The sequence below is a fragment of the Sphaerodactylus townsendi genome, linkage group LG01 (genome assembly GCF_021028975.2).
Source record: "Sphaerodactylus townsendi isolate TG3544 linkage group LG01, MPM_Stown_v2.3, whole genome shotgun sequence".
NCBI classification, from domain to species: domain Eukaryota; kingdom Metazoa; phylum Chordata; class Lepidosauria; order Squamata; family Sphaerodactylidae; genus Sphaerodactylus; species Sphaerodactylus townsendi.
In genome coordinates, this window is record NC_059425.1 from 53,568,177 (window position 1) to 53,712,355 (window position 144,179).

The 144,179-nt window shown below is 42.9% G+C and overlaps 1 protein-coding gene across 1 annotated transcript; it reads right to left on the reverse strand.

Annotated features, from left to right (window-relative positions):
* Positions 1-32,269: 32,269 nt before the first annotated feature.
* PKDCC (protein kinase domain containing, cytoplasmic) lies at positions 32,270-93,717 on the reverse strand. Its single transcript, XM_048504821.1, has 7 exons — positions 92,738-93,717; positions 71,185-71,307; positions 70,051-70,322; positions 65,964-66,043; positions 65,023-65,130; positions 41,736-41,909; positions 32,270-35,179 (listed from the first exon to the last, which is right to left on the reverse strand). Exons 1-7 carry the CDS (start codon positions 93,413-93,415, stop codon positions 35,094-35,096), a joined length of 1,521 nt encoding a protein of 506 aa, XP_048360778.1. The 5' UTR covers positions 93,416-93,717; the 3' UTR covers positions 32,270-35,093.
* Positions 93,718-144,179: the final 50,462 nt, after the last annotated feature.

The window sequence follows — 144,179 nt, forward strand, 5'->3', positions numbered from 1 at the left end:
ACTTACTGGCCCATTTGCAAGAAAACCATTACAACTGGGCTAGTGTGATCAGAAGCCCATTCACTATAGAGCAGGTTTTATTTATGAAGGAGCCTTTATATGCATTCAGCATGTACATGAGGAGAATTTTAAAAGTAGCCCCAATACTTCTCTGGAATGTTGGCTTGCTACATTGTGAAAATTACCAGTTGGACAGAAGCTACCACAAGCAGCAACCTGTAAATGTCACAAGTAGCTTTCTTGTCAGGGCATAACCTGCCCACAACCTGTAGCATATGAAGCAATTTCTGTAGGAAAGTCTGAAAAAGCCACTGCTGTTCAGGCATAGGGCTGTTTAGCACAGCATGATTCGAACTTTGAGCAAAACATTAAGGCAATCTGGTGAAAGGGTTGACTCAGGTAAAGAAACAATTCAGTCACCAGAAGTCTAAATGCTCATTGATTCTTTGGCAACATTTGCAGCATCCCTGAATATACAATCACAATAACAATTGTCAATCAAAATGCATCCGAATGAAACTGTAAGATGGGGCTTGTAAGACAGAGCTATTCCATCAGGCCTATGGTTGAAGGCAGCAACTGCATTCCAACAGACCAGGCCTCCCTCTGACTTTTTACCTCCCCTCTCTATGTAGAACTGAGGTATTTACTGTAGAATCTGATTGTATTGATTTTCACGAGAGTTGTTTTGAGCCACCCTAAGCCCATCAAGGGAAGGGCAGTCTATAAATCCAATTATAAACAAATAAATAAACAAATAAAAACTATTGAAAATACAAGAGATTCTAAAGCTGTCAAACCGCAAGGAGGCCAACTGATTTTCCCACAGACAATTACATTAAAAACATCTTACAGGCATTGTAAAACATGAATAAAGATATGAGAGGTGGTATCAGAGAGAAGTTATTGCTGGAGGAGGGGCACAATTCTTAACTGATGAACTGATGGAACTGCCACTAGGCTTGCAATTCCAGTATCAGTTAGTTCAGTAGTATATATGCAGTGAAGTATGTCCTTACAGATATCATTTACTTCAACTCTTCCCTGAGCTTTGAGCTCAACTAATACAAAGTTTTCATGTGGAACCATATGTTACATTAGATATGGAGCTACCACAAGCTACCTCTCTTTCTCCCATTCAAGCATAACACAACATAAGATGTGATGTTTCCCTACACCCCTAACACATTATTAGCTATTGAGGGCAAGATAATGCACAGCATGATGTTTGCACATTTCATGTTGTATTATTGCAGTGTGGCAAGGAAAATGGGAGAAAGCCAGTTTTGAAGAATCTGTTTGGGTTCATAGTCCTTTATTTTATTTTTTTACACTCACTTGGTAAATTAACCAAAGGATTTTCCAGCAAATATAAGACCCATCAATTGCATTTCAACCGTTGCTCAAAAACACTCTTCCAATGCAACTTCTGTTATGCCTTCCACTAGAATTTTTTTTTTGTTTTATTTCAGTGTCCAAATCAAATACAACCACAATTCTCAGTTCAAGCAGTTGTGTTCACTTTGAAGTTTTTCTCCTTTATTTTCACCTTTGGCAAAGGTCAGGGGGGTCTCCTCCCCCTTTGCTTCCTCCTTTGCTTCTGCACTCAGTCAAGTAACTTGGGGTTTAGCCATGCCTGGCAGGATGAATCAAGCTCCCCCCTCCAATTGCTGCTTTTCAAGCTGCATCCTGGACATTCATTCATCTTCTCTGACACACTAAAAGAAATTGGGAGACAAGAGAGATTATTTGCATTTTAAGTTAAATTGATTGCACATTACATTTGGGCACAATCTGGCAACATTATGCATTTAGTCAAAGCACCACTGATCTATCATTAATATTTCCAGCTTGCTTGCAAGTATCCATCAAAGCAAATGTCAGCTTGTTTCCACATGCTACTGCTTGTCAGCAGTGGTCACATTGCAATCTCCCCAATCTTCAGCTGCTAGAATAAACTCCGAAGAGCGCAACATGATTCCTTGAAGGGACTACATGATCTAAACCTATATAGGCCCTGGTTTGGTGACATGATTGCAAGACAAGCATATCCAAGACCACGTTTAAGTGATTCCATCATTCTTAGCAGAAAGATTCCAAAGGATGATGAAGGCATGTTATCTCCCACCCTACCACGTTCCAGATCTTCTTTGTGGTCTCCTCTTTTCTTCCCTTTATAACCAGTGAAACCACTGGGAGAGATCACAGAGAACCACAACTTATGCTGAAGACAAATTACTGAACTTCTTGTTTCCTAGCACAGATCCAGGAATTTGGGTGAACAGTGGATACAGATATCTGATAAGTTGATTGTAAGTAAATCCAGAGTAAAATAATAATGGCAGGTCTTGATAATAGATAATACCAAGCAAGGTAGAACAATGATATGGCTCAGCTTCATATGAAAAAGTATGGGCCTTTCTGCACTTTGAACTATATATATAGTTCTCTCTCTGTAGATCAGTGATGGCGAACCTTTTCGAGACCAAGTGCCCAAACTGCAACCCAAAACTCACTTATTTATCGCAAAGTGCCAACATGGCAATTTAACTTCAATACTGAGGTTTTAGTTTAGAAAAAAGGTTGGCTCTGAAGTGCACGTTACTTGGGAGTAAGCTTGGTGGTAGTCGGTGGCTTTGCTTTGAAGCTACCGTGCAACCTTCGAATGGGTGAATCATGATCCTAGGAGGGTTTACTCAGAAGCAAGCCCCATTGCCAGCATCCGAGCTTACTCCCAGGTAAAGGATCGTACTTTAGTTCTTCCCATGAACATCAGTGGGGTTTACCAGCGCTTAACAGGGTTACCTACACACCTTCCCTAAAACTAGGTCTGAAGTTTAATGCTAATAATCTCCCTGAAATAATTGCACTATTATCACACTGGGGGCCTGGCGGGGAGAGGGGGAGGGGTGCGGAGGGAGAGGGAAGTAAAACTTTTGCTTTCTGAAACCCACTAACCCCACCACCACAAAATAGAAGTAAAAAGGCAGTGAAGGAAGGCAATCCTAAGCAGGAATGCTGTGCAAGGGGTGGAATAACTTCAGGAAAGCTAAATTGGTGGAGCAGCGATCTGATCTGCAGTTTTTCCTTCACGTGTCATCACAGCCTTTGACTTCCCACAAAAATGCAACAGGAACAGAAAAATAAAAGCATGGAGAATATTTTGAAATGGACCTCTCTGTCCCACATTTGCCTCTGTCAGAATGGCCCTAAGTCTGATAAGGGGGGTTGGGGAAGGGATGCTCAGAGCAGCAAGGGATGCTCCTCTCCCTTTCCTGCCAATTGGTCGGGGCCTGGTTCAGCTCAATTCTTTATCGGTGTGAAATGGAAGCAAGCCTAGGGACCTTGCAAGATCTCTCCTCCCTGCTCTGGGCTCCCAGGCACTAAAAGCCCCATCACTCTCTCTCCCAGGGGAGAGGGCCCTTAACAAACAGTTCACTCCAATCAGGGCGTGCGCCTGAATCCCACCACTGCGCCTGCCCTGCTCTTGGCAGACACACTCCTCTCAATGGAAGCCCCTCACCCGGACTGCTGCTTTTTAATCCTACCCCCAAAGTTCTAGTTTGGTCCCAAAAAGCGTGCCAGCCTCCAATCTCCCAAGCTTTGTGGGGGAGGGGGGTACTTGTGGGGCGGTAGATGGTACTAACAGCAAATCAGGTTGACTCAAGAGGACCTCCCTGAAGCTCAGCCCCAGCCAGCAGAGCACCTTGAGCATGGTCAGCCTGTGCAGCGTGACTCCCAATGTGTTTGCTGGCAGTTGCCTCTGGCTGGGTGAGGGGGGAAGGGGAAGGGGGAGATGATGGCACATGTGCCCACAGAGAGGGCTCTGAGTGCCACCTCTGGCACCCGTGCCATAGGTTCGCCATCACGGTGACAGACAGACAGACAGACAGACAGACAGACAGACAGACAGACAGACAGACAGACAGATAGATTTTAATTCACTGTTTTAGGCTGATTTTATTTCTCTTTAGCACATTCATTAAATGGGTCTCCCTTATTTTTTCCACAAAGGTGTAACCCTGGCCTTCATCCCCTGCCTTATGAAATATTGGATTTTCATATTATTCCTTACACTGTGTGCTACAAAATGCCAGTTTCTATGTTTGTATGTGTAGGTAGCAGAGCGTCCATCTAAAAACAGGCCAAAAGCAAAAGGTCTGTTTGCAAAACTAAATCAATGCATGAGTTACTCCAGGCAATAGAATCTGGAAGCCTCATTGACCATGGGCATATCTTGATTACCACACCCTGCTAAGCTGTTGTGATACAATGGATCCCAGAGAACTCCCTGGTACTAGACATTATATCTGATGTGCTTTTGAGAAACCATTTCCTCTAACAATTGCTTCTCCCATGCATTTCCTCAACCTCTAGATATGATCTCCCTAACAACAAGATCCCTTCCTGATTCACTCAAGCCTCAGCCAAATTTGAATACTTTAGGCAGAGACTTTAGGAAGTACCTCTGCATAAACCATTCAAGGTATCACTGATATAATCTAGGACCAATTGACCCCATTGTCCCGGGAAGTAGAGACAATAGATAGAGCTGTTAATTAGCTCAACCCCACAAGTCCAGCAAGGAAGCCCCAAGCAGTTTCAAAGAAACGAAACCTAAGTTTGAATTTCCTGCTTTACTTGCACAAAGGGGTATAAAAATACTGCACACCAGAGCCTCAGTGCTCAATACTAGCCTGAACCTCTCTTGGTCATGTTGGTGTGAGACACGATATCGTCCTTCACATTGGGTTTCTGTGCTGGCATAGAAATCCTTGCCTTCTTCTGGAATTTCTCTGCAGAATTTAGGTAACGTATAAGTCCCCCGCTTCCCCTCCTACTCTATCATCCAAAACCTATCTTTTCCTCCGTTTATATACTTACCGTGTTTCCCCGAATATAAGACAGTATCTTATATTAATTTTTGCTCCCAAAGATGCGCTATGTCTTATTTTCAGGGGATGTCTTATTTTTCTGTGTTCTGTTCGTCCAGCATGCTTCCAAACAAAAACTTTGCTATGTCTTACTTTCGGGGGATGCCTTATATTTCGCACTTCAGCAAAACCTCTACTATGTCTTATTTTTAGGGGATGTCTTATATTCGGGAAAACACGGTAGGAACTGTGTGTATGTGAACGTCTCACTGTATGATTGCTTGCAAACAAAATTTATATAAAAATATTTAAACTACAATTTGGTCTCTTTTGCCTTCTCTATAGAACGTTTCAAAAGCCAATTCTGGTATAGTTGTCTAAAATATCCTACCCAGCCTGCTTCTCGTACTGCCAAGCTGAGTAATTCCCCATTGCTATTTAAAAATAAGTTCTTATACTGTTAAGCTGGGTAACAAAGGGCAAGAACAAGAAACTATTGATTTATGTGAGCATAAATTTTCCTTTTTCTTTCTTTTCCGATATCTTTTCCTCTTATCATAGTATTGTTTTGTGAAAAAAAACTATTAAAAAATAAAGATTTATGTGAACGTTGTTGTAAGCCACCAGGAGCCTATCAGGGGAAGGCTAACAGAGAATTGAGAGCCAAACTAAGGTCCCTTCCATATATGCAGAATAATGCACTTTCAATCCACTTTCAATCCACTTTGCAGCTGTGCAGAATAGCAAAATCCACTTGCAAACAATTGTGAAAGTGGATTGAAAGTGCATTATTCTGCATGTGCGCAGGGGGCTTTAGTGTGCCAGTGTCCCTGTGGCCACTATGGTGACATGGCCACCATTTTAAAGTGATTCAAGGAGGCCACAAAGGCCTGATCTTAATTAGGCCTGCAGCAGAGTGAGCTGAGAGACTACCCTCCCACATACAACATATGTTGTCTAGAACTGAATTTGTCATATACACCCCATTGCTGTTTCAGTACTTGAAAAGGTTGTGGCGTGGACAAGAACGTTATGCTTTGGGACTGGCCAGGATTGGGCCTTCAATCGCTTTAAAATTGAGCCATCATGTCTAGCTTTGTCCTATGGTGGCATAGACCCATTGAAATTGAAGGCCCTTTCTGTTAAAACATTTAGATGCAGGATTTAAAATGTTTCCTACATGGAGTTCCGTATTTTTCCCCTTTGGTTCTGAGAGCATTTTATTTCCAAACCTCAAATACCTTTTCAGTAAATCCCCTTTTAAAACAATTCTTCAGTTAAAAGATTTTCAAAATGGCTTCACTTGCTGTGTGATCCCACATAATGTGTCCCACTCCTTTGTGCTTTTCCTGAACTTCCTACTCAGCACCATTTTATCACATCACTAAGCTCACCCCTGCCTATTTCTATTTGTTTGTTTTTTGGGCTGTAATCTTCGAAGCATCAATTATATGAAGTGTAGAGAATTTCAGCATGAAGCTGTGAACCACTGAAGCACCAACTAACTCAAAAAACAAATAATGGTGGCCATGAATTGTTTCAAGGGCGTGAGTGCGGACATTCATCATGGTAAGGGGAGGGATTGAAAAAGGTGCTTTGTGCGGAAAGCATCAGTATATCATTTCAGTATTTTTATTATATTTACAGGTTAGTATAATTTTTTTTCTCCCTTTCTCACAATACTAGCATTTGGGCTAATTTGATAGACAAATGATTCAAGTTGAACAAAAGAAAACTAGTTGTTGTGGGTTTTCCGGGCTGTGAGGCCGTGATCTGGTAGATCTTGTTCCGAACGTTTTGCCTGCATCTGTGGCTGTGGCTGCATCTGTGTCTGTTACACACTGTGTCGATTTCCCTCTGTGATACACCTTTGAAGATGCCAGCCACAGATGCAGGCAGAACATTAGGAACAAGATCTACCAGACCACGTCCACACAACCTGGAAAACCCACAACAACCAGTTGAATCCAACCGTGAAAGTCTTCAACAATACAAAAGAAAGCTACTTTTTGACTAAATAAGTAATTAAATTGTGGAATTCACAGCCAGCAGATGTAGTGTTGACCACTGGAATATATGGTTTTAAAAGGAGATAACCCATAGTCATGGAGGATAAATCGATCAGTTGCCCTTATTCATGACAATTTAAGGAAACCTCTACATCCAGAAACCCTAAACATCTGAGTATCAGTGTTACAAGGCTACATCTGGGCTTCTACACTTGCCTTCTATGTTTCATTTTGTTAGCCCTCCAGTGGCCACTTTGTGAAACAGAATGCTGGGCTATAGATGGATCACTGGGTTTTGGATCCAGCAGGACAGTATGCCTCATGCCTTTGTGTTTCTGTTTTTTTTTCTGGAATAGCTCCTGCCCTTTTTAATAGACAGATGTTCTTTTGGAAGTGTTCTTCCTTTGGTCTGGCATTCAAAAGGAAAAACTTTGCTTTCTGGATATCTGTTAAAAGCAAATGCCTAGGATTGGGGCTGTCACTTGAGTCTTGCAATGCTGCAAACATACTTGCATCATCACCAAGCACAGGAATAAGGTCCATTCACCCCTATACGCATCCTATGGTTTTGTCCCTTTAAGGGCCTGCTGGAGGTGGTGACTGAGGGTGGTGACTGAGGAGGGTAGGGTTTGGGAAGGAATAACATCCAATGGGATATAACGCCGCAAAGTATACCCTTCTAAGTGGCTATTTTTTCTCCAGATGAACTGATTTCTGCTGTCTGGTGATCAGTTGTAATGGAATAGCTCCAGCCATCACCTGGAGGTTGACAACCCTAGGGGATCAAACTACAGGCTTGTGAGGAGGGCAGTATTGACTCTCTCTGCAGGCTGCAAGAAAGAGGCAAAGGATTGGAGGAAGGTGAGAAGAACCCTCCTCCATTCTTCACATCTGAGGCTCTGCAACTACCAAGGTGGTCTCTAGCTCTGTGTGTGTGTGTGCGTGTGCGTGTGTGTGTGTGTGTGTGTGTGTTAAGTGCCAATGAATATTGACCATATGAATTGATGCCCTCCAAAATATCCTGTTACTGTTTGTAAAATTATAAAATTATTTTGGTTACTTATAAGTAAATTGCTACTCCAGTGGGAGAACAAATTTTTGAAGTTATTATTGTAGCCTGGTTGGTACAAGTTTTCTTCGTTTTCACTTTGGTGTGTACCTTCCCCTTTTGCATAGCATGGAGGAATCTCCAAAATATCCTACCATCAACAGCCTTGCTCTGGCCTTGCCAACCGAGACCCGTGGCTTCTTAATTGAGGCAATCAATCTCATGTTGGATCTTGCTCTTTTCCTGATGGTTTCAAGAAAAATAAGATCTTGTCCACTTACAAGAAGTTCTTACCATGGTGTTCCTGGGGATTCCTAGAGCTGCTTAGAAGTTACAGAAGATAGATCTATAAATCACTGTAAACTCTGGGGTAAAACTGGACATTCTTACAATAGAGTTTGCTTCAATTCTTAGAGGTAGTTCTTGTCACTTCTAGCAGCTCAAGGAATTGCTAGCAATTCTATAGTGAAACCTTACTGGAAGTAGCAGATCTCATACCCCCACCAGACATCTGAGCAGTCTAATGTGGGATTGCATATTTCCTTAAGGTAGTTGGGAAACTCTGTGGAGGCTTCCTCCAGTCACTGAGTTTTCAACAGATACTAACAGCAAAATTTAAAATGTTTTCTTGTGCCATGGGATGTTCCAGATGTTCCAAGAAAGGTGTGACATCACTTCTGGGTTTTTCCCAAAATGCAGATAGTCTCAGCCAGATTTCTTGATTATCCACAGTATTCTATGAATGCAACAATAAGCTTACTTTTGCAATTCTGACTTCAAATCGCTTGTTTTTCTAATGTTCTAAAAAGTCTGGCATTTCCCTTTCTGACAGCAAAGGGTTATTTTCAGAGCTGCCTGAAGGTGCACTGGCCTATGCCTGATTAATCCTCCATATAACTTTCTAAACACTGGGAGATGCTGTGTGGAATAATGAGAAAGCTGCTTGAAGAATTCATTCTGGCAAAGGGCAGCATGTAAATACTTCAGCCTGTTTGTCCACTGAAAAGGAAGCAAATCCTTGCTGGAGGTGGGTGCAACAAGAAAGGTCTCAAGAATTAAACGCCTGACCATTAATCCCTTTGGCTATTCTATATGCCATACTCCAAGGTGATTTGCCTTATGTGGCTTACTTAAGCCCTCTACATGCAGTCTTCTATAAAGGCATACATGAGAATTAAAAAGAAGGAACTTCAATGGCAAAAAAAGTCCTCTAGAGCAAAGCGAAGAACCTAGCAACAAGACTGAAAGTGATATAGCACAGATAAAATATGCACTTCTTTTAAAAGCTATTTCTGACCTAAGTAATTATTTGACTAATTATCTACCTTTATTATTTAATACTTCATGGATTAAATGGAAATAAAAATTACAATTCATTGACAGAATAGCTTTGATTTTTTTTAAAAAAAAAACCCTTCCCTCTTAAGTTAATATAATTTAGATGTTACAGGAGCACAAGTAATTGTGTTAGAACTATCTATGGCCCATAAAAAGGCAAAGCTGGTTCACCCAACAATGTCTTAGAAAAGTTTGGGTGCTGTGTGGTTTCCGGGCTGTATGGCCGTGTAACATTATTCTCTCCTGGCGTTTAAGCTACCTGCATCTGTGGCTGGCATCTTCAGAGGATCTTCCACTTTATCCTTAGAAAAGTGTTTGATGTCATGGATGCTATGTAAGCTTTCTTGTCTCTTCCCCTCACTGTAAACCTGGAAATGACATCAGTCTTCTCTAGCAATTGCCAGTTTCCAGACGTTCCAAGAAAGGTGTGACATCACTTCTGGGTTTTCCCTGAAAGTGATCTCATGCTGGCACTAGTGGCTGTCCCCATGCCACCACCCACCATCCCCATCTTCTGCTGGTTACTAGTGCAGGGCAGGCCTCTCATACAACCCTAGCAAAACATCTGAGAATGTGCATTAATGAAAATAATGAAAAAAAATATATATGTTTAGTTGTGGGATTTCTCATTCATACTTTGTCTTCTCCCCAAGATATTGAAGGCAGCTTACAATATCATTTCCCCCTCTTCCACTTTATCCTTACCACAACAATCCTGTTGGTTAGGTCGTTAGCCTGTGAGAGTGTGACTGCTCCAAGGTCACTCAGTGAGCTTCCATGTAAGAGTGGGGATTTGAACCTGGTTCTCCTCTTGGAGTTTCCATTCTGGTAAGCAAACAGCTCACTGTGCACAAAAATCAGCTTTCCAAAAAAAGGCTCACTGTATTAACTGAAAGTTCAAAGGTACTGTTACATTTTGCTCCTAACTGCCTCTTTGTAAGCTAGCCATTCATTCCAGCTTGCTGAAATGGGAAACATGTTCTAAGTCTGCAATTTCAAATCCTCAAATTGCCAGCCTTGGGATTATGTCTAAATAGCTGACAGTTAACTGTTCACATTTGCTATCCCTCTTAAATCTGGTCTGCCTTGAAGAGAAACATCAAAATTGGAAAATGAAAGTGGCTACAGGATACAGCGTCCACTTGCTTATTTGCAGTGATGATAGAATTGATGTAATGAGTATTCACTTTTCCTGCATTGTGCAAATTCCATGTTAAATCTACATTGTTAAGCAGTAATGAGACCCTTTTAAACCAAGACTAAAACAGATGCTGGGGATGTTTTGTTTGTAATCAAAATTGCACGCATTTGTCTTTTGAACCTTGGAAATAAATAATTTCCTGAAATTGATTAACACAGGGTTTCCAATATCAAAATCTTTTTAAAAGGTGGCTTGTGTTTTGTGGCCCACTAATATGTTGTTCATTTCAAAGTGAATACTGATTTCACTGTTTTGCAACTGCAAATCTTCCCAGTTCAGGTTGCCTGGCAACCAACAATTGACTGGGAAGAAGGCATGGAAGTGGCCCGTGGAGAAAATAAAATAATAGAATTTTCAGCGACTCCTATAAAGGGCTGACATTACTTCTGAATTTTACTAGAAAGTTTCCAATGATTCCTAGATAGGCATTATGTCCTGGGATTTCACTGGAAGTGATGTCACACAAATGGCCTAATGGCCTTTTTTGTTTCCAGAAACAAGAGCTGGGATAGGGGATGCCCCACCCTCAGCAGAGGACTTAATGCCCACCACATACTTCACAGTTATTGCAAAAGCAAGTGACAAGAAAGCCTGGAAATACATAGTCATAAAAAGTATTCAAGACGCATAGTGCTTTTCAGGGAATTCTTAATATGACCAAGAACGTGAAAGAATTGAACAGGTTTCGGTTTTTGAGGTTGGGGAAGGATGACCTCCAGAGAAGTTGTCAAGATCAAAACAGATTTAAGTGGTTAACAGCATAATGCTTCAGTATTCTAAGTACATTGAAGTCAACTTATGGCAACCCCAACTCTTGGTAACTCTGTAGACTACTTACATGTGACTCTTTAGTTTGGAGAGGAGGCGGCTGAGGGGGGATATGATTGAAGTCTACAAAATTATGCATGGGGTAGAAAATGTTGACAGAGAGAAATTTTTCTCTCTTTCTCACAATACTAGAACCAGGGGGCATCCATTGAAAATGCTGGGGGGAAGAATTAGAACTAATAAAAGGAAACACTTCTTCACGCAACGTGTGATTGGTGTTTGGAATATGCTGCCACTGGAGGTGGTGATGGCCACTAACCTGGATAGCTTTAAAAGGGGCTTGGACAGATTTATGCAGGAGAAGTCGATTTATGGCTACCAATCTTGATCCTCCTTGATCTGAGATTGCAAATGCCTTAACAGACCAGGTGATCGGGAGCAACAGCCGCAGAAGGCCATTGCGTTCACATCCTACATGTGAGCTCCCAAAGGCACCTGGTGGGCCACTGCGAGTAGCAGAGAGCTGGACTAGATGGACTTTGATCTGATCCAGCTGGCTTGTTCTTATGTTCTTATGTGACATGAAAGCCGAGCGGAAGTCCACCTGGTGAGCTGCCGCCATGTGACATGAAAGCCGAGCGGAAGTCCACCTGGTGAGCTGCCGCCTGCTGCCACTGGGAAGGAGTGAGAGTCCTTCCCCACCCACCCCATGCTGTCCTTTATTCATGACAATTTAAGGAAACCTCTACATCCAGAAACCCTAAACATCTGAGTATCAGTGTTACAAGGCTACATCTGGGCTTCTACACTTGCCTTCTATGTTTCATTTTGTTAGCCCTCCAGTGGCCACTTTGTGAAACAGAATGCTGGGCTAGATGGATCACTGGTTTGATCCAGCAGGACAGTTCTCATGCCTTTGGTGTTTTTTTTCTGGAATAGCTCCTGCCCTTTTTAATAGACAGATGTTCTTTTGGAAGTGTTCTTCCTTTGGTCTGGCATTCAAAAGGAAAAACTTTGCTTTCTGGATATCTGTTAAAAGCAAATGCCTAGGATTGGGGCTGTCACTTGAGTCTTGCAATGCTGCAAACATACTTGCATCATCACCAAGCACAGGAATAAGGTCCATTCACCCCTATGGTTTTGTCCCTTTAAGGGCCTGCTGGAGGTGGTGACTGAGGGTGGTGACTGAGGAGGGTAGGGTTTGGGAAGGAATAACATCCAATGGGATATAGCACGCCAGAGGCATACCCTTCTAGGGTGGCTATTTTTTTTTTTTTTTCTCCAGATGAACTGATTTCTGCTGTCTGGTGATCAGTTGTAATGGAATAGCTCCAGCCATCACCTGGAGGTTGACAACCCTAGGGGATCAAACTACAGGCTTGTGAGGAGGGCAGTATTGACTCTCTCTGCAGGCTGCAAGAAAGAGGCAAAGGATTGGAGGAAGGTGAGAAGAACCCTCCTCCATTCTTCACATCTGAGGCTCTGCAACTACCAAGGTGGTCTCACAAATTTTTGAAGTTATTATTGTAGCCTGGTTGGTACAAGTTTTCTTCGTTTTCACTTTGGTGTGTACCTTCCCCTTTTGCATAGCATGGAGGAATCTCCAAAATATCCTACCATCAACAGCCTTGCTCTGGCCTTGCCAACCGAGACCCGTGGCTTCTTAATTGAGGCAATCAATCTCATGTTGGATCTTGCTCTTTCCACGGAAATGGGTTTCAAGAAAAAATAAGTGATCTTGTCCACTTACAAGAAGTTCTTACCATGGTGTTCCTGGGGATTCCTAGAGCTGCTTAGAAGTTACAGAAGATAGATCTATAAATCACTGTAAACTCTGGGGTAAAACTGGACATTCTTACAATAGAGTTTGCTTCAATTCTTAGAGGTAGTTCTTGTCACTTCTAGCAGCTCAAGGAATTGCTAGCAATTCTATAGTGAAACCTTACTGGAAGTAGCAGATCTCATACCCCCACCAGACATCTGAGCAGTCTAATGTGGGATTGCATATTTCCTTAAGGTAGTTGGGAAACTCTGTGGAGGCTTCCTCCAGTCACTGAGTTTTCAACAGATACTAACAGCAAAATTTAAAATGTTTTCTTGTGCCATGGGATGTTCCAGATGTTCCAAGAAAGGTGTGACATCACTTCTGGGTTTTTCCCAAATGCAGATAGTCTCAGCCAGATTTCTTGATTATCCACAGTATTCTATGAATGCAACAATAAGCTTACTTTTGCAATTCTGACTTCAAATCGCTTGTTTTTCTAATGTTCTAAAAAGTCTGGCATTTCCCTTTCTGACAGCAAAAGGGGTTATTTTCTTGCTAGAGCTGCCTGAAGTTGTGCACTGGCTCATGCCTGATTAATCCCTCCATATAACTTTCTAAACGCACTGGGAGATGCTGTGTGGAATAATGAGAGAAAGCTGCTTGAAGAATTCATTCTGGCAAAGTGGCAGCATGTAAATGCATCTTCAGCCCTGTTTGTCCACTGAAAAGGAAGCAAATCCTTTGCTGGAGGCGTGGGTGCAAACAAGAAAGGTTCTCAAGAATTAAACGCCTGACCATTAATCCCTTTGGCTATTCTATATGCCATACTCCAAGGTGATTTGCCTTATGTGGCTTACTTAAGCCCTCTACATGCAGTCTTCTATAAAGGCATACATGAGAATTCAAAGAAGAAGGAACTTCAATGGCAAAAAAAAGTCCCTCTAGGAGCAAAGCTTAGCAACCTTAGCAACATGAGATAGCTGAAAGTGATATAGCACAGATAAAATATGCACTTCTTTTAAAAGCTATTTCTGACCTAAGTAATTATTTGACTAATTATCTACCTTTATTATTTAATAATATCAATTTGGATTAAAAAATGGAAATAAAAATGACAATTCATTGACAGAATAGCTTTGATTTTTTTTTTTAAAAAAAACCCTTCCCTCTTAAAGTTAATAATATAATTCTAAGATGTTACAGGAGCACAAGTAATTGTGTTAGAACTATCTATGGCCCATAAAAAGGCAAAGCTGGTTCACCCAACAATGTCTTAGAAAAGTTTGGGTGCTGTGTGGTTTCCGGGCTGTATGGCCGTGTTCTAGCAGCATTCTCTCCTGACGTTTCGCCTGCATCTGTGGCTGGCATCTTCAGAGGATCTTCCACTTTATCCTTAGAAAAGTGTTTGATGTCATGGATGCTATGTAAGCTTTCTTGTCTCTTCCCCTCACTGTAAACCTGGAAATGACATCAGTCTTCTCTAGCAATTGCCAGTTTCCAGACGTTCCAAGAAAGGTGTGACATCACTTCTGGGTTTTCCCTGAAAGTGATCTCATGCTGGCACTAGTGGCTGTCCCCATGCCACCACCCACCATCCCCATCTTCTGCTGGTTACTAGTGCAGGGCAGGCCTCCTCCCTCATACAACTCCTAGCAAAACATCTTGAGAATGTGCACTAATGAAAAAAATAATGAAAAAAAATATATATGTTTAGTTGTGGATTTCTCATTCCATACTTTGTATCTTTCCCCTCCCCAAGATATTGAAGGCAGCTTACAATATCCATTTCCTCTCTTCCACTTTATCGCCAAGTACTCACAACAATAATCCCTGTTGGTTAGGTCAAGCTAGCCCGTGAGAGTGTGACTGCTCCAAAGGTCACCAAAGTGAGCTTCCCATGTAAGAGAGTGGGGATTTGAACCTGGTTCTCCTCTTGGAGTTTCCATTCTGGTAAGCAAACAGCTCACTGTGCACAAAAATCAGCTTTCCAAAAAAGAGCTCACTGTATTAACTGAAAAGTTCAAAAGGTACTGTACCTCATATTTTGCTCCTAACTGCCTCTTTGTAAGCCCTAGCCATTTCATTTCCAGCTTGCTGAAATGGGAAACATGTTCTAAGTCTGCAATTTCAAATCCTCAAATTGCCAGCCTTGGGATTTCATGGGGTTCTAAATAGCTGATTATTAACTGTTCACATTTGGCTATCCCCTCTTAAATCTGGTCTGCCTTGAGAGAGAAACATCAAAATTGGAAAAGTAAAGAAAGTGGCTACATGGATACAGCCACGTCCACTTGCTTATTTTGCAGTGATGATATAGAATTGATGTAATGAGTATTCACTTTTCCTGCATTGTGCAAATTCCATGTTAAATCTACATTGTTAAGCAGTAATGAGACCAGCACTTTTAAACCAAGAGACTAAAAACAGATGCTGGGATGTTTTGTTTGTAATCAAAATTGGGTAATCAAAGATTTGTCTTTTTTTTGAACCTTGGAAATAAATAACCTCCTGAAATTGGATTAACACAGGGTTTCCAATATCAAAATCTTTTTTAAAGGTGAGAAACTTTGTGTTTGTCAGGTCCACTCAATATGTTGTTCATTTCAAAGTGAATACTGATTTCACTGTTTTGTGACCTCCGTAAATCTTCCTGTAGTTCAGGTTGCCTGGCAACCAACAATTGACTGGGAAGAAGGCATGGAAGTGGCCCGTGGAGAAAATAAAATAATAGAATTTTCAGCTTAATTCCCATAAAGGGGGGCTGACATTACTTCTGGACTTTTACTAGAAAGTTTCCAATGATTCCTAGATAGGCATTTTCATGTCCCTGGGATTTCACTGGAAGTGATGTCCGCACTGAATAATGGCTTCCAATGGCCTTTTTTTTGTTTCCAGAAACAAGAGCTGGAATAGGGGATGCCCCACCCTCAGCAGAGGACTTAATGCCCACCACATACTTAACAGTTATTGCAAAAGCAAGTGACAAGAAAGCCTGGAAATACATAGTCATAAAAAGTATTCAAGACGCATAGTGCTTTTCAGGGAATTCTTAATATGACCAAGAACGTGAAAGAATTGAACAGGTTTCGGTTTTTGAGGTTGGGGAAGGATGACCTCCCAGGAGAAGCTTAAGTCAAGATCAAAGAACAGATTTTATGGTTAACAACAGCATGAAATGCTTCAGTATTCTGAAGTACATTAGAAGTCAACTTTATGGCAACCCTAACTCTTGGTAACTCTGTGGTGACTACTATACATGTGACTCCTTTAGTTTGGAGAGAGGAGGAGGCTGACTGGGGGGGGGGATATGATTGAAGTCTACAAAAATTATGCATGGGTAGTAGAAAATGTTGACAGAGAGAAATTTTCTCTCTTTCTCACAATACTCAGGAACCAGGGGCATCCATTTGAAAAATGCTGGGGAAGAATTATTAGAACTAATAAAAGGAAACACTTCTTCACGCTAACGTGTGATTGGTGTTTGGAATATGCTGCCACTGGAGGTGGTGGATGGCCACTAACCTGGATAGCTTTAAAAGGGGTCATGGACGGATTTATGCAGGAGAAGTCGATTTATGGCTACTCAATCTTGGATCCTCCTTGATCTGAGATTGCAAATGCCTTGTAACAGACCAAGGTGATCGGAGCAACTTGAGCCGCTAGAAGGAGCCATTTGCATTCACATATCCCATACATGTGAGCTCTCAAAGGCACCTGAGGTGGGCCACTGCTTAGTAGCGCAGAGAGTTGACTAGATGGATTCTTTGGTCTGATCCAGCTGGCTTGTTCTTATGTTCTTATGTGACATGAAAGCCGAGCGGAAGTCCACCTGGTGAGCTGCCGCCATGTGACATGAAAGCCGAGCGGAAGTCCACCTGGTGAGCTGCCGCCTGCTGCCACTGGGAAGGAGTGAGAGTCCTTCCCCACCCACCCCATTGGAAACACCTGCAGGGGGTGGGGTGGGCCTGCAGCTAGCCCCAACAGGGAGTTCCAACCAGCAGCCCAAGGCAGCCAGCCTGTTCAGTCTCCTGCTTTGGGACATGATCCCTCCTGTTGGTCTGTGCCTGCCCTGCCAGCCAAGCGAGGAAGTCCACTGGGTGAGCTGCCACCTGCTGCCACTGGGAAGGAGTGAGGGAGTCCTTCCCCACCCACCCCATTGGAAACACTCTGCAGGTGGGGCCTGGCAGCTGGCTAACAGGGAGTTCCACCAGCAGCCCCACCTGGTCCTGGTGGTGAGAACCTTGGTGCCTGTCAGCCTGGCTTAGGTATATCTGGTTGCTGTTGCTAGTCTCCAGCCTGTACATGAATAGTAATTAGTAGGTGGCAGGTTAGTCTGGAATAGTTTTTGCTACCTAGTAGGTAGGGTGGGGTCCGCTTATTGTGGGAAGTGATTAGTGAGGCTACACAGGAGTCTGGGAGGACGGTTGAGCAATGGGGGCACCTATATGGGGGCAGGGGATCCCAGTGTTGATGGGACGGGGTAGATATAGCGGTAGGTGGTGGCCATATGATAGAAGGCGAGGGGGATATGGTTATGCCCGCTCGCCTTCTGACCTCCGACCTATCCCTAGAGATGGCGGTGGCAGGGTTCAGGGTTACTCTGCTTCGTCTCTGGTGCCAGGTCCATTAATAATAAAATAATGCCAGGTTCATTAATAATAAAACCGCTGTGCTCCGGGATTATCTCGGAGCCCAGCAGATGGACCTGGCCTGCGTCACCGAGACCTGGGTGTGCGAGGGTGAGACCGTTGCCTTAGGCGAGGTCGTGCCACCAGGTTTCGCGTGCCTCCACCAGTCACGAACACAGGGCCGGGGGGGCGGTGTAGCAATGTTCATCCGAGATTCCATTCCCTTCAGGGCTGCCCCCATTCCAGAGATCACTGGCCCTGGAGTGTGTCGTGGAAGCCTGGGAGTGGTTGGCTCCTCGGAGAGTGATGGCTGTCCCTCTTGGTGTACCCGGTGCAGCCTACTTAAGCACCCGAGGGACAGCTCTGCCGCTGGGCTGCTGGAGGTGGTGGCCGGACTGGGCACTGAGGTTCCCCCCAAGACTTATTGTCTTGGGTGACTTCAATGTCCATGTCGACAGCTGCCATCATGTACAGCGACTCTTGCGGACTCTGGTGTCATCCATGGCGACACTGGGCCTCTCCTTGGTAAGTTCCCCTGGGCCCCACCCATGAGGCCGGTCCCGCCACACTGGATCACTGGTGTTTGGTCTGGGGGGTTGGGATATGGCTCCATATCCTCTATAGATAGAGAGTGCCATGGTCCGGACCATTGCTTATGCCCTGAGGGGTTCAGATGGACTTGCCAGGGCCGTCAACCCCGCCTCTGTAGGCCCTAGGGGCAGGGATTTGTATTGCCCGCCCAGCTGGGGAGACTTATGGATCTCAATTGGTTTCCCTGCATGCTCTGCGGGACTCCTGAATCCCTTGCTTCGGCACACCTTTCGGCGATGAGCAGGTGCGGAGGACTGGAACTCCTGGCTCTCCAATGCCATCGGCACTGTTATTGTTCCCCCGGCGTCCTCTTCACCCCTCGTGTTCGCAGGCTCCCCTGGTATACCGAGGAGGTCTGCACCATATGAAACGGGTGCTTAGGACGCACTAGAGCGAAGCGCGGAGGGAGATCTCGTGGACGAGCTCTTGCTTGGCGAACATCTTATAGGACGTTTATGAAGGCCTATGAGATGGCAACGAAGGAGGCGAAAAGGGCTTTCTTCTCCTCCTCTCTTGCATCTTCTAGCTCCCGCCCAGCTCAATTGTTCCGTATAATTCGGTCCTTGACCTCCTTATCGGAAGGGTCCACAAATTGTCGATTGGTTATTAGCTGTGAGGCATTCATGAGCTTTTTTGCGGATAAAATCACGTCACTTCATCAGGACCTCCCCGCCACATTATCTACAATCAGTGAACTGGAGGCTCCCTTGCCGTCTCCAGGCCCAAGTTTGGTCCAGTTCTCCCTGCTCTCCGAAGCCGCTGTCGATAGGGCCTTGGCTGCTGTTAGACCTACTACCTGTCCTCTGGATCCGTGCCCCTCCTGGCTCATTAAAGCTTGCTAGGCAGAGCTACGACCCCATCTGTTGAACATCATCAATGGCTCCCTTGAGCAAGGAGTCTTTCCGGATGGGTTGAAGGAGGCAGTGGTCTGCCCACTCTTGAAAAGACCATCATTAGATCCAAGGGATCTGGCCAATTACCGCCCCGTTTCGAATCTTTCGTTTCTGGGGAAGGTAATTGAGAGAGTGGTGTTGGAGCAGCTTCAGGGCTTCCTGGATGATGCATCGGCCTTCGACCCCTTCCAGTCCGGCTTCCGTGCTAGGCACGGGATGGAGACTGCTCTTGTCGCCATCACAGATACACTCCGTATGCAGCTTGACCGAGGCGGATCGGCGCTGCTGGTTTTGTTAGATCTTACCGCAGCGTTTGATATGGTTGATCACGACCTTTTGACCCTCCGCCTGGCCGTGTCCGGGGTACGGGGCACTGTCCTTCAGTGGATTGCCTCGTTTCTCCGGGCCCGGAGCCAGCAAGTGTGGTGTGGGGATGAAGCCTCTCGGAAGTGCCCGCTTTATTGCGGAGTACCCCAGGGGGCACTACTATCCCCGCTATTATTTAACATCTATATGCGACCACTTGCTCAGCTGGTACGGAGTTTTGGGCTGATCTGTCATCAATATGCCGATGACACTCAGCTCATTCTGTTGATGGAGGCGGGAGCAGTTGCCACCCTACTTGACTCTACAGCATTGTTTGGAGGCGGTAGCTGGTTGGTTGCAGCAGAGCAGGCTGATACTGAATCCATCGAAGACGGAGATCCTATGGCTGGGCCGTGAGGGAGAGGCTCGGGATTTCCAGCCGCCGGTGTGGGAGGGGGCCTCATTGGCGCCAGCCTCCTCCGCTCGCAGTCTGGGGGTCCACCTGGATTCGTCTCTTTCAATGGAGACCCAGGTGGCCCTTACAACCCGGACTGCGTTTTTTCATCTTCGTCAGGCCCGGCGGTTGGCCCCCTTCCTCTCCCAAAACTAGGGACCCTAGCCACCGGGTGGATCCATTGCAACGGTCACCTCCAGGTTGTAGCAGACTATTGTAACTTCGCTCTATCTGCGGGCCTTCCTTATGCGTTTGATTCCGAGAAAATCCAAAGCTGGTCCAAAAAATTACGGCAACGTTGGCGTGCCTGCTCACAGGAGGCTCTTTAGAGAGAGCATATCCAGCCTGTGTTGAGCCAGCTGCATTGGCTCCCCGCTTTGAATTCGAATCATCTTCAAGGTGTGGATCTCCCTGACCTTTAAGGCATTACGCGGTCCTGGGACCTCTCGTACCTTTGGGGACCGCATCACCCCATATAAACGTTCCTACTCGGCCTCATGCGTTTAGCAGAGGCCAATTTGACCTGAGTGGTCCCCCGGCCCCTCAAGTCGATGCGGCTGGCCTCCACATCGGCCAGGACTTTCACAGCGTTGGCAACCCGGCCTGGTGGAACACCCTCCCACTAACTGGTCCGGGCCCTGCGGGACCTTGAGGTGAGTTCCGCGCCAAGAGGGGCCTGTAAGACTGTGTTGTTCCACCGGGCCTTTGGAGTGTCCAGCCGCTGATATGGTGCCCCCACTGCTCCTGCTTTGGCACTGGTACAACAGAGCTCCTCATATTGAGGGGCCTGCCATCCCCCCCCCCTTCTTGGGGTGGGTTTTTAAATTGAGCCCTGGACGCCTCTTGTTTGAATTTGCTAATTGTTAGTCAGCTGTTTTCTATGTATTTTTTTAAGATGTTTTATTAGACGGAGCCTATGTTTGTGTATTGTATTGCCGATTTTGTTTCTTGCTTTATTGTTTATATATTATGTTGTTCACCGCCCGGAGCCCTTTGGGGATCGGGCGGTATAGAAATTGAATAAATAATAATAATAAATAATAATAATATAAAACTATTATGTTTGGTTGCATTCTACCACATTAGCGATGTTAAATTTAAATCTGATTCTTTGGACTCTTTTCCACTTTCTATCCTGCAGTAACCTTCCATAAGCTACTCATTCAAGTCTAAAAGGTGCTTTCAGGAGGGTCCCTCATGCAAATGCCTTCAGAAGTACTGATACAGAATGTGACCTTTCACCATCTAGGTGCCTCCATGCCTTCCATTGCTACACATCAAACTACATGTCAAGCTTGATGTTGAGATGCTCTTTCCTACCATTTGTGTGTGATAAAACAATTCCTTGGCACCTGTCAGAGAAATAATTGTAATAGCACTTTCCACTCTGGCAGCACCTTTTATCTGTAAACTTTTAAGTGCTTTAAAATTCTAGCCAGAAGTGGGAGTGTTATCTTCAAAGTGTCCTGACAAATTCCAACTTGGGTAATTCCATTTATACCTACATAATAATTTCCCTCTAGTCTTCATTTAGAAAGGATGGGCTGTTTAAACTTCTAGCAAAAATAAATCTACCTTCAGTGCCAAGGAAAAGAAAAGTGTATGCATATAAATTATGTACTCTATGGAACTGGAATACATATCCTACTTTCATGATTCATTCAGATCCTGATCTTTTGAATCAGGTTGAATTGCAGATGATATCTGTGGGTGGAAAGGAGCTGCACTGGGCAATTGAGGCAGAAGATCAAGAAGGGCTACAATAGTCTTTTCTCAGTTCAAGAATGTGTCCTGGCTTTGTTTTTAATATTGGTTTTATTATTTTATTGCATAGTTTTTGCTTTGTGATCTGCCTCAAATAGGTTTCTGAGTTAGAGGCATGTATATTTTCTAAATAAGTAAAACTAGTCAGCACAAAATACCTGTCCTCTATTATATACTAATCAAGATGGTATAATTTCTGCCAGATTAAAGGATTCTAGGTATCAATATGCGCACTCACAGTCTTTACAACATAGAGCAGTGGTTCTCAACCTTCCTAATGCCGCGACTCTTTAATACAGTTCCTCATGTTGTGGTGACCCTGAACCCTAACATTTATCCATTTTACAGATGGAGAACACTGATGCAGAGAGTCCTAGGCAACCCCTGCGAAAGTGTCGTTCGACCCCCAAAGGGGTCCCTGTGAAAGGGTCATTCGACCCCCAAAGTTTGAGAGCTTCTGACATAGAGAAAGGCTTTTTTCCTCTGATCAAATCCTACATCAGAGGTAGGATTGCTGACCAAGATCAGTTTCCCTGGAGAAAATGGCTGCCTTGGAGGGTGGACTGTCTGGCATTATACCCTGCTGAGGTCCCGTCCCCATCCCATCTTGTCCCACCAAACCAAACCCTGCTCTCCACAGGCTCCACTTCTAAAATCTCCAGGTATTTCCCAACCCACAACTGGCAATCCTAATCAGAAGGGAGGCAAACAGCCTCATGTGATTCCATCACAGATTATACCAGTGTTGTCAGGAACCACAGGAGCTTGAGCCTAAAGCCAGCAACAGAGAAGAGATGCTGGTCCAATCTTCTTCATGCCAAAGCACCTTCCTAAAGATGGCTCAAAAAGGAAGCACAATGTAGGGATCCAATGAGAGAGGCTGTGGACAGCTGACAGAAGAGCCAATAAGAGCCAGGCTTGGAGGTATAAAGTTGTTGCCTCTAGGCCAGGGGTAGGGAACCTGTGGCTCTCCAGATGTTCAGGAACTACAATTGGCCATGCTGACAGAGGCTGATGGGAATTGTAGTTCCTGAACATCTGGAGAGCCGCAGGTTCCCTACCCCTGCTCTAGGCTATGCTCTTCAGTCAGAACCAAATTTTCCATTTTGTGAAGTCTAGTTCATGCTTTTTGCCCATTTATCCTTGTTCCATCCATTGTTCCAAGATTGTTTTATGGACTTCTCACCTAACCCTGTGTAATTTTGCTGCTAGACACTGCAAGCTTCTTGGTTGTGTCTGATCCTCTGGATCCTCCTCTGCTCTCTGACTTGACTTTGAACTCTTCCATCCTGTATGATCCACCACCCACCTTTGTGCCTTACAGGTGAGGAATGTATTCCTGTACCTCACAATATTTGAACAGAACAGAACTTCTGCAGCTATACTTAACACTGTTCCTCTTTATTCTCCTGAATTCAGTCTAGGTTTCCAGGGAACTATTAATGTGCCAGGGTGTGGGGGATAAAGACTGCTGCAGATGATAATTGTTTCTTTTATATTAAAAAGCCAGGCTGGTATTTTACTGTAAAATAAACAGGGGTTGTGCCAAGAAGTCTGGCACATCAAATTGCCCTATCTCTTTTTCCTTAACTTGGCTGGGTAGAAATTTTGATCCTGTAATAAGACCTTATCAGAGGACTCTGTGGACTGAAATGGATTTTATTTCAGGTTGATTCCAGTCCCTTCCACGCTACTAGTCTTTATTTGTCTCATCCCTGCCACACCTCCATGTTTCTCCAGGACAATAAAACCTAGAGGCATAATGAGTTCCCTTAAGGGGAAGATCACAGCTATATGCTCCATAAGCACCATCTCTTCTGCTTTATTACTCTCCAAGAATTATTCTGATTCATCTTTCTCTTTTCCCCAAGTCATGCCCATTCTTCTCCCCTGGCCAGACTTGCTCTTTCTGTTCTAAAAGACAGGATCACCATGCTTCAGGTAGAGTTGACTGAGATCATGATGTAATTATTGGACAAGATATGAACAAAACTAGAATTTGAGAACCATGATTACCCCTCACTTACTTTCCAGAGTGACCTGGATAATGGACCATGGTCCAAGAGTGGATCTAGGATTCCATCCCTGCAACCTAACTTCCACTATAGGTGACAGTGTCCCTAACGTGGGGAGATAATACATCTCTTTCAACTCTGTGCATAATAGCGTAATAATAATGAAAAGGTACAATAAAAGGGCACACAAAGTCCAAGTTGCTCCACCAACTAAAATGACCAGTCACTTCTATTGATAGAAATAAAAATATGTTATCACGCTCTCTCCATCCTAACCAGGAGGATGTCTCCCATGTTATAGATCTATTGGCTCTCACATACTCCGTAAGTCACATTCTCCATAGTAGTTCTACAAATGGCCAGTTTCCTTTTCATGACTGATAAATCTGCTGCTGATATCAGTGATAATTATTAGCCCCCAAATGATAATTATTAGCCACCTTATACTTTGCACTATGCAATGTTATGCCATTTTGTGGTTGTCCAGTTTATTTTATTTAATATCATTAGCATTCAAGCCTTGATGACAGCCACAGATTTCATTAATGGATTTTGATCACCCTAAATTTTATAAAACAGGGATGTGTGGTAAGTGCAGAATGCAGGAGAGTGTCATTCTGGTCCTTTTTATGGATCATTGGATTACAGGCTTCTGTGAGGTTATAATATTTCCCTCCTTGAAAGAACACCACAGCCTCAGAGCCAGCAGACCAGCACAGAATGAGTAGCTTACCATTTCTGCAACAACATTTCAGTGGTTACTTGCCCTGTAAAACTAAGGCAAGGACACTCTGGTCACTCCTGTGTCAGCCAGTTAACCCACTCGCACCACCTTCATCCCAACAGGAACACAGGCTAGGGCAAGCCAATGAAACAGTTAACTTACCTCTTTGTTCTGGCACTTGTCAAACAGATCTTCTTTTTTATCTTTTCCCCTCCCCTTCTAGGTTTTGTCTTTCAGACTTTAATCCTGGGAGCCAGGATAATAGTAACTGCAATGATGATAATAAACTCTTCTGAAGTGCTTCACCATGATCATTGTAAGTCCACTTTATAATTTAATGATGCTTTAGGGAATTCATACCTGCTTTACAACAAAAATGCTATTATAGCAAGGTACAAATTAAAAGATTTGGAATTAACTTATCTTAAGAACCACCTACTCCCTTACGAACCCACGTGGCTATTACAGTCATCTTTAGGGGTTCTACTTCAGGAGTTTAGGGGTTCTACTTCTTTCCTCCCCCTTCCTGCTGCAGCCCAAAATACCACCGGAAATGCTGCTCTTGGGGATCAGGGGAGCCTCAAGAGAAACATTTGGAGGAGATGTTAGGTTGTAGCAAGGAGATGGAAGCAAGAAAGTTGTACTAGACAAGTGGAAATCCTTCAGTCAACAGAAATGCTCTGGTGGATCCAAAATAAGTCTATAATTCAAATACACAGTTCTACAACTTCACAGCTTTCTGTAAAAAAAAATCCAGGTGTAAGATACCACAGAAGGTATTGAGTTCCTGGTCCAACATTCTAGCCACTATTCAACACTGGCTCAATAAGTAGACCAGAGCCAGCATCACCATGTCATTCCCCATCTGACATTATTTACTTCTTATGGACTCAGATAGGGTGTGACCATGTGGGCTCTGATTAACTTCTCATTCACTCTTGGGATTATATTTTTATCCCTTAAAATATGTCTTCTCACATAATGGTTCAAAATTATTCTAATATTTAATTCTTCAGCTAATATCAACGAATATTTATTGCTTTCACTGAACTGCAATACAATTCGGAATGTGACCAGTAACCTTAAGTGGAAGCACTTTAATTGCTAATACTGAAACAACCCAAATCCCACCGAACCCGTTTCCCCACCTCATTTATCATTTTATACAGGATATTTACACAATGAACACAAGCAAGTTTAAAGAGCATTCAAATGTGCAAGATGTTAGGGGCATATGGGTGACAGAACGTGCTCTCTTAAAAGAAACTGTGCAGACTAATCCTGAGGTGCAGTCCTTAAGTATATCTAAACAATCAATCACCAACACTTTATCTATTAACTCACCCTGCCAATGTGGTGCACCAGAGGCAAAGGTTATACTTTGTTCTTCCATTCATTCACATTCTAGGCCATCCCTCAGGACTCTGTTGCTGCTTGATATGTAGGAGGATAGTGTAGAATATTAAAAGCAGTTGAAATGGCATTCTTCACAGTCTGCTGATAAGGAATCTCCTCCACACTGTCAAGGCTGAAATAGAGCAAAACACTTCCTTATTGTGGAAAACATCCTTGACAGTATATTTGTGTGTGTGTGTCTACATGTAACCCCTATGTTCAGAATGGGTTGACCCAGAAAGGGGTGGAGACTCAAAGCAGGAGAAGGCTGCAAAAACTGGTGAAGTTGGAGGAAGCAAGGCTACAAGGCTGGGACCTTGGCTTAATTCTTTATAAGCTCTTAACTCCTTGTTTAAGGGCTTGCTATGTATGTAATTGATGGGAGTTCGTTTGGGGACCTTCATCAACTTGGATCCCATTCACTAAGCCTCTGAAGTCTTCATAAGCCAACCACCAGCAGGAAGAATTGGACTTGGCATTTATCAGTAGATTGTCAAGATAAGGACTTGAAATGCAACCTAGAAGGACTGTAAATTGTTAATGTTAAATGTTAATGTTAAAAGTGTTATTTGTTAAGGAAGTAAACCAATTTGTTTTAAAATTTAGTTCTTTGCAACTCCTTCCAAGTTCTGCCCCACAGAACCCACTATTTGAGGTTACATACACACAAACACAAGTGGATGCCCACAAGAAACCTGTAGGGAGGAGGTATTCCCCTGCCTTTACTTCTTCCCCTCTCTCCCTTTCTCTGTCAAAGTTCCCTCCTCTCTCTTTCTGCCCCTACCCCTTATCTATCAATCTCCCCTTGCCCCCTTCTCCCTTAATTCTTTCTATGCCAGCTTCCCCCTCTTTCTCCCCAACCTCTTCTGTAGCAATCCTCTCTTATCCCCTTTTCTCTCCTCCTTGTACGTTAATCTGCCGTTCCCTAACCCCAAGCCATTCTTAGAAAATATCCCTCTTATGTTTCCCACTACCCCTTCGCAATTTGCCCCTTTCTCTCCTCTCAATCTTTCTCCTCTAGACAATCCCCCTCTTCTTTCTTTCCCCAGACCATTCCCCTACTTTCTCTACCCCATCTCTCAGAAAATCTACCCCTCTTTTTTCCTCATCAATCACTCTTCTTTCTCATTCTCTTTCCTGCTCAGACTATCCCCCTTCTTTCTCTCCCCATTTCCCCAGACAGTCTCTTCCCTTCTTTCTCTTTCTCTCCCCACCCCCCTTCAAACAATTCCCCTTTCATCTTATTTCCTACCTTTGAGCCTGGTCTGGGAGCTGCTCCAAGCCTACAATGGTTCCCAGTGGCAGTGGGACCCAGAGTGACTCTTACCATTCCCTGCTGCCCAGCTGGACCCAGAGCAGCTGCCTGACGTGGCTTATTGTAGCCATCAACTATTCTGCAGGTAAGTGTGTTGTCTGCATGTGCACAGCCAATGCTGTTTTATTTGGGTGTATGTGTGTGTGTAACTTTCTTAATTATGGTTTTTTTTTAATTTTTCAGATTTTTCTGTAAGGCTGGGGAGTCCCCCAAGTTTGTAGAACTATCTGTTTGGGGTAAGTGTAGCTCAAATTTAGGTATCTGCAGATGGGGGCCACATTTGAAAAACAGATATATAGGTAATTAACTATGCCAGTGCCATAGTTAGGAGTTATGAGCCTTGAGGCAAGGAACATTATTGCCCACCTAGCCATATGCTACATTCATATAGAGCAAATATATTACTGCAAAACTGTATGGCCAGTCTTCCCTCCCTCATTCCCACCTTAATGATATTTAAATTAAAATACATTTTTCAAAAAAACCTGTGTCCAAATTTATTTTTTTGCAGGTTCTTTCTCAGTCCAGAGATCCTTTTGGTAGCAATGAATTTTGGAAGTTCAGCCTACAAGGGCATGTGTTCTGTCACAGAAAACTCCTCCCTATTATATTTAACTTATTTTTTTCAAAGATCACTGAGAAATGTACATCTGTTTAATAACCAGCCAAACATCACTATGTTTATTCAAAAATGAGCCAAAGAGCCATGTTCAATGTTTGGAATGTTGAACTCCCAATGAATTTTGAAAAATTTCTATCCAATTGCATTCAGATAGTGCAAATCATGTATAGAGAAATATTGCAAACCATACTGACTATAGCAAGGATAGTTTTTGCTAGATGTTGAAACAGGCAATTGTTTCTCAGTAAAGATTTATGGCTTATTTTTTGTAGAATCACAAGGTCACCATTTGAAGAAGAGAGATCAAAATGAAAAATTAGCTGGCATACTGTCACAAGACTGTTGTGTTTTGTGTACTACAACTAGTGCTTGGTTTCTGTTTATTATAAGTGTACTATATGACATGGTTTATAATTATTCTGTTATTGCTTACAGTAACTGTTTATACTACTTGCTTTTGGATTTTTCTGGCTAGCAGTTTGGAAATTTTAATGTTCATGTCATCTTTTTGATTTTGAATCCTTTGTAACAACTGCACTATACAGATTTGCATTAGCTGCAGAGTTTTATATAAAAGTCTTGCAACCTCTGGTATAGTGTTTCTTTTTCTTTATTGAAAATTTGGAACACAATAGAAATTATAAAACTGACCATGTGACAAACTCCTAGGGATATCAATGAATGAGAGCAGGACACTTTAGTTCATTGTTTGGGTTTAGAAGTATTATAATTTGGGACATCTAGAAGTAAAAGTGTTGAAAACAGCGATGAGAGTGTTATATATAAAGATAGATTGAAATATGCTTTTGCAGTGATGGAAGATTGATATATTTTATATTATGTATTATGTTTATAAAATACAATGATTAGAAACAGGAAAAAGAAATATTACCATAGCTAACTTTTAAAACCAGTCTAGTGTTGTAAGAAAAGAGTTTAGAGGGGTTCTATCTATTGTTATGAAAGGTAGACTTAAATTAGGCACTTAATTTCTCAGATATTGCAATGGATGCTTCTGTCCATAAACCCAAAGAGATTATGTCTGTGGAATCAATCACCCCCCATTGACAAGTCTGGTTAAATTATCAGGTTGTATGAAATTTTATTTGAGTGTAGGAAAATGAGTGTCACAGCCAAGAGCTTGGTGGGGTTTTCTTTCCTGAGACGATGATTTATTCCTCTTGGCTTCAATAGCTACGGTGTCAGGCATATTTTAGATTTCTCTAGCTTTGACACTTCAAACATTTGATTTCCCTTTGCAACTTCCAAGCTAAAACATGTTTCCCATTATGGATATTCAAGCAACTGCTATCCATACACTGACTCATGAAGCTGTTTTTTATTCTCACAAAATATATAACCCTATTTGAATAAAATACAGATGGCCTCCAATGTGTTAAACACAGCAAATTTACCATTTTCATTCCTCCCTCTCTGTCCCCCTCAAACTCCAGCTCAGGAGTTTCCTCTTGGCAGCACTATGAAATGTTATCACCCTGAGTCTGCATACATCAGAGATGTAATGACAGGACCAGGTTTGAAATGTCATTAAGAGTTTGTCTGCAATACAAACCTATTATGAACAGGTAGAAGGAAAAAATAATATGAAGACTTTCTCTAGGATGTCTCAGGATAGTGGGTAACTTTATTTTCCTCCAATAGGGAAAGACTGTTGAAGCAGCCATTCAGAGGGCAGGTCATGCCTTAATGCTAAATAGGATTGGCAGCTGGAGATTTTGGCGTGGCGCCTAAGGAGGACAGGGTTTGGGGAGTGGAGAGACTTCAGTGGGCTATAATGCCATAAAGTCCACCTTCCAAAGTGGCCATTTTCTCCAGATGATCTCTATCGCCTGCAGATCAGTTGTAATCCCAGGAAATCTCCAGCCACCTCCTGGAAGTTGGAAGGCGTAGTGGAAAAGAACTCGCTTTCCTGTGGAGGCCTATTACCAGTCAAGTGTTCTGTATATATGGCTATGAAATTAGCTTTTCAGAAAGCATTCAGAGTTCAGTGAACTAACAGTGTAGTCTTAAACAGAGCTGAACAAATTAATAATGTGCCATTGAGACGCAACCAACACATAGCAGCTGTATCATAGTGTTCAAAGTAAGACATGGACAAAGGTAGCTTGCCTCAGCATAGCAACCCCAGTCTTTCTTGGTGGTCTCCCATACAAATGCTGTCAGTGGCCAACACTGCTTAGATCTGACAAACTTGAGCTAAGCTGGGTTATTCATGCTATACCCTTCTAAATCACTTGAAATCACTTGACTTAGAAGTGCACACCTCTAAGTTTGCATTTTAAATGTACTTCTATGGACTCCATAGTCAACACTCATTGGGTAAGTGATATTTTCTCAGCTTTTCAAGAACAATACCAGAGAACGGAAGCTCCCATGCTACCACAGATGAACAGAAAAGGGGTAGCCCATTGTGTTGTACTCATCAAATTTATTGGTGTTGTAATTTTAGTGTTCTATGTCTATCTAAACAGTTTTAAAAGACAAGCAAATGGGAAAAGGCCTCAATGCAATTTTACACCTGGAGAAATAAAATATGAACTGGCAGAAAGGGACTTCTGGGCAGCCAAGTCCAAAATGGTGACTGAATAAGCATGGTTTTATTTCCTTACAGAGAGCATAAAGTATCCAGTGACTCAGGCTGAGATGAGCAGCAGGATTCAGGAACCAAAGGAGGGTAAACACAGACAGACCTGGACTGCAAAAAGAACAGAGGAAATTCTTAAGGAGCTGGGAACTGTAACAGCATGAACTATGCTATATCCTGATTTGGCTTTGGGGAGTTAAAAATTAATCCTTTTTTGAGTCTGAGTGGAATTTCTGGTGCTGTTTCTGTCATGCATCCACAACCAGTTTAGCACATGGAGCAAACATCTACTGTGTCTTTGTTTGGGCCTGACTGATATATTTCTTCTCTTGACACTTTCTATTCCCCTATTCCCTTTACACATCACCTGCAAGATTAGATCTGTTTGCCAGCTTGTGCCAGAAACGTGATTTCAGCAATTTCTCCTCCACACAAGTAATGTGCGTGCAAATACAGTGATTCTGATATTCTTCTGTTATGGCCTAGTCTCTCATAGTCTTTATATATTGTTAGAGTTATCATTGTGTTGCTTACTCTGACCTCTGCCTAGTAAATGGCAGCAGTGGAAGGGTATAAATGCTGCCATGGAAAATGAGAATATGGGCTTCAGCAGAATTTCACAGTCCTTTGGCACGGAGATGGGATTTAGCCAGTTCAGACTGGTTCGCTAGAGCCCGTAGCTAATTTTTTGTGTAGTTCGGCGAACTGGTTGTTGAAATCCCACCACTGCCTGATAGCAGGCTCATCTACTTGCCTCCCTGATGGCTTCAGTCCACTTCCTCTTTTTGCCCACCCAGAGCGTAAGGAAAACGTGCTTGGACGCCTCAGTGGGCAGGTCTGTAAGAGGGATATGGGGCTGGACGGTCCAGAGGAAACTGTTTCTGCTATTCTGCCTCGTTACAGAGGCACCTGACCTCAGCATAGGTGACTAATATTTCTCAAGCCCAAACAAAGTTTGAGTGACCACCTGCAAGTTTCATCCTGGTTTCATCAATGATCCACAGTTTTTAATTATACTTCAACTGAGACATTGGGCCTTTCCCCACTTACCTTAAGCCCCGCGCCACTCTCCTCAAGTAGCGCGGGGTCCCCCGGCACTCCCCACGAGAGGGGCGGTGACAGCGCAGCTGCCCCGACGCTGCCACTGTCGCGCCCCCTCCGCGCGCGGCATCCCTGGTGCTCTTGCAAAGGGCGCCTTTTGATGACCCCGTGGAGAGCGCTGGGTCGTGGGGATGCCCGGGCGCGCGCCTGGGATGCCGCGTGCTGAGAGCAGCGCGCGGCATAGGGGGGATCAGGGTGAGTGGGGAAACGCCCATTGTCTCAGCTCTTTGTACCATTGGCCAATTACACACAAGACATCTGCTGCACTAATGGGCCAGATGTGTGTCATCACAAGATTTCTTGGATGGATGTATTTGCTAAAGCAGTGGCTTTAGCAGTGGAGTGGCTTTAGCAGTGGAGCAGCAGTGGCGTAGTGGCTAAGAGCAGTGGCTAAGAGCAGGTGCACTCTGATCCGGAGGAACCGGGTTCGATTCCCAGCTCTGCCACTTGAGTTGTGGAGGCTTATCTGGGGAATTCAGATTAGCCTGGGCACTCCCACACACGCCAGCTGGGTGACCTTGGGCTAGTCACAGCTCTACGGAGCTCTCTCAGCCCCACCCACCTCACAGGGTGTTTGTTGTGAGGGGGGAAGGGCAAGGAGATTGTCAGCCCCTTTGAGTCTCCTGCAGGAGAGAAAGGGGGGATATAAATCCAAACTCTTCTTCTTCTTCTTCTTCTTCTTCTAAAGACCCACCTTCACTTTCTTTTCTCCCCATGGCAAGTGAGATTTTAAGTTCATTCTTATACTACTGGTTACAGAATAATCTAATTTAAAGAGAGTTGTACTGCAGAATAAATAGGTTCAGCCATTTTTTCAAAGCAGCAGAGAGAAAAATACAATGACAAAAACAAGTTCATCCATTTGATTTTATTTTCTTACAAAAATAAACAATTTAAGAACAGAAGTACAAAATATTCTGAAATGTACAAACTAGAAAACAGTATGACATTTGTCACTTTTAAAATCTTCTCACTTGCTTTCACTGAAAGCATATTCTCTAGATGCACATCACCTGTTAAAGGTTTTGCTGTTTCTATTGCATTATTAAGGCTTGGGTTCATTTGCTGCTGTCATTTGTTCTTAAAGCTTGTAAGCAGCTCTTCCAAAGAAACACTACTAGAACTGTATAACCTTCTGCAGTAAAATACACCAGGGAAATTGTGCTGTTCCTACTTTTCACCTGCTCCGTTGATTCATTAGGGATGCAATTCTGTATGAATGTTGAAGACAATGGTCAGTCCAAACATGACATGCTGAGGTTCTTCCGGTGTTCCCCTGATCATGTGCAGAACTTACAGCTGTGTGAATTATTCACATTGCTCCCCCTAGGCCAAATAGTTATCTGGATATGTCAACAATCCAGAGTACCTCTCACAGTAGAAACTCTAAAAAAAATGATATAGCCTATTCTGCAAACCTGAGTATCTGAATCTTTCAGCTGAGTCTATGTGTAACTTCAAATATATGAGTGTCCAATACAGTTGCAGTGCAATCTTAAACAGACTTACATACCGCTTCTCCACATGAAGCCTGCAGAGTGACTTTGGGCCAGTCACAGTTTTCTCAGAACTCTCTCAGCCCATGTGGCAGCAAGCAATGGCAAACCAGTTCCAAACATCTCTTGCCTTGAAAACCCTCAGGGTTACCCTAGGTCAGCTGTGACGTGACAGCACTTTCTTCCACCGCCAAGCCCATTGACTTCAATGGACTTATAAAGGTATAACCGTGCTTGCAACTGCACTGCAAAACTGTTGTGGTTATATTTAAGTCTTAAGGCCAAACCAGATGTGATACCATCTTCATGGCCACTGTGTGGATACTACCATTTTAAAGTAGTCATTTAAAAAGTGCTGTGAGAGCCCACAGCACAGTGGGCTGAGGTGCTCATCACCACCCCGCTCCCAATACCCCTTATCATGTGCTGAAATAGCCATAACCCCACCACTACCACCCATGGCTATTTTGTCACTTATAAAAGCATGGGGAACAATAAAAGCATCTTGTTGCAAGCCCAGTAAGAACTGGACCCTTGTGACATTTTTAAATGACTACAAAATGGCAGCAGCTTCCTTGTGGTTGCCACATCTAGTCTGGCCTTAATGATTGCAATGACATTGGTCAACATTAAATATGAAGTTAAGCTGAATCTGGGATGAGGCAAATGAGACACATGCGCTTCTTAAATTAAAAACACAGCTTTGATCAGCTTATATATGTATATTTGTCATCAAATTGCAACTTACTTATGGCGACCACTTATGGGGTTTTCAAGACAAGAGGCATTTGGAGGTGATTTGCCATTGCCTGCCTCCCCATCCCAACCCTGGTGTTCCTTGAGGGTCTCCCATTCAAATACTAGCCAGGGTCAGGGCTGAGAGTAAAGCTGCTCCTGGATTCGGTCCCTTTGTGTTCTCTAGTGCTTACACTTTACTATGACAAAGGTGTGGTACCCGAGAAGAACCTATGTAAAAGTGAAGACCTGATTGTCAATGCCTTTCATTAAGCTACACAGGAAGCTGCTATTATACAAATGGTTGCAAGAAGAACAAAACCTCCCATACAAGAAGGTAAGGTCACCAAGGTCAGGGTTTGTCCCCCAACACAGCAGTATGACTTCATACTTGACTTTCTCCCAAATAAAGGCATGATTTCTACTCACTCCTATGGCAAAGTAAATTGTCTGCCAAGGTACGGAGCGAGGGGGGAAAGCGCCCAGTGCACTGGTGTGTCCTCCGTCCCTGCCATGCCCCCATCCTCCCCACTCCGGAATGCCCCCAGATTGCCCTCGCCCCAGTGCGTCATGCACCCCCCGCCCCCTTGGAGCTATGCCTCTGTTGTCTGCACTTAGGAACACCACTAGGAGGAAAAATGTTTTCCTCATTCATGAAGACAGGTGCCATAGAGATTAATTTGACTCAGTGAGCCTACTCCAGAGGTCTCTGCAATGTACCACACTCCATTCATTAAAGTGATGGGTGTTGTGGTAGCTTACAGTAAATGGAAAGTTGGCTACCCATTGAATCTGTTGGTTCTATTTTGTTCCACTGGACAACGACTGCAATAGCTTTTGGTCATGTATATTTGGTACAAGAAAACATGAGCACTGATTGTCTTCCAAGAGGTTCAATATTTAGCTTTGGAACTCATAAGCACTTTCAATACTGTGGTGATTGTACTTGCCCACATAAATATTTGAACAGAAGTCTCAAGCTTCTTATGGAAACAAGAATTTTCCAGCCCAACTGTATTCAACATCCCCCCACCCCCACCCCGCGTAACATAACATTTATAATTCTAACAGGGAAAGCAACCTAAAGCTGACCTTTGCTTTCTAACAATCTATGGATAGCCACACAGTGTATCACATTTTGGATTTCATTCTTCTTTTTTTATAACACAATCACATTTTAAAAATGTCATCCTATTGCACATTCATCCTGGTCATACAGGTCTCTTCTTTAAAGTTTGGTTTCACACCCCGTAGATGAGAATGAGTGATAGTGCAATTCCTTCTCCATCCTCAGCTTCCTTCAATGCAACTTATATGCAAACTGCTTCCATTATTTACTAGCTGGACTTGGGCAGCAATCCTATGCACATATACTGGGGAATAAGGAAAACTTAACTTCATGGGAGTTACTTCTGAGTAAACCTGCATAGAGTTGAACTTTCTATTTCAGTTCATCACTTTCACATATGTTGTCTTGTCATGGTCTGACATAATGGATGTGGATCCCATCTTAAAGCACACAAGCTGCCGACCTATATAGAAGACAAGAAGAAAGAAGGGGGGAGGGAAACAGTTAGTAGAAATGACAAGCTCAGTCTTGATCTGATAATATATTCTAAGCCTAAAGTCATCCTGAAGTGTCCTCTGTGTTCATCATGTATGTACCAAGTCAAAATGACAAAGTTGCATAGAAAGAGACATTCCCAGTGGCTGCTTTTCACCTTTTGGGTTCTCTTGCCTCACTCATCAAAGATCAAATCTAAGCATCTTCAGGAAGTGGTATAAGGTGGCTTTACTCCAATTAGATTTGGATAGCTGGGAGAGGTAATCAACCAACTGTCACCTTCCCTGATCTATTGAGATAAGGCAGAATCATCAAATCAATGAAACAGAATTAACATTACCATTTTATGGCCACTTGGTTGCCAAGGTGAACACACATGTTACATTCATTTCAAAAATTTATTGTTCATTTATAGGCTGACTTGCTGCCCAAAAAACACTACAATTCTATTGAAGAATAAAAATAAAAATCTGCAGCTATCCAAATGAACTCATGAAATTAAGGGATGGGGATGTGACTGAAAATGACATTCCCTTGTCAATGTAATACATAAGTTTTATGCATGTTGTAACATCTTCCCGTTGTGCATTTCCTTGCTCCAGAATACATAGCAGAGTGGGAGTGGAGAGAACACACAATGTGATGAAATTATGCCTCTGTTAAGCATGTTTACATAATGAATGGGAGAGGCAAAGTTTTCAAAACAGGATGCTATTAGTGTGGACTTCTACTCTCCATTTCAGAGATGGTATACATGAAATTCTGTGCTCATAGGTGGGCCCTAGTGTGGATCAACAAACCCATACATCAAACCCATACATTTTATGAGTGAAGGAAGAAGTGTAGAGAATCAACTGAAGGTAAAGGAGGAGTCACATCCTTCCCAGTTCCCCTCTACTGATCTCTACCTTTCTCCCTCCCCTCTGTCCAGCTTTCCCTTCAGAGTCTGCTCTCGCCGCACAGTATTTGCTCCTGTGTGCTTAGAGGGATTTGGTATATTGGGTGGGAGATGTACTAAAACAAAGGACGGGATTGGCCAAATGGGGAACAAAGGCAGAAGCTTGAAGGCCCACTGGATATAATGAGAGCCAGAAATGCCAGTTGACTTGCATGGGCTCCATTGAAATATATTACAGCACCCCAAAAAATTGTAATGAAAATGAAAAATAGATTTTGGATTAAGGTCACTGGACCTAGATAGACTGCTCGGAGACTGAAATGATGGCCTGGAGAATGAAGTTGCAGCCCCTGGAAGTAGCATGAGTGTTCTGGGCCTGGAATGACAGCCCCCAGAGTAGAATGACAGTACCTAGGAGTAGCAGAAGTATTCTGGGATAGGAATGGCAACCCCCATGAAGGAATAATGGTGTCTGTGGGTGGCAGAAATCTTCTGGGACTAGAATGACAGGTTCCAGGACAGAATGACAGCCCTGGTAATTACAGCGCAGAGAACTGGTTTCAATTACAGGAACTGTCATTCCACTCTTGGACCTGCCATTCTAGTCTCAGAGCACTTCCACTACTCCCAGAGCTATCACTGCACTTCAGCGAGCTGTCATTCCAGGCCCAAAACAATCTCCTATACCCAGGGGCTGTGATTCTAGTTGCAGAACACTCCTGCTATAGAGGGACCAGTCTTTCTAACCTGGAACCTCACATGTTCAGTCTGTGTTAGCAAAGACCATTAATTCAGGTACTTCTGCCTGTACTGGTGATAGTGAAAAACTGGCATAGAGCTGAGATGGCTCAGTCATATTTGGTGAAGCTCCAAGATTTGTGCACAAAAAAAGACTGATATCTTCTGACACATTGTACTTCTAGGATTATCAGATTCTGAAACTACATTCTAAGGTGATTTAAATTGCAGATCAATGATCAAATCCTGACAAAATTTATTTTTAAATAATATTCAAAATCCAGACATGACTTTTAGTCCTAATAAATGGAGAATTTTTCTATTGCTCCTGTTTATTTTTTAATGAGCTACCATGGCCCATGTGATCTAATTATTACATTCTTAGCATGAATAAAATACCATGCCATCATGGTCTTTTCCATGTCCAGTAATGAGCAGCCTTTGCACTAGTTTGCTATATGGAGACGGAAAAGTGATTAGTGGGAATCCTTTGATGTTAGACTTGGACCTTTGAGGATACGTCTTGAGAATTCATCACTCAACCTTAGTCTATGCTCACTGTGGAATCTTGACCAAGTTACTATAACTTTTTCTAACCTCCCTCTCAGAGTTCTTTTGAGATATTTACTTCATTTGTACCCCGTCTTTCTTCCTAACAGGGACTCAGTGTTAGAAAGGGGGTTCAGGTATAGTCCTCCCCTGCCCCAAAAACTAGGGCCCACAAAAATGTTAATAAATATAAGGGATAAAAAAGGGATAAAAAAGACAGAAGCAATTAGAGGCAGATGAGTGGGTGGAGGAAAGACTTGGCAAGTGCAGGGAAACTGTTGGGGGGATTTCAACCACTGGAAGAGAAAGAGAACAGATCATGCAGGAAAAGTGGATGAGAAGGAGGCAAGAGGAAGAGGAAGCAGGTGGGCAATAAAGAAAATAGGAATCAAAGCTAGAGGGGGGAAAATGGCGATCAGTGGGGAGAATCGGATTACCCCTGCCCTGTGGGTCTTCACAAGTCCCCTCTTCTTGGGCTTTAGTGCTAGTTTCTTATAAACTGCTTTGCTATATTAGGGCAGGAAAGGGATCAATAAACATTCATAACAAATAAAGGCACCCAACATACCAAAACACAAAGCCCATGACACCTCAGACATACATTCTCCCAAAGTGCCCTGAGGTCATTTGGGGCTGCCCTTCAAGACAGATTGCATTTGTTATTATCTGCTAGTGCTGAGGCAGTGAGTTATGATCTCCTACTCAAAGAAGACTCCTGCTTACATTTCATCCAGCTGGATGCAGTCTCTCAGCACACATGCTAATCTCTATGACACTTGCCACAACCGATAAAGGGAAGGCACTGGAATGTATTCCGCGGATCACTCCTCCAGCTGCTTGACCTTCCTGTACCTTCCATCTAAACTTAATGCAAAGGACAACTTCTCCCATATCCGGCCTCTTACAATTGCTGCCACCAACAATGGCTTTTGGGGTTCTAAATATTGCCAAGTATATTTCATAGCCATTCAGAACCTGGAACTGTTAGTTCCTTAGTATGTAGGGCAGTGGGGGAGGGTGTCCCATATGCACCATCCCCCATCCTGAAGACAATTAAGTGTATTCCACATTGTCTTACTAGAATCAAGAGAGATCAGTTTTCATCTACAAATTTAAAAGTTCCTAGGTAGATTTATTTGTTTGTTTTATCTGTAGGCTGCCCTTTCTCTTATAGGCTCAGGGTTGTTTCCAACATAGCCAGATACAATAAAATGATGCATAGCATCTGATAACTAACCTGTCTATAAAATGTATCCTCAGACGGCAATAAAATCTCTTAAATTAAACATAATAGAGTCCCTACAGTCTAAACAGAAAAATAGGGGAAATGAGGGAGGGAGTCCAGTAGATGGTAAGCCATTGCAGCCTCAACCATAAGCCTGGTGGAACTGCAGAACAGGTCTAATTTGACAGGGTTTTTCACCAGGTTGGGGTCAGAGCCAAAAATGCCCTAGCCCTGGTTGTGCCCAGCCAGATAGACTTTGGGCCAGGGATAACCAGTAAATTGTTGTCAGCTGAGCGTAATGCTCTTCAGGGAACATACTGGGAGAGGTGGTCCCATAGATACGATGGTGCCAGACTGTTTAGGGTTTTGAAGTTGAGTACCAAAATCTTGGACCTCATTCTGTACTCCATCCAAAGCCGACTCAATTGGTAAAGCACCGGTTGAATGTGTATTTGCAATGGGGTTCTTGTGAAGATCCATGCTGCTGCATTCCACACCAGCTGGAGCTTTTGGAGCAGGCCCTGGGGACCTCTTTTTTAAAAAGACCCATGCCATTTTTTGTTTGAACCGGACAAAAATAAAGTGTCTGAGAAGAGAGCGGTTTTTTTTCTCCTACCCCATCTGCAAAGTTTCTCTTTCTTCCGCCGGCCATTTTCTGAGGCTTGAATTGTCTGTGCAGCCCACCGTTTGCTGAAGTTGCCCTGGGATGTTTGCTTTGCAGGCTTTGCAGATGGGCTTCTTTTCAGTGCATTAAATACACGGATTGACTCAGAATTTCCTGCTGATTCTGGCAATAGTTTTCCCTTGACATTCTACAAATGTAAGGCAGGCTGGGGGGGGGGGGGGCACGCACAGAACTACATATGACAGCAAACTACATATTCAAACTACATATGACAGCAGCGGATCTGTTGACACTTGACTCTGCCTCAGTCACATGTGAACCAGTGCCCAGGTGAGCATAAGGAAGTTGATTTGTACAGTCAAAAGGACATGTGAAGATGAAAGGAGTTGAATCTATACCATGCCAGCTCCACAGACCTACACTCACCCAACTACAGACAAAAGTGTCTAGTGGCACAGACTGTGGGAAATAGCTCTAAAATATATCTCCCCTCACTGGGTGGGGAAGATCCAATTTTAAATATATCGTCTGCTGATAGCAAGGTTGAACCTTGCTCTTGCACCCACAGCCACTAAATTGGTGAATAAAAGAAACCTACTCAAAGGATATTCTGTTCTGAGAAAAAAGTATCTAGCTAATGCTTATTATAGATTGTGAGAGGCAGAAGAATGGGGAAAATGTGATTTGCCTTTGCACCCTTTAAACCTAGCAACAAATGCTCTTGGATGTGGTCATTTTCTCTTTGCACAGTTCAAAGGATTACAGCATTACAATCTGTTCATGCACCAGCTACAGGTCAGGTGAGCTCATTTGGGTACATGGTCCAAAAAGAATGTAGTGGTCAAGGAATCTAGCAGTGTCCTGTGTTGAATGAAGCCCTTTTACAGCCTCTGCACTGTTTTTAGAAAATGATGGTCACTTCCTTCATTGTACTTTTGTGTAACTCTGCCAGCCACTTTGCTAAGGAGAGGTAAGGATCTACAGTTCATAAGCCAGATGTGATATCTGCCTATTTCTACATGAGCAAAACATTTCAGGTATGCTGTAACTTTTTGGTATCACTGATATGCTGTACAGTTAGATAGCCAACAGATTAAAACGTGCCTTGGAGGCAAGACTAAAGGATTCCCCCACTATACAAGCCAGTGTCCTGTGCTGAATTTCATGAAAAAGAAGATCAAAGCTAGTGGTTTTCTCCCATTTTATACCTAAACCTTGCAGGCATGTCTGTTTTACAAGAAATGGTTATATTTTGCTTGTATCAATAAGAACCAGTGGCAATATCCAGTTGGCAAGGGCATGCGTCCCTGTTGATTCTTCTGGACCTTTCAATATTGTCAGCCATGGCATCCTTCTAGAATGGCTGACTGAGGTGGGATGTTGACTGGCTGATTCAAGAAGGTGTTGCTGGGGGAGGAGGTAGGTATTGATGTTTGACCCAGTGTTATTCATGCTGTAGGTCTCCCATGCAGTTTAACAATTACATGAACCAAGTTCTATTTTTTCTTAACTGTTGAATTGGGTGTTGAACAGGTACTAGAGAAGGTAATGGGAGCACAATCCAGACAAGAGTAAGGTGCTATTATCCAGTGTCGATGCTGCTTTAAGACTGAGTAGGGAGGATTGCACTCCATTTGAAGGAGGAGGTCCATAGTTTGTCAGAGCTGCTTGATCCTAGCTTATGGCTGCAGGCTCAATTCTCTGTGGCATCAATTCTGGATGACGCAGCAGCAACAGACATTACTCAAAAATGAGATTTGGTCATATGCTCTGATCAGATACAGGTTAAATTAGTGGAATGAGCCTTTGAAAATTGTCTGAAAACTTCAAATGGCCCCAATGCAGCAGCCAAATTATTGAGAGCTGGTTACAAGGATCATATAACTCTAGGACTACCAGCTCTGGCTCTAGCAGCAGTGGGAGCATTTGTGGGGGGAAGGGAGGCAGATACTGGCAAAGAGCACTGTGTGATGTCACTTCTGGCTAAGAACCTGAAATTGACATTGACACATCACATGGTACTCTAGGATTTCCTCTATGGTAAAACTATAGAGATTGAAAACATTCCTACAGTGCCAAGCAATGCCTTGCTATCACCTCTGCTATCACTTCTAGCTGGAAGTGACAGGATATAAATGAAGTAAGTAAATACATACATTTGCAAACAAGTCTCGCTGCATTTCCTGTTCCTGAACCATTTCACTGACATAGGAGGAGAGTTATCATCAGAAAGCTGAGAGAGGAAGGTACTGAGTTTGGGGATCTGTTAGTTTCCTCACCCTCCAAACTCCACACAAAAAATAGTACAGGAGAGGTTCCTTCAATTTCAGAGCTTGAGGAGCAAGCAACAGTAGCAGCAAATAGACCAGTCCTCTCCTCCTTTGTTTCAAACTCCTGAATAAAAATCACAGGCACCATGCAGATTTCAAATATTTTAACCATTTGGTGTGCATATCATTTAGGAACTTTAATTTTGTGGCATTTATTACCTGTCCATGTTGTTTGGTTGGTCAGAACAAAAGCTTTGCACTGTGAATGGTTCTCACAAATTTCCATGGCCTCATTAACATCAAACACAGAGAGAAGACATCCCTTGTGATGGTAGGATGGCCAGCATCTGTAATTCTCATTGGCAATAGTGGCTTCAGGCATCCTTCTATAGCCTACAATGAAAAAAGGAAAGTAATCACTTCAAATGTTCATTTTTTAAGTCAACCAACAGACGAGTCAGGGGTTTTTAACAGGCCCTTTAAAATGTTACTGAGACACTTTTCAACTTCTACAAAGTGCATAACTTTTTCTTTCAAGTATCTTGCTTGAAATATTTGCCACAAAGAATATTTTGTTAGGTTCATTTTGGTGAGGAAGAACATTGCCAACGAACTCTCTCTCAGCTCCATCCGTCTTCTCTGCCTGTCTAATACAAGCCACTCATTTTGCTGAGGCCTTTATGCTGAGGCCATGAACAACATCCACTTGAGCAAACCAGACAGTGAGCTGAACTGTCAGAGTGAGTCCCAATGAAGCGTTCCCTGTTCCCCCTTCTGAGTCAGGAGAGCGTGGCTGTTTTTCTCCTATTTTGTGAAGAAAAGACAGGGGCTTTAATTAAGCAAACCTTTTTTATTTCTTCCTTGGATTAATACAAAAGGGCAGTTGCTTGATGGGCCCCAGAGAGAAAGACTTGGAGGGGGAGAGAAAGGATGCAAAGCTTGGCTCTTGCCTGGTACCTCTCCTTTGGCGGAGGATTAACTGCCCCCTTTGGCTGCCGTTCAGTCTCCCTCCTTTTATGAGCTCCTTTTTCTTGTTTGTTCACTGCTCCGAGCTCTCCTCCATTTCCCAGCTGCTTGCGGTCTCCTCTAATGAATGCATCCGCCAAATTAAACTAATCATTTATAAATGTTTCTACTTCACCTTCAGAATTGCAAAAATCACCAGGCAAGATCACGAGCTTCTAATTGTACAGATTACAGAAACTGGATCCAGAGTCTCAGTTTCACGGCCTGTGATTCTATGAGTCATTTCAGTTCAAGAGCTTTCGCCTGCAAGCTATGAAATTTCAGCCTGTCGACGTTTTAGAAAGGGTTTCATAAGGATGCTTCTAACATAGCAGGCATGCAGTTTACTACTGGCTGCAATTAAATGCCTGCTTACCTGGGTTGAAGTGGGATTTCTTCCCAAACATGGGATGACGCAATGTAACATAACAGACAATGGGTTGGCTAATACAAGGATTGTTCTCCATTGCCTTTAGCATGCATTCCACACTATCTCCTTGTAAAATCATGTGCACTATTTAGTAAAGGCACATTTGTTTTGCATAGCCCTCAAGTAATTTCTTTCTCTAGGATGACAAAAATGCAAAGGCATATCCAGAAAGCATTCTCCACACATTTGTGTTCTTTTATTGCTCAAAGTAAAAACTTATCACGAAAGGATATTGTTTGCAATCTACATAAATTGTCCCAATGAAGGATGCTGTCTTGCTCTGCCTAACTTCTTTTGCTTTTTTTTTAAATCATGGGGAGCAGGCCAATGTGATGGAGGACACTGGAATTCCATGCCTGCATCTGATGCTCTGTGAGACAGGTGGGAGATTTATGCTTAGATGAACTTATTGTAGATGTTGCTGGGTTTGGATGAACACTGGCCAGCTTACCTTCAGAGTTGATTTTAGCATTTCCAGTCATCTTAGAACTGATATAAATGGATTTGATGGAGCAATGATTAATAGTCCCATCCAGAGGAGCCCGGCGGGTATGGACGTCACCTCAGAGGTGGAGCTACAAGGGGACCCGGGGGGGCATGCGTTGCACCGGTCGTGTGCCTGGGGGGGGGGGCGCAGCAAACATTTTCAGGTTTGTTTTTTGTATTTTTTAGTGTTTTCCAGTTTTTGGGCTGCAGGAGGCGCAGTTTTTAGGCTAGCATCACCAAAATTTCAGGGAGTTTTCGAGGGACTCTCGTGATGATACCACCCAAGTTAGGTGAGGCTTGGTTCAGGGGGTCCAAAGTTATGGACTCCCAAAGGGGGTGCCCCATCCCCCATTGTTTCCAATGGGAGCTAATAGGAGATAGGTCCATAACTTTGGACCCCCTGAACCTAACTTCACCAAACCTGGCTGGTATCATCAGGAGAGTCTTCTAAATATACCCTGACATTTTGATGCCGCTAGCCTAGAAACCACATCCCCTACAGGCCAAAAACTGAAAAAAACCCACTAAAAATACAAAAAACACAAATGAACAAGGGGTGGAAGGCAGCAAAACTCCTGATGCTCAAGGATGGAGTTTGGGAGCTGAAGGATGGTGCCTGACAGATTTGGAGCTGAGATGGTCAATGCAGAAAATGGCACCAGGAGGGTCAGGAAAAGGGCCTGTCTGTGTCTGTACTTCAGAGATCTGATGGATTGGTGGGGAGGAGGTGGGAGGACTGAATACTGAAATCTCTCAAGCCAAGCAGTAAATAGACAGGAGACCCATGTGAACAGTCTGGGTCTCCATTGTGGAGAAAAGTGACGTATAAATAAAGTAAATAAAATTAATGAATTAAATAACCTGTAATTCTAGAATAACTCAACCTGGAGGTTGGCAACTCTATCTTCAAATTAGATATTAGTTCCCTTGGGGAAAAGGGCAGCTTTGGAGGATAGACTATATGGTATCACATCCCTGCTGAACCCCCCCCCCACACACACACACACACACAAACTCCATCCTCCCCAGGCAGTGCCTCTAGATCTCTGGGAATTTCCCACGATAGAGCTGACAATGCTATCCTGCACTTCTCCATTATATGGCAATTCTGGTCCTTTTTAGTGTATGTTTTTTGTTATATGTGGACCCAAATGAACTGTCTCTTGCTGTGAAGGCTGGGTGTTCCCATTCAAGGGCCACATCCTTGATCCTTCAGTTATACATTATTGAGCTGCTATTGTGTTCTCTCAATTCAATCAGAAAAGTGATGTTTCCAAGAATGTTGCAGTACATATGTGGAAACTTATACTCTTATCAGATGTTAATTCCACTGATAGATGTGCCACAGTCAGTCAGTCTCTTGCAAATTAGGAATTTCAACAGAGCATCAGAGGGAGGGCAAGAAACAACCAGACACTCAAACATTGTGCTGAATCCAGTTTGGTAGTTACAAAACCTCTCATCATGGATTGTTTGTACTGAATGACATTGGTTAGTCCCATGAGCAGCACTGGAAGCCAATTCCGGAAGAAAAACAGGACAAAAAATAGAATAAACTAAATAAATAAATCTCACCAAACACAAGAAGAGAAGGTTTCTTGCCTCCCTCTGGGTATAGAGCAGGCGTCACTGGGGGTAGAGGGAGTGGCTTTGAATTTCCTGCATTGTGCAGAGGGTTGGACTAGATGACCCTTGAGATTCCTTCCAATTCTATGTTTCTAAGGGAATGTGTAACACTGAGAATTCACCAAGGTCTCAACCAAGCCTCTGTGCCCAATATACTGTCATTAAAATTCATATATTATGTGGCTGATTCATTAGAGCCATTTTGTATAACTTGCTCTGCTTGCTGCAGACTTGCAGAATTTGGCTTTTTGATTTGCAGAAATTCTGTCTTCTACCTTTCCAGAAATCCACTCCACCCTCCCTGACCTCAGAAATGTCATTACCCAGAAACAGACTAACTGTAACTTTGGACACCGCCCCTGTGAATGCAGTGGCCTATATAAAGCTCTTGTAATATTACCTATCATGTTCTGTTTCTGTGAAAAAGTTCAGGCAAATAAAGTAAATCTTTCCACTCTTGGCAGCCCACATAGGTATGCAGCACAGACCCATCTGTCAGATTCCTAGAGCCCGGAAGCCAAAAAGGTCTCCAAAGGTCTTCAGGCTCTGGACTAATGTAAATAGTATGTCATAACATATTTAGTAAATGGTAACGCAAGCCACACGCAAATATACAGAGAGGAAAAGGGGGACTAATTGGGTCCTGAGTTGAGAAGTTACTGAGCATGATAAGCTGGGATAAGCTGAAAGCTTCAGTTTGACAGAGAGAGGCTTGAAGAGAACCGCAGCAGGACAACTGGAAGGCCTTCTGTCTGACTGAAGGGACACAGAGTACCTCTGTTTCTGAGTTTCTGGCTAACTTCCAAGACTGCCACACACCTTGGAACAGCCACTGGTTCCAACAGTTATTATCTTTCCCAGTGGGAGAAGGCTTCTTCATAAGGGAAGCAGTTAGGTTTGCAAGGCACCACCTGCCAACTGACAGGGATCGAGGGAGGCTGGAGGATGCTATCTAGTTGATTGAGATGTATTTCCAGAACCATGTATCTGTTTAAAATAACACATTACTGCTGCTATTGAGATATATGTAACCAGCCTGCTATATGTAACCACTGCCATCTGCGCATTCTTCCCTTGATCTTCACACATTTGTAGACAACTAGGCTTCCCCTGGCCCTCTTGTCCCATGGAAACAATGTTGCTTTCATTATCTCGTGGGGTGGGAAGCCAGGTGGCTTTCTCTTGCTATCTGCTGGCGACCTTGGAGCACCTAGCTTCAAAAGCTGTTTTTCACAGAGACATATGGGGGGGGGGGGTGCCCGGAGACAGTTCCTTCTCCAGGTGCCCCCTGCGCCCGCCCACACACACACTCGAGAGTGGGGCCACGCCCCTGAGCCACACCCCAGGCATGGGGGAAGTCAGGCCACACCCCTAAGGTACACACTTGGGTGTGGGGGAGGCAGGGCCACACACCCCAAGGCCCCCCGCCTGTGTGCAGGAAAGCCAGCTTTTGAAAGCTTTTGAAAGCCAGCTTTCCTGCATGGAGGCCAGGGGGTTCAGGGAGGTGGGGCCACATCACTGAGCCACGCCCTTGGGCATGGGGGAGGCAGGGCCATGCCCCTGAGCCCTGAGCCCTGCCTCTGTGCAGGAAAGCTGGCTTTTAAAAGCTTTTGAAAGCCAGCCTGTGTGGAGGTGGAGGGGGCGGGGCTCAGGCAGTGGTGGATAGTCCAGGTGGGTGCTGTGGCCACCTGCTGTTGAACCCCACCCCCTTGCCTCCCTGCAGGCTGGCTCCTGGGGGCGGGGCTTCGTGGTGTGTGGCTGGGGCACACACCGTTTGGTCACGTGGGTGGCATCCAGAGCCCCCCCACGTGACCAAAAGGCATGCACCTGGGGACATGGGTGTCCCGAGGGCAGTATGCCCCTGTTCACAAATTCTTGGGAAAACAGGAGGAGGGCTTGCTTGGGGGTAAAGGGGACTGTGAATGCCAGCTTCGTCAGAACTGGCTTTATCCATGTGGTGCTTCAATGCCTGCTCAATAAATGCTACTGATCAATACCTCAGAATCCGTTTGCTGGCTTAAGGGTCTGAGACCTAATGGACACTTACGGAGGGGTTACTGTGGGATGACAGTGTGACATCACTTCTGGGGGAAACCAGAGAATGGTGTCAGTCCACTTTAGGTAGGAATTGACAGAAACTCTATGATAAACTGTAGAGTTTCCAGTGATTTCTACCATAGAATAAAGTCACTTTCAGTTTTCCCCTGAAAGCAGCATCATACCATCACCAAATAGCAATTTATTTCTTCCTGTGGGCAACTGGAGTGGTGGAAGAAATCAGGAGTTGGGAGGATTTGCCACCCTCAGTAGGAGCCTGGGAGCCATGGAAACAGTACCCCAATAAATATTGATGGCCTCCTCCTGAACAAGGAGAGGCCAATCTAGTTCATTCCAGAAAAAGCATGTATTATCAAATGCTAGCAGAACCTAAATGTCAGCATTCATTTCTGTATGTTCAAAAAGTTGGGGACTAGAAATCTTTATTATTTTTTTAAGCATTCATAAATTTCATCGGGGCCATCAACATTCACATTTGAATAGTGACATACACCAAAGTTTCCTATAACTTACTTTTATATATGTATGTTGCAAGCCTTCTTGAACAGGTCTCTGAAGAGGCGGCATAGAAGTATTCTAAATAAATACTGTCATTGCTGCTCACTGACTCCCTGACAAGCCATTCCCATCTAGAATATGCATAGTATAACTTTCTAGGCTGCACCAAAGACCAACCTCTAATTCTAAATTAGCTTTCTAATTTGTGGTTTGCCCAGAGTTTAGAACAGTTGACCTTTCAGAGCTGTTAGGCTAAATGAGAGCTCCTTAAGATGAACTATTTCTAAACAAAAGTCTTGCAAGTGAATCTCAACTTATGTGTCAGCAAACTGAATAGATGCCTAGACTTTACAGAGAACAACATAATATACTTCCACAGTGTAAGGATATGCATCCTCTTTTCCATGTCAAGCATGTCTCTAGGAAGCATCTAAAATTGTGCATTTAGCATCCACCCAAATTAAGCTTATTAAATATGTATGCTGATTATCATGCCTTTGATATGTGTGAAGTAGTCAATGAGCAGAACAGCCTCAAGGAGTCCCATTCAAAAGGAGGAGGAGGAGGAGGAGGAGGAGGAGGAGGAGTTTGGATTTATATCCCCCCTTTCTCTCCTGCAGGAGACTCAAAGGGGCTTACAATCTCCTTGCCCTTCCCCCTCACAACAAACACCCTGTGAGGTGGGTGGGGCTGAGAGAGCTCTGAAAAGCTGTGATTAGCCCAAGGTCACCCAGGTGGAATGTGTGGGAGTGCACAGGCTAATCTGAATTCCCCAGATAAGCCTCCACAGCTCAGGCGGCAGAGCGGGGAATCAAACCCAGTTCCTCCAGATTAGAATGCACCTGCTCTTAACCATTATGCCACTGCTGCTCCAGTAGAGGGGGTAAATCCACTCCTGGGAGCAGCATGCACTTACGCCAGCAGAGAAGTAATGCCACCAGTGTGTAGCCACTATCCCCTGGCACTAGATACTGTGCCACAGTTCCAGGGCCCCTGCTGTTGTCACTGGCATAGCAGAGGTGGGCTGGGGGCGTGGTGAGGGGTGAGGGGTGGAGCTGGCCTTAGTTATCTCCCTCCTGGCCTTTAGCAGCATTATGCCAGCGGACCATCCTTCAGACTTAAGCTGCCCTTTTGGATGGTGTACATTCACTGGGGCCAATAGAGGCTCCTCAGTGGTGTGGAGACTGTTTGATTTTTCCAGCCTCTCTGGTCGAATCCCCACTACCGTCTTAGCCAGGTTTCAGAACACAAACGACCTCAAACCTGGTTAGTTTGTGTTCTGAAACCTGGCTAAGACGGTAGTGGGGATTCGACCTCTGTGCCACTGGGAAATTTCTTGGGGGGTGGGGAGGGTGCATCTGGTTGTGGCTATGGTGCCCAGCTCATAGATAGCGTCACAGATGGGAGAATTCCTAATCTTGCTTTATTTCTTCCATTTCAAATACACAATATTACTACAAATTATGTGAACTATGCTTATTGCCTTAGACATAATCACCTTGTGAGGTCAGTGATTATTGTTTTCACTTTCCAGATGTGGAGGAGTGGAAAAATAGGGACATGCCCAAGGCCACCCAGTGAGTTCCTAACTGGGTCAAGATTTGAATTTGGGTTAAAGTCCAGTACTCTGTTAACTGGACCACACTGGCTGACAATTGGCAGGACACCCTGCAGAGGAGAGAAAAACAATGGTGTTGGCCTTCTGGTTTGCTTTGTGTTTTGGGAGTGCAAATACGGGAGAGTAAGAAAAGCAGCAAGTGATCATGCCTGCGGATGGAAGAAACACCCCAACCCCCCCAAGCTCAACACCAACTGGAAAACAAGGCTCATGGGATCCATAAACCCGTCAGCACATACTAGATGCCTTGATACACAGCACAGATGGATGTGAACGATTAGACAAAGAGACAGACAGGGTGGTTGTAATGACTTCTTAAGAATTAGGCTCATTGGAAGCTTTACCACACCCAAAGAAATATCACTAAACGTCCAAGGTAAGAGAGCCTCTCTAGTCCCACAGAGGAACACTTTACCCGCAAGCGGTTACCAAATTCTCAGTCCTGAATTGTGACACTTCTGAGAAAATTCCACAAGACACAGGAGATAAGTAAGGGGTGAAAGGGGGGGGGGGATTGCAGATTTGCCTGAAAGGAATAGAGGAGGAATGGGAGGAATTTCAGAATTTAGGTGTCCAAAGATAAAATCATCCAGATCGCAAAAACAAAACATATTTTAAAAAACCCCAAAGCCCTCCAAATTTTGCCTCAGCTTTTATTGCGGTTCATTTCTGTGCTTAACACCCCTACTCACTAGTTGACCCCACTCCAGAGGAAACATTTTGCAAAGAGGCAAGAGCATCTGTGGGGGCGAAGGAGGGAGTTGTGTCAGCAAAGGCCTCATTCACTGGCTTGAATGCTTCTAAGCATGTTCAGGAGATTCACGGGCCCTATGAAGGTTCTCTTGTTGCAAGTTGTCCCTGCCACCCCTTGGCAAAGATAAGTTTGCTTAGAAAGGAAATTGTTGGGGAGACTTCAAGGTAATCACTTCTGAGGCTACATTTCTAGAGGTTCCTCAGATAAAAGCTCAAAAAGGCAAGTAAACCTTTTTCTGAGAATTCTCTGACAAAGCTCGGGTGGGGGGGGGGGGGAATAAGGGATTCTGAAATGAGCCCGGTGGAGAGTATAGCAATTGTTATAAAGTCCTTTCCCACAATCCAGTATTTCTCACTCCCACCTTGGCTGCTGATGTGAAAAATGCCTAGGGGTGAAAGTTTATCCAGACTTGTCTCCACTGACCCCGAGGATGTGGCATTTGTATGCTTCCCTTCTGTGATTTTCTCCTAATCTAGAATTGCTCTACAGTAGATCTTAATTTTTTTTAAAAAAAATTCCTGTGCCAATTTTACTAAAAGAGTTAGGACCACAGCCAACACACATTTGTGCTTCCTTTCTCTCTTCCACTCCTGATTACAATCCCTTGGGCCGTGTTCTTACAGACAGCAACTGAGGTGGTAAACATGTCGACTGTACAACTTCAGTGTGCAGGTAGGGGCTTGCAATCATATTTTTATTCTTTTCACAATAAAAGAATGAAATCTCCTTTGATCTTTTGTGATGCTTTTGGACCTGCCTCACAGCATCTATTAAACTAGGCATGATAGCCAGCAGCTGTTAACACATGCTCAGAAATATTATGTGACCTCGAGCTGTTGTTGTTTTTTCCGACTGTGTGGCTGTGATCTGACAGTTTATGCTCCTAACGTTTTGCCTGCATCTGTGGTTGGCATCTTATGCCTTGGTAAGTCTTGTTGCTCTCTGTGGCACAGTGTAGAGTGGCACAGAGAGAATATGTGCCATGGAGAGAAGCACATCTTACCATGACATACCTCTGAAGGTGCCAGCCTCAGATGCAGGTGAATCTTGAGAAACAAAAACTACTAGACCACAGCCACATAGCCCAAAGAAACTGACATCAGCTCATTGATTCTGGCCATGAAAGCCTTCAGCAATATACCATGTGACCCACTTGCTAGGTCTGGATGATGGGGTCCTGATTGCCAAAACTGACTCAAGTTCTTTCTGCATGCAATTATGAACATTATCAGAGCTTCATCTTTTCCTCCTTTTCTTTCCTGAAGGACCCGTACGTGTAAATATGGTGTGCTGGGTCAAGGCAGCATAATAATGCATGAAGTACACAGAAACAAAGGGGGTGTTGTGTGGAAGCTTGGACAATATGCTTCCTTCACTTGCACACACACTACACTTTCCAACTGGAAAGAAAACACAGGAGCAAAAAGAGTGCTCTTTTGAACTCAATGCTTTTTTTCAAATTTTCACCAATGCTGCCCATAATTCGTGATCCAATTATACTGTGAGCTATTGGTCTTTTGACCATCACTGCTAATAATACTGTCCTGTATTATAGGCATGCTCTAAAGATTACTAAAATGATATATTCAAAGTGCTTTGAAACTGCAGAAACTGTGCATTAAATGATGTTGATGACAATGATTATAGCATTTGAATGTTAAGTGGGGGTTTCCAAGATCCTCCCCCCAAAAGCATCGCCAATTCTATTTGTTAATGGGGATCCATCTGGTAATCTGGCTTTATTTCAGCTCAATATACTTGAATGTAATTTAGGAATAACTGCCTGGATAAGAGGCAGGTTTGGTTCAGAGTTCTTCGTCTTGCCAAAACCTGAAACCCCTGTAAATGGAGTTCATGGAATTTGAAGACTCCCTGCAGTAAATCACATCATAAAACGTCACAGTTCTGTGTAATTTCCAGACTAATTGTGTTTAAAACCAGTAAATGCTTGCCTCAAATAAATTTATGTTTTATACATCTACACACATGCCCAAAGGTTGACCTCGCATGTGAAAAAGCCACCATTCTAATGTCATGCAATGGCACTGCAATGGGTCACCAATGACTGAAGTGACAGAATAAGTCAAATTGTTCAGTTTTAGTTATTTGAAGCTATTCTTGTAAAAGATGAAGGAATATCAACAAGATTAGTTTGTATTCTGACCATCTTGAACTGAGACTTGATTGACTTCAGAATGAGAAAACTATCAAGGCTAACTGAGAAATAATCAAGACATTCAAAAATAGCATATGACAGAGGACCACAACCTTGTATAACTAAACAGTCTAACTCTGCCAAAATACAGACCAAAAGACCAACCAAGAGGCAGCAAAGACCATCTGTGAACTGAAATGATACCATTTCACATTTCTGATAATTGGCATATTGATTAATAGTAATCCATAAAGTTTCTGCAGCCCAAACATCGGTGCTGCAAGTTCTGTATTAGGAAGTGGAACATCCGGTCTCATGATCTGTTATAAATGACATAAAAACATGCCGTGCCATTGTTTTAGTGCATCAACATAAATCTAAGCATGGCTCACTCCTGGATTACTTGCAACTGTTAATCTCTGTCAGTTCCCTTTCTTTAAAGCATCTGTTAAAAGCCTTTTAGTCCCATAAGAATCTTTTCCTAACCTTCCCTTCACATAGGCCCATTCTGTACAGCACATTTTCCTCGCCCCTAAATATTTGGAAAACATTTTATTTGTACTCAAAATGGGCTATTCTGAAAACATAAACTAGCGATTGTTTTCCTGAAGTTGGTTTTAAAATGTTTCCAGCATGCTGTGCGGAGAGCAGGAAACATTTTATTTTTCCTGCCTGAATGTAAAACTCTCACTTTCATTTTCTCAGCCACTCATGTCCACCATTTTCTGCCACTTCAGTTTATTCTCCATGCCTCCCGCCATTTTCTGATTCTTTCCCACAACATTTCCTCCACTGGCATGACGGTTGGGTACCATTTCAGTGACTGAAGTACACAAACAAACTCAGTTGTGCCTGCCAATTCTGGCAATGTGTCGTTTTCCCCCTTTTAAATTTTCAGTGACACATCTATTTGAAGATACCTCACTGAAAGAAAGTGGAACCAAAGTCCAGTGCAACTTTGGTCCATTCTACACATGAGACATCCTGAGCATGCAAAAAAAAAAAGGCATCTTGGGGAGGAACTCTGCCCAGCTTTTTCCACAAGACATCCTTATGACGTCTTATTTCAGCCTAAGCCATCTTATTTTGAAGATGCTAGAAGGAGGACATTTTTCCTTCAAATCATTTGTAAGGCATCTCTTGCTTGGCTGAACAGAGTTCAGAAGCTCAGGAGGAGTCTTATGTTTTTTCTTACTGCAAAAGAAAACCTAATATGATCCGCAAAGGGCAGGTCTACACAATTCTTCTCAATGGACAGTAGACCAGTTCTCCAAGCAGCTAAGATTCTTGTATTTGTATTTGAATTCCTTCACAGACACCTCATCTAATTTTTTTAAAAGGGAAACTATAAACTGGAATCAGCAGGACAGGCTGAGTACAATTATGTACTATTCGGACTGAAAAGGCGCCCAGGATGGGAGTCTGCAGAGCAAACATCCTGGGGCAACCTTCAGCAAATGGAGGCAGAGAAAATCCCTTCTGCAGCACACAAAATGCTGAACACAAGCTGAGAAGGAAACTGACCAGAGAGCTTAACTGTCAGGTGGGGAAAAGCCTCTTTTCTCCTCTGTTATCTGTGCTGTCCAGAACAAACATGAGAGGTGGGTTTTTTTTAATACATTCCCAGGATGTCTTATTTTGGGTATGGAGTGGGAAATGAAGTCGCCTATTTTTAAGACATCCCCCAGACATCTTTTTTGTGCTGTTCAAAACAGACCTTTGTAAGTCCAAGCTCACTTCAAATTTCCTCTTTGTACCATCTGGCAAAGTGAGCTCTGATTCACGAAAGCTCCTGCTGAAATAAATGTCATTAGTCTTTAAAGTGCCCCAGACTTCTGTTTTAATCTGTTGCCAGAGTCCCTTTAAAAGATTTTGGCATAATATGAACTGAGACCTGCTGCATGCAGAGCATATGCTCTAGCTCTATATACAGAACAGAAAATTAGTATGTTGTGGGAAAAGCAAAAAAGAGGACTGCACCAACAATGAACAAAAACCAGGACTTTGTGGCAAAGCTGTTTTACAAATCCCCCTGATGAAGCATAGGGCAAAATGCATATAATTGTCAAGCGGAAATAAACTATTTTTTACCATTGCACCAATATGTGTTGCTTTTCCTTATGATGGAAAAAGCTAGACCAAACTATTTTATAAGAACACTTTCAGCATGGTATAGTGGTTAAGAGCAGGTGCAATCTTATCTGGAGAACCGGGTTTGATTCCCCGCTCGGCCACTTGAGCTGTGGAGATTTATCTGGTGAACCAGATTAGCTTGTGTACTCCAACACATGCCAGCTGGGTGACCTTGGGCTTGTCACAGTTCTTTGAAGCTCTCTCAGCCCCACCCACCTCACATGAGTGGGGGAAGGGAAAGGAGATTGTAAGCCCCTTTGAGTCTTCTTACAGGAGAGAAAGAGGGGATATAAATCCAACTCTTCATCGTCGTCTTCTTCGTCTTCTTCGTCTTCTTCATCTTCTTCTTCTTCTTCTTCTTCTTCTTCCCTTTAAGACCCTAAAAGGCTTGGGACTAGAGTACTCTGACACTGTCCACCCCGCCATTCAAGACCCTCTTCTCAAGCCCCACTCCCTGGGTCCTTGTCTGCAGAGGTGAGACAGGGTTTTTTAGTGGGTGGCAACTTCCTTTTGGAGTGTGTATGTATATGTGTGAAGTGCCCTAAAGTCATTTCTGACATCTCTATGAATTAATGATCTCCAAAATAGCCTATCAGTAACAAGCATACTCAGCCCTTGCAAACCAAGGTCATGGCTTCTTTAAAGACAATCCACCTCATGCTGGTTCTTCCCTTTGGAAAAACCCTCCCTTTACTGTCTTTAAGCATCAGGTCAAAACATTTCTTGTTACCAAAGTTTTAACTACAGGGTTCCATCTGTTTAAGAACTGTTTTTATGATCTCTGAGGGCTGTTCTATGAATATTCTTTGTTATCTGTTAGTTTATGTCCTAGCAGGTTTGAATGCTTGCTCTTCTATTGATTACTTGCTTTTGTGATTTTATTGTACTGTTTGGTCAGCCACCTCGAGCAGGTCTCTGGATAAATGGCATATATCAGGGGACAACAACATGGTGCCCATGGGCACCATAGTTCCCACCAACACCTTTTCTGGTGCCTGCCCTATGTTTTTAGAAAGTGGATGGGACCAGGTAGAGTTTTTGCCCAGCAAGGCTTCTGATTGGCTGTGCAGATTTTTTTTTAAAAAAATGTTGCTTTATTAGCAGCTGCCATCTCAGCACAAAGATCTACACTGTGTTACTAATGTTAAGTTTTGGCAATCATTTTGTGTCTGGATCCACTTCCTGTAAAATGACTGCCATTTTGTGGCTGTGTCCACCATGCCATGTCAGAATTTCAAATGTGCCTACAGCATCCAAAAGGTTGGGGATTCCTAGCATACACATTTTCTAAATTTGTGCCTAAAAAGATTTTTAAAGATATTACCAGATATTTTACAATTGAGTAGTGCCTAGAGATCTCGGCTTGTGAAACAAGTTACTAATTGTTTGGCCACAGAGTCAGTGGTCAAAAAATTGGTAACTTGCTTCACTTGTTCTTCACCTGTATCATGATACTGAATGAGTTGAGGAGGAACAGCTAACATGATATTCCTGTGTTTCTCAGTCACTAATCTATTACTCTCCACAGCAATCAAAGCAAAACAACCTTCTTTCTCAAACCTACCTCTGGTAGCTCCAAGACTGGCATGTCAAACCCCTTTCACCCTACTTCAGATTCAAGTCACATAAATAAACTGCAGGGCTACAATATAATATAAATAGGCTGCGGTTTCCTCCTTTTTCCTTGCTTGAGTCACCCTCAATCTGACTTTAATCAGTCCTAATGACCATTTATTTCAGCCGCAAAAGCCAGATTGCATTTTTTCAACTACCAGCCGTAGCTACCAGTTGGAAAACTGCCCAACCTCCTTTTCTAGTTATCACCTCCCCATTTACCACAGTTCAGGGACACAATGGTAGGAACGGTCATCCTGACTCCCTCCACATCCCATCCAGTCTAATGATGAAAGGAAATACAAAAAGTGGAGCCCAAGAGGAAGCAGGTGACTCAAATGTACAGAATTCCAACTGCTAGATTTCTTGTGAGTATATGCAGCTCATGAAGACAGTACAGTTTTGGAAGAAATTAAACTGATTCTTTGTTTCATACATTTTCAAGTATTTGCCCATTGTTCCATTGTTTTGTGTTTTGGTTACTTTCCACCACTATTTTGTATCCCATTCTTTGTCTCTACATATTTGAATCTTGAAAAATTAATCAAATGGTTTGGGTTTAAGCAAATTAAATCTAGGTGCCATTTGAGCATATTAAATCAGACCATTGGTCCATCGTGCTCAGTAGTGTCTACTCTCACTAGCAGCAGGTCTCAGGGTGTTCTCGACCATGAGATCATCTAACTAGAAATTCTAAGGGCTGATGTTGGGACACTCAGCATACAAAAAAAGATTCCTTCACAGACTGGCTGTTCTGGGAAGATCTGCAGAAGAAACAGCCCAGAAGATAGATAAGGGGGTAGATTTTACCCGCATTTTACCACGTTGCTGAGCAAAGTTTAAACACTTCCTCCAGCATACAAAGATTTTATCCAACTTAAATGGGTTGTTGTATAACAAATGAGCCACAACTTGGATGAAAGTTGAATCCATGCCCAGGCCCACAAGACTCTCTGTCTACCCGAAGAAAATGCGGCTACATACATACATGAGGTAAACAAATCACTCCTTGCCCACAGTCTGAATCTCAGCTGTAGAAGAGACACAGAGGCAGGAACAGGAAAAAATAAAATAAAGTAAACAGATGAGTAGGGTTTACATATGCAGAAATGTAGTTAGACATAGTTTGGTTTCATTTCAGTTTGCAATACAGACAATGCCAAAAATCATGGACGATCCTCTACTAATGGCACAGTCACATCTTGGTTCAGTGTGTAACACTCAGTTGTATTCTGAGTGGTTACATTCAACTTGCTCTATCTGGTTCACCTGCTCTGTCAGTCTGAGTCACAAAATATGTGTTGACTGAGACAATAGTAGAAGTCAATGGCCTTAGAAGGGTGCAGCTTCAAACTGCACTCTGCATGTATTGGCACGGGCATAGTCAGGGAAAGGCCATAAAGTGCATTGATCAGTACTGATTTGCCTCATCTTTGGTGAAAATCAGGCTTCTTGATCTGTGAAATTGCAGCTCGTGTTTCAAGAGTGGTAGCTGGATTTTGGAATAAAAACTTGCCTAATTTTCAAAAGGATGAGCAGAGACTGGTGGGCTCCACAAAGGATAGTACCTGGATGCATCCACTCAGCTCGGTTCATCTAGTATTCCCTTATAGTAGATGCCATTATCATGCTCAAATTATCCTGGAAGGGAAATCTTCCTTTAGTTACTAAGGCTGTGAACCCAGCAAGATACTAAAAAGAAGCAAGAGGTAACTTACGGACATTCTTATTTATTTTAAAAAGTTGTTGAGAAAGATTTTGAAACATTACAAATATTTTCTCATTCAGATAACAGATCATAGGCAGACACTGAAAGGCTGTCAAATTATAGAAGTTTCTCTAAGCTACAAAGAAACACTGAATTTCCATTCATTTTTATAAAGCCTTGCTTAGTGATGTGGCAGCCTCAGAGAACAAGGAAGGTTTGTCTCTGTGTTGCTACCATCAGTATATCATTCCTGGTTACATTAGACAGCCAGGAGATTTCTCACTCTCTCCTCCATTCAGTTTTATGTTTGTTTGTTTGTGATTTTTTTTAGATTTTAGATTTTTTTTTAAATCACCTTTCTCATTCTACCATGTCTTAATGTTATGAGGTGAGTTACCTTAAGTGCTATTTGTGCAACAGGGAGGGAATAAATCTTCTAAAAGATAGGTATATAAAATTCTACTATGCCTACAAGTCCTCAGTTATCAAATATACAACCCAGTCAGAGAACAAGATCTGTTTCTAAGTTGAACAGGCTTCCAGTTTTCTCTATAGGTTGCTATAGCATTTTGGAAACACCATTGTACTGTAAATATTTACACACAGCACAGTCTTGCCAAACCATCAAAAGGGCAAATGAGAACACCTAAAGTGTTATCTTACAAGCAGTCATTGCATTCCTTCACTCTTTTAGAACACAACTCCTCCCCCCACCCCACCTCCAGCTTTCATTTAACCTTTGAAACCCACAGGATGTAATAGTGACAGTTGCTTACTTTAATGAAATAAAAAACTAACAGAATGTGATTCTTAAATGCCTGAGGAAGGTCCTTTGGGTCAAGCAGTCTTAAAGAGATTACTCTAGTGGCCCCATCCACTGGTGGGATACTGCCCTTCTTCCTTTGGGTGACCACAATAGCTTCTTCAGAAATTTCTGAAAGAAGTTCAGTGTAAGCTGGTAACTGTGTGTATCCTGATATGTATGGTCACCATGTCATCTCAGTAACATGCAACAACCACACACATTTCACATGCTTATATAGCTTTTACATGCAATCCTGTACACTGAAAAATCCAGTGGTTAGTTCCCATGTGCCAAAATATGCATGATGCCCCTGTTTAGACAACAAGGTGACCACATGTACTGGGAGCTGCATGCTCCCAATCTGTGCAGTTACAGGCTTCCTGGTATACATGGCTATAATGTCTGGAAAGCGCTGTTCGCAAAGGGACAAGGCTTGTGTCCCTTGAGGAGCCATGTTCAACAGGTGCCAGTTGCTCTCTCCTAACAACTTCACAATTAAGAAGTTTCACTTCCAGAACTTCAGCCTCCCTCTGAACGATCAAAGGAACAGAAGTTCAGAGTAGGGTTACCTTTCACTGACTTGCTCCAAATATGTGAGCAAATGATGCACAAAAAGTACTGACCCTGGTGTTAGCCCTGCCCCCGCTCTATTGAAATATGGATCTCATATTATTTTCCTGTAAAACTATATTGGCAGAAGCCAACTTCTCATATTTGGTATTTGAGTAGTAGGGTGTCCCAAACCTAAAAGCAGGCCGAAGGCAATAGGTCTGTTTGCAAGATTAGATCAGTGAATGAGTTGCTCCAGTCAATAGAAGCTGGAAGCCTCATGAACCATGATCATGCATCTTGATTACCACATCCCGCTAAGTTGTTCTGACTCAATGGATCTTAGAGAACTCCCTGATACTAAATGTTATATTTAATCTGCTTTTGAGAAACCATTTCCCCACAATTGCTCCTTCCCTGCATTTCCTCTACCTCTAGATACGATCTCCCTAACAATCAATCCCTCCCTTATCCAATCAAAGCCTCAGCCAAATTGAACACCTGAGTCTTTTAGAAGTCTCTCTGTTCAAAAGCCAATCAAGGCTTTCCCAATGTAATCAAGGAACAATTGACTCTATTATCCTGGGCAGTAGAAACAATAGATAAAGCTATTAATTAGCTCAAACCAGCAATCCCAGCATGGGAAATCCCAGCAGATTCAGGAAAACGAAACTGAAACTTACTTGTTCCCGCCCTTACCTGCACAAAGGGGTATAAAAGCACTGTGCACCCTAGCCTCAGTGCTCTTTACTGGCTAATCCTCTCTTGGTCTAGTTGGTTGGAGACACGATATCGTCCTTCGCATTAGATCCCTATGCTGGCATAGGAATCCTTGCCTTCTCCAAGAACTTCTTCAGTTGAACTTAGGTAACGTATAAGTCCCCTGCTCCCTGTCCCAATTTTATCATCCAAACCTATCCCTCTCCTCCCTTTTTATATCACTTAGGAACTGTGTGCATGCTTCTCCATATCTTACTGTGTGATTGTTTGCAACCAAAATTTATATAAAAATATTTAAACTACAATTTGGTCTCTTTTGCATTCTCTGTAGAATGGTTCAAAAGCCAATTCTGGTATAGCTGTCTAAAAGATCCCATCTAGCCTGCCTCTCACACTGCCAAGCTGAGTTATTTTCCCCATTGTTACTTTGAAAAAATATATTCATAACTGTTAAGCTAGGTAACACTGGCTAGTACGATATTTGGATAGGAGACCTCCAGGGTTTTGACGTGGAGGCAGGCAATGGCAAACCACCCTCAACATCTCTTGTTTGGAAAACTCTACAGGGTTGTTCTAAGTCAGCTGTGACTTGATGGCAAAAAAAAGTTAGAGCACTTAGTTTTTCATAGATAGTAAGGTTATAAGTGTAAAAGATTAGATGGGGCACTACACTGGCTTCTAATAAGCTTGAACAGTTCTTTGTATCCTAGTTTTCTTTCCATGTGTTGTGTTTCCACAACAGTTCCCTGCTTTCCATGACTGCTAAAGTTCTGCCCGATCTCTGAAGAATGTGTTGCAGGGGTATGGTTGACTCCCTCAGCGTCTGATGCAGCTGCCAGGCAAAAGGCTCCAGCAGGGTCAGGGCAAGATGGAGGGAGGTCATTCTTAGGCTGATCTCATTGCCAAGCTTCATTCTGATACACATCTCTAAAGGCTCTCAGAGAGGCTGCTGCAGAAATAATCAAATATTAAGATACTTTGGGGGCTTTTCTAACAGACCAAAAACTGGGGTAGCATCTCTTTGTGGCTGGCTAAGCTACTGAATAAATAATTCATTTTTAATTAGTTATTCCAAAGATCCTCTAGCTTCATGTATTTACATAAAAACTTGCAATTTTGACAAATGCAGAATTTTTTCCAGAGAATGCCTGGATTTTGCAAAAAGTAATCTTGTTCAATTTTTTGACATCATTGCTCCTCCTGGTCAATGTTTTTTCCTGAATGAATTCATACGATGTCCCCATATAATCAATTATGCAGTGAAAAGAACGATACTACAATAATAGATAGCCAATTAGATTTGGCTATACAATGACATTATTGACGGCAAGCAAAAATTATAACGTCAAAGGATAACTGCCTTTATCCAAGGTGCCAAAGATTTCAATTGAAAAAGAAAGCATTTTTGACACTGCTAAAAATGTTCACCATAAAATCCTGTGTAATCTTGGTTCAGCTATAGTTTAAATAGTTGCATCAAGCAGCTGGATACAAACCAGTTTTTCTGTTGATATCAGTGAGAGAAAATGAGAATGTTTAATTAAGGGATTGGGGTTATTGTTTCTAATTTTTTTGAAAACACATAATTCAGTTCAAAAGACAACAATTTTTCTGCATCATTCATGTTTTGTTTACAGCATAAATGTATATGGTTCTCTGCAGCCAGCAGTATTAATAAAGTATTTTTGAACACAGTGCCACTTCAAGCAGCATCGCATCTAGAAAATCAACTTTGATATTGGGATGATTTACGATAAAAAAAAAAAACATGACTATTAAAGCTCCCCACACACACTCGCATATGCTTTGTTTTTGTGTCGCTAGAGCAAAGTCCAAAGAAGAATATAATTTATGGTACTATAAAAAGGTTTACCACTGAAATGCAGTGAAAGCTTAAGACCCCAGTCATTCTGTAACAAGACCAAGGTTTATCTTGTTAACTTTTATTTATGAAAAGGCTCAGATCAACAAGTGCTTTTATGGAGTTGCTGTTCTACTGATGGTTGGTACACTCCCCTTTCCTGAAATCGGATGTACTTTCTCTCTCCCTCTCTCTCCCTCTCTGACAGTAGAAGTATAATTATCAGGCTCTTTCATAAAAATCTGAGCTCTTCCCCAAATATCAGCATCCTTTATTATTGGATAGAAGTTTTTGCAATGTATTATTAGAGACATCCCAGTTCAGTAGTTTCTTATATCTTCATCAGTAAGATTCAACATGGGTAATGAAATTCCATGGTTCAAAGAACTTCACATGCATTAGCACAGTCCTTAAAACAGAAAGATATGCCAGCAATACCACTGGCATATTGCAAATGGGAGGCCGAGGCCTTATGAATTGGCCTAGGGCTAGGCTATCTAGCAAGTTATCTAACAAGTGGCTGCAATGAGATCTGAGCTGGCAACTATCTGGGATCACAACTCTTTGCTACTTCGCTTCCTGACAACAGTGTACTTTACTTATTTCAATTTAAAAAAGGGAGATCTACGCTGGGCTTTGCTTTTTGTAGGGAGATGTGCCTTGTTGAAATGGATCAGGCAGGCACAGATCTCATGGGCTTATATGGACAATAAGCTGGTCCTAGGTGGGAATGAATTGAGATTCTGGACTAGTGAGTGGTAAAAATCCCACTAATCATTAACTATGAACATTTGAATATTTAGTTCAATTTACCAAAACAAAATGCAATCCAACCTCATCATTATTTGGTATAGTTAGTAAGAGAAAAATCCAAAAGGGATTAGAGCAAAATACCCCAAGATACTTTTTTCTAAACAAGGGACCCCATGGTGCAGAGTGGTAAGCTGCAGTTCTGGAGTCAAAGCTTTGCTCACAACCTGAGTTTGATCCTGATGGAAGTCAGGTAGCTTAAAAAAAAAAAAAGTCAGGTAGCTGACTCAATGTTTCCATCCTTCTGAGGTCAGTAAAACAAGTACTGTTTGCTGGGGGTCAAGTGTAGATAACTGGGGAAGGCAATGGCAAACCACCATAAAAACAAAGTCTGCCTAGTAAATGTGATGTCACCGTAAGGATGTGATGTCACCGTAAGGATCAGTAAAGACTTGGTGCTTGCCCCTTTAACTTTAAACAAGGGGCACTCTGGCCATTGCCAAGACAAGCCAAATGAACCTGGTGGTATTATACATTGCTATTTGTTTTACTTTCGAGGAAACTAATGAAGACCATATACACATATATAGAGCCTGTTGTCCTAGCATTATGTGCCTGCAATTCTATTCCATCGTAATAGACCATGGCAGGGTTTATGTTCCACAGGACCTTGTGCTGTTGTAACAATGCCGTTATATGCGGATTCAGCAGACATCCCCAAAGCCCTCCAATATCCTAGCATTCCATTCACAAAGGATGGATTGTATTACTGAAAACAATTTGACTGTGTCAACAGCTGTCATTCAGTAAAGTTGGTGATGAAAATCTGCAAATTAGAAAGTTAAATGAACACCTGCACCAATCCTTCTGCCAACTCCTTGCTGCAGTGCTTGCCGGACAGTTCAGGACTGACAAACCTGATCTCCTACCCAGGTAAACAATCTCAGTACAGAAGCCCAGGTATGGTATTGTCATTCTATCCTAGTCTGGCTGGAAATTTCAGCAAAGAAGCCAGGGTTAGAATGGCTCCCTGACCCAGGACATTCTCTCACTGGAAATTTCTCCATTGTTATTCAGCCCTGCCCCAAGACCCTGCCCAGTGGCATAGTGAGGGGGCATGAGGGGACTAGAGCCCTAGACATCACTTCCTGGGGGGACATTCCAGGGCCACACACCCCTTGCAACTGTACACTCCCCAAGCTCCTGTGCAGTTTGAGTCAGGGGCACAGTTGAATGCTGGGACTCATCTCATCCCCGAGCTCCTCATGGAGCTTGGCAGCTGGGCCAGTTGGGATGGTCCCGCTCCCAGGCTCCTCATGGAGGTTGGGAGTGGAGCAGGCCTGTTTGATGCTAGCCTCAGCTCCCTGAGTCCAACTTTAAAGTGTAGGCTTCAAACTTTAAACTGGAGGCTCAAAACCTGTAGTTTAAATCTGGACCCGACGAGCTGAAGCCTCCTGCTCCCGAACCCCACTGGCTGGTGCTCCTGGCCTGAACACAGGGACTTCGGGGGCAGGGCACAGCTGTTGGGGCAGGGAGAAAGCAGCACCCAGAGTGAGCCCCAGACATCATTTTACAAAGCTACGCCTCTGACCCTGCCCAAAGCTATCCACACCATGATTCTACAGATTAACTATTTTAATAGCTGCATCAACCCCACTCTTAAGAAAATGATTACATCAGAAAGAGTTGAGTGTGCCATGAGGGCCTAAAACCAACAAGCCTCAATTAAGAGAAATGGACACCCTATTAATTGTTAGGATTCTAAAACTGGACCATGTGGATTCCCCTCCTCCCACCCCACAGCTTTCATAGAGTTGTAAGTAGAGAGCCAAAAGATAACACTGCTTTGACCTCTCACCCACCATCAAGAGCCAGTTTTGAAATACCATCTCCTTCAAAGTCTCTCACCACAGTAAGAAGCCCAGGCCCTTATAAAGAAAAGTGTTGGTGGGTCATCATACTGTACTGCAAAACCACAGAAATATATGCTTAACAGGTTTGTTTTCAAGTTACTGAATAGGTTTCAACATATCTATTTCCCCATATTTGCTTCTCAAATGGCACTTCAATTTCCCTGTCTAGTTTCATAACCATCCTATGAAACAGGTTACATTGTAAGAGAATGACCAACCTAAAGAATTTGAACCCAAAACTTTGTGGCCTTTGTTTAATACTCTGTCCACCATGTCACACTGGTTACCTCTACCCTGGAACAACACTTTTGTTCTTTTAGCATATACTGGGAAGAAAGCCAGCCCATATGAAGAAGTGGAATTTTTTTTAGAAAGCACAGACTACAGAAGAGTACTGTTGCTATCACTATCTGAATTCACCTGGAGCCCAACACTACATTGCCCCAAGAGAAACCAACACCACAGTTACATTATCATTCAGCATGTTTCTCTAGATCAGGCGTCTGCAACCTGTGGCTCTCCAGATGTTCGTGGACTACAAATTCCCATCAGCCCCTGCCAGCACGGCCAATTGGGAGGGCAATTGGCCATGCTGGCAGGGGCTGGTGGGAATTGTAGTCCATGAACATCTGGAGAGCCGCAGGTTGCAGACCCGGGCTCTAGATGCATTGCCATCCAATTCCTTCCAAATTTATTCAGCTTTTTGATGACCTTGCTTATTCCTGAAACTATATGCTATCCAGTGGAATTCCTACTTTCCTTTTCCAAAGCTTCATGACCCTTTAAGCCCGATACATTTTAGTGCAAGACTTTGCCACTGTACCAGATCTGGGAGTCCTTGTCGTGTTCTCAAGGTAGAGGCCACTCTTGTATAAATGCAAAACTCTTTCTAAGTGAGCAACAGTTGTGTCTATTCCCCAATGAAGTTCTCCTAAAAAGGAAAAAAAATATATTTTGTTAAGCAGAAAGTAGCTGGCAAAAAAGAAATATGTAATCATTGTGGGAACTAGTGGGGAGGTAGACAGAGGTCCAGCTGGGAATGTTGCCAAAAAGTCAAACAAGGGGAGGCATTCTTGGGGAGATCCCTTTTTATCCTGACAGCAACCTTCTGCATTAGTAATAAATACTAGCCCAAGGTCACTCTGACAGCCTCTTCAATGAGCTGAAATTTGAACCCAGATCTCTGAGCCAAGTTCTACACTCTGTCTGCCACACCTCACTGGCTACTAAAGAGCCTCTACACAAGACCAAAATACCCTGGATGTTGGACATTCAAATCACCCTGCCATACATCAAGTTCAGATAAAAGGGAAAATGGTCATTTCTACCCACCCTGTGTCTCTTGGTCATATAAATACTTCAACAAGTGGCTCTCAGAGCATGTCCACAGTAAACTATGCTAGAGTACTAGATAAATGTACAAAGAAAGAATCCTTCAAGAAACTTTTATCTGCTTGGAACACATAAATGTATAGTTTTCTATCTTATCTCTTTCTTGCATGAAGAGCCTTACAAATTAAAACAGATATGACAGTAAATAAAGCAATACAAAATCAAAAGGCCACAACATGCCAATGCAACAAAATAAAATATCTTTCAAGACGAGCACTGAAGACTTTGGATATTAGCTCGTGTTAAATTACACTAGGGTTTCTTAGCAATTATCAAGGTTTTTCAGCTCTTTCAGAAGGATACGACTATGAAATAAAAGCCATCATGAAAGCAGGAGATAATGAAAGAGAGCTTGTGATGTCATTGGTTTACCTGTGGCATTGACTATCACATCCAGTAATGGTCTCAGGGAGGCAGGGGCACTATGCGGCAGAAGATACGTAAAGAAGAACCTACAAAGCAGAGAAACTTGTTAGGTTTATGAGAGCTGAGAAACCGCAGAACAGCATAATGAATAATAAAATTCCCGTAAATTTACAAGCCACTGAGCTATGCAGGAAATAGAATCATATTCTATAATTAAATACATAGCTGCAAGTATGTCCACACAGCTGTTGGGTACTGCTCACACAGACTTGCTATGCTCAAGGCCACCTTGTAACTACCTGTAAATGTTTTACGAACGTCAAAAATTTGCTATAAAACCCTGCAGATTTTGCCTTATTTGTAAAGCTGTCTGTCTCTACGTGAACAAGTTGTTATTGCTGTTTTTTGCAAGGGCTGTAAATTCAAAAAATTCTCTCACATTTCCAGCCTGAGAATTAAAAAATCAGATCTTTTACCTGTGTCAAGTCACTAACACTTTTAGTGATCTGTTACAAATGGTGAGAGCAAAGCATGGCAATGCTCAACAAAAAAAGAAAAGTTGGACCAATTTTATATCAAGACAAGACAGATGATGCAATCTCTGGGGGGAAATATAATAACTCCCTTCCATACACAACTGTGGTGTAGTGGCTAGATTGGTTGTACTAGGCTCAAGGAGTCTTGTCTTGAAATTGCCATGAATCTTATTAGAAGTGCAGAGGCCAGACATTCCTTCTCAGTTCAACCTACCTCACAGGATTATTGGGAGGATAAAATTAGGAAGGGAGAATCGCATACACAGCCCTGACCTTTTTGGAAAATGGAGGGCTGAAGACAGATTAAAGCTTCCTTTAATGGAAAGGCTCAGCACCAGAGAAAGGGTTAGTTAAAGGACAGCATCAGATTCAACCTTATGCAAATGTACACAATTTACTTTATTCCACTTCTGTTAGTCATAGAAGGGTCATCTACACAGAGCTCTTAAGCCCACCTTCTGGCCACTGGGAGACTTACTGGCAACTCCTTAAGCTGCTAGGTTTAACTGGATGTAACTTTCAAGCTTACCTTCATAGCCATAAGGCTAGAATACATACCGGTATGTATAAAAAGTGCCGTCAAGTCACAGATGATTTATGGTGACTCCAGCAAGCAGCTTCCAAGACAGGTGACTAAGCGGAGGTGATTAGCCATTGCCTAAGGTTAGAAACTAGACTATACATTTTTTAAAAAAAATGGAAGCATGGGTTTTTATTAATTGGAATTCTATGACCAGTATGTTTCTGTAATTTTTCTGTGCTTTCATATAACTGATCTATACACACATCAGTTCAAATTATCCTCGTGTTAAATTTAACCTTGCTGAAATGTGTCATTTTCTGACCCCCAGTGATAGATGTAGGTCAGACATATATAATTGTTTTAAGAATGCTGAAAAAGTGAAATACACTTGTTTCTTATAATATGCGCTGTTTCTTTGGCCACACTATCTCCTCTGATCAAACAAGTTTTGTATGGACTGAAACAATATAGGAACTGCACTATTAGTTTCCAGGGTAAGAACTCTCAGTCATAAAACCCTATAGACTGTTAATGTTCTGAATGCCTTTGGAGGACACTGATTCATATGTTCACCATGAGTCAGAAAAGACCTGATGGCACTTAACACACAAGCATAGTTTAGTAGGGGGAAAATGCTCTCCCCTGATGAACTGAATTGAATTGAATTGAATTCATGAATTGGGAATCTGCCAACTGCACATATAGGAAGCATGACCTGCCCAGTAACCATTTTACACAAAAATCTGCAGATGCCCAGTTCACGTAAGATGGCAACTCACAGAATCACATTCCCGATATGTGTGGATGGCAGGGTCCCAGTTTGTATGAATGGAACATAATGTCTACAGATGGCTAAAGAAAGATGATTACACCTTCATTTGGACGAATTTCAATTGTACAAAAATACACATGGGGCACTGCTCAACCAAAGGTCCTTGGACTGGTGATCATTATTTAGTGCTTTTTGTCAGCAATAAGTAAAATTTAACATGAAAATAGAACCTGGAATCTCAAAAAGTATCAAAACCTTGTATGTGAAGGGCATAAATTAATTCCAGAGTACTTATCATCATGACATGATTTATTGGGATATGTAATTCCATTGCCTCTGAATCCTCCAGCCAATGCCCATGGCACTATAGTCTACCACCTCTTTTTCAGAGTTACATTTAACAAGGTAGTTCTGGCTCAGGATAAACTGAAGCATGAGGCATAACTATTAGGTTATAAGCAGACCAATAACATAAATAGGAAATTTTAGGGGATGCTGTCCGGTTTTATGTCGACCAAACAATTATTAGCAGTTATTAGAAGCCATAGTCTGTATAATTTGTGGTGATAGGGCAGGATAGAAGATGAAAAATAAATAAATCTATATATATAAAAAGCTAACCGTGACTTTGTTAGTCACGCCCTAACGCCAAAACGCCTGGACCAAATCAGCTGCAATTTTCCGGGACCTCTGCTCACCCAAGCGAGCATGTTTTGCAACACTCACTTCTACCAAACACCTCACCCGTGCCAGGTAAAGGGCTTTTTTCACTCACAAGGTGGATGCTGAGCTGCCGTGCTGTGCCCATGGAGCGCTGCTACCTCCTGGCCCCCCACAGCTCCATACAGCGACATGCCCAATATAGCCAATGGAGAGGAGGCCCCTTCAGGAGACTTCTTTCACCTCCACGGGAGGTGACGTGATTATACTCCTGCTGGGCTTGAATTCTGGACCATCTTCAAGGTGTGTAATTCTGACCTTTACAGCACATGGGTCTGGGACTCTCGTATCTTCGTGGGACCGCATCACCCCATATGTCCCTACTCGGCCTCTATAGTAGCAGAGGCTAACCTGCTGGTGGTCCTCGGTCCCTCAATGATGCACAATCTCCACATTGGCCAGGACTTTCAAGAAGGGCGAGCCCTGGCCTCGTGGAAATACTCTACCACCAGCTATCCGGCCCCTATGGACCTTGGAGAGTCTCCAAGCAGGGCCTGTGGCAGACAGAGCTGTTCCACTGGGCCTTTGGAGTGTCCAGTCATTGATATGGAAAAGCTCCCCACTGCTCCTGCTTTGGCACTGGTACAACAGAGCTCCTCATATTGAGGGGCCTGCCGTCCCCCCCTTCTTGGGGTGGGTTTTTAAATTGAGCCTGGACACCTCTTGTTTAATTTGCTAATTGTTAGCCGCTGTTTTTATGTATTTTAAGATGTTTTATTGACGGAGCCTATGTTTGTATTGTACCGGATTTGCTCCTGCTTATTGTTTATATATTATGTTGTTCACCGCCCGGAGCCCTTTGGGGATCGGGCGGTATAGAAATTGAATAAATAATAATAATAATAATAATATATTAAATCAAGCCATTGTACCACCACGGTTAATATGGTTTACTCGAAAAATCAGTGGCTTTTTGGTTCTTAGGTTCAAGTCTGTCACATCACCTACTACCTCAGAGGTCCAGAGAGGCATGGATCTCTTCTAGATTTTGAGGCTCCAAACCAGAACAAAAAAATTAAAAAGTGACCACACATGATGTGCAAAATGTTACAAAACTATATAATATCAAAAGATTAATAAATGCTCAAATATGAAGCCCCCTTTGAGCTAGAGACCTTGGTCAAATTGCCCTCATCAGGAGCGTAATGCCCGTTGGGCAAAGTGGGCAGTTGCCCATGGCGCCCCCTTGTGGCGGGCGCCAAAAATGCAGGGTTCATTTGTGGTATTTTGGTATTTTAGTGGGTTTTCCGTTTTTGGCCTGCAGGGGATGCCGTTTTTAGGCTAGCACAGGGGTCTGCAACCTGCGGCTCTCCAGATGTTCATGGACTACAATTCCCATCAGCCCCAATTGGCCATGCTGGCAGGGGCTGATGGGAATTGTAGTTCATGAACATCTGGAGAGCCGCAGGTTGCAGACTCCTGGGCTAGCAGCACCAACATTTCAGGGATGTTTCGGGAGACTCTCCTGATGCTATCACCTAGGTTTGGTGAGGTTTGGTTCAGGGAGTCTGCTTTAATATATGCAGATATTCATCTGCTTACCTGTATGCATTGTAGAGATTCCTCTTCTCATTCATGCTCTGACATTTTCCTTCAACAGAGCAAGGCAAACTGAAGTTTCTCGCTGGGAACTCCATGAAGCAGTCTCTATTGCTAGTACAAGACGTCTCCTCGATGCTGGCATCATCCAAATCTGTCACTTTGAGCTCTCCATCCACTATCACAAACTGCCGAGGTCGGAAATCCAACAGCGTCACAGAGCCAAGGGGGGAGTGGGCAAGATAATGCAGAAGCCGAACTAAGCTGAAGCATATCTGAAAGAACAAAAGCCAAATGGTCTCATATTTCTTTCCAAATTGGGCAATTCTAATAGTATCTGTTTATCATTAGCACTGAGAAGGACAATCAGAAACAGACTCAATGGCTGTGAACCAGAAGAACCAAATGCACACACATGAGGCTCTCTCCCTAATTTGCACTGAATTTTTGGTGTAGTAGCTTGGTTCTCAGAGCTCTCTGGGGAGAAATAAAAACTGAAGTCAAGATGCAGACATAAAAGAAGATGCCTTGTAATATGCCAGTGTGTCCTGGGACATCTTCAGCAAAACCCAGGTACCTGCATGCTAAAAACTGAGCATGTGGCAGTTTCCCAAGCCAATTCTAGCAAGTTGGCTCAGAAATAAGTCCCAGTGAGTTAAAGATCAACAGAAGTATCGTTCAGTTAAAAACACACATACTAATGTAGCACTTGAAAGGACAAGATGCTATGCTATTTTAATTTGGATTTTTTGCTTTTAAGCCACTAGGCAAGATCAACTCAACCTTTGGAGCTGCAGAGTAGCAGTGTGGCAATACTTTATTCACCAAGCAGCCAGAAGATGCTGCCTCTTTTCTAAAGCCTTGCCTGGAAACTGTAGTCAAATGCACGCATATGGACAAGTTGAAGCTGAATTCGGGCAATATGGATGTGATGTTAATGGGAATACATTCTGAAGAGGTGTCTCCTGTAACAAATGGAGCTCCTGTAGGCTCACCAATCTTCCCATAATGATGGAATCTCTCTCAATGCAAGGCCTGGAGCTGCTTTCCCACTGCCCCTTCTGGTACATTAATTCACACTTTAATGTAACTTGCACAGGGCTATTGCACATTACAGTTCTGACTAATTGTACTTACTCGAAATCTGTCCTCCCACGAAGTCTGTAAGAGCTGTATCATCTCCAGTGGCGAGCCCAGTTCTGTGATTGTGGTCAGCGTGTCTGAGATGTCATTGCTATCCTGATAACAGTAGCCATAAAGCTGCAAAGGCACATGAGGAAAAGAAGACATATTGAGCCATACAGTCCATGTTTTGTTCACTCCCCGCCTAGTAGTATCCTAAACACAGTTGCCCCCTTCTGAGCCCACTGACTTCAGAGGATTTCGGAGGGGGTAACACTGTTTTGTGTAGCACTGAAACCAATCTACATTACCACATTGATCATGCACTTCAGCCATCTGGTTGCAGTTGCACTAATTCAGGTTTAGAGCTGCCATTCCCCTGGTGGGACATAACCATCTCCCAGAATTACAACTGATATCCAATTAACAAGATCAGTTCTCCAGGAGAAGCTGGCAGCTTTGAAGGGTGGCCTGTATGGCATTTTATCTCACTGAGGTTTCCCCCCTTCCCAAAGCCTGCCTTCCCCAGGCTCCATCCCCAAATTTCCAGGAGTCTCTTAAACTGGAGTTTGCAACCCTAAGCTAGGGATAGGGCAGGGGAGTGTTGTATGCCTAAATGTTTCACCACACACATGTAGACAATTAGTAGTACCTCATAGAAGAAGGCTTTGGCTGTTGGGCAGAGTCTACAGTTTAAAGCTGGACCCAAGCCACACTGAGCCCAGGATGGAACTGAGCAGCTGGGCTGACCAGCTCCAGCTTTATACTGTTGGCTCTGCCCAACAAGCAAAGAGCAGTTCCAGGAGTTGTTTCCAGCCAGGAAAAGAATGTCACACAGTCCCAGCTAGTAACAATCATCTGATATTTGACTCAAACACTACAGACAGTTCCATTCAAAAAGTTCCCAGCATCACATCTGGTCTGGCCCTCAGACAGCTCATGGAGGAGGTATAATTTGAACTGGTGTCTTCTTTTGGCACAATCCCATTTCTAAAATATTATGCACCACTGTCCTTCAGTCACATGGCAAAGTTCCATGACAGATATGTGGCTTCTCAGAAGACAGATTGATGTGGAAAGTGTAAAAACTACTGCCAGATCTGTCATTGTCTGGGGGAACTGAAGGTTAAACAAAATGCCAAAAATGCATGGTTACATGAAATAATTACCCCTTTCCTGAAATAAACACCTTTGAACATCAGTTCTTTTTAAAAAAATATTAACATCAGACAAAACCAAAAGGGAGACTTTAAAAAAGAAAATGTGAAAACCAACAATAGAAACTTTGTATATGAAAGAAGCATATGAAATATATACTTGCTGCAGTTATTTTTACTTTAATTTCTGGCATAGAGAATTTGAAATGGGAAGGGGAATATTAATATAATCAACAGCAGAGGAGAAAGGTTATAGCAGTTGTAGATTTGATACCATTTTTCTAGGAGAGGAAAAAACTCCAGCTATGAGAATGGAATTCAAGTGTGTGGCTAAGATAAATGTACTAAGATATATGATAAGGATTTGCTTCAGAAAAAGACCCAAGTAGTGCCATGGGGCCCTGCCCTCGATGTCCCAGGCTAGCCTGATTTCATCAGATGTCAGATACTTAGCAGAGTCAGTCCTGGTTACTACTTGGATGGGAGACCACCAATGAGTACCAGAGTTGTTATGCAGAAGAAAACAATGCCAAACCAACACTGAACATCTGTTGTCTTGAACACCCTACTGGGTTGCTGTAAGTCAGCTGTGACTTGACAGCACTTTACACACAGTGCTATGGAAGTTGGCCATTTGTTCCATTAATTCCAGTGGTAAAACTATCTTAATTTGATGGAATTATGCTCCCCTTCCATTGCACATAGAATGATCAGCCATGGGGAGGGATCCTGGTGAGGTGGTGGAACACCTGCTTTGCATGCAGAAGATCCCATTATCACTCCCTGGCTTTTTCAACTAAAATGGTCAGGTAGGAGGTGCTTGAAAGATCTCTGCCTAAAACTTAAAAACGTCTGATTTGTGGGCCTGTGGTTTGACAGTATTAAGGCAGCTTCATGTATTCACATAAGACCTTCATAATACATTTCTCCCATCCCAGGCAGGTCCTCATGGTTGATTGACAGATGTAGGATTGAAGTTGCATGCTTCTTAGTTGCATGTGGAGCCCATAAGTACATATTAACAGTGGAGTGCTAAGCAGAGTAATATAGGCTTTTTCTGCTCAAACCTCCTAAAAGTTTGTAAAACATTTGCAACCCCCCCCCCCTTTTGTTCACTCTCATCCCCCTGAAATGATTCCTGGGCACCATTTTGTGATTTTCCCCTTTTTTTAATGTTCTGCATTCAATCGATGCTTCAATGTTTCACAGTCTCATGATGCATTCTCTACTCTTTGTATACTCGATGCTTTGAAGATTGCCCCCCGCAAAAAGAACAAATAGTTAAATCCTGCAAATATATAGGTGAGGGTGAACTGAGTGAGCTCAGAAGATGGTGCCAAGCAGGAAGTTCAGGGAAGCAGAGAATTCTGGGAAATGTTGTTAATAGAGCATTTAGCAACTGAAGACGTTCAAAACATTTCAGCCAGAGAACTGTTTTAAAAGTGGATCCATTTAAAATGTTTTGAGGCTGGAAATAAAATGTTTTGGGGCAAAAACACTGTGAAACTCCATGTGAAAGCCTCAAAACATTGTAAATGAATTGTGCAGAAAAGTCCACAGAGAGCCCACTGATTTCAATGGACTTAGAAGGAAACTCTGCTCAAGACTACTCTGCAAGTTTCCCCAGTTGCAAGAATAGCAGCTCTACAGGGCCATCTCAAATTGTGGGGAATGGTGTGATTGGAAAACTTAAGGCCCCTTTCTTTGAAACTTCATCTGAATCAGGCACATGCAAAACATGGAAGCATGGGATTCCCAGGCCGTATATGTTGATGTACTTAATAAAAATGTATCATGAAGTTAGGCCCTGCTATCCCATCTTGAGGTGACAATCTTGAGCTGTGAGCATAACAATTATTCATTATTCATTGAGAAAAAAATACTCAACATTAGTTTTGTTTCAAAATAGTCTTGAAGATTTCACTCCAACTTTGGAATCACATGAGAAATGCAGTGCTGTCCCTGGATATGCCATATCCATGAACTCCATTACCTATAAAGGCCTGGAGACTATGGGCGAATTCCCACTAGCGATTAATCCTGGGATAGTCACCTGAAATATCCAGTTTTCCTCGAGATCTCCTCATAGCTGAACCACGGAACACAGATCAGTCCCGTTTCTGGTGCTCCCCCCCCCCCCCCCCCATTACAGGATTTTCCTTCCTAACCTGTTTAGGCCTAGAAGCTCCAGATGTTCATGAATCATTAAACTATCAGCCCCTGCCAGCATAGCCAATTGGCCATGCTGGCAGGGGCTGATGGGATTTGTAGTCCATGAACATCTGGAGAGCTGCAGGTTACAGACCCCTGCTCTTGTATATGCACATTTTTGGAAAAAAAACCTTCAATGGGAGCTAATAGGAGATGGGGGCTACACCTTTGAGCAGGGGTCTACAAACTATGGCCCTCCAGATGTTCATGGACTACAATTCCCATCAGCCCCTGCCAGCATGGCCAAGTGGTAGGGATCATGGGAATTGTAGTCTGGAGGGCTATCTGGAGGGCCATAGTTTGACCCTGCCTTTGAGGGTCCATGGGAGGGCTCATGGGAATTGTAGTCTGGAGGGCCATAGTTTGACCCTGCCTTTGAGGGTCCATAACTTTGGCCCCCATGAACCAAACTTCACCAAACCTGGGTGGTATCATCAGGAAGGTATCCTAAATATACTCTGAAATTTTGGTGCTTCTAGCTTAATAATTGCACCCCTGACAGCAGGCACCCACCCCCAAGGGGCAGGCCTAGATGTCTTCACTAGAAACATGCTGCAGTGAGAATGTTGGAACCTGGATGAAAAGGTGCCCATTCTTTTGAAACTTGGTTGAATCTAGATTAACTTTTCAGTGGGAATTCGGCCTATGTAATTACAGCTACCAAAGTAACTCTGAGGAGGGAAGGGGACACGCCCCCTGGCCTCCAGTGCTTCAGCTGTTGCTGTGGCCATGGGGCGTGTCCCCTTCCCTCCTCAGAGCAACGACAGAGCGATGGCTGCCAGCAGAAGGTAAGGAGGCGTTTGGGGCCGGGGAGGGGAGGGGAATACGCGGCTGTGCGGAGCTTGCTCCAACAGCTGCGCATCCCATGGGGCGGTTTGTGCGAACAGCCCCAGAGCCTGCATCGGCATGATCTATGCCGATGCAGGCTCTCTCCCTTGGCTGGGCAGAAAGAGCCATACAGACTGGGATTGTATTGGTTCTTCAGCTCCAGTAAAGGACCCTGGCCCTTTCTGCACAGGTCAATAAACAGGGGTGAAAGGCGGGTTACATGAACCCATCCTTGCCCCGGCCTGTTCACATGGCTGGCTGTCCTGTGGAAAACCAGCCATGTGAACAGGACGTGCGCCTTTGCATGGAGGCGAGAGTTTTTTGGGGGTCCCTGCCTCTGAAGGCAGGCACGACTGACTCCCAGGGCCATGAAACAGCCCAGGTGGCTCCACGGATGGCAGCCAGGGACTGTGATTCTCTTGTTGGATCGCAGCCACCTAATGCATCTCACAGCCATGGCCATTCACTCAGCTGTGGCTGCGAGGAGCGATAAAACAAAAGAATCACACATAATGCGATTTCTGAAAAAAAAACAGGTGGGGGGGAAACACGGAATAGACTTGCTTTAGGAGCGAGATCCATGAGAAGTTCCCCACCAACACCCGGGTTTTATCCCACCCTTAACCAGTGTTTATTGGCCCATGCAGAAAGGATCTCTCTGCTAATACACTGTTTTATTACTAACAATTATCTTAGAGAGGTTACCGCTTGGCCTATCTTCATTATCGATACATTTACATTTTACACCAGCTCAACTTGGCTTCTCCAAAAGATCAGTTAAAGTTGCAACCCTGTCCAGAGAATTCTCTTGGGGCTCCTTGACATTCCTCAGAGATCTACAGCATCCAGGGTTCCCTGAAGAGAGAAAGCATGACTATTAAACCAATTTGATGCTCTCTGTGTCTCAAGTCTTTTCCTGCATTAAATTGTATTCTGCTACAAATCTCAACATATTTGAAATAGTAGCCATTGGTCCCAGGGCAGACCTTTGTAGAGGGGATTCCTTAGAAAGGCAGGTCAAGTTGGAGGTAATCTGTTCTCTATTAAAGCGGCGGCAGCAGCCGCTCTGATCAAAGCCTTTGGGAATGATTTCCATGACACACAGAAACAGAAAAGCCAGAAGAGACCTCATTTGACAAATTAACTGGATTATTGGTTTTCTTTTTCTTCTTTTTTTTAGGAAAGGCTGAGTAGAAGGACAGTAATGAGGCTGAGACTTCTGAACCAGCTTCATGATGTATATTTTGCCCTGTGAAGGAAAAAGTCTATCTACCCTAATAACAGCAGCACAAGTCAAACGGTTCCCTGCTGCCTTGTGGTGTTTGCCTTCAGCTACTTCAGAGTGGAGCCACAGGTCTGATCTGGTAGCAACGTGGATCATTTATGGCTGGTTTACAATTGTATCAGCTCCGGTCTTCTCCCAGCAGTGGAGTTCTTGCTAACAGATCCTTTCTTCACTCTTACAAGTTCAGGATAACATCTGGGCCTCAGGGAAGCATTCTAGCAATAAAGAAGTACTTTGTGTGATTCATCTTTCCTCATCAAGCTGCATCTGTCTACTCCTCCAGCCCACCTCCGGTCTCTTCTCTTCTTGTCCCACCGCCTTTCCCCACAACTCCCCTGAGCTATGGAGGAGGGAACACCAGATGGCCATCTCCAGCAAATATCCAGAAGATGGCAGTATGGTGACCTTTCTCATCACCTTCCAGCCACAGCCAGTTTATGACACGTGTCACTGTCTGCAATAAGGCAGTCAGGCACTTAACCAGAACGTTGGTGGTAGGTGCTTCATAAGACAACACAAACCAGTAGAAGAATGTGTGCAAGTAACTTAGTAGGATTAGTTTCATGATGCTTAACAAAATTATTATGGTATTTTTTTCCTCTGCAGTTTCCTGCCCTCCATTCAAGGAGCTTCAAGCCATTCATGGGATTTCCCCATTTTACCCATATAAAAGCCTTGTGTGAGACACAATAACTGTACCCAGATCATCCAAAGAGCTTCATGAATGAACAAGCATTTGTATCCGGGACTCCCTGGGCCAAGGTCAACACCAGCTCCACAATGTTGCACCAGATATCACAGACATTTTCTGTTATCGAGAAAGTGTCAAATGTTTAAACAGGATAGTAGTGCCTTTGTAACCCATTAGCCACAATTCTGGGATTAGGGAGGTTACAACTTTTAGGACAAATGGGTAGAATACTGCCAGCACTTTTCTTCCTATACAGCACCATAAAGTAGAGGGCTCAAAACTTGCTTTTAAAAAAAAAATAGAGATCTAACTTTTTCAATGACTGTTCTATAATATTTCAGAAGTGGCCAACATTCTCCTTTCTCACAGATTGTTTATGGGCCTGAAAATAACATTCTTTTTGAAGGTGACTCAGCTTGCAATAGCTATACAACCCCCACCCCACCCCCTCAAAAGAAGTTCTAAAGGTTAACTGCAGGATTTGCCAATCAGAAGCTGCCAACAGGCATGAACATCAAAGGGGTGTATAAGGCAGGAATATAGCTGTACATTTTGCATGCTCATACTTTACAAATTCTAAAAGAGTACTACAGACAAATTCCAGGTTCATCACTAGCTCCAGTTTTATTCCTGTTGATTAACCCAATTCCAGCACCCTTTAGGGCAAGATTTCTCCTAGTGAGAAGCTGCCAATCTACCAGATATAAGTATAAGGAAAGTGTTGTCCACGATCTGACTTTATACCTTGCTGTTCAAAGCCAGTCTAGGATGCAAAGACCTGCGCAGGCTTCAAGCCCTGAGGGACATGCTGTGTCATGATCAAGCCACCTGTGCCAAAAGCATCTCTGAAATTGATGGCTTCTAAAAGCAGTTTGTGATGTGGCGTGGCAAAGGGCCAGGGAGATCTGCTGCTGTCTAAAGGGGAGAAAGCCTGCAAGACAAAGCCCTTTTGTGCATGTGAGTGGTGGCCAAACCTCTAGGGACCCTGTAGAAATGGAGATGGCAAACATCTGGAAGCCAGTCTATTTCAGTGGCTAGAGTATCAAGCTAAGGCGATCCATGTCCAGATTGCCACTCTACCATGAGGCTCAGCAGGTGACCCTAGGCCAGTCATTCTTTCTCAGTCTAACCTATCTTACAAGGTTGTTGTGATGATAAAATGGAAAAGAAGAGAATCCCATATGCACTTCACTGTTCAATACACTTCACATCATGTTGTAAATCGTACAACAACCCTGTAAGGTAGGCCAGTATTGTCTTACTATGGCAGAAGGGGTAAGAGTGGGTGACTCAGTTCCAGAGAGGCAGTCTGCTGCAGCAAAAATGAACCAGAATCTTGTGACACTGTAAAGACTACATTTTATCCCAGCATAATCTTTTGTTTATAGATTATAGATCACTTATTTGGATCACAGCTTCGACACCAGCCAATAAAACCTATATACTGTACAATGATTAATAATAATAGTAATAAAAATCATGTCATTGGCTTAGCCTGCCAGCTTGATACATTACTTGATAGAGAGATTTTTCCCCACATACAGATTATCCATATATTTATTTAGCAAGATACTCTTTCCCAGCATTTGCATATTCATGGATACCACTGTCCTACTCCAGGTTAGTTAAAGGTTCCCTGGACTCCCAAGTATGCACAGAACTGCAGCCTTCTGGCAGTTGGGTCAATGGATAACCTACATGATTCCTCATTTGTCCTTCAGTAACTGGGAGGGAAGGAGAAGGGAGGAGATATTATCAGTTATCTCTAGCTCTCACCTTGAACTGCAGCCTTGGCCCTAGCAAGGCCCCTTTAAATCCCACTGATTTCAACAGGATTCCAGCAGCCAGAACGCAGGTCGGCAGTCCTCGGTTCCTTCTACCCCTACTGTTGCTACAATAAACAGGCTGGAGAGATAATGGGGAATTCAGTTTTTACAGACATGTGTGTCTACCAAAACAGTAGTGATGGATCCGTTTTAAAGTGTTGCTTTAAATATATGTGCTTTTAGGAAGGGATTTAGGCACATGTGTGTATTTTCCTCACTGAAGTCAAGTGGAATTTTAAAAATACTTTGCTGTGGTTGAACTGCATCCATTATTGTATATACTGTACATATTTATTGGCTGCTTTTTTAAAAAAAAAAGTAGCCAAAATGCCCCACAACTAACATCCATTAAGCCATTTAACAGTAGAACTAATCACAGTTTTAAAATATGTTTTTTTAAACCAAAGGTAAAATTACAGGTCTAAAAAAAAAAGTTCACTTTGGCCAACAGGCAAAGGCCTCTTCCAGTTCAGGAATGCATCCAGGGAAATGCAGGGGGGAAAGGAGGTTGCCATGTGGGATCATCAAGCCACCTTTTCAAGTGGCTTGTCAGTTTCCATTCTCTCCCCCCCTCCCAGAGGGAGGGAAGTCATTTTTAGAGAACAACCGTTTCTCAGCTAGCTGTTTAGGCCCAGCTGGGCTGTTGTGCTGACACCTACCAGGCTTATAATTATATTTGATTACAGTAAATCTAACATCACCACTGTCTCTTGACAATCAAAGCCATTGTTTAAAAGCAATGGGTGACTGCAGTTAACCAAAGAAAAGTTTTCTCTCAGTTCTTCTTCCCCAGAATCCAGCGGATGTCTTTAATAAACAAACAAATAAATAAAACCAAGCCACGGACTTGCCAGCTTGCTGTTGTAGCTTGTAATACAAGGCACGCCTGGGATAAACCCCCTCACAACCATCACCCGCCTCTCCACAAGGACAAGTCATCAGCTACCCCTTTTGACAGGGAATGACTGCAAAGCAATTAGTGGGGCTGCTAAACTTCCAACAGACAATAAATCAGTGAGCGACATCCCTCCCTTTCCCAAATGCCTCTCATTATTAAATCAGCTTTAATGAATGTCTCTCCTCCTCTTCCAAAACCACCCCTCCTTCTGAACCAAGCTACATTGTGATCTGCACCTGCCTGTCTTTGCGGTTGGCGTAAGAGGAATGTGGGATTCGGAAGCCTAGATCTGGGTGCAGGAGGAAGGAGAGGTAAAATTGACAAGCAACTGTAATGATTGGCAATAAACGTGTGCATGTACGTGCGTGCGTGTGTGTGTGTGATGTCTTTTGTCAAATGGCCATTGTCCTTGATGGGTCAGCAAAAAAGGGGGGCTTCAGCAACTAACTTCTTCCCTCACTCACCCTTCACCACGTTTTAGACATTCTTCCCCAAAGGCCATATCATTGCCTGATTGGGTGGATGGCTGTAAACTCAGTGTTGCAGACCCTCCCACAATGCATACTAAGGCCACAGCCATAGTCAATTAATATGCAAATTACCATCAATATCATTTGTATATAAATAAAAATAGGTCGAAGGGATTCAGTTCCTATCAGCTGCATGACTGTTGGCATGGGGAAAGTAAACTGTCTTTTACTGTTATACTGTTACGACACCATTATTTTCTTGAAAATGTCAAGAACATACTGGGTACAACATTCAGTTTTCATTATGCACTTGGGAGTTAAACTATTTCATTCACCTTTGCAGAGTGTAGAGGGGAGACTGGGACATCTGTCTGCCCACCTCCAGTCCCATTTAAAGCTGGCATAATATTTAACTCACCCTCCTTATCTGTTGCTTTCTTGAGTACCAATCAGATGGAATTTATTTGTTGGTTTGTTTCTTTACTTCTTTATTCAATTTCTATCCCACCCTTCCTGACTAATTCAGGTTCAGGCCGGCAAACAGCAAGTGTACTTTCAAAAAATAAACAATAAAAAAGAATCTGCTTTCCTGATTAATCAGGGGGACCTTTAATAACTGATAAATATTTCAAATACAGTGAAAATTAGTTAACGTAAATCACACACGCATTTTGAAAAGACATGTTTTTAAAAATGCAATCCAGTTTAAGTGGACAAGAGGTGGGCCAGGGATGAAGAGAGGACTGAGACAGTAGAAGAGTTTGACTGTGATCTTACAAGCCACACTTCAAACTGTCAGCCAAAGGAGATTTACAAGGAAAATCCCCATTCCCTGGAGTCACATTCACACCCCTGGGACAGCCAGTTTCTACTGAAAGAAAGACTCACGTGCTTGCTAGATCTGAATAAGTCTGGGACTGTATATTATTTGGGGGTGAGTGGCCAGCAAGGCAAAATTTACAATATGAATATCACAATGTTCTTTTAGAGACACTGTTGATGGGCTGAAGCAAAGTGTTTTTCCAGGTCCAACATATTGTATGTAGCAAGTGCAGACCCCAAGAGTTAGATGAAATAGATTAACAGAAACCCCATTAAGTTGGGCTGTGCTGCTTCAAACTGTACCAAGCATATGTGTCTGTGTTCAATGTCTGAATACAGTGAAACCGATGAAAACCAAAGGCAATGAAAACCAAGATTCCACTGTACTCCTACACATAAATTAATCCATTCATGCACAAAGCCAGCATGCTGTGGGAAAGTCACACTATCTTCTCCTTGTCATGCTAATTTTGCATATGTAGCAGGAATGTGCAGTCAGACATTAACTACAATCACAGAGCTCTTTAATATAATCATTATATCAGTCACAAAGCTCTTTGATATAATGATTATAGATACGTTCTAATGATGGTTGATAATATACCGCAGGTTTTGAATTTTGCCTCTATTCTAAGGCCTGACTGGTTTGTAGCACAAGAAGGTAATAGAAAGGAGAGAATGTGGAAAGAGTTTCTGCAGCTATGCAACTGACATGGACATTTGATACAGGGTGCAGATTCTCCAGACTAACAGAACTTACTCTGTTCTCTTTTAGGTTGCACCAAGGAGGCATTCAGCAGACATCTTTGCAGTTTAGGTAACATGAAGCCAAATACCCAACTTGCTGTTTCTCCTGGATACAGCTATCATGGCAGCTAACCAGATGGAAATTTGCTTTCACATGTGGGCAAAGAAGAAGACACTGAAATTGAGGTGGGGGTGGAAGACAGCTATGCCACATACCCCTCCTCAGTGATGGTTGGCATCTGCTATAGCACCTTAATTCGTGTGCCCAGCAATCAGGAACACAAAGAGAGAAAGGCAGACTGGAGCCCAGCCCAACAAGATGAGAGTGCTGTAATCTCAGCGATACTTCTAGCATTCCAGAAAAGCAGATGAGGGATCAGTTTCAAGGTGGGAGGTATTTCTTCCCCTGCACCATTTCCCCAGTAGAAGCTCACTTGGCCCTGTTTCTGTTAGTCCCAGCTGGGAGGCAAGATAAGCAACCTCCTGATCATGTGTAAAGAAAACCTGGGATGGGATAGTTTCAAAGGGTCTGCAGTTTATCTGCAGTAGAAGAGCTAGACTCAAGTCCAGTAGCACCCCTGGGACCAACAAGATTGTCAAGGCATAAACCAGTGGTGTCCAACTCTGGCATAAGCTTTTGAGAATCAAGCTCTTGTTGGCCTCTGAAGTGCTATGGGATGGGATGATTTCCTTACTAGTTACAATTTGACAGACACTATAGAAAGTATGGACATGTTGGCCATACTAATGCAAAATTAGAGGGATTGCATCAAGGACGTAGGTATAGATTTTTTATGTGGGGGTTCGGGGGAGAGGCCACACCCGCCCCTAGGGCGTGGCCATGCCTCCCCAAGCCCCGCCCCAGCCTAGCACTTATAAAAGCAGCTCTCCCCTGCCCTGCCCTCCCCCCAACCAGCGGGGCTCCCAGCTGGCAGTTCCTTCTGCCCTCCCCTCTGGGCAGAGGCATAGAGGGAAAATGGAGCCAAGTGCAAAATCTGAGTTTTGCCCCCACCCCCCCAGCAGCCGCTGTGATGCTGGAATCCACCCCCAAAGGTGTTTAAACTAGAGAGCCCATATTCTCCTTTTAAATCCACCTTAAAGGGAGAATCTGGGGTCCTCAGTTAAACAACATTGAACGTGATGCTGTTTTGGGGTGGATTATCCCCCATCCTGAAACAGCATCACTTTCAATGTGGCGTAGTGGCTAAGAGCAGTTGCATTCTAATCTGGAGGAACAGGGTTTGAGTCCCTGCTCTGCCACTTGAGCTGTGGAGGCTTTGGGGAATTCAGATAAGCCTGTGCACTCCCACACACACCAGCTGGGTGACATTGGGCTAGTCACAGCTTTTCGGCGCTCTCTCAGCCCCACCCACCTCACAGGGTGTTATCACTTGGGTGGTATCAGTAAGAGACTCTACTGATGATACCTCCCAGGTCTGGTGAAGTTTGGTTCAAGGGGTCCAAAGTTATGGACCCTCAAAAGTGTAGCCCCCATCTTCTATTAGCTCCCATTGGAAACAATGGAGGATGGGGGCACCCCCTTTGGGAGTCCATAGCTTTGGACCCCCTGAACCAAACCTCACCAAACCTGGGTAGTATCATCAGAAGAGTCCCCCAAACAATCCCTGAAAGTTTGGTGCTGCTAGCCCAGGGGTAGGGAACCTGCGGCTCTCCAGATGTTCAGGAACTACAATTCCCATCAGCTCCTACCAGCATGGCCAATTGGCCATGCTGACAGAGGCTGATGGGAATTGTAGTTCCTGAACATCTGGAGAGCCGCAGGTTCCCTACCCCTGTGCTAGCCTAAACAATGCGCCCCCTGCAGGCCAAAAACCAAAAAACACTAAAATGTTTTAAAAACCCACAAACAGGGGGTGGAGTTTCAGACATGAATGGGGGGGGTTGAACCCGAGAAACCCCCCCTTACCTACGTCCTTGGATTGCATCAGTGTAGTAAAATCTCTTATGTGGGGAACCACATGGAAATCCCTGCACAGAGAGGAGCCCGTTGACACAGGGAGCTTGCCATGTGGAGCTGCCTTCAGACAGTTTAGTTCCAACAGCAGGGTATGTTTGCACTGGACCTGGGGAAAGGACTCCGTTTTGTTATTTCAAGTCAAGTTAAGAACCTTTAATGGCGTATATTCAAATAAAAGAAAACACGCACGGTACAGTAACCAAACATGAACTTACAATGACCAGGCAAAAATTTGATTAAAAGTGCTTTCTTATAACTATACTAAGAAACCTAGCTATTTGCTCTAAAGCAGCACCCAAAATGTTGTTCAAAAGAAACGTTGTCTTTTGTTGATTGGTCCAGCCTTCAGAACCAGCCAAGAGGTAGCAGAAGGTTTAATCTAGCTGTCTCATATAGAGGGCAGTGGAACAAAATACGATATATAGATTCCTCACTATTTAACTTTCATGGTGTGGGATATTTGTACCTCTTCCTTGTCTCACAGCAGAAGGTAAGACATTGCACCTAGCTAAAGATTGTTCACGATGCAGCTTAGGGTCAGGAAGTAAGAACAAATATTTGGCCATGCCCCAGAAGTAGTATGAAATACCTAGGGGAATTGGCAAGCAGTACTTGCTAGCCTGGCAATCAAGTCATGATACTCAAACTCACAAAGTTTGCCTATGATTGTCTTCAGCACTTCATTTGGTGGTAACATGGCTAAGGTGTCCACAGTTAGACCTAGGGCAGTCGTTTTGTCATTGAAACCTGTGAGAAGGCCTCACTGAACTCAGTGGGGCTTACTTACATTTTACATTGGTAGCAAAGTCCTATGAAATTTGCTCAGTTGAGCCAAACTGATCAGAAATATTGAACCAACAAACATCAGAATGTTGAGCTTATTCACACAGAAGAACTTTCTCCAGCCTGTGTCCTCACCAAGAAGAAGCTTGAGTCATTCCTTTACCTGTGCTTAAGCACCAAATGCTTATTGAAGAACCTGGATTTCAAGCCTCTTCTCCCTGTTTTTTGGTCTCTTTTCCCATTTAAGGACAAAAGTCACTGAGGAGCTGGAACAGCTTTCCCAAACAGCCTGCAGAAAGCAAGTGAATGAATGGTGGCACTTATACAAGAACACATTCTTTTGCTCTAGAGGAGAGGTGGCCAACTGGCCATGCTGGCAGGGGTTGATGGAAATCATTGTCCATGACCATCTGGAGAGCCAGAGTGGAATCCTCCTGCTCTAGAGGAAACCAGACTGTGCTAGTTCTGCATCCCACACAAGATCACAACCTTCTACTCAGCACCAACTAATCCATAGGAGCTATCAAAAGCTGATCAGTCACCCCATCAATTAGGAATCTGCCCTTCAGCCACCAAAATGCTGAGACAGTTTAAAGTGCACCGCCTTTGTGATCTCATTATCTATATTCATTAACCACACTTATATACCATGTTTCCATTTTTTGAAAAAAATTGCTCAGAGCAAATTATTTTTGCAGTTGGTCAACGTTTTAATTCTACAAATAGAGAAGGCTCAAAATAGTGAGACCCCAGAAAGATGCTGCCAGACAGAACAGAAGGATTGATTGACCAAGGCAGCTCCATATCCTGTTCAGAGTAACTTTCCTAAAGACACAAAAGCAGGATACAAAATGCACTACAAAGGGTGCAATAAAGCATTTATACATGTAGGGTTGCATGTGGCTCAGCATTTCATGTTTTGCCTGTGTCAGACGGCTTTACTCTGGGTTCCAATTTGCTGGTGCATTAAAGCAAACACAAGCATGGCTTTAGTACATGGGTTAAGACATTTCAAACAAGGCAATGGACCACATGAAGCCCTGAACCAGTTAAGTACTTTGCCTCTGTGTTTGTCACTGATGCACTGTGCTTACAGCTCAATCTCTTGTATAGCTGTTCCAGTGAACTCAGTGGGACTGGAGTCACTCTAAAATAGATTGTACTACAATTCTCCCGGTAAATGTGGGCAGAAAAAAAGAAGAAGAAATACCGTTCACTTTTGCCATTCTTCAACCATCCTGGTAGTAAGTACAAGAAGATACTAAAGAAATGCTAAAAGGTAACTAATTGATATTAACAAATAAATTCTTTTTATTCACATTCATACTTGGGTAGGTCTATTTCAAGCATGTAGAACTAACAGACTGGCTTGAGTTTACATTAGCATACACATGCAGAATACTTGCTTCTGAATTTCTCTTCATTTAGAAATCTTACATGTGAAGTGGCCCATGAGCGACTGCCTGCTAAGTTGACAACTCGGTATTGAAGTAAACTATGAGCAATCTCAAGGTGGGGTTTACTCATCCTATTCAGGTCTATTTGGTCAAGCTTACTCCCAGGAAAGCATTCTCAGGATTGTAATATTAATGGACCAAACCCACCATTTTGCAAAGTTTGAGTACAGTTGAAGGACGCTGGAAGCTTAGTTACTTAATTTACTGTTATCTTTTTAATTGTAGCAGAGAAATGCCACTTGGATTTTCAGATTCATGCCCCTATATCCTCAGCTGGTCTTGTTTAAAATGAGTTAAGTTAGGGAACAAGTATCATGTTGTGGCCAAATGTATAAGCAATGACTTATGAGGTCCACAGTTCAAATCTAACCTCTGTCATGAATTCACTAGGTGACCTTTGGTAAGTCTCTCTTCCTCTCTGCAATATGGTAATAATTATGCTGGCCTTCTTTGTAGGGCTATTGTATGACAAGTTAATTTTTATTTATTTATTTATTTTAAGAAAAATTCATTCATTCATTTATACCCTACCTCTTCCCCAACTGGGGCCCAAAGTAGCTTATAGAATTTTGTTGAAGTGTTTCAACTCTGAACACAAACTGCCAGTGGCTAATGGGAATCGTAGTCCATGAACATCTGCTGGGCCAGAGTTGGACACCCCTGCTATAGACAACAGAATTAAAAACCCCATTCTGCCATGGAAGCTCACCTGGGGTCAGTCACTCTCAACCTAACTTGAACACAGGATTGATGTAAGAATAAACTGGAGCATGGGAGAAAGACATTGTAAGTTGCTTTAGGTTCCCACTGGACAGAAAAACATGGTAAAACATTTAAACAGATAGTATTATAAAAGGGTAAAAAATTAGCGCTAACTGATGCAAGGGAATCAAGAGAGTCTCTTGTAATCCAAGCCCTGGATTTCAATTTCTGATCAGAGTGTATAGGCTGTTTCAGAGTAAGGGACTATTTCTGGATAAATAGCTTAATTCACTAATGCGTTGGAGGCCCTTGGCAACCCATCACTCACAGTTAGATGGATGTGCTGCCGAGCCAGGGAGGAGAGCAGGAGAATGGGTGGTCTCCCGTGTATTCCTGAACTCAAGAAAACAGCAACAAGAAAATGAGTGCCTGTTCTCAAACGCTCTAGATACTTTCTTGGGACTCTCAGAGCTTTGCTTTAGGAAATTTGCCTGAATAGGTCGTGTTTATTTAGAGAGTCTGTTCCTGTTTATTTAGAGTCCAAATTAAATCAGAAGAGCCTGGGGTGAGGGTGGCAGGAGATCAGACCATCCTGCAATGTACAGAAAGAAATCTGTGAAATGTTTAATATTACTAATCACTGAGGGAGGTGAAGAATGAAATTAAGTTTAAGATCCTGCAACTGAATAAAATGCAAGCGAAAGTTCCAGAATACGGCCCAGCTCAGAGCAGTATGAAAATCAAGGCAGAGCTAATGGAGAACAAGAGACCTCTTTTGACCCCTTTCAAATCAGGATAAAATTTATCTAGGACAGAACAATATTAATGTCAACATCCTAGAATCTGAAATGTCTAAACACATTTTCATACTTTCCCCAAAATTTTTTACTGCATTTCACTCCATTTGAAAAGGAAAATCTCTTTTCAGAAAGCACAAGGGTCTGGACAGTTTCTTTAGGAGTCTGGCTCAACTCTTCAGAGCAGAATTAAGGATTTAACCAACATCCATGTCCTGATTGGACAGAATGCTTCAAAAACTGACTCAAACTCCACAAAATCTCAGAAACAGACTGTGATCCAATTCATAAAATTCAAACCCCAAACCTGTTCCAACCACACTCTAAGCAACAATCGCTCCAGGTGGGGACCACACACCCTTCCAGCGATATCTGCCCAGTTTCATTTTTATTTAGATCCTTCTCCAGTAATGCTTTAACAAGCGGTTCGTGTTCACTTGCCTCATTCAGTCCCACCCACATTTTTTCCAGTGCACCAGGCAGCCAATTCAGATAACCAATGATGATACTGTAAGGAAGCCCAGTTCCATCACAAATTTGGTTCTGTTTTGTTTTTATTTCATAATTAGGCAGACACAGCTCACCAGGCAAGAGAGACTAACGTAGCAGGCTGATAAATCTCTTCTAGGGTTCTCCTCAGCAGGCGATGGCTCACAAAGGGGAGAAACAATAGAGGCTGCTCAGAATGGCTCCACATCACTGTGAACCATCTTTCACAGGCCAAAGCAAGCTGACTTTTTCTCCTCCACTCAGTCAGTCTGACCAGAGGGGTGTCTGCAAAGATGACTAAAGGCTGACATTTTTAGGCACCACAAGGCTTCCATTTTGTGAGTAGCACAGCCAAATTATTCTGCCGCCCCCCTTCCTAACTGAAGAGAGCAACACACTCTTATAAAGCAAAGGAGGCCTCAGAGAGGAAGAAATGGCTACAGCCTGGATGAAGTCAGATCTTAGCAGGGAGGGAAATTCTACAATAAACTGGTCATTCTTTTTAAGTTCTCCTAGGCAGCAATCCTCACACATGGTCCTTTGGAAGTAAGATTGAGGTCAGTGTTGTTACTTCCACACAAACCTGCCTCAGATTGTCCTGCTGGTTGTTTGTGCATGCAGGTTTCTCTTCTAGAAACTGAAGCTGGTTAAAAGAAGAGGGCCATTGATGGGGCAAGTAAGGGACCATGGCTAAAGGAATGTGGAGGAGAGGGATGTCAGGAGTGATAGGTTTATAGTGAAAATGAAACTACAGCCATACATTGACAAGGAAACAGGATCATTGGATTTGATTAGACTTACTCTCAGATATATGTGCCTAGGGTTGCAGCTGGGCTGTGGGAAGGTGAAAAACAAGAGACTTACATTTTGCTTTTAAGTGTGACTTACTTTGTAGAGGTCCCCAATTGGGGAACTTATAGAGTCTGCTTGAGAGAGAGAGAAATGTGAACACTGGTAGTTTGCTGGGCTTCTTAAAAGCTCAGAGATGGGGGGGGGGGGCGTTTTGGCTGTCAAGCTGCATCGCTCCCTTGTCTGCGCTTTTGACAAGGCCAATTTGATGTGCTCCTGACAAAGACGCGCCCTGAGTGAAAATTGCTAACAGAGCCCCCTTTCTCCTATGGCTCTTGCTGCTGTTTATAGAGGGGAAGACATTTCTTCCCTCCACCACCACCCCCCAACATACACACACACCGTCTGTCCTTCTCTCCCTGCAGGAGTGGAAGAAATGAGGCATTTATATTTGGCTCCTGGGCAGTCCAATTGCCATCACTAAGGGGGAACCCCCCCACCCCCCAAAAAAATTGGGATTTCAGCCGATTTTACCCACCAATCCTTAATTCATTTTACTTACAATAAAGTGTTACTGAAATAAAAGCCTGGCTGCTCTTATGCATGTGTAAGATTGAGGTGTATCCAGTCCCGATGGTACCCAGAAAGCCAAATTAACTGTTCAACAGAACTATGAATAATCAGGAGCTGGTTGAGACTCTTAGCCATTAAAAAAAATATCAGTGGCTCTTTTGCCAATGGATTTCAGTGGGATTTGAGTAGCAAATGTCCCTAGGAGCAATTTTTCCTCCTTGCTCTCTAAGCCCATTTGTCTACCATAGATTTGCTTCATAGCAGATCTCCCTCTATGACTTCCATGCAGTTATGCTCTATAAGCAACTTGGTTGTTGGAAGAGCTGTTGGTTGCTCTTCCAGTGTTTCCTGCCTGCAGTTTTCCTTTCCCTGTTGAAATTACTGTGTCTTCCTTGGATCGTGCCCAGTGCAGAGAGGAATGCCGCCACCCGGCCCGAGGACCTTCAGGTTTTGCATCCGAATAGGAAGTCAATGGCTCCAGGTTTTTCAAATCCCAACTCGTCAGTTTACAAATGAGGAGGCACAAGCGCACCGGAAAACCACCAACGGCCCGTGCCTTTTGCCAAAAGGGCTGCTGTTCATCTCAAAGAGCCTGATGGATGGAGAGCAACTGTTCCTGTTCAGGAAGAAGCGGGTTCCCAAGTCAGGGTTCGGCCTGTATGAGGTTACCAACAGGCCTGGAGGAAAATGCCCTGTTCCTTTAGCAAAGAAAGGCTTCATGCAAACATGAGCAAATGGCATCTCTATTAAAATTTCCTCGGGGATGTAGAGATCTGGGGGTGGGAAGTTTGTCTGCTGTTAAGGTGTCATTGGGTTAGCCCTAAGAAAAGTATTGCATTTGCATGGGTTGCGCTCTTGATTTTGTTTTGTTTTTTAACTTGTTGCCTTTTTCTTTTGGACCAGCACAGCCGTAAACAACGTGTCCAGTTGGGCATCTTTCCTCCCTACCATTCAGGGAACAACTCCTCCTGCCATCCGATCCGACTCTCCTCTGAACCAGCATTGATCTCACCCCAGAAAGGAGGCAGCTCTGGGATCCCAATTCCCATCTCATTCTTGCAAAGGGGGCAGGCAGGTGAAGGAAGCCAGTCCAACACAGTGGATCGCTCCTCTGCCATCAAGCTGGCCAGATCACCCCAGGACATTCATTTGCTTTCAGACTATCTTGCCTCACAAGGTTGTTGTGAAGAAGAAAAAAGGATGCTCGCACTGCCTGGAGGGTGGCAGAGATTTGATCCGCTGGTTTCCTTTTCCTCGGGGCTCCTGCTTGAAGCCAGCCGGGTGGGAGGGGTGGATCGCAATCCCTACTTCCTCCCATGCGATAGTTTAAACACGGAGCAGAAACCTAGGTTCACTCTCCTGTCATTTTCCTATCCATTTCCACTCCTCACTTTTCTGCTCTCCCCCCCCCCCCCACTACTTTTTACCACATTGGAGACAAGACATGGGGATTCTTAAGAAATCAGCCGGAATGGCAAAGTGTTCTTGACCAGGCCTAGGCGCACAAGGTCCCCCCACCCACCCATTTTGACCAAGGGAGATCTTTTGCTGGCCCAGATTCTTTTCGGCCTTCTGAGGGATACAGGAGAAATAGCCAAGCAGCATGAAGGCAAAAGCAAAACATCTCTGTTACGCTTGCCTTGAAAACCCTACTGGGTTGCCATAAATTGGCACTTTAGACAGAGCCATTCAGTCAGCAGTGTGTAAACCCACTCTTCATTGCATTTTTAAGGAGTCAGCTCTAAACCCACCATCTACATCTTGGTTCACAGAGGGGTTTTAAAAAAATCCCAACATTATCTTCTTCAGTGGCTTTCCTACTTTCCCCCTAACCAGCTGATATAAAATACATTTGTTTGGAGACCCAAATTATATGCAGTAGTAAACTCTTTGTAGTTTAAATGTGCGGAGGGTCGGGGCCCTTTTCAGCAGGATGACAATACCCGGATCTCAAGCTTGATCCACCCCATCCCACCCCAAAATATTGGCCTGTACGCAATTGTCAGGAACAGGGCCAGACTCCAAACACATGAAGCAAGACGAAAAATCAATCCTCAGAATACTTTCTTGGGAGTAAGCCCCATTGAGTACACTCCTGTAGAATTCTGAGTAGACCTGTTTAGGGTTTCACTGTTTGGCTGCAATCCTAAAGCTCACTTATCTAAGAGTAAGCCCTCCTTAACACAGTAAGGAGTCTACTATGTCTACTACACAGCTATGTAAGCAGGTGTAGTTTACTATGTAAGGAGTCTACTACACAGCTATGTAAGCAGGCGTAGTTTACTATGGACTAATGTCTCAGATGCAGGTGGGACTTAAAGGCAGGATCCTAAATGGGGTTACTAGGAAAAAAGCTCCATGGAAATCTATGGGACATGTCTCGAAGGACAGGCAGGCATTAAAGATTGAAGCGTAACACATTGGAGGAGTCACTTCCACAAGGTTAGGAGCTCACTCTCTGCTCTAGTAACTCCTCCAGCATCTTTCTTTCCATGAAGCCACATGTAAGCACTCCTAATTTAACTAGGTCTTGGCTTCAAAACCGTCTGGTAACCCGATCCTAAATTACCTTTATGTCGAAGTCAGTCCGATTCACCGGGGGGGGGGGGGGTTCATTTACATGGAAGCAAATCCGTTTAGGATTAGGATGCCTATATCCTATATTCTGGCAGCAGGCAGAAGCCAGGCCAGCAGGAGATTACACGTGGTCAGCCGTACAGTTTGGGCGAGTACGGGGTCCTGTTCTGACACATCGGGAGGCTTCTCAAGCCCATCGATCCCAAGAGAATCCAGCTTTTAGGAGATGGATCTCCTACAAATCAGACCGGCTCCTGATAATACAATTGCCTTGCCTCCAGCTCTTTGGGGCACCTTCCTGCAACCATCTTGTTCATAAATAAAGCAGGATCTGTTGTTATTGTTGAGGTTATCAGGATCCCACTTCAGTTTCTATTTGTCCACTGGATCTTGCGCTACACCCGTTCCAAACACTCCGCGTGCTCCCCTACCCCCCATCTCTATTCCTCCGGGGTCAACTGGAGAGGAGGAGGACCGAGCACTTTTACCTGCAGGACGTTGGGGTGCCGCAGCCTCTGCAGCAGGATCATCTCCTTGATGAGCTTGTAGGAGGCCAGCCGGTAACAGTCTTCCAGAGCCCCGAAGAGCTTCAAGCAGTGGTCGATGTCGTGGCCGCCGAAATCGACCGACTTCAGAGCCACCGCCAGGCTGCGGTTGAGCACGGCTTTGTAGACGGCCTTGGTGTAGCCGGAGCCCAAGTAATGCACACCGGTCACGTTGCCGATGTCGCGGCACCCCAGGCGGAGCGGGCTGAGAGACAGCTCCAGTTGGGCGCTGGGCTCCCCGGGGGTGGCCCGGGGCGCGGGCGGGTTGGCCGGGCTCCTCTCCGAGGAGGCGGAGGAGGCGAGCCTCCCGGGAGCGAGGTCCATCAGCCGTCGCTCCAAGGGTCTCGTCAGCAGCCTGGCCCCGGGAACTGCCGCCGCCGCCCGATCCCGCTGCCGTCTCTGGTAGCGCAGCACCTCCTGGTAGCGCTCTCGGATCTGCTGCGCCAAGTCCCCGCGGCTGCTGCGCTCAGCCTCCTCAGGAACGACGGAAGGCGAGCCCGCCGCCTGCTGCTGCCGCCGCTGCTGCAGATCAAAGGCCGGGATGAACAAGACGTTGAGCAAAGTGCCCAGCAAGAAGGAAAGGCAGAAGCCGGCGGCCACGGCCAGCTTGCGGCGCTTCATCGCCCTGCCGGCCGTCCAGCCCTTCCTGCGACGCTCAGCGTCCTCCGCTTTCGCTGCTGGCGATCAGCTCGGCGGCGAACTCCCCTGCAGCATTGCAGACCAGCAGCAATGGCAAAGTGCTCGCGAAATAAAATAAACAATAAATAAAGCCGCCTCCTTAGGCTGTGCCGCCTCCCCGCTGCTGCAGGGCCAGTCGAGCCGCCCGCATGACACTTGCCTCCCGCCCTGCCTTTATAACCCCCCTCGGGCGCTTATTATTAGCTGCACCCCTGCCGGGAGGGAGAGGGGAGCTGGGAGAGGGGAAATAAAATCGCCGAGCGCTCTGCACACATTGTGACGCCACCTGATTGACTGCTCGCTCTTGCCACTGGAACAGGGAGAGCCGCCGCGGGGGGTCGCTGGGAAGCGTAGTCTTCTTCTCGCCGCTGGCAACGGGGAATCGATGGAAGGGCAAACTACAACTCCCAGAGTGCGCTGCTGCTGCTGCTCCGGTTCGCTAGGCGGCAGCGCGCTTGATAACGGTGTAGGCGAGAGGACAGCGCTGAAGGGGACGGTGTGAAAGGCGCCCTTCTTGCAGGACGGAGCGGCGCCTGGAATGCAGCGGCTAGCAGAAGGGTCGGCGTATCTAGCCGTGATGATCTTGATCTCCTAGCAGCAATGAAATGATGAAGGAAGTTTTGGACGGCAGGGAGGGTTTACACTGGGACGAGGAGAGAATCCTGAAGAACTATGTTTGTGCATGTGTGAAAGCGCATCGTGTGTTCTGTGTGTGTCTGGGGAGAGGAGGAGAGTTTTGCATTTGCGGAGAGGTTAAGCTAGACGACCTCATTTCAAACCTGTGATTCTCGGAAGACTCGTGCAGTTAAACATTCTGGCTCCAGTCCTCAGGATTTGGACAGGTTTTGTGCGGGTGTGTCTTTGCATGCCCACGTGTCTCCAGAAGATGCGAGGAAAGGTGTGCAAGTGGGTAGAGCAGACAGAAAGGATGGACGGAGGAAGAGAAGACTGCCTCTTTTTGTCATATTAACTTTCAATCATGCGGAATAAGAGGAATGTGATCGTCAGACTCACGATCTTTTTGACTTAAATACGATTTATACCATTTCTAAACAGTTTTTCTATTTATTTGGGAATCGTGTGGTCTTAAATATGGTTCAGCCTATTTTTCCTTATGTATTTATGTTGCAACGCGTCTTCTACATAATAAGGGCTGCCAATCAATCGCTTATGTCAGACACTCTTAGCTGCAACGTCTCTTAGCTATAACATGCCTCAGTATAGGAAGCCAGGTATTTCGGGGCCGCTCTAATGGTGTCTTATCTGTATCTGATTATCATTGACCATCACAGCGGCCACCATCGAACTGCAGAGTTACATGGGAGCGAACCCCATTTGGACTGCCTTCCCACGGGTAATCATGCACAGGATCGGGTTGCAGTTATTCTGGATTGTCTCGAAGCCATTTGGGAAAGCAACTAGCCTGGGTTCAGTGCCATCACACTCAGAGCACATATTGGCCCGAGTAGCCCACTAAAATATTCACGCAACGGGTGAAATGGATTCCAGCCCATCAACCCTTCCAGCACACACACACACACAAAGAAGCCGGCATAAGCAGAATCCTACTCAGATCTATTAAATGGGATTTAGTCCAAAGAAAGTCTTTTAGGGTTCTTCTGGTAATCTGTGAACCCGTAAGGCGTTACAGGGCTCCATGACATGATAATAGACGAGACTGTCCTTGGAATTGTTCCGAGCGGGTTAGGAGGGAACATGCAACCACCAAATCCATAAGTGCAAAGGGGTTGTTCGAAGCACACATAACCGAAGAGATCCAGAAATTTCAGCTGAGCCGGCTTCGGCGTCCTCTGTTTGCAACTGCTGTACTTGTCCCTGTAGTTAGGAGGTGGGTATTTTTCGGCTGCTTCCAGAACGCTCTCCCTCCCCACCCTCTTATCCACATCAGGAATCACTGCAGGGGGCTGTCTTTCTTGGATCAAGACATACAAACGGACTCGCAAGACACAGAGACCATCCTCTTTTAAATTCCAACCGATCAGTGCAGACTCAGAGGAGTTCTAGTCTGGATGGGCAGTCTTTATGAAGTCAATGGACGCTTGACCTACATGCCTCTCTCCATAGAAAGGGCACCGGTTTTAATCCCCCGCCTGTCGAGAAAGCTCGATATTTTCCCCGGGATGAGAACAATCAAACTTGGGGTCGCCTCTTTTTCTCCCCCCACTCCCAGCCCCGGAGAGCTGCGTGTTGTTGTGACTAAGCAATGAGAACGGAAAGGTCCCCGGCCGGAGCCCGCGAGGCCAGCGCGTTCCGTGTACCCCTCTAGGCTAAACCGAAAGCGCCTGAGCGCGGCAGGGGGTCGCCCTGGCCCGGCTAGAGCTGTGAATGGCAGGGCTGAACGCTAATGGCCCGCTTATCCATCAAGGGCTGCATTACGATGCTGTTAGCAACTAATTAACAAACACAATTAGCCCCCAGAAGCGACACAAAGGCGGAGCGCGTCAGCTGCCAGGGGGAGGGGGGTCGCACAGAGCTGCCATTCAAGCCGCTTAGAGGGAAGGCCCGGGCCCATTCAAGTCCCGCACACAAAGGAGGCCAGGTTGAAATTGACACGGGGGTTGTGCTGCCAACCAGCAGAAGGGAATGAAGGGAGGAGGCCTTCCAATCAAGACATCGATGAGAAAAGGTGAATTTTCCCAGCCCAAATATCACATCTTGTTGCACTCAGCAGCAAATGCATGTGAAATGGATACTCAAGAACTGCTTCATTTTTTTAAAAAAAGATGTTATTTATAGTCCGCCTTTCCCACTAAGAGCTAAGAGAGATTACAGAGCATAAATCAATAGGATGGGAAATAACTCCCATCCCATCACCTTTGGAGGATTTAAACAAATCTCATTAACATGAAAGAAAAAAGCTTGATGAGATTATTACATTTTGTCTCACCCTGACTCCCACTTTTAAATAACCATGAGAGGTAGGCTGGGATGAGTATGGAAGAATCAAATGGGAAAGGTTAGGGGTGAGTTGGGGGCTTCAATTCAGCATATCAGTTTTCTAAGGGCACCCTTATGTTGTGGCAGCAGCAGCTAACAACATCATGGCAATATAAAACAATTGCACTATTCATAATAACCTGACAGAAAAGTGTGGACTGGCTTGTCTCCAGCAGGGAATATGTAGGCTGGGGCTGCAGTGGGCAGCTGACTGCCATGGGGTTGATAAATGACGATGTTTCATTGGCCTCTCCTGCTGCTGTGGCTTGTCACGAGCCACCCTCAGAGAAGAAAAAATGATGGAAAGTCCTTGGCTCCTCCTATAGAAGAAGCTCATGGTTTCAGCAGGTATGGTAAGCACATGACACCGTTCACACACTATGCACACTTTCCCCCTACACTGGAAGAACATCCATGGGGTACCTGGTCCTTTACTTCTCTTCCTATGAATGACCAGCCACTCTGCAGGACCTTTCCATTGCTTCCACCTCCTCCCCCTCTCAATGCTGCCAGTTCTGCAAGAGTGGGGAGAGACTCCTTCCATGTGTCTTGATTCTAAATATTTATGAGTGGCTGCCCCATTGATTTCAATTGATCTTGTTTTAAATAAACATCTCATATTGAGTTGGCACTGAGTCACATTTATTATATTAGACTTACTTCTAAGTTTTAAAAAAAGCCTGTTTAGGATGGCAATGTTAGGCTTTGGAGAACATTTCATGTACATCAGAGGGGTTTACTTGTACCTCATTGTATATCCAATTATTGTAGGATGGTGCTGGCTTTGCCTTCTTTTAGAAACTCAGAAATGTATATTATTTTCAGGGAAGAGAAGAACTGTACAAAGACACAAACATATGTTGGGTGTGCAAAGATACATCATATCAAGCACAGGCACATATCTAAGAATAGCTAGACAAAACAAAAGCACATGTGTAGCAAACAGCAGACTCCAAGCATCAATATATGACTTCATTAACATTATTTATTTCACTGGTTTAAAATATGTATTGTCGAAGACGTTCACAGCCAGAATCAACTACTTGTGGATTGTCCAAGCTGTGTGATTGTGGTTTGGGTGTTTTAGCTCCTAACATTTTACCCACATCTATGGCTATCATTTTCAGAGGCACATCATGGTAAGATGTGATAAAAGTATTTAAAAATACCTTATCACAGCTGATGTTCTTAAGATAGTATGTATTTTAAAATACACAATACCTGCCATTAAAATCTATACAGGACAATAAATAAGTAATAAAACAATGTAAACGATAAAGCATCTATACATTGTAGAAGATAACATTATGTTTAAAATGTAGACAGCAGATAATGGCAACAAAGACACCAGGGAATGAATGACTGAAAGTTGTCCTTTCATTTCAGGACTACATAACTAAAATTTATTCAAAGCTCATCAAAACATCTAAAAATGAGACATCTTTCAGTCTTACTCAAAAGGGGAAACACGATATGTAACACCACTACCCCCATTTTCACATTAGTCAGATGATGGGAATGGTATGGAGGAGAAACTGAGAGTGCTAAGCTTTCCCAGCAACAAGGCCTTGATCCAGATAACCCATAGTTACGCTTCAGTTGTTAGAGCAAAATTAGAAATTTAGACTCATAGAATTTCAGTGGTATTTAGTTTCATTCTCTCTCTCTCTCTCTCTCTCTCTCTCTCACACACACACACACACACACACACACACACAATCTATACAACATCTGTGGCAGGGATTAGTCTTTTGCTTCTGCAAGTTATCATATATATGAATGCCATTCAATCAATCTGCTGCTGTCCAGAGTAATGGAGGGGGGCATTATCATAGTTCAATCAGAACTCTCTCAGGCCATACAGAGGCAGGCAAAGGCAAACCACCTCCAAATGTCTCTTGCCTTGAAACCCCTACAGGGTGGTTGTAAGTCAGTTGTTACTTGATAGCACTTTCTACCATATAACCATTAATAGGGGAGTGGCCAATTCCTTTTCAAGTATCAAAAAATGGAATTTCTATTCTTCCAGGAAAATCAAATGAACAGATTCATCATTGAGGATTTTCTTCTCATCATACTCCAATCAATAATATAATTGTAATCTTCCTTTTAAAGCCCTCTAATTACATTGATAAATTTACAAACATTTATGAACATTTTGGCCAAATTCTAATTTAGGCATACACATTTTACTGTCAGAAAATTAGCTGGTAATATATGGTTAAAAATTCAACTATTAGTATATAATATGTTATATATATTGAATCTATTTATCATAAGTAATATCACTAGAAAAATTTTCCAGCTGACTTTTCTGATCAGTTACTGAAGTCATAATAAATGTCTAGTGACAAGCTGAACTCCCATCAAAAATATGTTCCTGATTTAAATGCAATATTCTTTTAATTGAATGGCATGTAACCACTGAAGTGGTAATTTAAAAAGTGTGGAAGTCTGTTAGTTAACTTGCAGAGAGTTTGAAAGAAGAACAAGCAACTCCATCCAAGACCCTCTGGGTTCTTCCCCTCCTCATTTTTAACTTTAATATATTAAGGTCTCCTAAGTAGTATTTCTTATGAATGACTCATAGACTCTTGTCTCAATATGCTATCTATTAATTGAGCAGTCATAAAGGTTTTAGATGATACGTATGCATGATTCTCAGAAGAATGTGCTGGATTTATTCCTCCCCCAGATTTACAGCTATTTGCTTTTCAACCAAGTGATAAATTATCACTCACCCTGAGACCCACAGGGTTAGTCACTCATGATACAACTGCTTTTCTGCACATTAAAAAGCAGAGAGACACAGCAGTGACTATTCATGAGATTTCAGTATGAAACATTTGAGGATCCGGTTGTGGTGGGTTTTCCGGGCTGTATGGCCGTAGTCTGGTAGATCTTGTTCCTAACGTTTCACATGCATCTGTGGCTGGCATCTTCAGAGGTGTATCACAGAGGGAAGTCTGTTACACACTGTGTCTAGTGAGAAGGGAATGTTTAGTGGGGTATATATTGTCCATGTCCCAGGGTGGGGAACCAATCAGTAAGTGTTTGGGTGAAACTTGCTATGCAAAGGTGTGGTTGAGTGCATTGTATTGCAAGTGGGGGTATCAGTCCATTTACATTTACATTTGAGGATCCATTTGGTCCTGAAGCCTAATGTTAAAAGCACAGGCTGAAAATGAGCAAGTCAGAGTGAAGACAATAGCAATAAAGAGGTCTCAGCTGAACAGTGTGAGGGATTCACAATAACCACGCATTGAGTGTCTGAAACATAGTCTGCACACCTCACAGTGGTCGACCTACAACTCTTGTCTTCACCGCCTCTCTTTCACATGGGTGTGTTTATGCATGCATGCAGAATTGACCCATGAGATTTCAACAGGCTGAAAATACAGTGAAAAGCAAAACAATCAATTAAGCGCCATCTACTGGTACTTGCTTGCTGCTGAAAACTTCCTAAAAACACGAGGCTGTGGGGAGGGGGTTAAGCACTTTAAAAAAACAACTTTGGATTCAAGTAATGTAACCTGCAGTTTTCCTTTGCACACCAAAAGCAAATCCATAGAAACAACCAGCACTTCAAAGCATAGCATTTCAAAGCAACAGCAAAGAGTAGATAAAATTTCAGCACCACGGCTAATAAACACATGGAAAAATGCAACAAGTAAAAAAGACATACATGCAAAAGGAGCTTCCTGCACACATATGGTGGACATGAGAGCCACTTCATGAGTAATATGGGTACCATTTCATCACAACACCGCAAAGAGGAAAGTACTGAATGAGAAAAACTAGTGTGATAAGAGCTACCTAATTGGTTGTGTTATTGATAATCACTAATATACCTGATCAGTTTGGGAAGCCTCACAGGAAGCAGCCAGCACATGGTTCAAGTGTATGTTGAATAGCTTGCTAATACCCTCTGAATTACATATTTCTGTATGCATCTTCTTATATCCTTCTGTATCATTGACCTATCAGATGCTACTTTTCTATATTAAATTCTTTGAGGACGTTCTTTTCACCCACATTGACCTGTTTTCTTGATGTACACCCCAGATCCCAACAATGGACCAAGAACTCACGCGTGAGCTATTGTTATTTCTAATTGTGGATTGCATTGCATTGGAACAATTTCATAACATATTGTCTCTTAAGAACTGCCAACAGAATGAAGCTCATAAAGTGGGACTTCTCCAGCCCCTTGTTTCTACTGCAGCTCTTTGCAACTTGGGAAATTCCTGGAGATTTGTGGGGGGGGGGTGCCTAGTGAATATGGGGGGGGGGTGTCCAGGAGGAATGTGATTCCAAAGAATCTACACTCCAAAGTTGCTGTTTAGTCCAGGGGAACTGATCAATGTAGTCTGGAGATCCCTTGCAGTTCCAGGCCCCACCTGGAAGGTGGCAATACTTCTACTGTTGGGAGTGTAACAGCACAGGGGCAGAGTGGTGAACTGTAGCATAAAGGGGAAGCTTCCAGAAATTGCCATCCTTCTCTCTGCCAACAGAAGCACCATTCTACCCATGGTCCTAATATTACCCTGGCAGAACAGCAATCTGGGATTTAACCCTATGAATTTATAGAATTATTTTCACTAAAAAAAAAGTAACCCTGTTCACAAGTTACAGTGAGAATAAAATTCATGTACAATGCGGTTTTTCTTTATATGTGTGCTGCATAAGTCCCATGGTACATTCAAAACTTGTCTGATCTGAACCCACATTTATCCAAATACTAGTTCCTGATTTCATTTGTAAAGTGAACACACACTGGCTCTTTCTTACAAGCAGATGTGTATGCATTCACTGTGAGTATGCAATGGCCAGCATTCCCCCATGGCAGAATGGGAATTCAGATCTCAGTCTTCCCAATCCTACTCTGATACTCTTATCACTATGCCAATGCTGGTGCTTGATGGTAGCGATCACTAAATAGTTACGGTTGCAAGCTTTTGTGAATGGACAGCCTGCTGAAAAGCAACTGCTGGTAGGGAATTAGGCAGAATCAAATCCCACTACTCCTGTAGATATTAAAAAAACTTCATGGGTTGGACTGACCAAGTTTTTCCAATCGTGAAAAAGGGAAGACTTTTGACTACCGAAAAGATTATATTGGGGATTATGGGACCTTCATGGACAAGACACATGGGATGTGAGCTGTAATAAGAAGGGGAATTAATTAAGACTGAGTGAAAAATTTGGCTGTATTCAGCCTTGTTAAAGTTTGTACAAATATGGTGATTTCAGCCGATTTCTCCCTTCTTGCTTGCCCCCTAACAATCCTGCATTGCATATTATTTTGAAAGATTCTCTCCCCCCACCCCCCATTTTTAATAGTGACCTTTCAGAGGTGCAGGAGATTGCTAGGGAATGGCTATACAGATTACTTCTGCAAACACTTTCCAATCTCCGGGTCTTTTCATAGGGGACTTTCAAAACTCACTCATGCTATTGGATAAATGCATTTACAAATAAATGTTAAAAAGGCAGAACAGGAACTTGCAAAGAGATTTTTAAAAAAGAATATACATCTTAACAGCATTTAAACTTGCAAACTGCAACATCATTTTGGTGTTATATGTAGATACACCTTTATAATTTTATTAAATGCCAGTCTTGAGATGGTACTGCAGAACACTCCAGATTTTGCACGGTGTGAATGAGATGTACATCTTGGAGGTACAGCCGTCTTCAGGGTTAGAATTCCCCTGGGCTGCTGGCATTGTTTTCAGACACCTAACAGCCATTTATCTGCCTCACATCTTAATCTCAAAACCAATTTAGCGGCCTTCACACATAAGCAAAGGAAAACCTCCCATCAAGGACACAATGGAAGCTTTTCCACCTAGAAGATTTCTTATCAGATAATGGAGCAAACATTACCTTATTGAAAAAGCTTGTTTAGCCAGGTACTTTGCATCACAATTTTACTTGGGATGGTTTAGAAGCAGAAATGTCAATAGGCCAAAGTAAAAGGAAGAAAAGGCCAGAAGGGGAGGCTGAAGTCTGTTTAAAAGACTACATGCTGACAGCAATATTGGAGTTTCTTGTTTTAGCCTCTTCAGCAATTAAGAACAGTAATTAACCTTCTTCAAAGAGAAGGGGATTCCGTCATGACTATAAGCCATGGTGACTAAAGGGAGCAAAAAACAGGCAGCAAAACTCTGAATGTCAGTGCTGGGAGGCAACATTGGGAGGAAAGTCTTGGCCTCTATATCCTGTTCGTTTGGCCCTCCAGGGCAACTCTTTGGCTGTTGTGTGAAACAGGATGCTGGACTAGATCAGTGATGGCGAACCTTTTTGAGTGCCCAAATAGCAACCCAAACCCACTTATTTATCGCAAAGTGCCAACCTGGCAATTTAACCTGAATGCTGAGGTTTTAGTTTAGAAAAAACTGGTTGGCTCCCTCTTCCTCCACCCCACCTGCTCGAGCAGGGGCCAGCCTGCTCTAGCCTCCAGCAAGTCCCACACACACCGCTCTGTGCCTCTCTAGCATCTCTGCCTCCTCTGCACCCCGCCTCAGGCAGCAGCCACCCGGACCACCGGCACCAGGCCCGCCAGCCGAGTCCTCCCTGCTTACCACGGTGCGTGCATGTTGTGCTCAGTGGCCCAGGCCAGCCTAGATGTGTGTGGGGGTGTGTGTGAATTTCCGCCCCCCAAATGACGAACTCTGTGTGCGCGTGCCCACAGAGAGGGCTCTGAGTGCCACCTCTGGCACCCGTGCCATAGGTTCGCCATCAGTGGACTAGATGGAGCACTGGTCTGAATTCACAACTGCCAGTTCTTTAGCTGGTTGTTGGCCCTCATTACAATTTGAGCCTCACCCAGAGGCCTAGGAAGTTGCAATGTATCAATGTAGTATTTGTGCAGATCTGCCTTCTGAATCTGCCTTCTGAATCTGACAGATGTTAATTTTGTCAATTTGAACACGTTTCAAGTGCTGCCCTAGTGTTTTCAGGATGGCGTCCAGGGTGCCGATTACCACTGGAATGACTTCAGCTGGTTTGTCCCATAGACGCTAAAGCTCGATTTTCAAATCGTGGTATTTAGTGACCTTCTCGTGTTCTTTTTCAGTGACCCTGCTGTCACCGGGTACTGCTATGTAGATAATGGTCACTTTCTCGTCCTTGATCACAGTGATGTCTGGTGTATTATGTTTCAACATTTTGTCCATTTGGATTCAAAAGTCTTACAGGATCTTGACCTTCTCATTTTCTGTTACTTTCTCTAGACAATGTTTCCACCAGTTTTTAGCTGATCTTATGTTGTAATTCTTGTATAAATTCTAGTGGATGATCTTGGCCACTGAGTCGTGCCTCTGTTTGTACTAAGTCTGGGCAATCTTTTTGCAGCAGCTCAGTAGTGACATTATTATTATGTTACATTTATATACCGCCCCTCTCTTTCCAGGCTCAGGGTAATTCACAACAGTTCATAAACCTCTTCCTCTTAACTTCACAACTCAGTAGAGATTTGAATCTCAATTCAGGCCCAACTCTTAGTCCACTGCACCAAACTGCATTTTTGTTTTAAAAAAACCCTAGTGGCCAGTCACTCCATAATGTAATTATGTGGCGCATGACGAAACAATTCCTTAGTTTTCTGAAGTGACCCCAAGTTCTAGATATGTGTAAGATGGAGGAGGACAGCAGAGGAAAAAAGGGATTAAGTATAATTTTTGTTCACTATCCCCACATTGCTGATTTAAAATTTTTTATAGTTCAGGTTTTAAGATCAGTATTAGCCAGCCCTCTCCTCCAATATAACCCACACCTATTGTTTCTTCTACAAAGTATATCACTTATGAGGATTCCAAGGCAAGAAATGAGCAGAGGTGGTTTGCCATGCTTTCCTCTACATTGCAACCCCAGCTTTTCTGGGTGGCCTCCAATCCAAGTACTAATTTTGTCTGATCCTGCTTAGCTTCTGAACTTTGACACGATCAGGGCAACGTTGGGCAATTAAGGTGTTGCGTTTTTTATTTGCAAACATTTACTACCGAAAAACACCTCAACACCAAGGACCTTTTCTTATCTCACAGGGTTTTTGTTTTTATGTCAGAAGATACCAGTTAACCTCAGATGTTATCAAAATTTTAATTCAGACATCAAAGATTTGTCTTCCTGGATGAACTTTTTCAAACCCTGAAATGAATCATACTGGAGACATGGAGGAGTAGCTATAGACATCCATAAAATCTGCCTTGTAAGGATGTTAGGAAAACTCTTGGTGTAGAAACATACCTATTAACAAATGAATTGTTTAGTTCTGATGCTGTTGGGCCGCTGGTACATTTTAGAAGAAGAAGAAGAGTTTGGATTTATATCCCCCCTTTCTCTCCTGCAGGAGACTCAAAGGGGCTTACAATCTCCTTGCCCTTCCCCCCTCACAACAAACACCCTGTGAGGTAGGTGGGGCTGAGAGAGCTCTGAGAAGCTGTGACTAGCCCAAGGTCACCCAGCTAGCGTGTGTGGGAGTGTACAGGCTAATCTGAATTTCCCAGATAAGCCTCCACAGCTCAGGCGGCAGAGCGGGGAATCAAACCCGGTTCCTCCAGATTAGATACACAAGCTCTTAACCTCCTACGCCACTACAATCTTTTGTTTTGTCTCGAGAAGAGGAGATAAGGCGGACATGGTTGCTCTCTTTAAATATTTGAGGAGCTGTCACTTAGAGGAGGGCAGGGAGCTGTTCCTGTTGGCAGCAGAGGATAAGACTTGCAATCCAGGTTTAAATCAAGGGTGGAAAGGTACCGGCTGGATATTAGGGGAAAATTTTTTTCAGTAAAAGTTGTTCAACAGCGAAATTGGCTACCTAGGGAAACGGTGAGCCCCTCCGCATTGGTAGTCTTTAAACAGTGGCTGAACAAACATTTGACATGGATGCTCTAGGCCAGTGATGGCGAACCTTTTTGAGACCAAGTGCCCAAATTGCAACCCAAAACCCACTTATTTATCGCAAAGTGCCAACACGGCAATTTAACCTGAATACTGAGGTTTTAGTTTAAAAAAAACAGTTGGCTCCGAGGCACACATTACTCGGGAGTAAGCTTAGTGAAGCAACTGTGCAACGCTTTGAGCGGGTGAATCATCACCCTAGGAGGGTTTACTCAGAAGCAAGCCCCATTGCCAGCAACCGAGCTTACTTTCAAGTAAAGGATCGTGCTTTAGTTCTTCCCATGAAAATCAGTGGGGTTTAACAGCACTTAACAGGGTTACCTACACTGCTTCCCCAAAACTAGGTCTTAGGTTTAATGCTAATAATCTCCCTGAAATAATTACACTATTTTCACACTGGGGGCCTGGCGGGGGAAGTGGGAGGGGTGTGGGGGGAGAGGGAAGTAAAACTTTTGCTTTCTAAAATCCAATAAACCCCCCCCCCCACCACAAAATAGAAGACAAGGAAGGCAATCCTAAACAAGAATGCTGTGCAAGAGGTGGGATAACTTCAGGAAAGCTTAATTGGTGGAGCAGCCATCTGATCTGTGATTTTTCCTTCACAGCACTTGACTTCCCACAAAAATGCAACAGGAACAGAAAAATAAAAGCAGTTCTAGCAAAGACCTTGGTGTGCTTTTAAAAAAATCCTAAATGCATCTCAGTTCCTCCATCCTAGGCTTGATCTGCCCAGGTGATCGGCAAAAAACATGGATCTGAGTGTTTGGAAAGGCATATGTTTTGTTTGTTCAACCCCTTGAGCAGCAGCAGCCAGCCTGCTCCAGCCGGTCCTGCATACACCTGCCGCTCTGCACTGCGCTGCTCCAGCGCCTCTGTTCCACTCTCTGCCTCCTCCCCACCCCCTCGAGCAGGGGCAGCCTGCTTTAGCCTCCAGCAAGTCCCACGTGCACTGCTCTGCACCTCTCTAGTATCTTTGCCTCCTTTGCCTCTGCCCCCACCCCACCCCCGGGCAGCAGCCACCCGGAACACAGGCACCAGGCCCGCCAGCCGAGTCCTCCCTGCCCGCCACGGTGCACACACATCGTTCCCAGTGGCCCAGGCCAGCCTAGATGTGTGTGGGAGTGTGGGGTTGATTTTCCACCCCCCACATGACAAACACTGTGTGTGTGAGTCCACAGAGAGGGCTCTGAGTGCCACCTCTGGCACGTGTGCCATAGGTTCGCCACCACTGAAATAAGCTCTTCCCAGTCAAGTTTAGGCCCTTTATCCACTAAATCATACTGGCTTTTAATTTCCAACCATCAGATTTCCTACAGCTCTATGTTATTTGCATAATTGGATAACATCAATCTGGCTGTATTTATTTACTTTATAGCCAGAAGAGGAACACAATCTCAAACAAACATTTTCCAGTGCACTAAAGTGAGTTGCCTGTTTTGTTTTGTTTCATTTTTCACATTTAGCTTCATCTCAGACTCAGTGTTCTTCTTTATATCACCCCTCAACAGAAGCTGCAAAATATACCATTCATTTCAATTTAGAAGCAGACCTCTGAAAGATGGCTGGCCTCAGAAACACTCTGATGTTGAGAGGACCGTTAGAACATAGAAAATGTTTCTTATTATGTACTCCTTTTAGATCTGCCACTGATTAATACTCAGGTTTACCTCTATCCACTGGGTGGGAAAGGCTGTTGGAAGCACCTAACTCAGAATCAGGAATGAATTTACACCAGCTACCTCGCGTGTACTTAATTATACTAAGCTAGAAGAAAAGTCAACAAAGGCTTATAAACAAAGCTACTGTCTGAAGTTAACAGAGACCAGCAAGCAGGCTTCTCAGTGTCAGGACTCTGTGTTTACCTCCAGAGGGAAGGATCAGATTTTGGTGGGTGAAATGACAGAATTTTCAGCCTATATTAAAATCAGACAATCTTATAAATGATATTTTTTGTTATTTATTTATTTTTGCTTCTGAAGATGAGAAAAGGAATCCTTTCCAAATGCTTTGGTCATATGAACTGGGAGACCACCAACCACATGAGCACATGAAACTGTCTTATACTCCGTCAAGGTCAGTACTGTCTACTCAGAGCAGCAGTTGCGATGCAAGACCTCAGGTAGAAATCTTTAGCCTCACTTCTGATTCTTTTCACTGGAGATGCTGGGATTGAACCTGGGACTTCAGGTGCTTTAGTACTGAGGCTTGCTCTTGCAGTATAGTCAACATCTGTGAACAGATATTGGATGGATACTAACTGTTCAGTTTTCATGTTTGCTTTTTGTTTCAGCCATTTCCCTACAAAAACTTGGAAGAATGAGTTCTGCTAGGGATTCTGTCCAAGTTCCAACCCCCTACCAAAACATTTGCTCTTTATTTGATCTTAACAGTCCCTATTGCTATCAGTGTCTTGGAAGCCAAGGGGATCAAACAGAAAAATTAAAAACATTCTTCCCTGCTAAAGATGATAAAGGTTGCAGCAATGTATTGACCGCCCCTTAGGGAAATTGTTTTATTGCTTCACAAACCACAGCCATCCAGCAGGGAAGTGATGAAGAAAAATATATGTTCCCATGACCATACATGAGAACAATAGATTGGACAGGAAAGTTAGAATCAAGCATCTGCATGAACATTGTGTTCTCTTTTTCTGGCGTCCTAACCTGCCCCATTATGAAGGCTTAAGGCAAGTAATAATCAGAGCTTAACAATGCAATCCTAAGGAGAGTTACTCCAGTCTAAACCCATTGAAACAAATGGGCTTAGACTTAACTGGTTGTTACTATTTTAATTGCTTTCAAACTGATTATATGATTTTATATTGTTTTAAATACTGTTGTTGCTGCCCTGAGCCCCTTGTGGGAGGGTGGGGTATAAATACAAATAAAAATAAACAAACAAAACTGGGAGGAATTTTTTGACTTTGTTTCCTTATTCTGAAAGTATCTTTGTGGCAATGGGGAAAACACTTCCACAATCTTTTCATATGGGGTGTTGCACTTCAAACTAACAACAGCTTCTCATTCCCAATCCAAGTGACTGTAATTTTGATGCCAATTTTTGTCTCTTTTCATCAGTTTTATCTTCTGGCAAAAGTGACATTGTCATATCTTTGTATCTATTTTTGTATATCCATTCCTTCTTCCAAAAACACAGGGTAGCATACATGTTCTCTCTTCCCCATTTTTCCTCATAACAATCCCATGAGGTACATTAGGCTCAGAGAGAGCATGATGAATTCAAGGTTACCTGCCAAGCTTCATGCCACTGTGGGGTTTGAACCTGGGTCTGCAGATCTTGCATTGCCAGGTTGCCTGCTATGTCCTCTGGGCTCCTTCTGCTACTCAATTGAGTAGTAGTGTTCTAATGCAATGGAATTCTACCTTGATGGAGCAGCAGGAACAAAATGGAAGGGGGCATTAGCATGCTGTGATGCCGGGATGTACCTAGAAGTGATATCATGGCACCACATGACATTCTAGGAATTTCCCAGATTTTGATTGTAAAAACTATAGATGGTAAAAACAACAGAGATCTGGAGAATTTCTAGAACACCTTGTGATATTGATTTTCACAGGACCCACACAAGGTTCCATGGTGATAACCCTAGCCAAACCCTAATTTTGGAAATTAATCGCTATACCACATTGGCTCCCATATTATCCACCAGATATGAGATGCTAGGGCCCAGCTAGGTGATATGATGTCCCCAGGGGCAACCCAGGGATTCCACAGTCATTTTACCTCAGGATGTCTGTTGCTTTAAAAATGCTATGAAACACTAATTCTTCTCAGAACCACAGCACAGGGGGAGGACAAAAGCCTCTTACTCCCATGCTGTGGTCTCAAGCAGGTTTGTGCTCCTGCAGAATTCTACAAGCAACAGAAATTCTGAGATGAAAGGGCTGTGCCATCCCCAGATTGTTCCTGGGAATGTCATCTGATGTACTTGTGCCTTTAGTGATGGCATCACTCAGGGCAAAGCCAATTCTGAGACAGGCCGCTTCTTGAGCAGACATTTTTCCCACTCTGAACTACCTTAATCCACCCTTATTGACATCATCATGGAGCCACATGTGACTGGTGATGTGATAATATTGCTATTGATTGTCTGTGTACTGTCACTGATTGTCACTGATTGTCACTGACACTTGGCAGAACACCAATTTTTAACAGAAAAAATGATCTTGAAACACTTGCTGACTGGGGCTGAAAAGAGTCCAAATGTATAAGGTTCTAGGAGCTTTTCAAATAATATTTGAGTTCCCACAAGTCCTGTTTTCACACTGAAAATGTTCACTGGAGAACGTTCCACTCAGCCATAACAGGATAGACACAGCCAATCACAAATTTCCATTGCAACGAATGAGGCATGAGTGGTTACCACATGTGATTCATATATATTGCATAGGTTTTCTTACATGGATCCATTGCTATATCTGAAGCAGTTTTTAGGTCCTGATCACTAGTTTGGGGATACAAAACATAGGTCTTTGAGAAGGTCATAAAATCTGGAGAGAATTATTAAGAATCTAAAAACAAATCACTCACAAGGACAAAGAACCATAGTTTATGAAAGAATAAATCTTTTCTCTGTGACCTTTTGCAGTCCTTGGGAGTTAATGAAATAGTGACCAAAAGAGAACCTAGGGATGTAATTCATTTAGACATTCAGAAGACATTTGGCCAGATTGACTTCCTCAGAGGTTATTAAGGAAACCCAGTAACTCCACAGAGTGAGAGGTAACAGGCTGTCATAGAATCAAATCTACTTGTAATTAGACTAGAATAAATAAGCACTTCTAGGTACTGAAAAACATTAATAAAGGAATACCCTAGAGATCATTATTAATAAGCAAGAAATTTGCTATTGGAGTGGAATTTTTAGGTACAGCTACAAATAAATTTGTGAGGAAACTCAGGAGAGTTTTGTAAAATAGCAGCAGTATGTTATATCACGCATAGAAATGTTCAGAAAAATCAGCAGGACATTCTTTTTGCGCTCTCCCCACCACACTTTGCATATTTGATGTATTTCCCCTTTGTACTGCTTGGAAAATTAGAATGGGGCACAAAAGGTTGCCTTATCTTTCTGTATTCCACTCTTCTTCATACTGGGTCAGATCCATACTGAGTTTTCCATTGGTGGAGCAGAACTTTTCTGTCTCTTCTGTTCCACTTTGGGTGATCTCCATGAAATGCTGCTCTCGGGGGATGGAGGATTCTAAGGAACAAAGTGACAGCAGCCTGCAGCCAGTAAGCAGAATCAATGGAAATTGCCAGTTCTGTCTGGATCTATGTAATTCTAGGAGTTCCTAACAGGATGTGTATCTCATTGATCTCCATGCAATTCTGTGAGGACAGTTAGACCTTAGAGATGTACGTATGATTATATCTTTAAATTTTCATAATAGAAAATGTATTGTACTTTTGTAAATATTTGTTATGTCTTGATGAAAAAACTCAGTAAAAGACTGATAATGATCTTGGTAAATCTTTGTATTTTCTTCCATATCTGAGCTGAATATATTCAGTTGATTGTTGCTATTTTCCATATCGTAGCAATCCATTCTTTCAGAGGTTTTTTTATCATGTCTATGACATCAGTATATAAATCATCTGTTGTAAACAGATGCAAAATTAGTTCAATATTATTATGTGTATATCTATTGAGATGCCCTAAAAATTAGTAATCTGATCATAATAAACAAGTACTCAATCATTAATCAGATCCCACACAATATCTTTTTCCAAAACATTGTATTCGTGGGACAGAACCGCTACATGTGCACAAAATCTTCCTGAGCTTGAGACCACCCCCAGCAACTTTCATCCCCACTATGGTACATTTTATTTAATCATTGTGGTCAAATACAAATAATATCCTATGTTGGAAGAAATAGTTGGACTTTTAGTTAAATTATGTGTCAAATTGAATCAGAAATAGATTCATTTAACTCCTGTCCTTTACTTCTGGAATGAATTCCGTAAGGCAATCAATCAGTGGCCGTGGTCCTCTAATTGGCAGTGGAGAGTCCTCCTTATTAAGAATTCCCTCATGACTTCAGTCAATGACTGGTCCTAGATCACCCAATGACATTTATGAGTGAGTAGGGATATGAATCTAACTCAAGTATCACTCTATCTACTAAATCACACTGACATTCAAGTTACAACCTGGCAGCTGATATCTGGGTAAAATTTGAGGTGAATTGTGGGCAGCTTTTCTAGCACTATTTTTCAGGTATATATGGATGGGAGAGGGCTTTTATATCTGTATGTTATTACTGATTTTCACTTTAATAGCCCAATCCAGATCTGGGGGCAGGGAGTTTCTACCGCAGCTGGAGATGGCTTGGTGAATGTGGCACCACACTGCCTCCAAAGGCGTTTGGGTGGCACAGGAAGTGCAGAAATTTGAAACTCCTCCTGCCACCCAAACAGCCCCATATGCTAAACAAGCTGACATCACAATTTCCCCTAATGTATGTCTGTGACTGGGAAGGGGGGCATTCCCAAGTTGAAAGCCTGGTGGAAAAGAAAACACGTGCATTCTAAATATTTCAATTCCCAAGTCAGTGTCAGCAACCAAAGCTGCATTAACACAGCAGTTGCCTTTCAAAGCAACTATTCTGAGAAATGACTGCTGTACAGGTGCAGAAATGGAGCATATGCTCACTATAGTCTTGATTTAAAATGATGAATGGAAATTTTGGGGGGGCGGGGGGACAAAAATAGACATTATGAGTTGAGTAAGTTTGTATTTCAAACCCCTGTTTTATGAACTTTAGCAATATCACTATTCAATATCAGAAAGCAGTGAAATCTCTCAGGGAAATTTTGTAGCAGATTGAAATGTTCTGATTGCAAGGGAGAAATATAAATTGATGTCTGCATGCAGACATAATGCCATTTTTCCAAACCTTGATTCAGAAATCTAATGTCAGTTTTATCTTCTGAGTAGCTTTCCCAGTCTTCAAGATTTTTCAGATCTAGATCTGTTCATCTTTGCAGATGTTTACATTTAGTGATTTCTATAATTTGATAAAACAAAAAGAATTTAACTTAAAATCCAGTTTCCCCATTCTTATTTTCCCAGGAATCACTGCTGGGGATCATGATGAGAATTTTAAGGGGGGTAGGTTTTTGGTTTTGTCACTATCCTCCAGTGTACTAATTAGTGTACTAATTAGAAATCAAACAACTAATTGAGGCTGGCTAATAGAATTTTAACTCAAACAGCTGTTGGAGTATTTTGTGAGAGAGACTGGTGAGGAGCAGAGACCCAGGACTGGATAAGAGGCCCTGTTTTTGTACATTCAAGCATGAGTCTGCAATCTTTCTTCTCCACATACACCTATTTATATGATCAGAAAAGTTTAGCTCTAACTGATAAGACAGGGAGTATTCGATCTATCTGAGGTAAAGAGCTCATTGGTGATAAAACTCTCTGTCCTATGTTTCATAATTCCCAGGAATAGAAAAGAATCAGCATGGGTGAAGTGGTTAAGAGTGGTGTACTCTAATCTGGAGAACCGGGTTTGAGTCTCCATTCCTTCACATCTGCAGAATATATTCCTCACCCTCAAGGGTCATGACATTCAGACAATTCTTTTTATAAAGTAAGCCCTGACTCCCCAAAGTCTTTTGTAAACAACAAACTCTGTCTTGGTAAGGCATAACCTCTGGGAAAAACTGCTTTCTCTCTCCCTTCCCAGGCTTCCAGTGATTCCTTCTGAACTCTCCCAGCTTTTATAAAGATACTCCCTTCAGTTGTAAGCCATGTTTGAAGCTAATTAACCCTGAGGAGCCAGCAGCTGGTAGTTGATTTATTGCGAACTTCACCCTGCAAATACTACAGAGAAACCAATTCAAAACCCATCTTTATATTTCATTATATTCATTATGGGGTAGACAGGAATGTAGTGAAGGCATGAAATCTTTTGGGATTTCCTTAACCTTTGTAAGTAATGTTCAGTTTGCTTTCTCCTGAACTGTTTTGTGACTGTCACTATGACAAGTACTTTTAAGAAGTTTAGCCAGGGATGAGGCCATTCAGATCACCTGTAGGGATATTGACAGCATGGAAGGATGGGTCAACTTTGAGCTGAAATCTTCCTCCACTCATCGCTATAGCAACAAAGCCTCAAAGCTGAGCCTTTATTATTCCAAGTCTTCCAATAAATTATATCAAACAAAATAAACAGTCCACATATATTTGACTTAATACTTACAAGTAGCAAACTTTCTCAAAAGCATTTTCGTCAAAAAATAAAAAAGAAATTGAATATAGCAACTGATAGCCTCCCTTCTTTCTTATGGGTCAGAAACAAAGTAAAAAGGAAAAGAAGAAAAACCCATATTCTTACATTTTTCCTTTAATCCACTTTTTATGAAGTTTTTTTTAAAAAATCAATTCTATTTTCATAGTTTTTCAGAGAAAAAGAGTATCTCACCACTAGGTTTTTTTCTTTTGCACAGACAAAATCTTTCTTTATAAGACTGTCCTTCAGCTGTTAAGAAATGGGTTTGGTCATGCTTAGTGTGTAAGATTATCTTCATTGTGGCCACAAGCAATTGAGCTAATTCCTGCTTCCTGATTGTCGACTCCAGGGTGAACAGCAATAGCCTCCACTTTTATAGCCATGTGGGTTATCTCCCCATCTCTCTTTAATCTGGAATGATTTACTCAGCTGGTACTATACCTTCCAGCTGGCATTCCAGCCACAGTGTTCCACCACAGTTTGCAGAGGTGTCAGCACACCATATTTTCCCCACCAGAAGCCTTCAGTCTTCTCATTTTGTATGAAAGGAAGTGATACCACCATCTAATGATCAGAGTCTGAGGGTGGAAAAGGGGATACAAGAAGAGGTCAAGTGAAGAGCAGCAACCCCACCATGGATCAGGATGTAGCTGAAACTTTTGCTGGTGAGCAAAAGAAAGTCTCTTCATGAGCACTAATTTGCCTGTGAGTAAAAAAATATGCCCAGGAGTAAAGGAGGCAGGCAGCTGACATGGCTGGGAAGCAGTTGATAGAAGGCAGGAAACTAGGGAACTAGGAAAGGCTGACACTCAGGCATCATATATCAGAAAGGAGAATAGTTGGCATGATCAAGAGGATTTATAAACTCAAAGGGTAGGCTATTCCATTCACCACAAGGCACAGTTGAGCCTCTTCTTAGAAGTGTGCCACAGAACTCACCCAACATTTCCCTGAAGATTGATACAGCAGAGGAAAATCAGTAATGGTAGACAACTGGATTCTGGGAATCTTGTCAGCCATTACAGATCTCATGAAGAGCTTTATGATAATATTTTTAAGTAGCTAGCGTTCCCTGGGAGACAGGAAAACATGACTCAAATATATTTGACAATACTTATTAATAATATGGAGTGATTTATATTGGATAGAATTTGATTAACATGTAATTTTAAAATGTTAAATCACATTTTAGTGCAATATTTTCTAAATTTTGTGGGCTTTATACCATTCTTATTGCATTGTTTGTAGTTGTAACCTGCTTTGAGTCTCAGTGAGACAGGTAGACTATAAATGAAATAAAAAATGAAGATAATAGGCAGCAGTAATATTCAACAGTTGACAGCTTTGGACATTTAACATATGAAAATGTCCAAAATAAGATCAACCAACAAATGCTATTATGCCTATAAAAATTAGTTTTTTAAAAAAAAAAATCATGTAACCCTCTCCCCAGTGTGTCCAGGAGATCCTTGGAAGCTTGGAAATCCCTGGAAATTCAAGGGTAAAGTCTGGGGAAGGCAGACTTTGGGGAGGGCAGGGAATTCAACAGGGATATGATTCCATAGAATCCATCCTCCAATGTTGCCATTTCCTCTACGGGAACTAATCTCTGTTGCCTAGAGATCAGTTGTAATTCCACAACATCCCCAGCCACCTCCTGGAGGTTGGCAGCCCTATTCTTCACACACATATAATCTGGATCTAAAAAATTTTGTTCAGAATTTGCCTGGTAATATTGGAAAATTAAACTTTAAATGAATGACTATACTACCCATCGAGTCAAATGGATTTGTTAGGAAGCAGCTAAATCAGTTCTGAGACTGTATCCCTTTCTCTCTCTTCAGGGATGATCTTGAATCTATGCTCATCAGGCCCCTGGCTGGGATAGGGGATCTTCCACCCAAAGCCCCCATTGTCTGCTGCTGCTTCAAGCACTGTGAAGGATTTTTTTTTTAAAAAAACAACTCAACATTGTCACAGGTATAATAATTCACTTTCAGGGAAAATATGGAAGTAATTTCGCTTGCTGGAAATTCTATGGTTGCTTGACATTGAACTTTGTCTCATGAAAACTTTTACTGAAATAAATGTTGTAAGTCTTTTTCATTTTTCTATAATAGACTGACACAGTTGCCCAACAGGAATCATATAGATGTACTCCTTACTGCCACATAAAAGTTTGTGGTGGTATGTAAAAATTAGGAGCAAAGAGACCTTCTACGCCCGGGCTACTGGCTATACAAACACCAACTAGATAAATGTAAATGCCAAAATGGTGCTCATTTAATAGTCACCATAAAATGTGCAAATGAGTCCAAACAAATAATGCACAGAGAGAAGACAAGAAGACAAAGATACATAAAGCATCAATGCTTTGCTGCCGTTTGTATAGCCAGTAGCCAAGGTACAGCAGGTCTTTGTTTTTGGTTTTTAACTTACTGCTCCACAGACCCCATTTGTTCTGCTTCTTTTCTGTATTTGGCATGTAAAAATTGCCATATGGCACAGTTTTCACAGGGAGCAGTTTAAAGAACACACTGCCTCATATATCAGTCTTGAGTGTACATTAGTCAAGATACCAATACCTTTCTTCTCACAAAATCTAATTTCTCCATTGGTTTTGGAAATAACCATATTACTTATGCACTTGGAAGGTTTATTAGTTTAATATATGTCACAGTAAATTCTGAAATTTGGTAAGGCTTACCATACATGCATAAATATTTACAGATAAATGTTTCAGTGTCTACAGACAGGCAGCCCAATCCAAAAGGGACAGGTAATAGAGTGGGGGCTGGGGTCAGCGCCATGATGCTACCTCCAAAGAGGCAATTGGCAATGCAGACACTGAGAGAGAGGGAGAAAATATTTTTCTCTCCCAGGAAAGCCCATCATCCCAGAAAGTCACCTAAATAAGATTGTTAGCATTCACCATCTTCTGTCCAAAAAGCAAGTAAATGGTGATAGTTTTAGAACATATGACTTTTATACATGCCTCATAACATGAGGAGGAACTGCATGAACAATGGTAATGGGTCAAAGAGAACATACGACATACTTCTAGATGTATTCCTTGGATGAAATATTGAATATTTCCAGGTTCAGTTAAATTAAACTATAATTCAGTTACATAGAGGCTCTAGGTAAACAATGTGAACTTAGTTTTCCATAAGTGCTGAGAATGTTCTTCCTTTCTGTGCACCCTGCTGCCTAGACACTATTCCCTATGTCTCAGCAGACTGCTGAGCTACTGCTTCAATTCGCAGAAATTAAACTTTCCATCATCTGGTTTTTATATTTGGTAAATGTCAACTCTACTTCCTATCATTGTTGCTTCATGGAGGTGTTCAGTGAATTTCAAAACACATAACTCAGCACTTGAGCATTTTCTTTGGTAAATATTGATAATGGTTTCAAGTTCTTTATTAAATAACTTTGTAAGAAGACCTAGGACAAGGCACCATTTTCCATGTGCCTGTGAAGATAAGAATCAGAACTGATCTTTTTGTACGATGAAACACATGGATCTCAGTACTTCCGTGTGCAGCCGAGTTCCCCCTACTATATTACAAACATTTAGTTTGAAACACTGTATCACTTAGAAAAGCCACTTGAAGAAGTCAAGCCAAACCAAACTATTGCAAAATATTTGAAAGCATATTAAAATTCCCATAACACACCTGCATCAACTGCACCACTAGAATGAACATTAGCAAGGAAAAAGTTTCATTTTCAAGACAACAAAAGTGAGAACCAGCGTCAGATATCACCATCCATGGGAAGCTGATGATGGCTATCTGCCACCTTGATAAGTCTCCTTCATTTGACCTACCAGGCCATTGGAAGAGCCACCACTTTCCCCTTTCACTCCAAAGTCTCTTTGTCATCACACTGGAACTGTGCTACTGCTACCAGAGCAATGCTGACCTTTCATCTGTTTGCTTGCTTGCTTATTCACTTCTGAATAGTGACTTCCATAAACTAACATACATAAAACTAAGGTTGATTCCCCATGGTCAACTAACCGCATGTTACTCACTCAAAATATTCAGGTTTCAGGAAGAACTCCCCACTGCCCAATTGCTGAACACGGATTCATCCCGGCTCTGGCACTCCCTCTCCCCCTAATTGCACATTTTTTCAGAACTTTTTCAAAAAACACGTGCCAAATCCAGATCGGTGGGGAGGATCGGGGTTTCAATCTAGATTTAATTTCCCACCATTGGCAGTGACGCGGAACCTCCCAGCCAATCAGAGCACAGTGGGTCGTGCGCAATTCGTGCACAGTCCTTTTTTTTTTTGCACCGGCAGAGGCTACATGGAAACGTGGCTGCATGGAACGTGATTTCTGTGCCAACTGTTAACTAAAATTACACTTTGGTGCCCGCGCAGCTGCGTGGGTAAAGAATGCTGAAGTCACACATAAATGTAGCTTAGCATGAAAAACAGCTCCCTTTTCATATACGCATGCGCATGGTGACGTAGCTCCACAAAAAAAGTTTTTTTAAAAAAGTTTTTTTTAAAAAAATTCCTGCCCCAACACAGCCAATTCCTGCCCCAACACAGCCAATCAGGACAAGGAAGAAAGAGCCGCTGAGCAGACTGCACATTCGATCATGCGATCGTGGGGATTGCTGCACTGTTTGAAAGCGTGATAGACATGGATGTCCTCATCACACACAAGCTGCAGTGGGGAGGGTGAAACCTCAATGAAAAGGTGCTGATTCTTTTGAAATCTGGTTGTATCTGGATTTAATTTCTCAGTGGGGATTCGACCCAAAGGCACCTGTTTATTCAGAAACATCACTTGTCTACCCAGGAAAGCGACAAAGCATGCATCAAAGTGCAGCAGCCAATATTCACAAGAGGGGATTATCCTGGGCAGCAGTTGCCTGTGATTCAGTTCCTTGCTGTCACTGGCTTCTTAATAAGATAAGATAAACTTTAATGTCATTGTGCACGCACAATGAAAATACAAACATCCCCCGATATATATAAATATAAAAGACGGGAGACAGAAATCCACTTCCAAGCCTTTATTTTCAATAACTGCAGTGATCAGGAGCAATTCTCATCATTGTAAAGCAATGATGGGTACTCATTTAAGCGGAGCTCGCAGACCCCTAAAATACCTAAGAATCCCACGTTTTCCCTGTCCTTTGTCCATTGGTTAGGCTGCCAAGGACTTACAGCCTATCCTGTTTCACATCTAATTTCCACTACTTGTTTCTAATCCCCTTCTCTTATTTCCGCTACTTGTTTTTCTCCTTATTTTTACTCCTTATATGCTGACTGTACATTCTTCATTCTTTATGTTTCTGATGCCCTTGGCATATCCCATACAATTCTGTTTTCAACTTATTTCTATGTTATCTTCTACCACCATTCCTTATCCAGCTACTTCTCCCAGCATCCTGTCTCCTGTCTCCTGTTTTCTTACTCCCTGTTGCAATGGAGCACATTACTAATCTTCAACATGTCTAAAATTATCTTAATACATTTATCTTTTACATCTCTTACTTCTATGTTCATTAACTGTTTAGGATGGCACTTTGAGTCTGTTGCAGTGAAACGATCAAAAAGACTTCTGGTATGAACACATTATTTTAATGCCATATTGCTTACCAGTTCCATTTTTGTCAATATCTCTATTCCAGTATTCAGGCGAGAGTAATAAAAGGCAGGAAATGGTTCCTTTCAGTTCATATCTACTCTTCCACCTATTTTAATCCATTTCTATGAACCAATTCTATGCACTTACCTGTGCAATGTTATAGAATCCTTATGATCCCTTATCATACAGCCATATGCTGAACAAGCAGTCATTATGTAAAAACTGAGAAGTTGCAAGGCACACTCATAGTCAGTGGAAGAGGAAAAACATGCACTGGCTGATTATGTGAATGGAAGTCCAGAACAGGCATCGATAGAAGTGAAGAACAGGCATTTACTGAAAGTGCAGAGAATCACACAAGAATACAGAAAATATGTGATTAAAATGAAGACTGAAAGCGACCCCAACAAAGAATTGCACGGCCAGTTTCTGGAGATGGAGGTGGTTAAGAACAAAATGGACAATGAAAACACCTGACTGTGGTTAACAACTGGACCTCTGCAAGAGGTAACTGAATCACTGATTTTAGCTGCTCAAGAGCAGGCAGTTAGGACAGATATGATCAAGGCAAGAATTTAAAAAATCCTCAGATGCCATAAAGTGCTAATTGTGCAAGGAAGATGACAAAACTGTAGATCATGTACTCAGCTACTGCATAAGATTTCCCAGATTGAGTACAGAGGCCAGCTGATCCACTGGAATTTATGCAAGAATTGCAATCACAGAAAATGAGGTCAAGATCTTGTGGGACTTTTGAATCTAAATGGACAAAGTGTTGGCACATAATACACCAGTCAACACAGTGATCAAGGACAAGAAAGTGATCATTATCGACATAGCAGTACTTGGTGTCAGCAGGATCATTGAAAAAGAACATGACAAGTCATTAAATACCATGATTTGAAAACTGAGATTCAGTGACTATGGCCCAAACCAGCTGAGGTTGTCCCAGGGGTAATTGGGACCCTGGCCACCCCTTCAAAAACAGTAGGGCGGCACTTGAAAAATTATCAAAGTCAACATCTGTCAGATTCAGAAGGCAGCCCTGCTGGGATCCACATGAATACTATACCAATACATTACAACATCCTAGGCCTCTGGGTAAGGCTTGAATTGTAATGAAAGGCCAACAACCAGCTAAAGAACTGTAACCTGTGATATTAAACAACAACAACATTAATAATAACTATTATTATTTCAGAAGATCTCTTTCAATGTAAAGTTACCAACTAGTCTCAGCTCCCTGACTGCTATTGTTTTCTATCTCTTATCCCTTCTTCCTTTCTACCAATCTATTTTGCACAAAACAGGGTGCATGGCACATCATGGCCATGGGAGATGGCACAGTGTTTATTCACATATATGCATAGGTCTGTGGGAACCACATACTTGTAGTACAGTCCCATGCTGCTTGAAAATGTGTTTGAATTAAATCACCACATATCAGGACCAATTATCTATCTACCTACCTACCTACCTACCTACCTACCTACCTACCTACCTACCTACCTACCTACCTACCTACCTACCTACCTACCTACCTACCTACCTACCTACCTACCTACCTGTTGTTCTGCCTTTTCTTAAGTGGGACAGTAGGGTGGGTAAGAATAAGATGACTGCCGTTGGGTCCATGGAGGTTGCAGTTAGTCACACTGGTCCAAAGCAAAGCCCCAGGACAAAATCCACATAATACCTTTTATTGAAACAAGCTGTTTTGTGTCATTTTGGTTATTCTCTTTTTAAAAGATGTTATGAGGTTTTTGTTTCATTTATATGGTTGCTTGCTGTTCTCCCTAGCACCTGTGAATAGTCAATGTGAATTGAGCTGTTGCATGATTTAGTTGATGTTGTGTCCATCAAGTCATTATGTGATCCATCAAGCTGGATCCAAATAGTTAGCTCAAGTAATCAAACAGGATTTTTACTGGGGGAATTTGTATATGTTATTCCATTCTTGCTCATGTGGAAAATGAGGTTTCTATAATGAGGAACTGGAGAGAAGGCTCTGCAGTTCACAGTTCTTTGCTTAATAGCCTTTTAGCAGTCCATCAAACAGCTTTCCCACTGTATTCTGCTACAAAGGGAATATTTTAAGTGACTGCATATCCCCAAGAGAGCACCCTTTTGTAATGAAGATAATAAAATATCATGGGAGATGGGAACCTTGTGCTTTTCACCTGTTTCCAGTTAAATTATAGGTGTACCCAAGAGGAGTTCCTTTTAAAGTAAGCTAAACAAAAAACAGCCCCCATGTCAACATCATGACAATGGGAAGGCAATAGGAAGTCTTCCAGCCTTGCTCAGAAAATATTAACCTATATGAGTTTTGACTTCTTTCTCCTGTATTAAATCCAGAGAACCAATGTTTACTTGTCATGTTTGTCTCTCTCCAAAACTGCATGATGTCAGCTGCAGTTATTTTCAGTTGATAAGTAGTACTGAGAACGCCAAACAGGAGGCTATACATTAAAACAAGCGGGCTGCAGAACTATTTGTGTCTATTTAATAAATGATCTACATTTGAACTTGAAAATGCTGACATTAGGGATTAAGCACTCCTGACAAGTTAACCTTGGGGGAGAATTCAGTGATTAACCATTGTCGTTCAACTGCAACGCTGACATATATATTAAGCAAATGGCTTCTCATTCCTCTGCTGTCCTACAGGTCTTAATGTCTGTGGCTGGTCAAAATCTGTCCTCACAGTAGGCCTAGTTTGGCAGCCAGCTGACATATTTTCTGGGTACTAGTTCCTTCTTCCACAAAGCCAAGAATTAGTCTTGGTTTTCTGACATGAAGCAAGAGGTGTTTCAGAAGACTCCAGGAGGATTACCCTTTGGGAGTGCAGGGAACACTATTTCTGAATAAGCCGAAGAAAGAGGAGAAGGAGGAGGAACTTGGTTTTGAACCCCACATTTTTCTCTTGTAAGGAGTCTCAAGGTGGCTTACAAACTCCTTCCCTTCCTCTTCCCACAACAGACACCATGCAAAGCAGGTGGGGGTGAGAGAGTTCTCAGAGAACTGTGACTAGCCCAATGCCACCCATCAGGCTTCATGTGAAGTAACGGGGAAAGAAATCCAGTTCTCTAGATAGCAGTCCAATGGTCATATGAAGGAGTGGGCACTCAAACCTGGTTCTCCAGATTAGAGTCCATTCCTCTTAACCACTACACTACACTAGCCAATAGGAGGATGCTGGTCTTAGAACCTCCAAATCATTGCTGATTGACTTCACATGGCCACCCCTGGTCGATTTTTATCAGCTCCATATGTCCCCACAGGCTCAATGACATTGGGGATTGCTGTTTTCGATGCTTTTATGTCATAGATGTGTTGCTGCTGAATAATGTAATGAACCTGAAAGACTTTACAATTTGAATTCTAAGGTCAATCAACAACTTGTGGTTCAAAAGCCCATGGCATATAGACTGTATTTATTAGGTTTAATTAAGTATGAGATTTAATAAAATAATGCCTACATGCCAAGGGCTTTTGAATCACCACTTATTGTTGCATCTCTGGTGTGTATTTTAATAAGCTCCAGTCCTAACAAAGGTAGACAACTGTTGCTGCTTATGTGTAGCATTTCTAGTAATATGAAATAGCATTTGGGACATTTTAGGATACCCACAACTTTTTCAGGATGCTATAATTCTATACCCCACATTTTTCCAACGCCTACATGTACCTTGCTAGTGTTGTGTTCCCCTGGTCTGCCCAATAACCAGATTCTGATGAACAAGAAATCTTTTATTGAATTGGGGGGGGGGGATAAGTTTGGGGAGGTGGCATGAGCTTATGCTGACAGATTTGCCCCCTCTGGGGCTCTTACCCCAGCGGAGGGGCAAACATATTGACGGGTGGCCGCCATAGCCTTCCAGGAAGCACAGATGTGGCACCCAGTGCTGCATCAGTGCTCCCTCACCACTGCCAGCCCCACTGGCACAGTGGAGACATGGTGAAGTTCCCCAGGCTGAAGGCGACCTTAGTTGGCTTCCCCCCCTGGCTTTGTGGCAGATGCACTGTGGCCCTTGGACTTCTGTCACCTGATGAAAGGTTTTTCAGTGGTGGGGAAGTTTTGGGCATGTTTTTTCTCCTTTTTGGTGCTGCCAGAAAGCCCTCTGGAGGCAGCAGAGAAGTTCCACAGCAGTGCCATCCCTGGCCGCCCAGGATTCTGGATTGGCCTGCCTGGATTATTATCTGGGATTAGGATAATGAGATCTTCTAGGCATAGGAATGTAAACCATTGGGAACAAATCTTCTGACTGGTTCTGCCATATCACATAGTTGGGCTAGTAAAACAAAATGTGAGACCAGGGTTTGCTTCAGAAATCCCTGGAATTTTAGGTGCAATGTCTTGGGGGAGGGGTGTGTGAATGAAGTCAGCAGAGATGTGATACCATACAGTCTGCCCTCTATAGCTGTCATTTCCTGCACAGGAACTGAGTCCTGTAGTCTGGAGATCACCTATAACTCTGCAAGGTTATAACTTCAGGCCACACTTGAAAATTGGTAACGTTAGTCACTGCCTCACATACAAAATGTCAGGAAAAAGTTTGACCCATAGGCCCCCTTCCACACACACACACACACACACACACACACACACACACACACACACACACCTTTTCTAAACGGGGCAACAGTTAACTGTGCAACCCACACACAGAGGCATACACTTACACCTGCTACCTCAAGTGTTTGGGATGATAATGTCTCTACTTAGTGAGATGGAGTTCAACATATCTTCTAGACTGGAACATCCAACCTTTTTCATTTAAGCATTAACTGAAATAACTATTTGGTGGGCCAGGTAAGGATGGAGTGAGTTCCATCCCATCATTATACTTCACATATATATGTGCTATTAGACACATGGAGCTAATCACAGCTCTAAGAAGCTCCAGAGTACTAGATGAAAAGGGGGTGACGGTTGGTAGTAGGTTTGTCAAAGGCTTTCGTGGCCGAAATCACTGGGGTGTTGTGTGGTTTCCAGGCTGTATGGCCGTGTTCTAGTAGCATTTTCTCCTGATGTTTCGCCTGCATCTGTGGTTGACATCTTCAGAGCATCTTCAATGATGCAGGTAAAACCTCAGGAGAAAATGCTACTAGAACCTGGTCATACAGCCCGAAAACCACAGAACACCCCAGTAGTAGTTTTTCTTCTGTATTTTGGCTACTTCTGTTCTCAATGAAGATCTAGATACCATTCCTTTAACATTATTTTGTGGTCTACATCCCCCAATACTATTCCCTAACAATGCACATACCCAAGAATATCAATCACAGCTATACTGTTCTATAGAAACCTTTTGATTTCTCTCAGCACTCCATCTTGGGAGGTAGGTCATTATTATTCCAATAATACAGAAGCTGGAAGATAATGAATTACTCCTGGCTATTCCCACTACGTTCCCTGATGAACTGGGATTTGATTGCTGGCCTCCCAAGTTGATAAAGTATAATGAAATTACCACTATGCCAATTTTGCTACAAAGTACAGAGTGTTAGAGAACATAATTAAATACTCTAAAGGTAATTGTAGTGCACAACCAAATGCACAAATGTGCTCAATATCCTCAGGTATCTTTTCGTCCAGAAAGAAATAAAATCAGAAAAATAAAAGAAGATCACATTGGAGAATGTTTTGCTTTAAATGTCAGCATTCAGAGGGCCCAATAAACCAGAACAAATTCCTCCACAAAACTGCTATGGGGAGAAGTACCCGGCCAGAAAAGTAATCTGGTGCTAAGAACATATTATTGTAGTCTTGCCCAAAACTCCAATGGTGATGCTAAAATGGAGAAAAAAAATCAGAGAGGTGAAAGGTTAGAGCATCTTGTTGGCACAGGACATCCTAGGGCTTCACAAATATACAGCAAAAAAGTGTCAACAATGATTAAAATATTGGAGGACCTTCCCTCATTTGGCACATAAAAGACTAAAGCATTTGGAATTTTTTAGTTTAGGGAAAAGATGAATAAGGAGTACATAACAGCAAATTATAAAACCATGAATTATGTGGAGAAATGGACAAAGAAAAGTTTTTCACATGTACAGTATTTCAATTTGGGGTCACCCAGCAAAATTAATTGGCAGTAGAGTCAGAAGAGACAAAAGTTATTCCACAGACAGCACATAATTTATTTATGGATTTTACTGCCACAAGATATGGCCACTGGGTCATGGGAGCTCTCTGGAAGTAGGGTTGGTAGGTTTCCTGCTATGGTTGGAGGTCTTGTGTTGATTGCTACCATTGCCCGTTGCCATTCCAAGTGGTGGCAGAAGAAAAAAAATGCTATAGGCCTCTGCACTGGTACATAATGATGTCAGCACTGCTATCAATGTCATACACTTCCATTTTCCTGCACCCCATCCACCCTGCTGATTGCCAAGCTCAGCAACCCTATCTGATAGTCCTATACCAGACTCATGGTGTTATTTGATGAACCACTAGTGGGGTCTACTGTGGCTCTTCTTAAATGCCATATCCAGTTCAGGTGTTACTCTCCAGTGACTGTGGCCTTTCAGAAGGTGCACTGCCTACAAAACAGGCATATGTGTGATCATTCCATGTATCTAGGTGTTGGCTTGCATGCTTATAATGTATGAAAGTGTTTTTGTGTGGGTAATGCATAACTTTTAAAATGGTCATCAGTCACAGACTGTGTTATCTTCTTCCCCAGAATTAGCCCCATGAGGCCAGTCTCTCTGAAAGACTTCCTGTCTGTCCTCCTCTGCTTCCTCTTTACTGCTGGCAGGAAAAGTGAAGTAGTCATTTGTTACAGGTCTGTAAGAGCTCAGCATCACTTGCCAATGAATAAAGGGGATGTGGGAGTTGAGGCAAGAGTCTGTCCATTCCCTTTATGCTTACTCCATGGGGAAATAAGCAGGCAAGGAACATCTGCTTACTCTTATACATTGGTTGATTAAAGCCAAGGTAGAATATTCAGTTGTTGTTTTTAGGGGAACTGTTACTTCCTCTACTCACTTGCATACTTGGACTGATTCATGTCTCAACTTAGATCATATAGAAATTAAAAACTACAGACTCAAGCTGCTGGCAGTCTTTGGAACTATCTTTTTCTTTCTAAAATGTCAGTAGTATGGTTCTAATTATATCAGACACATTTCACACAATTGATTAGATATCCAAAAGATCCTACAGAGAAAGGCTAGATCAGACCTCTTGAAAGTTGTGGACCTTTTGCAGGGAAATTTTACCAGGGGTATTCCAAAGAAAAGTCAGATTTTGAGTCGGGTTGTATGACATTTAAACAAAAAAAATGAGCTGGATTCTTTACTTCTAAAAGAACAAGATTGAAGCCCACTGAGTACCTTAAAGACCAACAAGATTTCTAGAGGATAAGCTTTTGGGCATCCAAGTTCATGTCATCAGATACTACCAGGGAAAGGACATTAGAATCCTGCAAGATTAACGTTTGGAAATCTTGTTGGTCTTTAAGGTGCTATTGGAATTGAATCTTGCTCTTTTTACTGCAGATCAACACAGATATTCACCTTCAATTTACTGCTGGAAGCAAACATAGTCACATTAAGAAATAATGATTAAGAAATAATGATTTTCCTTCCCCATCCCCCTCCAGCAACCAATTGTACTGAGATGAACTTCTCAGGATTACTTCCTACACTCAAAGGATCAACTCTACTCAGATTCCAGGAAGGGTCTGAGTGAAGATGATCCCTTGAGTGAGGGTTGCATTCCTCATGTCCCCATGCCATAGACAATAAAAAAGCAGTGGATATTTCTGGAAATATTACTCCCCACACTCAGGGAATTCCTCCCTGACAAATTTGAGATAGCTAGGACAAACTTTCCTGTCTTATAACTAATTCAAATTTACCTCCAGCACAGGCAAGCATCAACTGATGTGTGACTGAATATTACCGTCCTTTCCCAGGATTCTAAGGTGATGGGGAGGGGGTGTTCTTTTTTTAACAGACATCATGATTGTGGGAAACAGCATCTGAACACTTTCCAGAATCCATCACCACCAGCTTAATCTCATAGCACTTGATTTTTCCCAGCATGTGCTAATCTCCCCCATTGGAGCCTGGCTAGAAGAAAATAGGCTTGAATCACAGGAGTAAGACTTGTTTGGGAAGTACCTGGTGTCGATAACCTGACCTCACCTTTGGAGTGGTAGCAAGCAACACCAAGCTGTGGGCTCTGAACCAGAACTTCAAACACAAAATGGATTTGTAAAATTTTATTAAAGAAAGAAGGTAAAAAGTAGGTTTAAAAACATAACGGTGAACATAAAACCCAGGATGCAATAGAATTATACAAATAAAACAATAAAAGCTAAAGTCTACATATCAGAAGGAATAAAAGTTAAAGTCTACATACTCGGCAAAAGGTACTAGATATCTTCAGTACATGTGCAAAGTTCTAATAGCAAATCAGGCAGAGTAATGACAAAGCAGAACGAAAAATGAGGGAAAGTAACAGGTAACACTGATAGAACTAATTTACAGTTTAGACTGGCCATATCAAGTGATCATTGATCATCCAACCAGGGGCCGTCTTAATCAAAAAGTTCTAGACAAGGGTGGATTCACCTTCCCAACTGAAACTTCTCCAATTAGTCCCTTAGTTGACTAGTTTCAACAGGTCAAAATTAATGAAGATGACCACATACTTCTAACAAGCAGTATGACCTTGGAGAAACAGCATACCCATTCCCAATAAGCAGGCACCTTCATTCTGTAACTACTGAGCTTATGGGAAATAAAATGGATTTTTACTAGGTCTCAAAGCAACAAAATTGAGACTCTCTTTACATCTGGTGTAAACCTTTCACTACTCACATGCTACCCCAAATTTTTTAATGGGAGAAGTTGTTTCCCCCTACTCCCAACAATTTAGGTAATAGCAGTTTGGAGAAGGGGAGGGATGAAAAAGGTGTGACTGTCATTTTGATATTGATACCCTGCCTCTCAATCGGCTTGGAAACCAACAGCATTCTTAAATTGAGCAATAAAACAGTTAAAATCATAAGCAGTAAAACATCAAAAGCTCAAAACCTTAAAAGTATAATACATCAAAAACATTATGGTATGTACATATGGAAGTGTCATCAAATAGTAACTGACTCATGGTGACCCCTACAAGGGGTTTCCAAGGCAAGGAAAAAGTAGAGGTGATTTGCCATTGCCTTCCTCTGCTTCGTCTTGCATGATTTTATTTAATTCAATTTATACCTCACCCATTCTTGGCCACGGGGAATGGGCGGGGTATAAATAGTGTCCATCCATCTAATTACTGACCTTGCTTAGCTTCCAGAGTCTGACAAGATCCGGCTATTCTATGCTACCTTTCTTCCTACTATTGCAGTAAAAAGTGAAGGTAGTCCCACTATGCAAGCACTGGGTCATTACTGACCCATGAGGTGACATTCCATCATGACATTTATAGGTAGACTATGTTTATGGGGTGGTTTGTCACTGCCTTCCCCAATCATCTACACTTTACCCCCAGCAAGCTGGGTGCTTGCTTTACTAAGGTCTGTTCCAAACAGGCCAATAAATGCGGGTTAAGGAAAGTAAAAAAAAACGTTTTAAGGGGAAACTTCACACGAATCCCGCCCCTAAAGTGAGTCTGCCCTGTGTTATTTTCCCCAAACCATTTTTTTAGAAGCACACTATTCATGAGTCTTTTGAAAAATCCTGGGTTGCAGCTGTTTGCAAGTGAACGGCTGGGCAGGAGGTGCTTTATTCAGCTGTGCGTTCCTTTTTTAAAAAAAATCCCGACTTACAGCTGCGTAGCCACGCAGGTGCAAATGGTCATATCGTGGTATCATGAGATGTCAGCACAACTGTGGAGGCTCATTTGTGCATGCCTGCATAGCTATGCATCGTGGTGGGAGGTAAATAAAAAAATAGATGCGCCTCCATGTGAAGGCACGACAGCAACCTACATTGTTTCCATGGGCTCCAATCACTGCCTGCATGGATGCATGCGAATGTGAAAACAGGAAAACAGGTTCCTTATCCCAACTGCAACCCACTATATATTTGATGTAGAAGGTGCCAACCTGAGAAGGAAGGAAGGCTGAATCAATCTTGAGCCAGCTCTTTGAAACTGACTTCCATCAGGATCAAACTCAGGTCGTGTTTTTCCACTGCAGTTCTGCAGCTTACCACTCTGTGTAATGGGGCTTTTATGGTACACTACAAGAGATCAAAATAAAACTTACAGAAATATTTATAAAACTAAATTCAATTTAGAAAATCTGCAAATTGAGTTTAAAATCAAACATTGCATAGTGGTGAAAAGGAAAAAATAGCCTAAAAACCTGAGGAAATAGTTACATTTTTAGCTGATACCAAAAAGATAACAGATCTGGCATGAGGTGAACTTCTAAGAGGAGTTTTGCAAAGTTGGCGTGACAAATGAAAATGCTTTGTGCCTAGCTATATTTTATCTCACTTCTGTTAGAGTCTGAGGAGGGCTTCAGAAGACAACCTCAACAGACAGGAACACACAGAAGAAGACAGCCCTTTAGATATCCTGTTCCTAAGCAATTTAAGCCTTGAAGATAACCAGCATTTGAACAAGGCCAAGAAATGAATTGGAAGCCAATGAAGATCTTCTAATTCCTTCAAGATGTGATCTCTTTAGCTGGAACCCATCAACAATCATGCTATGGCCAGTTGGAGTTTCACATTCATCCAGTTAGAGTTTCTCACCCATTTTAAAAAAATAGACCCACATAGTACATGTTATAGTAATCTAACCTGAGTGGTAAATGCACGAATAGCCCAATTCTGCCTCTCCAAGGCAGGCACCCCCTTGCCTCTAAAATTTAACTTTCCACATCCATTCAGAGTGATGGCAAGCAGCATTAATCTCAGACTGATTTTTCTTCATAATGTTCTTCATAATACCTGTGTATATGTGAAGTGCTATCAAGTTGCATTTGACATATGATGAGTCAATGTCCTCCAAAAAGTTCTATCATTAACAGCCTTGCTCAGGTTTTACAGACTGAGGGCAGTGGCATGTTATTGGCTATATGGTTCCATGATCCTGTTATGCGATCTCTGAAATAAATACATGACAACACAACCGTTGAGATGGGTTGTGAACCTCAGTGTAACAGTGCAAATGAGTATTGTTTTGGATGGTCTTTCAGAGAACATTCCTCTCCCAACAAATCCATCTTTTCTCACCAAAAATATTCACTCCTGAAAATTTCACCTCAGTTTTATTTCATTTTTTGACAAAAGGACGTGAATAAATAGTTAAATAAATAATTAAAAGTTACATTTCAAAAATTAAAATTGAGGCTATTGGGAAACAAAGTTCTATATCCTGTGCCAAAATCTGCACTTTTCTGGTGTTTGAATAGAATCTCAACATAAACACAGCCCTGGAATTAACAATTAGGAAGCAAAGCCAGAAGGGCCAAAAAGCTTTAGTAAATTTGCGGCAGCTGTTTTCTCATTATGAGTACTCTAAGAAACATGAGTCAGCCTTCTTACAACTTTTTATTTCCTTGTTCACTTTTTAATCACCATTGTTTAGCTATAAAGAAGCTGCTATCCACTTCTACTCTGCATTTCTTACATGCCTGCAGTGTGTTTTTGCTAAGCTTTCTCTGGAAGTGCCTTTGAATCTATAGAATAACCTAAGGCAATAGAACAGTACTGCTACCCACTCTATAAATGTTTTTTAGCCACTGAAATTGGTACTATATAACCTTATTTGAATTAAATTACCTCTTTAAGAGAGTCTCTTAAACTGGATGACTTCATATAATTCATTATGTTTAAAAGGTGGTTTAGTGTTTTTTTAAAAAAAACGATATTACATTACTAAGTAATTTGTAAGGCCATTTTAAAAGAAATGTTTCTTTTATATATATATAAAAGATACATTTTGTATAAAAGTATCTTTTATAAAAGTATATATATAAAAGTATAATATAATAAAAGTATATATATATATAATGGCCTTATATATATATAATGTATCTTTTGAATATTGTATCTTAAATATAAAGAAATGTATCTTTTAAATATTGGCCATGCTGGTAGGGGCTGATGGGACTTGTAGTCCATGAACATCTGGAGAGCCGCAGGTTGCAGACCCCTGTTCTAGTAAATCAGGCTGCAGTTTCTGTTAACCCTTTAAGTTCTCAACATTCTAAGGTTAGAATAAGCTTAAGTAGCAGTATACAGGTGTTTATAGGGAAATAGCAGTTGCATGGGACCATGATTCAGATTCAGTGGAAATCTGCTAGCCCAGCCCTCTCCTGCCCTGCTATTAGCCATGGAATAGGGAAATGACAGGCGCCATCTCTTTGCCTGTCTTTTCCCAGGGCTAATAACTTTGCATGTGTGAAAGACAAAGACTTTTGAAGCCTCATAGGGAGAAAAGTTAAATCTGAATTAGGGACCCATGCAGCTGCTATTTCCATTTTAAAAAATTCCTGGAGAGAGCCATTCGTGTTTTTTGTATAGGTTGATCTTCAGCCTGTTGAATTGAGGGAAATATATTACAGTTATTCTGTTGAGAATGAATTATGGAACATGGATCAGGCAAATCAAAGGGCAAAACTGAGGATTTTTAAGGGGTGTTAGGAAACACACAGTTCCTTTCTAAGCAGAGGAATGCTCTTCTAAGCCCATTGACTTCAGTGGGCTTAAACTGGAGTGATTTCTGTTTAGGATAACATTGCCTGAGAATGGGTGTCATCTTGCTCATTCTGAACTGACAAGGAATGATAAAAAAAAAAGCTGACCCCTTCACAGATTTTCTTACTACAACATTAGTTAATGCACTAGGGCAGCAATTTCTATTATGACTGGGAGGATTTTTTTAAAAAAAGAAAAAAGTGTTTGGGGGTGATAAGATTTTCTCCATATCCTACTGACTTCCAGAACTAAAGCTTTCTGCAATGCCTTTTCAAAGCTACTGTCTTGAAGTCAAAATGTCTATTTGCAAGTGATTCCAGCCCTGTGAGCCAAGTTGTTGTTTTTTTCTTCTGCAACTGCCAACAAAGAAGTCAATTCCTGCCAATTATATTGTTAGGACAGAGAGTACGCATTTCACTAACTGTTAATTCCAAAGCCCATTTGCTACAGTCATATTAGAAAAGGACATGAGAAGTTGCATTCCTTGCTACAAAAAGTCATGAAAACCAAAATTGAGAAGTTCCTCCCCTCCACAGGAATGTGCTTGTTAGGAAGATTTCAGTATTTTGAGGTCTCTGGCTTGTGAAAATACTACCGAAATGATTAAAATTCGAATTTGCGCACGTCTGAAAAGCAACCTGTGTGTTCTGCAAGACAAAATTAAAGCAAACAGATTTCAAACTACACCTTGTCAGCATGCCAACAACTTTCTAGTCATTCTGAACACCCTCCATTTCCCCTCCCCCCGGTTTGGTAGCTCTCTTATTTAAATCTAATATTAGTCCACCCTTGATTGAAGTATAATGAATTTATGAATATGCTAAAAATGCCTTGGCTTTGGGTAAGGGCATTGCAATAAAGAAAAGGCCAGGTGACCTCCCAGACACATAAATAACTTTAACAATAGGAGGGGGTGGGGGACAGTGGAGCTGATCCATGCTGCCCCAGCAGAGCTGTACTATGGGCCCCTGGTGCTGGCAAGTTGCTAACACAGGTGGTGTATTTAGCAAAAAATGTTCCTAGTTTGTATTCTGGGGATACACTTTAACTTCTCATTTCATATAGATTAACTCACAGCAGGTCTGTTTCTTTAGACCAGGGGTCTTCAAACTATGCCCCCCCAGATGTTCATGAACTACAATTCCCATCAGCCCTGCCACTTAGCCATGCTGGCAGGGGCTGATGGGAATTGTAGTCCATGAACATCTGGAGGGCCATAGTTTGAAGACCCCTGCTTTAGACAGTTAGGATATTGGATAATTGACACAAATTATCAAACATTTAAAAAGAAAACATCCAACAATAATCACTAACACTTGCACCTGGGGTATTTTTGTATCTTGAGAACATATCTCTCTGTAGTGAGGTAACCGTTCTCCACGTTATCAGAAGGATCATCTGATTATCAGGAGGGGCTGTATCTCCCCAGAGTACTTTTGCTACAAAGTCACAGCTGACTTATGATGACCACTGCTGGGGGGTTTTAGGCAAGAGACTTTCCAAATTGGTTTGCATTGCCTGCTTCTGCATCACAACTCTGGTAATTCCTTGGATTCCATCCAAATACAAGCCAGGGTCAGAAATAAATTATATAGACTAGGGTAAAAAACACCCCAAAAGGCCAACATGAGTAGATTTCTGTTTTATACACCATGCTATTTTGTTTGCAGAAAGAAAACTCTAAGTGGTTAGTGACTAAGTGTACCTTTGGGGAGGTTGCTGATATTCCAAGAGGCAAAAGTTGTAAAATCACTTCTGTATACATTCTGCCCAAAACAGTGCTACGGGTGTGGAAATCCATCCCAGTTCATGATAGCTAACATTGGCCAATTCCACATGGGCCAACAAACATTGGTGTAGGATGCTATAAAACCCTTTTTTTGGGGGGGGGGGACTTCGCACAGGTCCCACCTCCAAAATAAGTTTGCCCCATTCCATTTCCCCCAATCCAGGTTTTTTGAAAATCGCTAAACTAGCAGTTGTTTTGAAAAATTCTGGGTTGGAGCTGTTCCTGAGGAAATGGCCAGGCAGGAGGCACTTTATTTGTCTCCCTTCCAGCACGCCCTCCATGGTGAGGGAGAAGCCGCCTGCCATTGCCCGGGTGTTCCTTTCCTTTTTTTAAAAAAAATGTTGAAGGTTGAATCTGCATAGCTATTCAGGTGCAGCTGGTCATATTGTGGGACAATCTGCATGATTGTGGGGGTTTGTCTCTGCATGCCTGCATAGCTATGCATATTTTGCCAGAAATTAAAAAAAGAAACATTTCCAGGCAAATACATGACAGTACCCCTGATTGTTTCCATGGGCTCCAATCACTACCTGCTTGGGACGCATGTGAATGGATAAACAGGAAAATGGGTTCCATTATCACGACTGCAACCCATTATACATTAGCTGTATGGAACCGATCATTGATACATAATCTTGCGGTCCTATTACACTTCCTAGAGATCTGTACAACTACCACCAAGCTGTACCAATTAAACCATTCAAGTCCATCTGCTGTAACCTCCAGTTAACACAATTTTTAAAATAAAGGTACCAGGGTACACAGTTGACCTGAGTTTCCCGCAATGCAAAAAATTAGAAGAGCTGGGATTTATGTCTTGCTTTTCCCTGCCAGTGGCGTAGCGCCCAGGGGACAGGGGGCATCTTGCACTGGACACATGCCAGTGCAGGGGTGTAGTGGGGGCGTTCCAGGGTGGGCAGGCACGGGCAGGGGCATGGCAAGGGCGCAGGGCACACACGTGCTCCGGGCGCAGTTCCCGCTCGCTATGGCTCTGTTCCCAGCTGTAAAGAGTGTCAAAGCAGCTTGCAAACTCATTTCCTACCTTGTAAGGTAGGTAAGGCTGAGTGAGTTCTGAAGAACTGTGACTAGCCCAAGGTCATTCAGCAGGTTTCATGTGTGAGAGTTCACCAGATAAGTGTCCACTGCTCATATGGAGGAGTGAGAAATCAAACCTGGTTCTCCAGATTAGAGTCCACTGCTCCTAACAACTACACCATGTTGGCTGTCAGTTACTCCTCAATTTACCCATCTTCCATAGCAATCCTTTTATTCCTTTTTTGGTCAAGCTTGCCTCCCCTCCTCCTGGATACTTTGTTTAAAGACATTTTATTTGCCTTAAGGTTTTTAGAAATAGTCTCCTCCAATCCTCATACTGGTTGCTTTACCATCAACTTACATTTGTTTTGCTCCTTGTTTGGACAAGGCTTAGCTTTTTAAAGGAAGTTTTCTTAAGACACCTGGGGTCTTCTTAAGTTTTGTTGGTAACTTTTCTAATCTGTGGAATATATTTTATATTTCCATTAAAATAGCTTTCAAGCATCCTGAAAACCTCTGACCCTCTTTACTCTCCTTTTCAACTTTCTTTTGACTAATTCCTTCTTCCTTGAGATATTTCCTGTTCTGAAATCAAATGCGGCTGAATGGAACATTGGAGGCAATGTTTCTGTTACACAATTCCTGAGCATAATAGCATGGTGTTCACTGTTCCCACCTGGTTCACCAATACTTGCAGCTCCTAATCACTATTTAGGAACAATTCCAGGGTTGTCTTTTCTCTAGTCAGTTCCATAACTAGCTGTTCCAAGTTACAGTAATTTATTGTATTTAGAAACATGTAGCCAGTCAATGTGAGAGTAATTAAAATAACTAATTATTGCAACATTTTCCACTTTGGTTGCCTTCCATATTTCTTTTTCAATTCAAGATCACTCTCACAGTTCTAGTTGGTTGGCCAGTAGTACATTCCTTCTTTGAAGTCACTTTCCAGGCCTGAGGAGATTCTGTGAGGTAGTTTGTTGCTATTATGTTTTCTAGCTTAACTGCATACACCAGCACCAGCCTTGATTGTATCTATAGAGTTTCGATCCGGAAATTATGGTGTCCCATGAATTTTCCCCATTCTACCATATTTCTGAAATGTCCATTACAGCTATATCTCAGCACCAATAATTCATCTTGACTTGGAAATATTTGCATATTATTATTATTATAGGCTATTATTTGCTACAGTCTGATTATCAGGGAGATTGAAACCAACCACAGGCCTGTAAAAAAAAAGGTGGCCTGTGAGGTGAAATTCCACACTTCCTTGAACAAATGACTCACTCAACTCCATAAACCTCACCTACATGAGCCCATATAACAATATGTAATGGATTAGAATAATAAAATCCAAAGACTAATAAATGTAGGTATATATATATATTTTTAAATGGATGGTCACATTGACTTCATTACTATTACTATTACTATTACTATTACTATTATTATTACTATTACTATTACTATTACTATTACTATTACTATTACTATTACTATTACTTTACAAGGATCTACTACTTGTCAAGTTAGGAGAAACCTGCCTTTTGCTTTCCAGTCTATATGCCTGACATTGTATAATCTAGCACTTCAATGTGCAAAAAAGTCTGTATAATCCAAAGATTAGATCTCAGAAGCTTCTATCCAAATTCATGCCATGTCTGACCATTTGTTCCATTTGCTCCCAAGACTTGAACTGACAACTCAGCAGCCTGAGGCTAGGAACTAGACATCCTCCACTTGGGGGCTGGATTTCTCCTGGAATGCCAGCTGATACCCAGACTTAAATTCCCCTGGAGGAAATGGCTGTTTTGGAGAGTAGACTATCATGAAATCACTTCCCCACTGAATTCTTTCCCCTCCCCTAACTCCAACCACCTCAGGCTCCAAGAGTCTCCCCCCACCCCCAAAAATCTCCAGGATGTTCCCAAACCACAACTGGAAAGCCTAGGACTAGTTTAAAGTGCTTTCTGACAGTGGCGTAGCTACCACGGGATGGGGACAAATGCCCCAAGTAGGCCCCCATTCCATCACATGAAGGCGGAAAATTGCCCCCCACCCCTAACCCCTCACCCCTCACCCTTCCCCCCTCAGCTGGATCCAAGCCTTACTGAGACCAGATTCAGACTGAGCCAACAGTCAGTCCTCCTCTATTTTTATACTTTTGGCTATGCCCCCAAGCTCCATCTGATTGGAAATGGAGCTTGGGAGTGGACCAACAGTATAAAAGTAGACAAGTGCTCCGTTTGCTGCTGTGTGCTCAGTTTGTTGCTGGTCTCAGTGAGGCTTGGAACCAGCTTTAAACTTGGTTTAAACATGGCTTGGCCCCACATTCAAACTCCACATGGAGTTTGGGGGTGGGACCAGCTCAGCTGGCCCCCTTCCAAGCTTCACATGGAGTTTGGGAGTAGCCAACCTTTAACTGTGCTTCAGCCTGAATGGGACTGAGGTGCGGTTGCTAGGAGGAAAGGCATGGCAATTTACTCCCAGGAAGTGACATCCAGGGCTCTTGCCCCCTTGTTACCTGCTCATTATGCCAGTGAAGCAGTACCTTTTGCCCCCTGCACTTATGATCCCAGCTCAAATTCACACAGTGTAAGAAGGGTTTTTCTTTTACATCAAGTCAGATGATGGGTTCACTTAGCCCCATATTATCAATCTCAAGAACTACAAAAGGCAGATCACTTCTATATTGTGAATTTCTGGTGAAACTGACTGAATGTCCGTAGACCATGGGGATAAATTAGTGCAATTCACTTAGATTTTGAAGGGTACAGATTGCTATCTCATAATAGTAAATCCACACAGTTTTTTAAAACTTGGTGGCAGCGGGCTGTCCTCTTTTTTGCTTTTGCTTTGTGAAAATTTTCAGTGTTGCCAAGCATTCTTTACTTCTTGCATTGCTGGAAAGAACAAGTAGCAGTTCCTCATTTATTCTCTCCAAACTGTGTGTTGATCTTATTTATATTAATTTACATCAGTGTAGTCATGTTTCAACCAGTGTGGTTAGAACTTGCATTTTCTAATCTGCTGAGACACATGGAATGCCCAACATTATGAGAAAAGGATCTTGGGCTTCTCCATGGGGACTTTTTTTTTTTTTGGCCTGAGCGTTAGAGCTGAAGAAACAGCACAACCTCTTGAATTGTGTAGCAATTATTTATCCCCATCTCTAACTGTTCTTCTGCCTTTATTTATTTATTTGTTTGTTCGAGTAGCTAAACTCGCTATGGTCTGTTATTTCCTGCAACCTGCATTGCTGGAATGTTTACTTCCTAGATTGAATTCTAGTTTAGCTACTACACTAATCCTTAAATAAATCTTTTTCAGTTTAACTCCCTTTCCTTAACCCTATTGGCCAATGTTTACACTAATTTAAATGGGCAGGATATTAGATTATAGTTAATTGATGGAGTCAACATACTAATCCAGTTTCTACAGGTTTGCACCTTTGAAGAGCATATTAAGTACAGCCACATAAATTACCCTTTCTTATGGACACAGTGGGAGAGAATATATTTGGAAAGAGACCTGCTATTAAGTTTTGGAAACCAAAGATGCTTGTATTGTGCACTGCTCAAATCTAGTGTAACAGAAGCCAGCTCACATTGTTAAGGTGAATTCCATTTCCCTTGCTCATTCTGTGGCTTGGAATTCCAGAAGGTCATTTGAAATTAGCCTGAGCAAACATTTGCAATAGTTAATGACATATTTCAGAACATTGCCATCACCAAAAAAAATATGGTATTTTGGGTGTGCAAGACTAGAAATAAGAAAAAGACGTGCAAATAAAATATATGAATTAACCATTACAAAGTAACATTTTCTAAACGTACTCTTGAGAGCAGGTATTTACATTTTAAGAATAACCTTTTTAAGAAAACTGATGTATGGGCAGGTTCTGATGAGATCCAAGAAGCTGCAGTAGTGTCTGAATAAGATTTTCAATGGTCAGGCAAGAAAGTTCTTACGTTTCCATAACTCACTGGCACAACTCCCTGCAGAAACCCAATTATGCAAGTGAACATGTTGCCTTATACCAAATGATAGCATTGGTTCATGTAAATCAGCATTCTTTATTTTGATTTGCTTTACACCCATTGCCTGAAGTTCTTTAACTACAGAAGCGAGGAACTGAATCTTGGACCTTCTTCCTGAAAAGCACAGTCCTTTCCTCAAATAAGCAAACTATGTAAAACTGTCTCATTTGCAAAATGCATGGAGGCCAGGAGATTTAGCCTACTGTGACAAAGGATTCTGTAGACACAGCTTTGCTTAAGATTTGTGGTTGAAGCATATTAATTAGGATACCACATCTTGCAGGTACATCTTCAGAAAACATAGTAACATAATATTTATTGTTATTATTATAGTACATTATTAACTGTCAAGGAAACACTGTACAAACATAAGCCTTTTGGTTCAGTTTATTATTTATGTATTTCTTCTCCAGTTATTGGAACTTGCTCCCATACTCTTGGAGTGGGGTTAAATACCATGTACTTGAAAAAGTATAATTAATCACTTGTATGCAGATGTCTAGTTTTTCATGACTGGTTCAGGGTGGCTGTAAAATTCTGGAAATTATTTATGAGTTTGAGAAAGTGGACAGGTAAGCTTTTTTCTTTCTCTACTAAACACTTGCTTAAGTGCAATCTGTGAAGTTAATGAGTTAATAATTTGATATGACCAAAAGAAGTAATTCTTCACTCTAAAAATAATTGGAAGGATTCACAAGCACAGAGTGTTTCGTCAGCTTTTTATTTATTTATTTATTTATTTATTTATTTATTTATTTATTTATTTATTTATTTATTTATTTATATTATTATTATTAGTTTTATATACCGCCCTCCCCCTGAGGGCTTTAAAAGAGAAGTTCATAGCAGACAGGTCCATCAATAGCTGTTAGCTGCGAACATGTGGGGACCCTCAAGTACTTGTGGGGGACTTCTTATTTTCTCCTTCTTCACTATTTCTTCTTTGCCTTTCCTGAAAGCCCCCATAGCATCTTATTCTAAATCAGACGTAAACTATGACCCCTGTTCCAAGAGCATGTAAATCTAGGAGTTTATATAATCCTGTTTTACTAAAGAAACAGCATCCAAATGCAGCAGAACACACTGTAGCTGATCTGTAGTTCTTCAGAAATTTTTGCATAAACAGTGCACGAATAACTCCACTTCAGTCCTCAGTATTGCTTTGTTGCTAAATCCAAAGCCATCCAGGATGCTGGCTGTAGCCTTTTCCCTACAGGGTAGGTGTTTATGGGCACGGTAGCACCAGCAGCTTTCCTGGAGCCCACAAACTTAATTTAGTTGTGGCGATGTGAAATTACTGACTCAACACTCCTATAGCAACACATGTTGCAAGAAATGGTAAGAAGACAGATGGAATGCTTAACAGTTTAACCACAATGGAATGTTTGGATCTGATTACCCTTAACTGTTAATTTGATGATCATCAGTTGTGGCATACAGTACAAGCCCAACAACCTTGTGACTGTACTGCTGAAGAATGCTATAGTGGAACAAGGAAAATTGTCATGTCCTTTTCCCTTAACCCAAAGCTTCCCCAGTTTTAACTAAGAAAAATTCACCAGGGAAACCAGCTAGTATTTTACAGTTACAACTATATTCTGCCAGGTAATGGAGTCTGAAATGCCAGACTTTGCTTTGCCTTCAAATCCTGTGTTCTTCACATTTTGTTCTTCCATGTTCCACTCCCAAGCAAGGGGATTTACACACAAACTAAATAAGTTTAAGGACTCAGGCAACTATGAAGAACCTCAAAATACAAGAGTGAAAGTTACTAAATTTTGAGGCTTATTTATTTGTTTATTTTAGTAATACTCAGGACTTAACCTTTGCATAGTACATAATCTTGACATAAACCCTTTCTCTGACTCCCCAGATTTTGACTGACTTCTGAGCCTGACCCATTTGTCTTTGCCCTGGCTCTGCCTGCAGCTCTGAACCAATACTTTTGAAATCAGAAGTTCGGCAGCCATATTCTTTAGTGTTTATTGGCCTAGACTGGCAAGTAAACTTTTTTTTTTGGTGCTGCTGCAGCTTTGTCTATGATTTTGTTGTTAACTGCTCCTGTTTTGCTGTTAGGTTTTCGTTTATAAACATTTATTGTAGGTGTCCTGATTTCATTGCATTATATCTATGTTTTGTGGTATGATATTTAAAAAGGTTAAAGGCAGCATCATAACTATCATTATTGTTGTAGCTGCCTATCAGTTCCATCTCTATCTGGTATGAAACCACTTTACAGTGTGAATCTGTGGTTCAGATTTAACTGCAGGATGCAAGAAGTGAAGTGATCAAATGAACCTAAATCTTGTTTCTTTGCCAGATTTGCTTAATTCCACCCTCTCACCCTTTACATACCAAAAATCCCAGTTCATCCATCTGCACTCATGGTAGAAATCCAGTATATTTGGATCATTTGCATGTTTTGCAATTTGTTTTTATGCAGTTAACTACAGAGCAAGGAAAATGGGAGCCAAAGCATACAATTAATTCCTTAAACATTCCATTCAGTTTTTCTGTTTGCCATCTGTAAGGTTGGGGGTTAGTTTCTGCTCCGCTATCCTGGCCTTGGCACATTCCACGTTCTGGGCTGAGTGCCCGGGATGGTTGCTGCCTTTAACCTTGCTGCGCTTATCATATGTGTTTGAAGCTTGTTTTCGCTCTGTCGTGGGAATTGTGCTTGGGAGTTTGGGGAGGGGCCGTCTTGTCCGTAAAAGCGACAGCTTGAGCCCGGGAAGGTCAGAATCCGCATTGCGTGTAGTGTGATCGTTGAAGTTTATGAAATAAAAGAACTGAACTCAGTTGCTATATTTCGAGTCCTTTGAGGTTCCTTACATTATGCGGATTCTCACAACTCTATATTCGGTTTGATCGTGGTCAAGCACCATCCTCATTCGTTCTGTGGATCTCTGATGTCTTCCAACATGCAGAGATTGACTTCTGAGGGTCCGTTGAACTTGGAATGTGAAGAGACTGTGGTAGCCCCCAAAGAGGGCTCCCTCTCTTCCTTTCACACAACAGTCTCTGTGGAGGAACCAGTGGAATCAATCTCCCTGGTGACCCTCTCCAAGCCTCGGCTCAGCCGGAGCTTAGCCTTCCTCCAACTGCACGAGCAAGTGGAAGAAGCCCCCCTGATGGCTCGGAGCATGGTCTCGGCCGGACGCCTGGAAGTGCATCAGGAATTTTATGATCCTGGTGGCGGGGTGTCGATGGACAGTGCCCCCCAAGAACGGCATGTCACCACCCATCAACATTTGGATTATAAACCAGTGATGCGAATGGTGAGGGAGGAAATCAGGGTATCGACCATCCATGGGGACACCCAGGAATCTCTGGAGAAATTTCTGGATCAATACCTCGAAGAACCTCCTCTCGAAGACCACTGGCAGAGCACTGGAGCATGCCCGAAGGGCTCACGTCCTTCAGCACCCCGGGTTTCCATGGAGGGTGTTTTGGATTTACCTAAAGTTTCCAGGGTCAGACTTACTTTTGCAGAGGATGCCCGCGCCCGGGACCCTCCAGACTTACGAGAACTCGAGGGGGCGACTGCCATGCCTGCTGAGGGTGCCCGCGCCCGGGATTCTCTGGACTTGCATGAACTTGAGGAGGCAACTGCCCTGCCTGCAATAGACTTGCGTCGCCCCCCCCATTTCGGAGCCAGATCTTTGGTCTGAGCAGCTTGAAGCCCTCGAGAGGGCCAAACGTGACTGGGAACAGGAACGTGAAGCCCTCAAAAGAGAGCGCGAAGCCCTGGAACTAGAACGGGAGCAGGAGCGTGAAGCCCTCGAAAGTGAACGACTGGCCTTTGAACTGGATCGTGAACAGCAGCACCGAGTCGTGGAATTGGAATTAGCCCGAGAGAAGGATGTTCTTAGGGACCAATTTCTCAAAGACCTCACTGTCCATGATCAAGTTCTAGAACACTCCAGACTCGAACTCCAGCGTCAGCGCGAGTGTTTAAAAGCACTGGAAAACCAAGGAGAAGTCGAGGCGGCAATGCATCGAAGGGAACGCGACAGGCTGCAGCGGGATCGGGAGGCCCTCACACGCCATGAGAGAGAGTTGGCTTCAAGAGAAGCGTTGATCCGGAGGAATGTCGAAGTGCCTCGGGCGACCCTAACCAGCACTGACGGCGCGGCTCGTCCGCACTCGGTAATTGCCCCTATTCACACCATTCCTCAAATGGAGGCTCCCTTGCCGCAACGTAGAGTCATTCCCCCGGTGCAGCCCCCGCCGCCGATCCCACTTGCACAACCACCGCCCGGACAGGTCCCGGCCCCGGCTCCACAAGTGGCGCCGATAGCCGGTAGGGGCTACCCTCGCCCCCACATCCCCGCGCAGTTTGATGGAACTGCTTCCAGGTTGCCATATTTTATCCTACAACTGGACGCACACATGCTCAAATTTGATGATCTCTATCGATCCGAAGCCGAGAAAGTGCGAGACATCAGATCCGTGCTGGATGGGGATGCTGCAGAATGGTTTGTGGAATTACATGAACTAGGAGGGGCCCCTGAACTTCAAAATGTGGCTGCCTTGCTCCAAGGTCTTCTACTATGTTTTCAGGATCCGGAGGAGGTGAACAAGGCCATTAAGACTATCAAAACCATCAAGCAGGGTAACAAAACCTTTGCGGAATTTGCGCGAGAGTTTCGGTTGGCCGTGAGCAAACTTCCAGACTGGCCCAAACTTATGAAGTGCGAATACTTCCACAATGCGATCGACCCGGAAATCTGCACCTGGGCAGATATGGTGCGTGAACCACAAACCATTGCTGAGCGGATTACAACTGGCAACCTCATTGCGGCCCGACTTACCAGTTCCAAGACGGGGAAAACCGCAGCCAGCAAGCCTACTGCCAAACCTGCAGCGGCTGCCACCACCCCACCAAAAAAGGCGGGTGCGGGACCTCCTGTCGCCGAATCCACCTCCGATCGTCGCCGCCGCCTCGGATTATGTTTATATTGCGGGGGTCCGGGCCATATGGCGGCCAACTGCCCAAGGAAGCAAAAGGCGCCCGTTCCCGCTCCTCGCAAGTCAACGGCACAAACCCCACGCAAACCGGGACCTCGGGGACCCCAGGGGGCCGCGCAAGCCGTCTGTGAGGACAAACCAGGAGATGTCGATAACACCGAACCTGAAGGGGTGAGCCTCTCGTCGGCCCCCGCGGAAGAGAACCCAGTGCCAGACACGGTGAGTGAGGGGGGAGCCCCCATAACTATTATGACCGCTTTGACCAATACGTCCAAGCACATGCGCATTCTAGCACGCGCACTTGTGGATTCAGGTTGCTCCCACTGCTTTATGAGGCCTCAGGTGGCGGAGCAATTGGGGCTTGAACGTATAGCGCTGGCCAAACCCATCCCCTTCACTCAAATGGATGGCAGCCCATTAGGAACCGACGGCCTGGCCCGTTTCAAAACCCAACCAGTGCTCC

Bases quoted from the DNA above. Each gene is read 5' to 3' on its own strand.
- PKDCC (XM_048504821.1), bottom strand. From the start codon at position 93,415: ATGAAGCGCCGCAAGCTGGCCGTGGCCGCCGGCTTCTGCCTTTCCTTC. The intron at 70,323-71,184 runs GTAAGTACAATT...TTGTTCTTTCAG, and splicing joins CGTGGGAGGACAGATTTCGA to ATATGCTTCAGCTTAGTTCG. The intron at 66,044-70,050 runs GTAAGCAGATGA...TCTGCTTTGTAG, and splicing joins AATCTCTACAATGCATACAG to GTTCTTCTTTACGTATCTTC.